Source organism: Strix aluco, chromosome 14, assembly GCF_031877795.1.
Source record: "Strix aluco isolate bStrAlu1 chromosome 14, bStrAlu1.hap1, whole genome shotgun sequence".
NCBI lineage: Eukaryota > Metazoa > Chordata > Aves > Strigiformes > Strigidae > Strix > Strix aluco.
The window spans coordinates 18,982,806-19,126,984 of NC_133944.1; positions in this window are offsets into that span (position 1 = coordinate 18,982,806).

Consider the following 144,179-nt stretch of genomic DNA (forward strand, 5'->3'; position numbering starts at 1 on the left):
CAAAACATTCACCAAATGTATTCATGTCCCTAAATAACGCTGATAATTAATGCTGAAACACAAAATGTCCAGAAGATGACTTGGTGGAACTCTCATGTTTGCTGCCATTAAACCTTCATAAAGAATTCCTCCATGAAGGCTAGCAAGCACAATACATAATATTTTTGCTAGTATGCATCTATATGAAATTGTCGCATTGCTCTGAAAATAGCTATTTAAGAGACATGCTTGCTTTTATGCTCATCTATTGCACTAAGGATTTCCTCACCTCATTAATGCTTCAGAACACACTATAAATATTCATTTCAGAAAAAATTATAAAGAATAAACCAATCAATAATACTGTACAGGACTACTATAATATACATTGTGATTCTCTAAATGCAATGATAAAACAGCAGATTATTTCCCCTCTCATTTTTTACAATAATCTTGTGTAGTTTAAATTATCTACATCTATCAAGCCCACACACTGGCCAAGGCTGAAACAGTGTTGACCAGATCCACAGAAGTCAATTAGTTATGCCAATTTGCTCCAGCTGAGAATCGATTCTCAGTTGTCTTTACATTTCCTATAGAATATTCTGTAGGAAGCATTGCTTTAATGAAGCTTGGTCAGCATGTATGGGAAATGTCAACATGAAATGACTTCTCACCATCTTTTGGAATTCTTAAAATAAACAGTTCAAAAAAATCCAAACCAACACCTAGAAAACCATAGGTTTTCATTAAAATGGCAGGCAAATTTAAAATAACTTTAAAGGAAGGAGCTTCAACATCAAAGAATTTAGTAAAACTATTCCCCTTCTTTTCCTTTGGCAAGTTTTTGTAAATTTGCAATTAAATCATTAAAAACACTCTCACCCAGATACTGTTGATAAGAAATAATCACAACACAGCAAACAAAAGAAAGATCACAAAATACATTAACTTTTATTAGCCGTGCTGCTGTGCATTAGCATTTTTAATAACAACCTCATTACCATTTAGTTCAACAAGCAAACAAAACCTGTTTATTTGATAATTTACTTATTCTAAAATAACGCAACCTTTTTTATGTGACCTTGTTATAAGCTCACTAATGTTAAAGGTACCGCTACAATCAGTTAAGTAATTATCATAGGATAAAAGCTTTTACCATGAAAAAGTTTTGTTTGAAAAAGCATGAACTGCGATTCTCATTGATAGCTTTCACCAAGTGCAGGATTCAGTACATTGTAGCACAAAGGCCTAGATTATCTCCCTCTGTTAAAGGCTTAAAATTCTACAACCAGACCATGCCAGTTACCAGTATCAGATTATGATAACAAGATCATGTTCAGTTATAAAAACAAGTGTCTAAACTTTTCTCATGTCACTTTCTATCTAAGTCCCATTGCCAGTTGTGAAAGGACCCATCTGAATGTGTGTAGCAGCTCATTTTAAAGCTAGCTCTTTGAACTGGATTCATGGGGTATTTGCATAAGAAGATTTGGGTAAAAAGAATGGGCTGGTGCTGCATCTGCCCATTAATATGCCTGCTAATTCAGCACATTGTAAGCCTATTGATGTATCACAAAAGGCTCAAATTCAAGGACAGTTATCCTATTGCCATTGTTAGGGTTTGAATTCAAGTAATATGTTCACTATAGGAATACAGTTGTTACAATTAGATATTTTTCTATAATGGTATAAAGAACTGACGACAATCAGAATTACAATAACGTTGATAAAACTTTAGAATTCATGAATTCTATTATTTTAAAAGATGCAGGTGCTGATTAATTTTACTTTGCATAATACTTGGATCTTGAGTGCTGGAATACTTAAAGAGCAGCAGCAAATTGTAGCAATATAACCTATCAAAGCTGGCAGTCTCCCTTTAGTGCCAATGCACACTTATCTTGCTTACAAGAGTTTTAATAAAAAATTAAAATACTAAACCAAGTATCAACAGAATGGAGGAAACCTCCATCATGAGCACAAGTAGTGCGTATTTTAATCCTGCTTATGAAAAATGCAAAAGCATTGGTTGTACTATCAGGGGATATCCTACATGGAACATTTTTATGGTGAATATGAATTGTTTGAAAACACTGTATACTCACAAACGGAAAAAAGAGCAGAATCAGTGATTCATGCAAGAAGCGCAGAGCAGCCGCTGCACCAGCTCCACAGTGGATTCAAAGCAGACACTGAGGCAAGCAGTGAAATAAAAAACTGTTAGCTGAAGCGCTGTAAAGAGTTTTTAAAGCACACAACACAAATGGAATACTAAAGGACAGACTAAAAGGAAACACATGCATAGAACAGCAAATTAAGTCTAGTTGAACTTAGTACTTCAAGTGTCCTCAGTTTGTTTGTGTTTGAGACCACAGTGCGTGTCTTGTAGGGGGGAAAAAATGGGCGAGTAAATGTGTGAGGTTACAAGGATTTTGCAAGACAGGCTGTGACAGTCTCTCATCGCTCTCCTCTAGGAACACCCCACCTCCACGGCGGAGGATCCGGGTGCACCGACTACCCCGTGGCGCCTTGTGCTCCCACACTGGTGCATTGTCCCGGGCCAGCCAGGCCGCTGGGCGTGGGGGCACGGCTGCATTTTTCTCACTCCGCATCCCTCAGAGAAGACATCAAAGACCAGAGAGATGTGCTCTTTGTTTTGTTTGGTCTCTGACTCTCAACATGTGGTTTCGCAGGCCCAAACATCGGCACCTTTTAACCTATTCTGTTCAGCTTAGGCCTTAGCTCCATTTGAGCATTAGGGAAACTATAGTAACCGATAATCTGCCTGTTCTTGAATAGAAACTATGTACCTTGTCACACAAGAGCTGCGAGGATCACCATTCGGGACAAGTTCCTTTACAGGCCCTTGGCTTTCTTTGCTGGGGCCCGGCCTGTCCTGCTGAAAAGGTGTCAAAACCCTTCGCCTTTTTGCGACGGGGGATCTGTGTTAATGTTAATTTATATTTAACAAATGGGATATTGTTCCTCAGAATGTATCAGTATTTGATGATCTATTACAAATGTTTTCATCAAGTCATAAACGAGGGCCCCTGACAAAAGGCAAAAGGTCTTTTAGGAGAGCAGGATGGCGACTAGGAAGGCACAAACCTGTTGTGTTGTGTTTGTTTGTTTGTTTTTCTGTGCGGGTCCACCCCAGTGCAGGTGGTGATGAGAGCTCACCAGTTCACCCCACAGATGTGGGTTGGTCATGGAGTCCAAGCAACATGCTGAAACTCAGCAGCAAGGCAAGCAGCAAATCTTCTTTCCAGGCCCATGTTTTCTGAATCAAAAGCTTTCTCCGTCAGCAAGCTGCAAGAGAGAACTTTGTTAGTTGTTGATTTTATGTATGTATGTATTTTGGTAGTGATCTGATCTCCTGCTTAATGAGCCTCCCCCCAGGCACAGGGAAAATGTTATCACCAGTCCCATTTTTCACTCACTCAATCTCTAATCCGGCACTGCACTGTCTTGTTATTAGCAGGAAAAACAACAACAACAACTATGTATATCGTGTAGATCAGAGCCAGAAAAAAAAGGAACAAATGTCAAGGGTTTGAAGAAGCAATTCAAACCCAGCTTCATTTCATCTCTGTCACTCTCTCCTGACTCTGTCACGCAACAGCCGCCTGCTAACATATTTCCCTCCAGTAAAAATGACATTTTTGCTTTCTTTGTAATAGTTTAATATTAATAGGGAGGGGAGCTAAATTGTTGACACTGCAACCAAAATACCATACTGCAAATTGAGGTATTTGGTATGAAACTCAAGACCTTCTGCATTAAGCTCTCTCACAGTGACCTGACATAAACTGGCAACTGGCAGCCGTCTGCTTTTGGCAGCTTGGCATATTTGGTCATTTACTGGGTGCATGTGAAGATCAAATGGGTTAAGATTCTTCTCCTTAAACAGCAGGGAAAAGAACATCAAAAAGGTGTAAATTTCATTTCCCCAGTTTTGATTAAGTCAAGCATGAAATGAAATGTAATACTCTCAAGTGGCAAGGGTTTATACTATTGATGTTGTTACTTCTGCTTCACAAAGCCCAATCAGCCGACAGCGAGTTGAACAAGCTAACAGAGTTTTAGGGTGGCCAGATGGAGGGTTTTTACTATGGTTGAAAAGACAGCTTAGTGCTTGCCTCTTCAAGCCAAGTCAATGCCAACTGTGTGAAATCCTGGCCATTCTACCCCTTCTTTTTTTTTTTCTTCCCTCTTCTCAATGCTGGAGGCTAGCACCATACAGGCCTGATAAAAAACAATCCCTTCAGGAAAACAATGTGTTGAATGAATATTTTTTGTCAGAAGTGTTGTTTATCTTCCCCCAAAGTGCAGAGATTTCTGAATTCATGATGCAGACCAATCTCATTACAGTATTTAAGCAAATAGGAAAATACATTGCATTTAAATGTTATCTGAAAGGAGGTCTTTGCAAGAACTTGGTAGTTTCTCTGAGATTAAAATTATAATGTTATTTGTTTTCAATAGTGTGGTGAAGCAAAGATCTACTTAAGTGCTTTGGAAATAAATGAAGATTTAAAAGTGTATCTTGTTCATCCATTACGGGAAACTAGAGTTAATTCAGAACACTGTGAGATGCACATTGAGAAACTCTTTAGATCTAGATACAAAAGTAACAGGTCTTAAATTGAGTGTGGTCTTACTTCGTTAGGAAATTTGTCCTTTTTTTATAGGTGCTTTTTCAGGCCCCTTGTTCCCACTACATTCTCAAATTTAATGCTCTTGCCACTATACAGCTGGACTAGAATAGAGTGGCTTTAGTAAAGACTTAATAGAATCTTTAATGCTTCTAACAATCCACTCCCATTGAACTGCATTAAGTAGATATTATGGAAGGACAAAGAGCTAAATAGCTCAACATCAACCTCATTAGGCATGCAGGCAGGCCTTGAACCATTTTATGGGCAAGCCTATTGTGAGTACACTCACCAGGTTAGCTTTAAATTGCAAATGATACCCTGAAAGGGGAAGAGAAGTTTTGGAGAATGGCCTCACAGAAAGAAAATCATTTTAGGCTATAAGAAAATGAAAGGCATTGTTAAAATTGCTCTGACCGTAGCAAATGAAATACATCATGGACTTGAGAAGCTGAATGCTACACTTGAGGGGTTTTTGTTGGCTTTTTTTTTTTTTTTTTTTTGTCCATTTAGGAATGTGTTGTACAGCAGAATATAAACAATATACAATCTGTAAGAGTTAATAAGGGTGGCTCAACATACTATCCTTTGTCTGAAGTTAAACAAATTATAAGAGCTCAATAATTAAGTGGAGGGGGAAAGATAAAAAACATCCCATTTGAATAAAAGGCAAAGTGTGGAGAACGTTATGTATAAAAACTTTCCAGTACTGCACTTCATCAATAAGGATTTATTTAGTCTTATCACTTCTGTGTTAAAAAATATTTATATTTAAAAAAAAAAAGTCTCTCAAGAATTGTTTGCAACAGCAAAGTGCTTTAACAACTGACATTATGATGCTGCAAGTCTGGGAACATATTCCCAAGCAGAGCCCTTCTCTGTCACCTTAGTGGATGAATAATTGTGCCTTTGCATATTCCTTGTCATAAATGGCAGGAATGAAGGGACCCTAAGGACCGCACTGGCAGGATTGGTGCTGTACAAGCAGAGTAAATTAAAACAAGGATTAGAGCAAGTATGATTGGGGATGACAAGCAGGGCAATTGTCGCCACACAATGTGCCTTTTTGCCCATATGGTCTGTACCAAGCTTACACAGCACAAACCCTCTAACATGGATGCTTATTAAAGCATTCCTTCTTGATCAGGACATAAAGTCCTTAAAGCTTCGTGTCACAGGAGAAAAACAGTGTTTCTTTCACAACTCAGGCAGCAGCTTCAAGCACTATTATTTATGAAGTTTTCCGTGCAACTGCCCAGTCTTTACTTTTCATTAAATTCATACACAAGAAAGCCCATAAATGCAAAAAAAATGAGGTTACAGTCTGCAATCATAGCTATGCATTGTATAGGTTATTAAATGTGAAAGTGAATTAACTGACAACTATATTTTAAATAAAAATCAGACATATATTTCAAAACTTCCTCTCAAAGCATGGATTTGCAGTATACACAGAATTTGAGTGATTTTTAACTACCTTTAAGTGGATAAGGCAGGTATGAAAGAAGCTCAAAACAACATGTGATTCATTCTAGGGAAACATTTGAGTGATCACGTATGTATTATTATGAACAAACCAGAAGAATAGGGCAGCTTTCTTATAGCTTACAGTAGCAGAAAAGAGCAATTTTGTTGCTAAACAATTGTGTTATCTCACAGGACACGTCATTTTCTGTGCCTCAGTTCCCCCATCTGTAAAACTGGAATAATTACACGTTACAATTACACCAAAAGCATATACGTATTAGTCTTTTTTTACTGATTACTTGCTTTTTACTCAAAGATCATAACACTGATCATGATTTACAGAAAGATATCTAGATTCCACAAATGCCCAGGAACAATTTAAAGTCCCAGGGAAGAGTTTTGCCTGTAGCAATATACTATTACAATGATGCTTCCTCAGTCCTGCAATAAGTTACTCAGAGAGTGACGAGAAAACAGAAGTCAAAGACCTTATATTTAAATTTTGTTCCTCTGCGGTCCATAATATAGCTTTATCTGACCACAGAGCAACATCAGATTTAGAGTATTCCTTCCAGCTTAATCTTTTTCTCAGCCAGAACAGCCAGTTCTGCAGTAGTAATGAACTTAGGAAAGCTCCCACATGGAGTAGCACGCAAAACAGCATTAAATGGGAACCAGCAAAAACACTTGCAGTTAGGTGCCTTCAGAAATCATCCAAGAGTTCCTGCTAAACTAGACAGAGGTTTCTTATAGAAAGCCTGAGGCTTTTTGCTAAGAGTCTCACAGTCTGAAGCAGAACCTACTAAACTGTCCTCAATGATTATAGCTCCTCCCAAGTTTGAGCCACTGGCACAGAAAACATTTACACAGGTTAGATTATTACTTGCTATCGCTCCTACTTTTGGACGCTGGGGTCTACCTTCAGAGTACTGAGATTGTTCCTCAAAGCCAAACCCTCCTTGTGCTTTGTAGATTCAATGAGTATGAAAACATTCACTGTATCATAATAGCCAACATTCCCCACTTATCAGTAAGCCTTGACTGTTGCAGAACAGCCCAAGCTCCATGGATGCACTACAGCTCTCTCCTTTATAAGACAGGCAACTCTGAACCTTCATCAACAAGTACAGTTCCACATAAACCTAGCTGCAAGAAGTTCTTTGGTCAACTTCCATAAATGTTGTTTAGTTACAGTGACATAAAAGATGTCCAGTTCTGACAGTGTAAGATGAGACCATTTAGCAATAACGTGTCAAAGATAGAAACGAAATTATCTAGAAAAAGTCCAAGACACCTTCTTCCCATGGAAACAGCTATCTGAATTTCAGTTATCTGAGATTTGGCCATTATGTTCCACATAACACGCCTGAGGCATCCAATAACTTCAAGCATTTGAACTCTTTCAGAATTGCTTTGTCAACCTCTTTTTGGCTTGGGTTTTTTTGCAGTCAGTAACCTGAGCATCGTATGCGACAACAGTCAAGCCTAGAAAGTAGTTCAATAACAGCTGCTTTATGTGGGTATCTAAGATTCCATTCTATGCATTTGCTTTTAGTAATTTAACATTTGAAATGAGCAAGTGCTTTCTTATTTATATCCTCTGTAAAAATATAACTTCTGAGGACCAGCTAAAATCTCTGAGTCTTTAATGAGAGCACACAGGTGAGAGCTACAATTATGATTCCTATCTCACTGGCAAACAGAGATTAGAAAGGGGCTGAACAAGTATATTTAGCTACTGGCATAAAAGCTGAGTAAACAGTAATCAGAAATGAGTCACATCAATAAGCCTAACCTGAGTCCAAAACTTGTCTGAAAGCTAAAAAGGGCTATTTATCCTCTGAAGAGTGAAGTTGAGGATCAGAATGGATAGTACATAAAGAAAAGGTATAGCATATTAGGTTTTTAGTGTACTAATAATCATGTTTTATTATATATACACATATTTTTAATGCAGAACTTTAAGCTGTCAAAGAACAAGTTGAAAGATACAACTAGCAGCACTTAAGTGATGTGGGCTGCTCACCTGCTTGGTGATTTTGTAGTCCTTCCTATCTTTAACTTACAAGCATCTCTGACTAGGTCTCTTCCCTGAAAGAATCCCCAGATGTTTGCTTCTCTGCACACAGTTTCTCTTGGGATGTAACTACTGGCACAAGTGCTGAAGAGGATCACAATAACCTACATGTTAATTTTACTCAGCACCTAAAAATCATATGCAGATGTGCTAGAAAACTTGTAAGATTAACAGATGCTACTACATTTACCTCATCTTCTGAGTCCAAAAATCTTTGAATCATTAGCATTCTTATTTTAAGAGCCATTTGGCTTAGACTACCCTGCACCAATCACACATTGCATTCAAAATTATTAGGGCTTCAAGGGAAAGCAGACAGTAAACACAGACTTGGCTAGCCAGTATGTGGATGGATGTATACATATTTATTAGGATGGCTGGAGGCCTCTTGGTTCATGTCTAACTTTTGCTAGACACTGAAACAAATTAGAAAATACAAGGTATGCCATGTTATGGGTACAAGGGACACTTGCCTCACTAACCATGAACATATTTCGTGTCTCCGTTTCATCTACTCTGCAGTAAGGTTCAGGCATTAATCTGCAGGAGCACAGAAGAGAGTGGCCCAGTAGTTAAAGCATCAAGCCTAACATTTGGGAAACCCAATTCAAATCCCTATTCTATGAGAACCTCTTGATCGTTTAAGTTGAGATATTCAAATCTATTTAGAAACCATACTCCTATTATGCTCTTAACTCTCAGTGAAAATAAGTAAGACATCTAAATTTTTGTAAGAAATGTATTAAGCAACTAAGTATAGGATCAGGAATTGAGACTCTGCCCCACTTCCCTGACTGTCAAATGAGGATGACTGCATTGCCCTACTGGGCAGGGATATTCTGAGAGTAAATGCCTTATAGACTTAGAAGTGCTCAAGGTTACAGATATGGCGACCAGATAAGGACTGTAAATATGCCAGTTTAAAGAAACATGGTTTAGTATAATTCTGTTTCGATATTAATATGGTCAAAAGGGAAACAGCTTCTGAAAAATGTTATATTGAAGGCATATTATTTTTCTTACTTAAGAGAGATCTGAATGCAAATCTTGTGCAAGTCTGGACTTTTATTTCTAAAACTCTGTAAACACCGATATGATAATTATTTTAAGCAATGATTTTAAGAATTCCTTCTAATACTCTTGGAAGTTCTTTTAGAAAGAACAGGAATAAACAGATTTTAATTGGAATATTCTAGACAGCTACTCAAGCTTTCAAAATGTGTAGTTTTATGTCTGTTTATATAGGGAATTATTGACAAGCCATGAAGAGAGATTCAATGAAGTAAATGTGAAGGACTTCTTATTTCAGTCTTCTCACTTAAATTCAAGATTGAGGCTACAAAATTAAATCAATAGATTACACACTCGAGGATATTTCATATGAGGTGACTTCTGCTCAGTCTGATCTAATCTACACTGAAATGTAAAACAATCAGTCTCTTAACAACTTTAAAGTACCACCAGCTTCATTGACTTCATATTACTTAGCACTTTAAATGTATCTGAGAATAAGCCAGGAGAAATTCTGTGAAAGGAAGACATCAGGCTTAATGGTAAGGTGATAGCACTGTACAAATCTTTAAAGTAATTATTACTGCTCTGATTTTAAAGGCAATTTTCCCCGGAACTCCCCACTCCCCCACCCCTGCCCTTCAAGATTAAGTAATATCTTTCAGCAGGCTCCATACCATGTGTGGTACATTTCAGACCTGTCCAGTTGATGTCCTGAAATTCTTATACCTCTGAAAACAGGTGAACTATGGGTGACTAGAAAAAACAGTGCTCCAATCCTGCAAAGGCATGCCTACATATGTGGTTAACTTGATGCACTGCAAATAGTCCCATAAATTTGAGTATGTCTGTAAATATTTGTGGGCTTGGAGCCTAAATGAACATCCACCTACAACTTCCACTGTATTAGGATTGAATTTAGGCTGGGTGAAGACTGCCAATTGGCTTCCCCCAGGGTCTACCTAGAGACAGAGCCCAGATCCCCGAATAACTACTTTTCATTTAATTAGTGAAGCTTTCATGTGATATTTTGACAGAAAATTGTTCCACTTGTCCTACCAGAGTTACAAAACATGCATTTCCATCACTTTGCTTTTCAGCACTTCCACTGACTTAAAACAATCCTTGAGCAATGATGAGCCTTAAGATAAGGGAAAAAAACAGAAGACGACTTGAACACTTTTTTTGTGTAGGAAGAGAGAAGAAGGGAGAATTAACTACAGTGTTCAATGATCTTTTTTCCACGTTAAAATGACATAGGATAATTAAAAACTTTTACTGAAATAGCTCTTTGTATTTTGTAAGTAAAAGTACATATGGCATAGTAGTATCTTATTTGTTTCAATGAGGACTGACTGAAACGGAAGTTTAATTTTTTAGTGGAAGTGAAGGTAGCTCCCTATCATTATTAAAAGATAAACATGGAGGTACTGAGAAAACTAATTAAATTTTGTTGAGTTATCAGGAAGTCCCTTATGAATATCCTCTGGGGTTGGCTCTAAAGTGAAGAGATCTCAATTTTGTGGTTAAATAATTTGAAGAGATTAATTAGTAAAGAATAAGCTTTAAAGAAAATCACGAGAAGATAAAGGTAACGTTTTTGTTTTACATTTACCAGTTTTATAGCTCTACCTGATGAAAAAGCTTTCATTGCATAAAGCAACTATTAACAAGATAGTCTGAATTAAAGTATTTATTAGCCATACAGTAGAAATAAAAACATTCTGGGATGAAAATTTAACTTTAAACCAGATTTGCATAAAGGATTAAGCTCTTTCCAGTTCAGAACTACTTTTCAATCTCAAATTGGGAGAACTGATCTTTATCCTGAATTTCTTTTTGTTCCTCTGGAAGTTCAGTTTAATCCAGCTTTCTTAATTTTCACCTTCTCCCTAAACCTTCTAGGCTTGTTACATGATAGCTAAGGATCATTATCCACCCAAGCTGAGGGGGTTTTCCCTTCATTAATTTCTGTAAGAAGATTACCAGTGCTTGTTTGTTGTTGTTTAAGCAAATGATTTCCCTAAGCTCTTTGTTTTTCCAACTGGTTTACACTTTAATGCCCTTGATTGAATTTCAAACAAGAGATCAACTTGACCAACCAACTCTGTTTAGGGGGAGTTAAAAAAAAAGAAAAAAAGGCAAGAACTTCATGTGAACTATTTAAGCAAGAAGAGTGCTTAAAAACCTATTCAACCATTTAGCCAAAGAGATGCATCATAATTAGCATATCATTCAGAACTTGTTTAGTTTTTAAAGTCGAGGTGACTTTCCTTGACAACAAATTACAACTGAAGGGAGTGTGTCACACCCAATATGGTTTTTTACCGATTTATTTCTACATCTTTTCCCTCCCTCTAAGCATGTGTTCATTGGAAACGTATCAGAATCTTTTTTGTTCATTTGAAAAGGGATGGGTGGAACAAACAATATGAAGATTGGATATTTACTGTTTGCAATCTGAATAGCATTTCTACTCAGTCCTTTTTCAAAGAACGTATTCAAGAGAATTGACTATAATTTAGTCTCACCTAAGCTTTTATGTAATAAATGCAGCATCTAAGCACTGTGGGCCTCTTGATGAATTTTGTATATATAAATTTGCACACACACACACACAAGCTAAATCAGTAAGATACAACATCCTTAGGTATCATATTCCTGAGTGATTATCTTGATTTAGGTGGTATTATATCATTTTTACATGGGCTAAGCAGCTACCTCAATAAAGAGACCATTAGACAAATTTAATTCCATCAAACTCCACTAACAGTTTGATGTTTGCCTACGAGGTCTAGTTGTGCAATCCATATACATGCACTGAAGTATTTTTTCTGTGGGACTGAAACCTACTTCCAAGCAAAGCTGGCAGCATTTGACTATTTCTACAGGGCTACTATAGGTCTGCTTTATATTTTCTTTGCACAATGTAAATTGCACACTATCAGAAAGTGCAGGTTCTGCAGATCACAGACATAAATAAATACAGATATATAAATGTTGCCCAGAGTTACCAAGTTGGATTTTGCCAAAAATTGGTCGCTTTTCCTACTGCTGAGCATGTGGTAGTATTCTGAAATAGCTACTCTATAGCAAAGAACTTATTAAAATGCAGCTCTTTAGTTGCATTCTAGGACTAAAATTATATAGAGCACAAAAAGTGTAAGAAATAACCATTTGAAAATCAGAATAGTTGCAACAGGATTAAAGTGACCATTGCCAAGTGAGCACCACTCCAGATCTGCCCCAGACCCTGACTGTGATGTGACTTGTCAGCCAGTCTATCCCACTTGTTCCCCCTCCCAGGACCCCCACCTGTTTTACTGCTACATCAGCTGAACAGAAACCAGAGGCTCTGGGAGCACATTCCCCTCATACTTACAGAGATAAAGCTTTTTTTTTTATATAAACTGCACAGGAAGAAATTATTTAAAACAAACAACAACAAAAAACCAAACCCAAGAAACCCTAAAAAACCCCAACACACCACACTGTGAACATCAAGAAATGAAAAGACGAAAAAGCCTAAAAATCAATATAACTTAGTTTGTAAGACTGAAATTACCTTTATGATGCTTAGAAGCTTGCAGCCCCCCAACAGCAGCATTGTCTCTAGCCAGACTGCACCACACCTAAGGAAGTACCAAGAAAGCACTGTACACAGAGAGGCAACTTCAGTTGTTGCCTGACAGTGCGAAGGGATCAATACCCACAAACACTTAGGGAAGACATGGACAACTCTGTAAGTCCTGGATCTTTAATGGAATGGGAATTTTGGACCAGCTAAAAAGGTGAGATGAAAGAAAAAAATAAAGTAAATGTGAGTGCTGGTCACTGTAAAATTATAAAAACAAGGAAGCATAGGTAATTAAATTATTATTAACAGCAAGTGTTCTAAATTGACAAGTCCAACCTACTGTTAATATACAATGCAGGAGTTCAGGGCTGATGAAGTGTGCACCCTAAGCAATGCTCGTGGTTGTGATTCTCCTTCTGTGAGTGACCCTACACACCGGCTACTTTACATTCCACTGTGGTCTATGCCAGCTAAGTACCTTGGAAACTTTGAAGATATAATCTTAAATTGTTACGAGGGTGTATTAAAATGGGAAGTCCGTCTATTTTAACTTTACTAGAAACAAACGACACCAGTGGATTCAACCATGTCATGCTATCAACAGGCTATGAAAACTATCATCTATGTAGATGTTATGCTGCATGAGATTTCCTTTCCTTTTATTTTTTTACAATAAAGAATATCACAATATTTATGTACTTGATGTCAAAGGTAGATCAATAAACAGGTAATCATTAGTTAAAACCCAGGATACTCAATTGTCAGCATTAAGTTATTGATTATCCTGCCACAAGTGTCTTCTTGTTAAGTGTTTCAATAATCTAATTTTAAAATTTTTTATTCTTCAAGATCCCTGGATTCTGACAGACCGTTACATATATCCAGCAACAATGCCACACTAACATAACCAGGAGATGAATGATAGCAGTTCTGATTTTGAGAGTTGGAGGTAGAATTATACTAGCCTATTTCTAAAGCAAATAGACTTTAGAAACAATTCATTTCTGCATATCAAAATTCAGTACTAAAATGAATAATTAAAAGAAACATGGGGTAATCCATTCTAATCAGTGCATTCTAATGAATCCACTTTTAAAACTGCATTCAAACCATACATATGTATATACTTGTAACTGGTATATAAGCAGTGCCTATACTACATAAAAAACCCCCAAACAAGTTAATTTAGGAACAGGATACACCAATAAAATTAATTGCATGATGATGTATAGCATTTTAACAAAGGAATGTTGTCACTTAAAGTAATATCCACATTTTAATATATCTTTTCCCAATCTCACCTCCTACTGTCAACACCATCAATTTCAGCAGTGCTCCTTCCCCTATCTCTTTCAACATCAAAATGCGGTCCTTCCAGTATCATTATTATCAACCTGAGCAAACTAAATGTGAAAAGGTGCCACTAATAGGACAGCTTTTGACATCACATCTTGAACCAGAATAAGCAAACAGGCAAGTCAAATCTTCAGGGTCAAGCTTTGAAGTCAATTTTCTGACCTGGGAAATCATGTTCTGTGACAGTGATGACAAACGGTGAACACATGCCTTGTATAAATATGTCTATGAATGTTGCCTTACAAACACATTCACAGTCACCATCTCGCTGTAGTCAACTATGAAAAGAAAAATGTGAAGTTTACACTTCGAACATCCACTGTTTGACACACTGATTTAACAAAGAAAATCCAAGTTTAAAACTGGTTTCTTTTCTTGAGTTAAAAAAAAAAAAGTAATAAAAGAGCACACATACACCTAATTTTCAATTAACCTTCGACATCTAAACAGATCCAGACAACAACTTAATGTATACAATGCAAACATTTTGCTCTTTGGACTCCTATGCCTAAAGCACTCGAGCAAAGCTTTCTAGGCACAGGACTGAAAAGTCATTGTTTATTGATTTCAAAATCTAACAGACTAATTATATATTTGTAGATGACTTGACAGATTTACAAAACTGCTATATGATTTTATAATGGAACATGCTCATGTTAATCTCCATCTATGGAGATAGCTAGAGGGGGCTGACCTTTATCTCATATTTAAAACACAAGCAATAACTGAAATTCATTTTCAATTTATTTTCCAATCATATAAAAGGAGGGGGAAAAGATTACTTTATTGAATCTTTTTAGCTGGTAAAAGGTTGAAGACACAGTCTTGATGCCTTCCAAGGAGCTACAGGGATGGTCTATAGGGAACAGACTTAATCGAATAAACTAATCTTTGCTGTGGAGATTAAGTAGATGGCTACAGCAGTAGAGTAACAGCAGAATGCAAAGTATCAGCGGCACCATCAGCTGCTTTAAAGGTGCTGTAGGCAGTAGGAGAGCTTCCCTGTTGGGTCCACCCTACTGATCCTGCAAATTTGGTAAACTTCATGGAAATTTAATAATGCTGCTGCATTGTGTTTGCCTGCTGAGCAAACAGCCTGGTGCTGCAAGGCACATATGTGATAATTTACAAGGGTTTTTTGGAAGATACAGTAACGGCTGCTACTCAAGCCTGGGGCCTTTACGCTGAAGAGAGCATATACAGTGTACATCCTCAAGGTAAACAGTATCTAGAGGTAAGGATGTGTTTCAAAGCAGTTTTTGACAGTTGGTAAAGTGCCTTACTTTGTAAGTACATCTTTTCAAACGGTCTTTGATTCCCTATGCCAATACACACATGAAGAACTGAATTAGGCTGGGCTAGAATCTGTCATGATATATGACTAACACATTTCTGCACTTTTATGTCAGCTTAAATAAAATCTAGTGATTTTGTTGGGTTTCTTGTTCGTCCTGTCTCTTCCATTTAGCACTCAGAGTTGGAAATCTTGACTAATTATGGACTACACATTTCTGAGGAAATGGCAGAGATGGCACCCTCTCCCTTCAGAAAGGATATTTTTATTATGGCTTCGAAGCAATCCAAAACACACACACTGTTCCTACACTTTAGGCCTGGCAAAGAAAAGAGCAAATGAGAGCGGGAACGATCCAGGTTTCAACATATACAATGAACTTATTTAATAATAATAAAAAGAAACATTTCAAAAACAATTACTGCTGCCTTTGGATCCTGTAACTTGAAAGAAAACCGCAGCCGCTCTGCTCATTCCAGCAGCTTACAGTTCACAGGGTAAGCAGCGCTCGTCAATATGAATCAGCTGTGAAACGCAGGGCTATGCTAGGACTTCAGTTTAAATTGGCCATCTCTGCAATATTGTTATTACAGTTAATAAAAACTGTTGCCTAACACTTTGACCACAGACCAGTGGAGCAGGGGTGGAGCGGGGCTGGGGAAAGGGTACGTGCCAGGGGGCAATGCTTAATGTAAAAAGTATTTGAAGGAAGCTGGTACTGTGGGTTACTTCTGGAGGTGACAGTCTTGCTCAAATATTGATTCCCTATGTGACAGAGAATGTGAAAGAGATTGTAAATTAATTTCCAGTGTGCTTCAACAGCAGTTTAGCAATAATAAGCAACTAGTGAGGATAGAAACTCTCTTTTTTTTTTTTTTTTTTTTTTTTTTCCCCTTTCCCCCTTTTTCATTCAGGCCAGAAACCAGAATTCTTCCTATGGCTCCCGTGCCACCAGTGTCACATGAGTTCCTCTTGCTAGATACTATCTATGTTTAACTCCGTCTTACTTAACTCTCTCCCATCCTAACTCTCTTTTATAACAAATCAGATTTTTTTGGACTACATATAGAGGATAATTATAATGATTATTATAATAATGTGCTACATTCGTAGGATCACAGTAGGGCCTTCAACACAGAAGACCAAAATGCACCAGCATCTACCCTGTGTCTCAGGTTCCCTGTGCAGTCTGAAGTGGGGGCACAGAGAGCAGAGTCAGCCACCACCATCAGCCTTCCCCTCTCTGTAGTGTGCAGCCACCTGGGCACAAACTGAGATCATGGACCAGACTGGCAGAATAAATACACAGTTTGTCCTGAAGCAACATCCCACTGTAGAGGCAAATACTGACTTCCCAAAGACTGAGCAAATCCAACAGCCTTCTGAAAACAAAGAATGGCTGCTGGAAGACAACCTCCTATGAAATTAAAACAGTGTTGAGCCAATACAGCTTGAACCACTTACAAGCTGTGTTCAAAACTGAAAACTTTTGGTGTGTCAAGGCACAGCCCATTCTGAATGGAAGTTTTGCTATCAAGCTATTCAGAGGTATAACTAATGTAGCCCCATGATCTCTGCTCCTGCCTCCACACGCTAAATGGTCTCAAAAATGTCGGCATTTCATGCTCAGAGGAAAACAAAGAAGCAACATATTAATGGAGGGGCTTGGACTATGCTTTCCAGAGGACAGATAGAAAGGGCAAAGCTGTGAGAAGGACCATAAGGACAGGTAAAGCACCCACCCAAGGAAGCAGCAAACCAGAGTTCAAACACAGAAAAGTCAACATTAGGATAAATCTGTGGAGAACCAGGCTGCACGCCAGAAACTGAGCTGCAGCAAAGCAGCTCAGCAAATCGAGAGTACGTTTACATGGCAGTCAAAGGGGTAACTGAAGCGTGTTTAGCTAAACCAGAGCCAGCTTTACACTTGCCCACTCGAGGGCAGCCCATGGTTAAGCTGCAGCTCGGTGCTCCAGCTCTTACTCAGGTGGGTGTATTTTGTAACCCGCACCTCACACCAAAACAGCTGGACTGCTACCAGTCCTTGAGGTACTGATCCAAATCTTACTCAGCCATGTCTAAAAAGACTGCAGTCACCCCTTTAACGCCATTGTGGACATAAGCAAGCAGGAAGATATGCAATAACAAATTAATAGTAAAAGCCAAGCTGCCTTCCATGCTGCAAAACAAGCAAAAGAATAAACGTTAGTAACAGATTACAAAGGGCTGGCAGGTGTATTTCCAGAGGGAAATTTTCTACACTTCTTCCAAGAAACTCTAGCCATGCTGATTAATTGGTGTTCATTAAATAGGTTCTTTTGACCAATTTTTGTTACCTCATCAATATTTTTCTTTATTAGAAAAATTAGGCTGGTTAAAATGCTATCAGCAGGATTAGCTATAACCTACTGAGATAATGGTTTTCTATGCTGATGACAATGTGATCACTGTGCAAGTTAAACGACCTCTGCCCCTCGCCCCCACAAGTAGTGTAATGAAAGAATGCATTTCAGAAACAATTATTAGGTTAATTTCCTTACTTGAATGCAGGACATTGATGCTGTGCTCCTGTTATTAGACCTACCTACAGGTAATAACAATGTGAGCGAAATAAGAAAGAAGCTAGCTGGTGGACATTGCACTGGAAAACTTGAGGTGCTTATTATTAAATGGGGAAAGCCTGGGTATAAATTAAAAAAAAAAAAAAACAAAAAAAACAACAACAAAAGAGAAATCATTAAACAACAGAAAGCTATCAAAGAAAAATCTCTGGAAGCAGAAGAATTCAAAAATAAGAAATCAAGAATGCAACACGTGTGGTAAGAAAACAGGACTCTGGAAAACATGTGCAGATTAAGTAGCTAATTGTCACTTCTACTGCAGCAGCCCGCAGGAGTTAACTGTCCCGGAAGGTATACAGTCAGGTCAGGGACCGTGAGCCTTTACACAGCGTGCAATCTAAGGAGGCAAAGAGCAAAACTGCACTCATTCAAACTCCCAGAAGTATCTGTGTCACAGCAAGAGCCGCACACCAGAAACCCAAGTCCCAGCCACAAACACGTGGCTATTCTCAGTAGAAGAGGCTGTTCCACGAGACCAATCTTTAAACCAAGCAAAGCAATGCACAAAAAGAGAACTGGAGAAAGTACAAGGTTTAGCATGGTGTGGAGCTGCCAGCTTCTGATTTAGAAGGCATAGTGACATATCATCTGAAAGCTTAAGTAAAGTTATTAGGTGTGGCAAGGCTCCCGTTCCAAACCCCAGAGGTGTCCGTGCTCCCAGCCGTACCCACACATGACACTGCTGGCTAACGGGGCAGCAGGTGGGCTGGTGGAGGAACTTGCTGCCTCTCGTGGCCTACAGCCACCATCAGCGCTGGACAAAGGCTTCACTCCTGCCACTGGCCCTCTGCACCACCTGACAGCAGAGGCCCCCAGTGCTTGTACCTCTTCACTGCCAGCTGTCTGAGCACGTAAGCACGTGATGCCCCCCTGAGCCATCAGAGCTATACCGCATTACATGTGTCTACCTAAACCAACACTTCCTTCAAAGCACAGGAACCAGAGGATGTCCCCAATTTACTGCTGGGGGAGATACTAATGGTATAATAGCATAGCATAAGCCAAGTACAGAAGCAGCAGATCAAGATTTTCCTGCTAGAACCTGCTTCATGCACCTATGTACTCCTGTGGTCCCTCCTTCCCATACACAGTCCCTCCACCATCTGTGTATAGGAATAATTTTCTATTTATGAACAAAAAGAAAAATGTGACTGACTAAAACACCATACCCACATACACTCCCAGATCTCTATAGCACTGGGACAAGGTTTCTAGCTGCTGTCACTATCTGTTTATTGTCAGTGAAAGAGCAACGGATTGCTCTTGCTTTCTGCTGATGGCCTTCTATCCCCCAGGGGAGAAAGCATAGACTAATCTGGAAGATTAGCAGGCTACGGACCAGGCAATCACAAGCTCCCACCCTGTCTGTAGCACTCTTGGACCAACAGCTTGCCTGGCAGGGAATTCTGGTCCCACACATCTTCTGTCAGGCCCTGAAAAGTCAAATCCCATGGAGGCAAAGATCTGCACTTTTGTCATGGTGACAAGCAGCATACATCTCATCCTGAGCAATCCTACGCTGCTAGCTAGGTTGAAATAAATGGATGCAATTTTTCTTGAAGGGCCCCAAAAAATCTCTAAGTCCATTTACTTTTATTCAATGCAAAAGTCATACTTGTTTCTGCAGAGCAGGGCACATCCTTCCAATAGGCATGTTTCCATCTTGCCCCAAGCATGCAAGCAATATAGTGCTACGCTCAAGCAGGGAGAGCCGTATAACCCTGCTGACACTGCTCTTGAATCAGCCAGCAATGATCAAAGCTCACTCTCCTCACCAGAACAGTGCTATTTTCAGAACCTTTAGCCATAAAGAAGACTTAGCGGACTCGCCTGGTAATGTAAAGCTCTAACTGTGAACCAACAGGACATTCTGATTACATGTAACTCTTCCATATACTGGGAAACCCAAGTTGCTTTATGAAGCAAGAATGTGCTTTACTGGTGCAACTGGTGGGCAGTGCAGTGCTCTGCACTGAGAATAGGGAATTTGAATATTCCCATTTTCACTCTGCCAGGCTGGTGCTCTGTGCTCTTGAACAGATCTCCTCACCCCTTTATCTGCCTTGGATGTAAAGATGTTCGGGGCATGAATCATCTCACTACATCTGGCAGGTAGAACAACGAAATCCCAAACTCAGAAATAATACATTGATGGCTACCCTCAGAAGCTTTTTTGTTTTTAACTTACATTATAATATTGCCAATTGCTTTGGTGGTTTTGGTGTCACCCTAGTATTTGCTCTGGTAAGAAACACGGAGTGCAGTCCAGATCCCACTGACGACTATGACAAAACTCTCGCTGAAAAAAGTCACAACACAATTTGAAATGTTCATTACCTATACCAAAGCCACAACAAAAAATAACCTGCATAAATTTGAACTCTGTACATAATAAACTCCACCAAAAACCATCCCCCTATTTTTAAAATGTAGAAATATTCTCTCCTTTTACTAAGGTATCAAAATAATTGCAAATATTATTTTAGAAATGCACCTTTTACCATTAATTTAGGATTTGGTTTGTTCTAAGCTATATTATTTAAAGAAATGAACATAAACATGTAAACTCATGTTACACCAGAATTATGACATTTTTAATGCATAAGAAAAAAAAGCCTTTTTAACTCTATATTCATATAATAACTATTTTTTTATCTGCAAATTCTGAAAAGGCAAAAGAGTAATACAATGAATACTTAAAGAAAATCTGAGTTTGTACAGAGGTTTTTTCCTTACTGTTTTAGCCTTTCAACAGGTATTAGTTTAAGTGGGTTTTACTGTCTATTTTATACGCATTCCACTAGAAAATTAAACATTTAAATATGCAAGCTTTAGCTAATCCTCCAACACACAGCCTATGGACTTGGCAGGATTATCCCTTATTATAACGCTGTTAAAACTGATACAAAATTGCAGTTTGAGATTAAACACAAGCATTTCTAAAAATGCACCGCTCTGCCTTTTCCATTTTATCCTGTAAAAATATCTAATATTTTGAAGCATTCCTTTAAGAGTCCCAGACAATAACTGGTGTAGAATTCTAACATTTATGTAATCATGCAGCATTACTTTATGCAGTAAGTGCTACACTTAACACTTAAAGTTAGCATTTTCCCCCTCAATCTAATGCAGCATTCAAGACATTGAGGAAAACAGTGGAATATTTGAATATATTTTCAGATTTGTTAGACCAACCATCCTATGTAGCAACAGTATTTTACTGTTTTCATTTAAACATTTTAGAATATTAAAAGCCTCATCTTCTTCCCTGTCATTTACTGCTAAATTTCTTTTCAAATATAATACTGCTAGTTAGGGAACCACTCCATTGAGGGACCCAAGTTCATTTGCATCCATTGACTATGCTAAATGCTCAACCTAACAGATGGGAATCTAATTGCAGACCTGTTGTCTGGACATTGTTAACAAATGCAGAAGTAGCAATATACAGGGCTTTTTGGAACTGAATTTGGGCTGGCAGCAGGGGAACTCTAGTTAATTACCAACATCTGAATTTCTTGTTTAATGCAGGCAAAGGCAAAAATAGAGGTACTCAGACTGTGGAAGACTGAAATCTGATCAGAAAAATTATAAACATTAGATCACCCAAAGCAGCTATTTTCGAAAATGGGGATGAGGGTTTCGTGTCCATACAACGCAAGAGTCCATTTTTGTGAAGTAGCTTCCATGTGAGAAAATGAGACAACAATTATAAATACAATCACGTAAAGAATATTTAGCTTGCAAAGCCACTGTCTCTAAAATGATACATAAACTGTAAACATCATAACTAGAAATATTAATATTAGACTTAACAGAGCTGTAATATGCAAGATTGAGTTTATCCTGTGACTTTGACTTGAGTCTCAGAAATACCAGGGAGATGAGATTGTCTGTAGAAAGCTTTGAAATTACTAAAATCTGTAAATTTTTCAACATTTTGTTTGTTAAACAAAGAGGCAGTTGCTCTTGTAGAAAATTATTGCTGCTGCTTTCACCCCACCTCCTCAAAATGCTGAAAGAGAAACAAAGACTATTGTTGCAATGTTTACAAACTACCCAACACACCCTTACACGTTTTGTACTGAAAATGGATAATGATTTTCTATGGCATTACTCTATTCAAATTGCTCTCTTGAGGTTGCCAATTACACATTTCCAAAACTGACTCATCCCTCTCATTGTTTAATAACTGCATTTTTTTTTTTTTTCCAAAGTCAGGGAGCTAGAAACACACCAAGGCCTATATCCATCTCTCTTTCAGTGTTCATGTGCTTTTATGCAAAAGGCCTATCAGAAACCTGGAAAACTATACAGCCTTGTAATATGCAAGAAGCACCTTTAATCAATTGAATTTTTTTACTCTTTGTCAGATTACATTCTTGATGGCTGACAGGTAATAGAGCCTCATAAAAGAACAATAGAGAGCTGGCATTTAACAAATCCAACAGTCTAGTAATCATTTCTTTTTCTCAATGACAACACTACAGAAGAAGAAAATCAGGTTGTTTCCATGGAGTTAGTAACTGGATCACAAAGATTTCATTGAATGACTGCTAGACAGCAGATGAAGGGCCTGATGCTGACACCCACAATGATAAATCCACCACTTGCTACCAGTTGATAGTAGCTGCACTTGAGCTCTGAAGGACTCTAAGGGCCAACAGTCTGTACATTAATTGACCCTGGATGGAATGCTTACAACTTCACTGCCTTTCTCCTCTTTTCTGGGTTATTTTATACTAGTAAAATAGATTATAATATTATATGCATATATTTCTGGTTTCAATTAAAGAGTAATTGCTGTTAAATCTTACCCCTCATTATTGCACCACTTTTCAGCCATGTGTGGTATAGAAAATAACAGACACTTGTTTAGATGATAGAAAAGTGATATCAAGAAGTCACGTGATGTTTCAGAAAATGCAGTTATTTTTCATGAATGAGTTTCAGGCTTAAATACCATTTTGAGCTTACTGGAGTGGTTCTGCCAAAGACTAGGTGGCCAAAACAATCTGATAATTCAGATAAAACACAACAGTACTTTGTCATGGTAAAAAATAAGCACACATTGGACTTGATCCAAAGCCTCCAGAGTCAGTGGAAACACCCTGTACACCATGATACATACATCAAAACCTTCTGTTGTAAGGATTTGTTTCACAGTTTAGGATTTGTAGCTCATCAACTCACTGGACCAACTTACAAGAACAGCATAGCCCAAAGAGGTAAGCATCATAATTAAAAATAAAATGCATTATTATATGCAAACCTAATTCTCCTTCTCTTTCCCGCTTTACTCACATTAACTTATATATGAATTTCACAAACATTTTAAAACATTCTTTGCTGAAAGGCATCAGTGGTAGCCATTTCAGTTTACAGACTGCAATCAGTTAAGATGACATTAAATAAATCCAAAGTATTAGAAAATTAAATTAATATCCACCATAAAATACATATATTGAAGGAGGAAGGGATAATCTAAACTAGATTCTTAAATAATCATTAAGAATTGTCACTAAAAATATATTTTGTTCCTCAACATATTTCATTTAATTTGACTAACCCTGCTTGGTCTTAATGAGCTTTCATAAGAGCACAAGGAAAATGAACTCTCTCACAATTAAGAGAAATTTTTATTTCTTTGCTTGTGTGGTTGAAGTCCCTATTCTCATCAGTGCTTTTGCTGTTTCATTTTTGTATTTCCTGAATACTTCCTCCTTTTAAAAGTAATCCATTTCTTTATCACCCCTTTTTGAGCTCAGGCATGCTGCAGACATTTGAGTGATGAAGATGACGTGGATTGGAGGTGTTTAGCTTTGTAATTTCATCCTTGAATTTTGTGATTACTAACAGGACAACTTTTTTAATTTGCTCTTTTGTCTCGATTCCCCTGGCTGACAATCTGCTCTGTGAGCTAGGCTTTTTAATCAATCACCTAGATAATCAAATGTCACTGGCTATCTGCTCCGTGTAATTACTTTTGCAATTAAAAATCAACCTCAAGTTGCCTCATCTAATTAGAGGGATGGGCAGATTTTCATCGAGATTGATTTTTTAATAAATATTGACTTAAAATGCCATAATCTCATCATATTCTTTCATTTTCTTTGTACCAAAAATCAAACAAATGGAAGAATTAACAAGCAGAAAGATTCATAGGACTTCAAAGGCTTTTGCTAGTTCAGACATACAAAATTGTGCTATACAGAAGCCTAGCTTATCTCAGTCTAATAACACTCAAAAGCTCCTACCTTTTATTAGAAAAAGAACAAAGCAGTTGTACCATTATATATTTCACTTTCTGAATTAGTCCAAATTAAATGAATAAACTCTATACTGTAATTATCTGGCCTGCATATGACAAAAATATTGCATAGGTTTTTCTGAATTACTCTGTATTTCAAAAATAATTCACTTTAAATAAACAATAATACTGGGAATTCCTTTTTATCCAACACCTACCCAGAGACTGTAGTTTTATTTTCTTTCCCTAAAGAGGAGTTAATTTGAGGATGCCTTTTATCACTTTGCATCGACAAGACAAACACTACAACGTAACACTATTTTACTGAATACTGATCAACATGAAGGTTTGTGGCAAATAGCTGTGTAGAAAAGTAGAAGCAATATCCTAGAAAGAGCTGGAAGATTCTATTTTTATACATAGCAAAGAGAGTACTTTTTTTAATCTATTCAAATATTAATTGTTAGAACAGCAAAGCAACTTGGAAGGTGTCGCCAGGAATAGATGCTACTTTCTTTTTCTTATTTCCGACATTTCATTCATTGTCTGACCTTGAACACTATGAACTCATTGAACCTAAAGAGGAAGTTTCAGTAACAGCAGTAGCAGCTACTGGTGGTGCCAAGACCAATGTTGCAGTAGGTGAATCGCAAGTCCGTGTGCTTCAGGAAGGTGTTAACGCTCCCTGGAGTTCCCTGAACTATTAAAGCAGCTGCAGACCCGTGTTAGGTGGGAGGGACAGTTGTCCACTTCTTTCCCATTCCCTGTGGGAACTGCTGGTACTTGGGGCAGACTCTTTTGTCAGAGGGATGCAGAAATTTTGCCTGCCTTGTCATCCCTGTCCTTGGCGTTGCTTTTTGACACTTCTCAGGAACTCACCCGTACGTTTAAGTATACATAGATAGAGATGGCAAGACAAAACTGTACAGTGACTCATCCACAAACACAGGAGAAAAAAATGTGCCTGTCAACAGTATATGAATATTACATCTTATTTGCTAGAATAAGCTAGTTTGCTTAATAGTCATTGATGACTCCAAGATAAGCTCTTTATGTGCCTTAGTCATCCAGATTTCTACAAAGTAGTTATTACTGGTTCAAATGAAGGAACAAACTCTAAATGTGCTACCCTATTCACATTATAATAATGGAACAGGATACCATAATTACAGTTGCTGGATGAGTATACCATACTTTATACTGCAACCTGGTACAGTGTACAGTATTTCCACTAGAAACATTAGCAACTAAAGAGCACTTCACAATACCTGTTGAGATACTCATTAACCTCCGATTTGCTACCAATAAGACTATATAATTAAGAGATGCTTTCAACAGACATACTCACAGAGTATTTTCCACTGTAACACAGAGGCCTGAACTACAATACTCTTCTCAAGTGAAACACTCAGCTCCTTGTTCCCTCCTGTTGAGGGTGAGCTACTCTAAACCGAGAGAACAATAACCACCAGATTCTGAAGGGGATAAAGTGGGAGGAAAGAATATGATCCAGTTCGGTTTAGATTAACTGCATGAAGTCCCCAACTATTAAAGCAGTGCTACCAGTCTGATAACAATATCACAAGTGCTTTATTGTGAATAACAATGCCGTGTTTGTGTCAAGCAAAACAGCAGTGGCAGCTACATTGCCCATATATTGCCAGTACATTTACTTCTGTTGGTTGCAAAACAAAAATACAAGTAATTACAGCTGGGAAAAAAAAATACCTCTACACAATATTCTGAACCATGTGATGCGAATTAGAGATACGCTGAGCATATGCTAGCCAAACCAGCTCTTTGTCAGTGGTCAGGAAGCTTCACACTGGATCTGCCATCTTAAAATCATTTCCCAGCTTTTCCATCCAGGGGGACTCAGTTCCTGTCCCTTCCTGCTGTGACCATGGAAAAGAAGTCATACATGGCACCTGTGGTCTCTTCACCAGTCACTGAATCTTACCCTGCAGAGGCCTAAGGAAGAGGATAGAGAAAGCTTTGGACAGGGGAAGAGGAGTTTCAGGAGATCTGCAAGCCATTTGGTTCTCTGTTTATTTGGGGAAAGGAATGCAGATACTAATCAGGCTCTTGGGTTCAGTAGCAGATGTGAAAGTTGCATGCAAATATCCCTTCTCTCTCCCCCTTGCTAGCAGTATACATCTTCCACACAAAGGCCATCCATATTTACAAAGACTGCAGTAGGCCTGGAATTTACATCCTCAGAAAGGATGGGCTGATAAGTGCTGTGTGCTCCTGATGGGAGATATTTCAAGATAGTAGCTAGCCCTGCTATTTCAGGCCTCAAGCCAACTAGTTTCTAATTTTTTTTCAATGGGGGGAGTCTTGCTAACATCTTCTATTTCAGTTTAAAAACAGAACCAAAACCCAACAAAACAACTGCAGCTTCACATACATCCCTGGACTCTGTGGTAGCTGTACAAATCTGATCAAAATCATGTAAATACCTGAACTTCTAACTGCATGCAAAAAGAGCAGGAAGGATCTGATCAGAAGAAACATTTTTTGAATCAGCCAGAACAACAGATCTTATGGAAACAAGACAAATGCAATTCCCTGGAAGACTTCTCAAAAGCCTTCTCTTGTGTATCAAATATTCTATCCTTTCACAAAAGTCTCCAGGTAGAAAAAGCAAGGTAACATTCAGAAGCATCTGAAACAGTTTAGAAAAGTCCCTTTTCCAAGGTGATGTAGACTTTTAGGTTCAAAAATTCCATTTATTTCTAGATCCCTAAGCGTAGAAACATGCTGAAAATAGATCTGCTGCAGATAAGGATACCCACCTCTGTTAGATGTGACCGAGTCAGCTTTTAAACTGAAGCTACAGCAGCACATGCTAAGCCTACATGTAAGTACCCCCATCTTTAGGTAAGTTGTCCAGACAGCACATAACTTTACTACAATTATACACGCCTCTATCCTGGCACAGCATTTCCATGCACTGTGCAGACATTCTTTGCTGTTACCCGGTATGCATTTAATATTTTCACTCTTAAAGTAAATTCTGTGGCACCTCTTAAATGTGTAGAATACAGAAGCAACTCGGATGACTTTTTCCAGAATTAATTCACTAGAAATTGCCTAATGATTTGAGAAGATTCATTAAAAACAAAGATATAGAAGTTGCAAGCTTCGATTTTTATCTCTTAACAGTGAAGTCTTTGGCAAGTTCTTAGTAACATCCCTTCTTGGTATACTTTAGAGCACTTGGTGTCTCAGAACAGCCATTATTATACTGTGTTACGTAAAGTACTTACTCTTGCATTTGGCAATAATGCTATAATTTTTCTCAACAAGGCAGCCTTCTAATATAATAAATATATGGCAAAACAGAAAAGGATGATTAAGAATTGTTTTACATTCTGTGGTATAAGATTCCTAGTTATATTAGCATTTTGAGGAGGATTTATTTAGAGATTGAGGATTAATTCCCATGAAATCATTATACAAATTTCAAAATGTCAACTACTTTGATAGAGCTTATGATTTTATCTTCTTATTTTGACAGGCAACTGTGTAAAACAACTTCTGTGTAGAAGCAGCACAGGAATAAAGCAAGGGTAGGATAAATAAAGACAGAATGATCTTCACAGGTTTTCCGATCAGCTGTCTTTTTATTCTGATTACTTGTAGGACAGAGCAGTAATAGACATTTTCCTTTGCACAAAATAATAAGAGCAGTACTTATCGCTTGTTGCCTACAGCTAGTGGCAAAAGGAAATTAGAAAAGTCCAATGAAGCTGAGTAGTAATTAATCATCATACAGTGGGGCCTGTCAAATCAGAGGGGTCTTTCCAGCTGATAATGCTGCCCAGCACAATTTAGACTGATAGAAATTAGAATTCTTTTTCCTCTGGCAAAAACCAAAAAGACTAGAGTTAGCACAAACGTGGCCAACTGTTCACTTCAATGACTGCCTGACCCATTTATAGCCAACGTCTGCATCAAGTTTAGCTCAAACAAAATTGAAGGACCACCACTCATTCCTCACGGCAAAACATAAATAAAAGAACACCATGCATAACTAACTCTGCCTATAGAGGTTAAACAGCATTGAACAGCTGTTTATTTTAAAATGCAAACGTTTAAATCTCGATTAAAAGGAAAAAAAAATATTTTTTTTCAAAGTGCATTTATTGTTTTTCTCCACTGCACAAGAAGGAAACTGCAACGTTCACAACAGACAACTCATACCCTTTTCAGGTGAAATAAAGCTTAAGAGTCCTCCTTTTACTGAAAGGCAATCTCAGCACAGCCGCTGAGCAACAGACTAATTAGGAGAATCGGGGCTTATTTTTTCTCAATGAAGCCAAAACAGTTTTGCCACGGACAACTATTAACTCTCGACGGGGAGATCCGAGCTGGCTCGGCCCCCTGACACCCCGTCTAGCCCGCAGCCCGCCGTGAGGGCTCCGCGCAGGGCTCGGCCTGCTGCGGGGGCCGGGCGGGGCGGGGGCCAGGCCACATCCGCCGCGTGCCCTGGGGGCGAGGGGTGAGGAGGCCAACCTCGCCAAACGGCTCAACTCTCGCCCAGCGGCTTCGGGGCCCGGTTTGGCTCCCCCGCCCCTGAACCCCCAGCAGCTCGAGGCGCGAAGCTTTCCCGCGCGCGGCCCGTCCCTCAGCCCGGCGGCGGAGCCAGGCCGTGGCGCGGCTGCGCGCCCCGCTCCTCCGGTGAAGCCCGCAGCAAGAGAAGCAAACTAAAGAAAGGCCTTCAGGAATGAAAGGCCAAAGAAAATTAACAAAACTCCTCATTCATTAAATCTTAAGACTGCTGTGGCTCTCCAAAACCCCATCCAGTTAACGTTACTAAATACAAAACATGGCAGAGTAGATGACAAGGGCTACCCACTTAAGGAAGAGTACTCTTCTGTTACATATGGGCATGCTGCCATGAAAATACAAGTGTAACAAAATGACAGAAGCTATAGGGCTTTGTTAGAGAGCTAAAACTATAGAAAGAGCAGGGGAAAAGTTACACACGCACAAAGAAGGGCCCGATTTATTAGGGTTCACATTTGAATAATATGGCTGTATTTCTTCCTATTCTTCATGGAAGGAAGGGATTCCATATTGTTACGAAGAGTGTGCATGCATGGGTACCTCTCTGACAAACCGTCTTTGTGAACATAAAGGCTCTATAAATCTGATTCTGTGTATCTCAACTTTGAGGGAGTAGAGGGGAACACAGTATGTGCAGATAACAAAATTAACATCTGAAAAACACATTGTTTTCCTTTCATCTGAGGTATAACACAGATTCATTAGGAGATCTGCATGCTTCTGTACCTTTCCCCTTAATATTAGAATGAATGAGTGCTATTTACATATGTCATTAGTGGGAAAATCCCCCACAGAGGAGCATACTGAATCCTAATTTGCACTGAATAAAATGCTTTATGATGTAAGACTGTCAGGCACCCCAGTCAGTGCAAATGGATGTTTAATCATCACAAAAGGGTTAGACATGACATAGCGCGAAATACGTCAGACAGAATCACAGCCAATATGAACTTCCAGTGCTCGATGACTCTTTGATCAGCATAATCAGAATGCATCTCAGCAACTGGAATGCTGCAAACGTAACAAAATGCTGTCTTGTGATCACAGAAATTAAACATTTCAAACACTAACGCTTAGGGAGTTCATGCATGACTTGGTGAGTAGATGCAACAAGTCTAGGTGCAAAAATGGTAGCATTTCATGTTTTCCCATCAGGATTAATACGGACCATGTTCCACCATGTGGGCGGGATTGATAGAGAGAGCTACAAACCCTTGAGAGACAGAACCCCCATCCAGACCTTTTCCTAGAGCTTTGCCACCATTGGAACTACAGACCTGCTGGTACAACCATGCGTTAAATGATCGAAACAACAGCGTGATCTCAACACACTGTTGACTAATACTCTTGATGATAATTTTTCCCTTCGGTATTTTGCTTCTGTCTACATAGAGCTATTATGGGGTCCTCCTGTGACCCTCATCAAATTCTGTGACCTGTGTAATACAGGAAATCAGGCTGTGAGGGCTTACAGTGGCTGTTGACACTAAAACAGCAGAATCCGCTTACATGTCAGATAGTAGCCACGCTATATTGTCAATGATATCCTTGACAGCAGATAAATCTAAGACAAAAACATTTATTCTCCTATGAAAAATTCAGTGTTAAGGAAAATAAGCAGAGAAAGCCACGGCAGACCTTTTATCTTCCTTACAGAGAAAGCTTAATGGTACCAAAGGATCGTTAAACTCCCCCCCGCCCCCAACCCCCCCACAGAGTTAATTCCAAATTATTTGGGTTTCCTAATTTATGCTTCTCAATTGTTTGTTATTTTGAGTAAGTCTGAAGTAGATTACCAAGCTCTTATTGATTCTTCTGGTACCAGATCAGGACTTTTATTCAAAATGTACCCCTGTGAACCAGTCCAGGCCCATCTATCACAAAGGTTGTAATCCTCAGATGTCAGACTTGCCAGCAAAGAGAACAAGGTTCTCTGCACAGGATGACCTTCATTCGCTCTGAACTCTGAGCTAGTGATTTTGTCTTCAAATAATACAAATTTTCAACATTGAAACAGGTAGCTCAGATTTCATTATTTACACAAATTTGGAAAATAACCACACATAGTCTTTCATACACAAGGCATTAGAACAAAAATATGTAGTCCTACACGAGGTGCACAAAAAGTCCTCAATCAATAAAAGATGAGGAAAGAAGACTTCAGCCATTATTCATTAAATGCACAGATGTTAAAAAAAAATCTGAAAGGCACAGTGTAATGGCTTTATGAAAGAAACAACACAGCGTTTCCAGAAAAACTCTTAAGTCTTGGGGGGAAAAACATTTAAACAGCCTAAGAATTTGAATCAGGATGTGAGAAGTTATTTAGGCTGCCAGAAGATAAACTGAATATAAATCAAGCATGTGCACTCTTCCCCTGCTCTTCCTAAATTAAGTATGCACTTAAATCCCACCAACTCTAGGGAATGCATTTCCAAGGCAGGGTTGTATAGAAATAGGTGCACTAGACTGATAATACACCATACTCATAAGTTACATAGTGGCTTAGGTCTGAAGCAAAGTAGACTTCAAGCTGCTCTTGACCATTCAGTTACTGTAAGTATTCATGTATTTAAAATCAAGCACACACAAACATTTTGCTGAACTGGAGCTTTACAGCAACTTAGGATCAAAGTTTGAGTATCGTGAAAGCACATGGCTTCTTTTCCAGAGTGCAGTAGCTTAAAATACTTGCAGTTTAATGCCAAGAAAACTTAATGGAATCCTGCTAGGGAAAATAGATCCCCCCAGCCCTCAGAAAATGTAAGGCTTGATTGCTGCCTTGTCCTTCACATGTCTTCAAACTCCCTCCATTCCTTTCCTTGTAAAGTCCCACAAAAGCTTTACTGTAGTGGTTAGGATGACACAGGCAGGACAGTGAGACACTTTGCTTATAACAAATCCATCCAGAAGAATTCCCTCTCCTCGTGGATAAAACGGGAGGAGCTGTTATCCTTCATTACCGTCTCCTAGTTTGCTGCTGCTGAACTGGGTATTCAGTAATCAGTGCTTAAAGCACCTACCAGTGTACTGTCTTATGCCAAAACACAGACTGAAGAACTTCATAGTTTCCTGCCCAGAGTCTGCCTGGGGAAGCTCGTTTGTGAAGGCAACACTTGCCAGCATCGCAGGAAAGGCAGCTTTTTCTCTGTTCAAACATATTCTTTGAGCTTTGAATTCCACACTGTTTCAAGCAATATGGCATACAGACAAGAGATCCTTATTAAACATCTATGGTAGTCAAAATCTCATAAATCATTAGTTGACCTGTTACTGCCTTACGCTCATCCTTTCCAGGTGTCACACGAAAATCAGCAACCTCCAACTCAAACTTTCTTCCTGTTTTCATGATACTACTCACTCCACCAGGCCTAGCTGGCTAAAATGAAAAAAGAGACAGGCTGAGAGACAGCAAGAAGGAAGTAAAACAAAACACAAATTTTTCTCATTAGGAAACCATATTATGCTAAAGTAGGCAGCATCTGAAAGCATACATTTATAATGATCCAGTCTGTGTGAATACCATCTTTCCTTCAGGATACTGTTAGCCAGTTCTCTTGTATTCAACTCTACATTTACATATAGATTGAACCTTTCTAGAAGGCAATTTTACGCATTTTGTCTTAATATTTTTCTCATTAACATTGCACATAGATGAGGTGTCTTGCAAAGGAAGAGACATACCTGGATATCATTGGCACAATTTCTGGAGATCATGTTTGCTTTTGAAGAAAAATATGTAATAAAAGACTAATAAACACAAGACTGGTCACAAGTGAATTTTCAAGAATCAGATAAAAAAAATTACAAAAATTGCTCTGGTGCTTTTAAAACAAACACTTCCTTAATTACCTCCTCTGGTGGGAAGTAACAATAGAAGAACAACAACAGCAAAATTGCCTGTAAAACAAACTTCTCTCACAGGGCTTAGTACTTCAGTGAGGATCATTAGTCCTAATCAATCAGAGCATTTAATCATATGCTTAAGTTTAGGCTTACAGATAAGCATATGTATAGTCAGATAAGGCTAGGTATTGTGCTGAAATGGGGCTGAAGTACTCAGCATCCAGCAGGATTACCCTGCACTGCTGAAATCTAAATTTTCTTCATGTCTTATTTGCAGACTGGGTGTAGGATTCAAATTAGAGGGAGGATTAAGGAAAAAAAACGTCCTCATGATAGCAGGGCCAGGCTAAGCAAACATTTCATATACACACCAGAAGAAAGATGAAAGGAAAGCAGCTGCCCTTCCACGGTCAGAAATTCTTATCTGCTGACCGAACCTTTGTTGGTTTGAGAAAGCACAAGTGGTCTGCATTGGCGGAAGGTTCAAAGCAATTTTTTAATAGATAATGCAATCAAAAGTCTGTCTATCTGTTGAAATATTTAGAAGAACAAGATATCACTTTGACCTCCCTACACCTGTGACCTTTGTCAAAGACTTTAAGAAGTACCTTACACTTGTTTATGTTTTTTAATAGGCTTCTGCATTTTTCAAAGATAAACATTTTGTGAACTCCTTCGAGCAAAAAATATATTCTGTAACTTTTAGCTAGTACTTCTCTATTGCCTTCATCAAAGGAGTTGTATATGCAGGTATACTACCAAAACCACAAGTCAACTGCAGTTGTTGTAGAGAAACATGCAGTTCTGGTCTGCCTATGGCTGGTGCACATCAAAACTAAAGATAAAGTAAAATGTTCAACACCATTAAATGCCAAGTTGAGAACAGAAAATAATGTGTTTCTATTCTATCTGGTATAAATTATCTCAGTATTTACATCTTCTCAGAAAGAACATTATAGAAGCAAACAAGAACTCCATGAAAGAATTTACCCATACAAATTTTAACATTTTGGCAACAGTAGATGGTTTCTGAGATCAAATCATGCAGAACAGAATCTCGCAAGTTCTCAGGACAAAAAGTGAAATAGGATGAATATCTACTATGTAGACTTTTATCTGGGAAATCTGTTTATAGGAGAATAGTCAACTGCCATCTCTTTAGTCTTATATTTACAATACTGGAAGGGATCCAGAAAAGGTAAATTCAGTTCCTGGGTTTGCCACTTCATCTCTCTACTTACAAACAGGGACAGTGCTGCATACCTTTCTTGGGAAGTGCCTCAAGTGGCAAAAAGCAATAGATGTTACTCTTCTATTCGAGATCTACCACCACCTTTCATTCATTAACTGCTCCTGTTACTGGCTGTCATCCTACTTTTCTTCTCTCATCCAAATATATTACAAATACATTGAATATACTGTATACTACTTTCTACCTCAAAGGCCATGCTTTGGTTTGCTGTTTTTAATTAATCACTAGACAGGTGTATTTGCTGTCACTGCAACGTATGTGCCCAAGTTTTCTAAGCTATTTGCAGCAAAGGTAACAAATCTTTTTCCATAGGTCATAATCTTTCTGAAGGAAGTGATGCCATACCAGTTATCCTTCTGCCTTTTGTAATGGCCTAGCTGGCTCAAAATATATAGCTCCTCAGTGCTTTATATCTCCACTCCTGAAGCCAAAATTTGCTCTGTTACAAGCAAGTATAGTTCCCCCTGAATCCGTTTATGCCAAGACTGAATTCAGCCCCTATGCCAGTAAAACTTCCATTTGTATTAAAAGTGTCTACTACATTGGAAAGACATGTGAGTTGGAATTATTTAGATTTTTGTGATTATTTCTTTGCTGATGGGGCTTCAGGCCAGATTCATCCAGACAGCAATACAGTCAGGATGAGGCAGTTTGTGTATTTACTAATCTGTAGCTGTGGACTTAGCTAAAGGACTTTGAAAGCTTCTTAGACGATGGAGAACCACTGAGGCTATTCTCAGCCTACTGGTGTGGTCACATCAGTGCAGAGAACAAGTCACAGGGCCCGCTGGCATCAACTGCGTTTCTCCCCGAGGACCATGGGGTGGTGTTACCTTGCTGGTGGCCCTTATATGATGGTTATGTTGCCCTCAAAAGTGAAACAGAGAAGGGCTGACTTTCCCCCTTACATCCGAGGAAGGAAAAATAAAGAAAAAATCCTGAGCAGAAATGTTTTATTATTTCATCAATGTTAATAGCCTGATCAGTGCCAGGCAAGGTTCATTTATTTATAACCTGGGAAACAGCTGACAACTTTCTAAAGGCCTTAGTCTTATTCACACATCTCTTACTCTTGTCCCAGTGTTAGTCAAGTCTGACCCAAGACAGAGTCAGTCTGGAGGTAAATCCTTTTAAATGAAATCTCCTTTCTTGAAGACAGATTAGGTAGCAACAGAATATAGAGATCTGTCTCAGTGCTCCAGCAAACCTACCATCCATCTATCTCGTTTCAAGGACTCATCTTTGTAGGATGAATGTGAGTTAGTACCAGACAGAATTTTTAGTCCAGTTCTATTCAAAACCAATAAGCTTTCTGCTGTCCCCTGCAGCCCACTGTGGGAGTACTTTTAATCACCGCATTTACTTTTTTGGAAGCCAGATCTGGATCCTGCAGCAGCAAATGGACCAGAGCAGTGATGCTGCCGGTGAGGATGCTGTGAAGCACAAGCAGCTGTATTTGTGGAAAAAAAGAGGTAGAGGAGGAACAGGAAGATGAAGTTTATAGTTCAGCAGCAATCACAGGAAAAAGTTAGTGTGACAGATTTATAGATTCAATGAAAAAGAGACTATGAAACAGTAACAAAAATTCAGCAAAATAGACAGGTATGTACGATTTTATTTTTTTTCTTTAACAGAACGCTTAGACTAACATGATTCTTTTGTTATACTAGATAATATTTTTGAGAAACAGCATTACAAAAGGTTAAACATAGAACAGATGTAAGTTATAAAATACAAGCTGATCAAAGCTCAGATTTTGAGACAGATATGTTAGCAAATGATGATAAATCAGTCCCACTAGAATTGTAAGAAGCAGACAAATGTAACTATGCAAGAGTGAAAGTCAAGAGTTGAAAATAGGGAAGGGAAGAAAAAGAGTGGAAACAAATGTTGAAGTTAATTCTAGACAACTTGTACAGAACATCAGCTGAATACATTCCACAAAAAGTGAATAATATCTACTGACACACACCCAATTTGATTTCAAAATAGGACTCAAATGCTTTAAACTCTAATATTGGCTTAATGTATACAACATTCTACTCATTTCCTATTTAGTAGCTGCTCTTCTCAAAAGTTTTTAAATGTCAATAAGATCTGTACTGTCATGATCAAAGCTATAAAAGAGGTAGAAAATTTTATAAAAGCAGGTATGCACTAGAAAGCTGAAACCATTTTTAGTTACCTAGCTGATATACTTTTTTTTTTTAAAAAAAAGAAAACAAAAAATAGAAATTCAGACATTTGAACGGAAACTGGAGGTTCAGTTTCTTTCCCTTTTGTAGGTAAATAACTAAAACACAGTGAGAAACACACTATTTACCAAGACATAAGTGAAACAGAAAACATTTGAAAGACCAAGGAAAAGGAGGTAATTGTTAGGACTGTCAGCAGGGGACCGCTGTGATAATTTGATCTGAACTCTGCTAACAAATCACTGCACCATTCTTTTTACTTTAGTATCTGTTTATGCTTCTACAAATTGAAACCCCACTGGCAATGCACTGAAGAACAGAGCTCAGCACAATAACACATCAGCCTGGCGATTAGTTCAAGGTGGGGAAGGATTAGCTGACCATCCCAAACCTACAGTCCTCCTCAATATTTTGTCTTTCCCTGCTGAGGTAAAAGGGTGCAGACATATGTAAGTAATAAACTAACAGGCTTCCATCTACTTGAGGTTGAGTGGAAGGAATGCAGAACAAAACTATAAAAAAAAATAATAGACAAAGGGGTAGTGAAGACTTGGGGGAACTCAATACCACATCTGCTAAACTATGCTGGGACGTAGCACCAGGATGCCCATAAGTTTTTAAAGATATAACTATGCCTTTTTGTGATCTTGCAGCACACTGTTACGGCCTAAGCATGCCAACACTTAGAACTGACACAAGATCAAAAGGCTGATAAATGAGAGGAAAGGGGATGTTTGACCCACTAAACCATATTCTGCAAGAATTCAAGGCTTTTTAAAGCAGTAAGAAAAGAAATACATTACTGCATCTTGAATATATTGTGACATTCTCTTCTAAGAAACAGAATTAATATACCCAGATTCACCATATACTTTTATGCATATGTATACACAGACATACATATGAGTACACATATGTTCATGCTTATTTATGTGAACATATTTTACATTATAACAAGCTTATGAAAATTTCATTTCTGATGAAAGTTGTATTAAAATAATTTGGAAATGAACTTAATTTGGTAGTTATTTATGGGTCCCATTTATTACTAGCGGAATAAATAACAACGACAGCAAGCAACAAAACGGCAGGAAAATTGAGCACAGAATTGAAAGTTGAATAAAGTAAAATAGGTTGGTTTTTCTGTTTTAGCTAGTCCATGACTTACACTAAACTTCTGCCACTGCTGAATTCAAGGTGAATTTTGTGATCTAAATGAAGCCAGTCTGAGTTTTGTTCATTTATTTCACCAGGGCCAGAATTCCACCGGTATCGCCAGTTTTGCCTCCAGAAAAGGGTTATGACTATTTTCCAGGCTACAGGCTATAAACAGCAATGGCCATTATTAAACATCTAAACCCAGTACTTTTGAAATTTATATTTAATGAAGAACGTACCAATAACAAATACTACACATTTGAAAACTTCCTATAGTCTGGGATATTTCTCTTCAGTGTCACATCAGGGTTTTGTATTTCCTATTTTTAAATGAAAAGATGCAACCTAACCCCTAAGTATTGTGCTCTGCTATGATCTACCATGAATGCTGGACGAGGAATCAGCAAGCTCCAAATGGTGTGCATGGAAGCATGCAGTACCGTCAGTGATTTCAGAGTCACCCTGCCTGAGTGGCAGCCCCTTTGCAGATTTCCCAATACGGAAGAAATCACAGCTGGTCTGCTGACAGTCCTTATATCTCTCTTCCTCATGCCACTGAGCAGTTTGAAAGGGGACTGTAGTGTGGTAGTGGCTTTCCTTATGCCCAGCCCCTCTCAATGACTTTGAGGTATTATGTACTCTCCAGAGGAGGACTTTAGTATCAGCAGTTCCTGTGCTAATCTCTCCTAAGAGCTTTAGGTGCTCAGCACTTTTGGAAATCAAGTTAATAACTATTAATGACATAGAAGGATGAGAACTGAATCTTCACGGTACTCCTTATTCAAGCATTTTTCACATCAAATTCAAGAGGAAATTTAGCTGCGTTAGTGAGAGGACTGCTGAAAAGGATCCAACATCTTCAAAAAAACCTGAGAAACACAATTAAATTAAATTTGGATGTAAAAGTGATGATATGTTCTGATTCTCCTGAGGATTCAGAAACATTCTCCTCACAAATAAGAGGGTTGTATAAATGCACTAGGGCAAGAGGAGCAGCTTATAAAAGGTAAAATGATACTTGAGAAAACTGAGAAGCTATTCACATCTTAGGTCCATATGTAAGGAAGAAGCATCCAATGTCCTTTCTTTGGTTATTTCAACACTCACAGATTGCATTGTCTAGTATGGGGATGTTGGCACTTTTTAAAATTAGCTAGCTCAGATAAGAGTTATCATATCACAGAACTCACCTCAAGTTGACCACCTCCATATTTCCCCAGCTTCCAGACCACTGCGGCTGCTCTGCTACTAAGGCCCGGGCTGTCTAGTTTAAAATGTAGAGTGAGTATGCCTATGTAATTACAAGGTTGAGCCCATCAGCATGTAAATCACTGTGTAAGAAGTGGATAATCAGTATGTGACACTCAGTGTCTGCTGTACAGACAGGGGACTTCCCCACTTTGGAATGCTGTTTTCCATCTCGAGCTGTTCTCCTTCCCTGTTCAGTCCCACGTGCCAGCCAGGACGGATGTTGTAACACAGGCGGGGAGCTGGTGACATCTGGGAGTGGGGAAGGCAAGCAGGCATGTCAAAAGATATGCTCAGAACCAGTTTTTAGAAGTGGGTAAAAATAACATTGTTTGACTTTCTACAAAAAAGACCAGGCAGAAGAGAAGCCTCTTTGTAGACAGATCTGGGTAAATTTGCATCTTGTCAGATGCACAAAACAATTAGTTGAAAAAGCGCAGAGAACACCTACAGATTGTAGGCAACGTTATTTCTACAGCCGCCAAACAAAGATCAAAGCACTCAATAAAAACTTCAGAAGACCCGAGAATCTACTTTGCAACAATTCAACTTCTTCTATCAAACCATCCCCCCAAACAGTCAATAAATATTAGGAGTCACCTGCTTATATCAGAGGAGCAGGACGAGTACTGAAGCCATTTTGCCACTATTACAAATATATCAGCTGTCAAAGTAAGTGAATCTGTACTACAAACATAGCAACACCTACCTATAAAGCTTTGTATTTTAATTTTAATGAACTTGAAAAGAAAATCACTGCCAGAAATGTTAATATTCAGAAACTTGAGATACTGTTTTGTTTTTTCATGAGTGAATTCTGAGCAAAAAGGTTATTTATTCTGTTAGTACCAGAAACCTTTCTATCAAATAAGTAAATGACATTATTAGAGACACTGTTTCCTCCTTGGGGACATTTCTTTTTATTTATTTTTACGGGGACAGAGCAGACAAATTATTTTTTAAAGCTCTGTTTTCTGTTCTGTTTTGCTGCCAGCTTTTAATTTCTTGGTTTTAACTAAGTTTTTGCATTAAGAGCACTGAGCTTTCCACATACAGCTAAAGTAAGTCTTACTGATTGCTAGCTTTTTCATGGTAAAAATGTGTATCTGAAAGCGATAAACAGCAGAAAGTAGAGGGACAGAACTGCCATGGTGGGTTTCCTGTCTGCAATAAGAAAACAAAGCAAACAAACTTTGATGACATCACTGGCTGGAGCACACCAACGTGAACGGACAGACTACTTACCCTGGTCACCTTGGGGACAGATGGCTTCATTCTGGACCCAGTAGAATGTCCATAAATTAACACTTACTACATGTTGCTTGGTAAACAAATGTAGTTTTGATGAAGAAAAACTGCAAGAAATCCTACAAAATAGTCTTTCAAAGCCTCTTTGCATTTTTTAGCTTCCAACCCACCTGTCTAAAGCAGCCAGGTAATTTAATAAATGTATTTTAATGCAATCGTGACTTGGTTACATTAAAATCTAGTTATTGCACAACAGAATTGTTGTATTCTAAGGGAATACAGTACAGATTTTAACTGATGTGAAAACACACAGATTTTGTTTAATAGCCTCTTAATCCCACCAATTTTGCTAATAAGATTACTGTCTAAAAGGCAGCTAAATAAACTATGCTGTTGATACTTTAAACAAAGCAAAAACCACCACTACCCTCCCTAAAATGCAATTTCTCCTGAAACATTCTCCTTTATTATGGCCCCAATCCAGCAATGGGACCACTTATGTGCTTAAAGTTAATCGAGTGCTTAAGTGCTTTGCTGGAGTGAAGCCTTCAATAACACAAATCTGAGTGGACAAATTATCTTACATAGAAGAAACTTGCAACAAAATGAAAATAATTAAACAACTGAAGCTGTTCGTAGTGATACTTAAGTGCTACATGATGATGTAAAGCATGTCTGTGTTTTGTACATCCCACTTTTGCCATTATATTTCTGAAGAACACGTACCTCTCACTGTTTTCGACGGCCCACATCTGAACTTCCAGCCACAAACTTGTAAAGTGAAGTGAACCTTTCTGTCAGCTCTGTATTCAGATACGTATCGAAATCTAAATGGATAGGGACTGAATAGTGCTGGGCTAAAGGATGGGTCTTTGGGAAAATGATTTGCAACAGTAGGTTTTCACTAGAGAGTGAGTATCATTGGAATGGTAGAAGGAAATTATCAAAGAAAGTCAAATGGGAAATTAAAATATCAAAGTAAGGGGGAAATGGGATTTAATGGAGCATTTTTTACATTTCATCTTTTGGGTATTATCTGAAAATATTTGGACTTCCTTTCCCCCCTATCAGCCAGGCCTCCTCTTGAGCCTTAATTTTCATTTAGTTTTTATCTCTGTCACACAGTCTGCCTTTATATAGTCTCCTTGCTCCTGCTCTAAGAACATTCAGACTAATTTCCTTTTCCCTTAGCCATTTATCTTTCCTACACCCATTCAAGTCCATGGATGCATGCATCTTGAAGGAGGGAAAAAAAGCTAAGACTGTATATGTCATAAATGTGACCAGGAATCAAAAATAGCTTGGGGATTAAAATCCATCCAAACTGCGCAGTCCAAAGCAAAGTACACTGGCTGTCTAGACAAGCAAATGAAATAAGCAGAGCTAAATTCTGCAAGAGTGTTTTTCCCAAACTCTTTGTCCTTCTATAAAATATCATCTCTTTCACAAAAGCTCCAGCTTCATCAGAACATTTCCCAATACCTTTAGGCAGTATATTAGCAGGGAGAGTTGCCAGCACTAAGGGACACTTCAGATTTGCCAGTGCTGGTCAAGGTTTGTCACAGTCCATGTGAGCACTTGACCTGCATGAACGTGGCAAATCCAACGTTACCCAACTTCACACGATATGGTGTCTGTGCACACACAATAGCCATCTCTCTGGTCTTCCAGTTGGGCTGCTAGATGTTTAGAAAAGTCAGCAGAATTTACTGCCAAAAAGTGGCACCTTTGAAAAGCAATGTGGAAGCAAAAATCCATATGGGTTATCCCAGCATGGAAGAATGCTAGCACCTGCCACATGAAGCTTTGTGAGACTATCAAGCTTTCAATGAATCCTCCCAATACAGGGATGACTTCTCTGCTGCCCCTTCCCATAGGGCACGTCTCCAGTTAAATAAGACATATGAGCTTTTCCCCTCGGAATCAAAAGCAGTGTACCACCTCAGGCTAGGGGTGCACATGAGCTAGTAGGGTCTGCGGAGAGCAACACAGGCTAAAAGTTGTGCGAGCTCCTCTGCGCTGCACTCCACGGTGGGTTAGAGGGAAGCCCTGCCGAGGGAAGTAACTGCGCTGCGCCTTGGAAGGGCACTATCTCAGCATCACTTAGGGAAGCACAGTCATGACTTACAGATAATTCTGTTCCTGTTGGTGAGAAGAATGTGTATGCAGCATTAGTTATCTCTTCAGAAGTTTAAGCTAACAGACACACATTTTAATTTCTGCTACTAGCATCACCCCCACAGTAAAACACAGACATGGGGAAGAACTGAGGCAATGGAAGACAGATCCACCCTTCAGCCTTTCTTCGTGCTGGCATGCTTTTGACGTCTTCCCTCATTCCCCAGTGAGGGGATAAGACAAATGGCATATGAGGCAGCTATACCAGCTTCACCAGCTTCTGACCATCAGAGAGTCTCCCTGACATGGGGAATGCTCCCATGCAGACCTCTGATGGGTTTGCAAAATAAGCGTGGTGGACTGGAAAATCTGGTCATGTGTATTGATTTCTGGATCATATTAGAAATGCACTAGCTATGCATTGTTCTGGGGCGCTGGCTTTTCTCCAACATAGAACTGTCAAGATTAGCTATGGAGTATTTTCATTCAACTTTCTAAACATGTAACATTGTGAAATCATCTTTTTTGTGTGTGCAAGAAATGGATTTTCAAGGAGATCTGTGAAAAATGATGGTACCCTCTATGTTTAATGCAACTGAAATTTTCAAGAACTTGAGAACCATGTGGTTAGAATAAACAAAAATGTCTTTTTTTTTTTTCACCCCCACAACTCTACACTGCCATCATAAATCAAGCCAAGTAGCTTTGCCTTTAAAAACAGAAGAGACTATAAACATAAGAATTAAATACCAAGGTAAATTTCTTATAATTACCTGTAGCCCAAATGAAACTCCCTTATGGTATACAGAGTCACATTTCTTCAAACTAGATAAACATACCTAGGTACATTTAAAGGAATATATAATGAGATGGATAAATAATAGAACTGTGAAGTAAACTGTGAGGTGTTTATTTTAATGAGTATTTCAAAAGGGATCTGGTTTCATACAACAAAGAATATGAGCTTCCATGAGCTATTACCCACCATTAACAGCTAAGAGACATCTCCAGAACATCAGTTTCTTGCCTTGTTCCATTGGAAAATAAAGAATTGAAGTGTCTATTGCTTCTTGATGAAACAAGCAAGATATTAGTTGTTTGGGTTTTTTATAAAATAAAACGTGGTTTTGTAGATTTTGTGGGTTCAAAGTCTTTTAGCAAGTAAGATGGTTTTTAACATCCATATCATTATCAAGGAATTGATGCCTGATAAGAATGGTAGTGAGAGAGACCAGATTTAAAAGAAGAAAGAGCATCCTTTATGAAAACAAATTATACTGTTTAAAAGGGGGGCACATTTTCAAGAAAAGAACCCTTTGTTAGGGCCAAGAAATACAAAAACCATGGACCTTAGGGTAGATTAAGGACTGCTTATCTAATATCTACATTGTTGCTGTCAACTCAAAAAATTTGAGGAGACAAAAGTAATTACAACCTGTGGAGCAGAAAAAGAGGGTAAAGGAGACAAGGTGTCAGCCTATCCATGCTGAACAGAACTGAGGACAGGCAGCACCTATGCAAGGGTGTGTTAATAGAAGTTGAGGTGGGGGAAGTTGCAATGGCTGGAAAAAACAATTTCTACTCAGTCCATGATTACTTCTCCCTGCAAACCCTTTTCCTTAGGGTATCATTTCATTCTACATCTTCTTTGGCAACAAAGCTGTTTTAGGTTCTTCTCTTCATCTGCCTGCTGTCTTTCACATACTCGCTGCACTGCAGCACTGTCTTATCAGTTGTACAGTTAGTCTAAGTGTGCTGTGCAAGACCACTGATATTATCTGGAGTTAAACAAAAAACCCCTTCACCCCTTCCAGAAGAGATACTCAGGGAGAAAGCAACAGGTGAGAAGAAACTAAAATGTCAAACTGCATCCTTTCAAAATTGTAAAATACCCCCAAAAGGTTTGATTTGTTAGCAAGTACTTCAGACTAGCAGACAGGATTCATTTATGTTTGGCAGTGTTAACTAATTAACTAACAGTCTGCAGACTGGAAGCACAGATGCACTGTGTGCTATACCAGCAGTACAAAGCATGTTAAGCAAGCAACAGCGTGATAGAAAGCACAGCTCCATGGAAAACATACACTGACAAACTTTCAGTGCTTTTAATTGTTCACTTTTTAATTGGTATTATTCCTAACAAGAAAAAAAAGTTATCCTCAGGAGACTGCAGAATTATATTTGCCTGAAAGCTTATTCTTTAAATAAAAATGTCCGTTCATAGAAAGTCTATTAGTTTCTTCCTTCATCCCACTGAAATATATTTTATCCCTTGGGAAATAAATTTTAATTTACTGTAATTTTTCTTGAGGTTTTTCACTTAGTATGTCAATGTACACTTCTCCCTCCTCCCTTCTTTTTTCTTTGTGTAAAGACCAAGCTTTTTAAAAATAGAATTAAATCTGAACAAATTAAAAACAAATGAGTCAAAAATCTTAAAAATAACTAAAATTTTTGCAGAGCATTCTTTCCAACACTCTTAATTCAGTGCTCATGTCTCCATTTTCTAAATAGCAACAAGGAAAAGATAAGCCTTCTAATAAGTAACATAAATTAAACAAGAGCTGTTAATATTGCCTCCTGACCCCAGACAGGCTAAAGTGAGAATAGAGTCCATGTTTCTTCTACTGCCAAGCTTACTCATTCATTCTTTTGGGCAAAAATTAGTCATTTCAAGTGGACCAAGGTTCTACAAAGACTGTATCCAGCATGGCTAGTGCTTGGTACCTTAAGTTACACTTCTAGATCTGTAAGAACAAATGATTGTATGAATGAATGAATGAAGGAAGATGGCCTTGGTGTTTAGAAGTGCTGAGCATGCACAAAGCAGTAATGCAGAGAGAGCAGGCAGCAAACCATGATACGCGAATGTAAATTTTCTTTCTTGTGATCAATATGGCAGCCAACCAACACTTGTGCTACAAGCTGCCAGAAGGCTATTAAAATGAGAGTGACGATAATTCGGACAAGAAGCGATAAAGTTATGGCTCAGGATAAGCCATACATAACCAGAGGTCACTAAATATATAGTACCTCTTTTTTGTATTTAACACCCATAAAAGAGAAAAATTGTGGTTCACTGCTCTAACTGAATGGGACTGGACACCATGTTAAAGAAAAGGGTAAATGTAGTCAATACTGAAAATCTGAGAGAAAATGCAAAGGTGAATTGGACGGAATTTACAAAATTCTGTGGAAAGAACCGCTTCCTTGGGACAGACCCCTCCCAACTTTGAGCAGATTGAAGCCTCCCAAGGTAGAGCAAATTTCTCTGGGAACAGGAAGCCCAAACCAGAAACACCCACCCCAGGCCAGCACAGGGCTAATGGGCCCTGCGTGCTGTTACTCTTCCCACTCCAGTCATCATATGGCTGGAGAGATCTGTTCCTGGAGTGGAGCAGTGTTCTCCATCTCCCTCATCAACCTATTCTTTGCCCACCTTACAGAGCCCATACCATTTCTCATTCTCACCAGCTTAACTCCATGCTTCTCAAGGGACAACAAACCATGCTTTACTGAATTATAGACAGATGAGATCTACTACATTTTCTTTGTGTACAAAAGTAAAAAGAAAAAACAGTTACCTTACAAAAAAAAAAAAAAATATTAGGTTCAGGTCTACCGTGAATAAACTCACACTAGCCTAATTTGCATTTAATTCAATACCTTCAATTAAGTTTTCTTTCCAAATTCTTTTTAGAAACTGGTTTACTTCTGAGATCTGACTCAAAAGCCTGTGATTTCTCAAATCCCTTCTACTCCTCTCCTGTATTTTTAAATACTGATACTGTATTTTTTATTCTGTATTTACACTAGTCCTCTCTCCATATGATATAACTAAGAAACCTGTGTTACCAGATCTGCAATATGATGTACCAGTTCATTTTATGTTTTGGCATGGGGCTTCTCTGGATGCTTAATTTGAGGATATTCAGCCTTCAAGTTTTCCTCTCACTTTAGATACTGTCATTTCTTTTTCTGTAACTGTATTCACGTTAGCCAATCTTCTTTTATCCCATTTTTAACATGCTTATTCCCAAAACCAAAACCAGTCATCTGGTCAGGTAACATCATTAGGAACTTAATGATGCTCCTAATACAGTCTGGAGAACAACATATACTCTCCCCATCTGTATCTTTAACATCATGGTGATGCATGTTTTTCTTTACAAATACATATGTATATACCAATATATATTTGGTAATGTCAACATTGACCTCCCCCCTAAAAGTAGCCACAAACTATGGAACAGCAATTTGCTAGCAAAAAAAATTAATCCCTGTTCCTAAGTTCTGCTTAGTTTCCTCCTATCCTGTGCCTGTACGAGGTAGAAAACAGTAGTTGAAAACATGTCTAGCAGCTAGCATCAGTTACATTAGTGCATGTCATGTAGTTCCTGCTGTGTTTTATTAGACAAATATAAAATTCACAACAGAGCTATAATGATTTCCTAAACTGGTTCCAACACAAATTTCCAATTTGAGGTCAGATGTATTGCCTAATAAAGTTTTACAACAGCAGTCAAATAGTGGTAGTTAGTTCCCGAGAAATACAACTCTTAATTCACCAGAATTAGTTTTAAGACTGTTGTTCATCACATAAAACAAAAATAAATATTATTATAGTTCTACTCAAAATTTTCATAAAATAATATCCAGAGAATATGGTGTTGGGTTACTTTAATTGCAAACAATGCAATTAAAGATACTTGATATATTTACATTTGTAGCAAATATACACTATAACATTTTGATTACTTGACCTGATGCTTGTAAACTGTCATTTTGAACCTCTTTGGCAAGTACACACTTGTATTCTATCGCTTACAGAGCATGAAACTTAAGATAACAGATTACTATGGTCTTGCACTGGTAAACCTTTTGTCTTCATGATGGGGGAAACTGAGGCAAAGAAATGCACTTTTAGCATATCAGTAAATTAAAGTTGAAGAGATATCATTCTAGTTTAACAAAACACAGATGACAGCAGAATGTGTTCCATAATAACAAAAAAGTTCATCTTCAACAACAGTTGTTTGACACATTTTGGAATTTGGTGTTAGTCTTTATTTTAAGTCTTTATCAGAAACCACTGACAAAGTCAGTCAGAAATTGTACTAAGAACAATAGAAATGTGACTAAAATTTCCATGGACCTGTATTTCATTTATAAAGAAAGATATTTTAACATCTAATCATGTCTGTAAAGCATTATTTTGAACATGTCTATTTAAAGTATATAATTTTAAGTAAGACTAGTGAGCTGTCCATACTAGATAATCAAAAACCTATCCCAAAGGATGAGCCTGGTTAACTAGAAGCTTTGTACAGCAAAATAAGGAAAATCCATCATTTTTTCTTTTTCAAAATCTATTTAACAAATTAAGTGAACTAAGATTTTTGTTAAATAGTACATATAAAGGGGGTGCTAAGGGAAGTAAGCGTTAGTGCCGTAACGTACAGGGTCAAAAATATACTATTCTTAGTCACACACAATGAATACCTTTCACGATATTAAAAGTGAGATTGTTTAAAAGTGTATGTATAGAAAAGTGTGTGGAAGGGGACAGCAGAAATATTCAAGCTAGCTTTAAAGCCTCAATGATGCCAATAACAGCGCAGTGCAGCACAGAAGAGGCTGCAGTGTCTGTCTGCAACTTGGATAATGAGTCTGCACTGAGCTCTGGGCTGCTGTGGCTGCTCGACTGCCAACACCTGAGCTAAGCAGCTAAAAGTTCATTGGGATGAATGTAGATGAGCTACATTCAGAGCTTTAACAATAGCAAATGAAAACAAAAGGCGCTGGCCTTGGAGTAAAATTTATATGCATGTATTCATAATTTGTATACACATATACATTTATATATATGTATAATTATGTGTATTTCTCTCTTTAAAAAAACTTCAAATCTAACAACCTTAGAGACTGTTTTTCAGAAAATCAGTTTAAACCATTCTATGATTCTGAATCATTCTATGAATTCTGAAACCATTCTATGAATACCAAGCGCTATACCTATACTGCTCAACTAACTCTATTTCGAACTCAAATTTCAAGTATAACTACCAACTTAAATATGCATGTTCACTGAGAAATGATGGCTGCACACCTTAAGATGCACCAGACAGAATAACTGAGCAGGACAGTTCCAAATGAATACTTGGACATGCAAGAAAAACTGCAGGAGCACACCCAGTAACATGTACTGTCATATGACATCACACAGAGAGACAGTGACTCCCTTCAGAGAGTATCAAATGTCAGTTGTCTTCTAATAGAAAACCAGTCCCTCTGCTTAAGCACGCTTCTTCTAGTCAAAGACACCAGTTATGGCTGCCCCAAAGAATCAATCCATCAGTTCTTGTAATTGTGGGTCAGGTAATTGTCCAAATGCAGTTCCTGTAACAGCAAAGACCTGCAAGAGAACCAAGAAAAGGACAAAAGCAAACAGCTAATCATCACCTACTTCACAGTGCAGCTGGTGGGGAAGAAAGATCACTGGTTCAAGCAGGAGACACTGTACCACACCTTCCCTTCAGCTGGCATCAGCCAGTGCTAGACCTGATGCAGAACAGACCGGCTGATCAAGACTTATATTTAACCTTACTGATACTTTATGTTTGTGAAGCCAGAAATCCCAGAGAGCTTACAGAAAGTTACCAGGAAGCTTCCTCCTGAGGTATGGAGCAGCCAGAAAATAATAGTAATCATTTTCTTGGGAAAGGGAACTTTCATAAAAACAACAATTGGATAAGAAGCATCCTGTGTTCCTGAAGGTCTGTGTGGAGCACACAGGAGCTAGATCTTTAGGTTTATACACACCACCAGTAAACTATCTGGTGCTGATTTTCCTTCATCTACCCCAAAAGACCATAGGATGCACTGACACACTGCAGTCAGTAGTTGCAATTCCTGCTGGGCTCTTTTTCAAAAGCCCTCTTCCGCAACATGACAGCAAATGTTGCTGAATCAGCACCACTGGTTTGCAGGGCAATCAAACAGGGTTAATATTTCTGACACAGGGCTAACTCTATTGCCATAAATGGTTATTACTCCCCTCCATAACCACAGCAATCATTTTAGTGAGGAAAAAAGTGTCCTGTCTGGTGGTTAACATCAGAATGCTCAATAACAATAGGATGCATAAAGGCGTCCAGTATGTGCTTGCTCATGGGATATATTGGGAAAACTCTTCTTTTATTTTCAATTGCAACAATAACTTGGGGATACCATCAAGTATTTCAAATTACCAGTACTGAACAAGAGCTACCAACACCCAGGGTGATGAAGGCACTGATGGGGTACAACTTGCAACCCCACTGACTAGCACTGCTCTAGGGTGTGGGGAATTTATGTTTACATACAAATTGCAACCACTGACTGAAGTAAAAAGATTCCATTACACTGAAAGGATACATTTAAAAAGCACATTTAAAATCATTTCTGCATCATCTCCTCTGTGTCCAAACTCACAACTGTGCAATGGAGTATCTCACAGCAAACATATATTAATGGATTTTATGCTCTCTAGACTTATAAGTGCGAATCTGAAATAGAGTACCAAATTTTCCAAGTCATATCAAATGACCATAATTACATATGTGTATATATATACATCATGGGGATAGACATATACTAGAGGTGCAAGCATTATGCAGGGCCTCAGTTTTGCATAACGTAGTCCCTCCAGATCTTCAGAATCTATAAGAATGTCATTACGAATAATTAACAAAGCAAGATCAAACATTGCAGTTGCTTTCAGAATGCTGAAGATGTCCAGCAGCAAAGAATCGCATGCTTAGTTTCAAGCAGCAACAGTATTCATATAATGGTTTCATATCTCTATGGCTTTATACTCTGTTTTTCTAGCTACCAAGTCCTATACAATCAGAAGATGGGATGAGGTTGTACTGTTATAGAGCAGCTTTCCCTTCACTCCCCCTTCCTCCTTGCTCCTTCTCTCCAGTTAGAGACTCTTTGGGGTTTCATTATTTAGCTTTCCCCTCAGGCATGGGGATAACACCATTGGAGCCATTTTGCAGGCAGCAGGATTCTATAAATGAGGCACTTATTTAAACAGCCTCACACAGAGCCGATGTCAAAGTTCTCTGCTATTTACAGGTGACATCACAAGAGATGCCTTCTGAAGCACAGCCAAAACAAGTACCATGCACAGATTAATTTTTCTTGTCCAACATACATCAGAAAACAGTCATTCCACCCTTGTTCCGCTTCACAAAACTGTTTCTTCAGGCAAATATATGATAGAGCTGCACAGCAACTTTTTTCTGCCTGTTGAACAGACTAGAGTTTGGTTCTCCCTGAGCAAGAACTGAGCAGACGTCTGTGGGGACAATTCTCTGTCCCATCAGATTTGCCCATCCCTAGTCAAAGCCTGCAGCAAATAAAAACCCCACAAACCCCTCCCCCCTCCCAAAAAAAAAAAAAAAAAAAAAAGGGAAAAAGTGAGGTCTGATAGCAGTTCTAGACCAACAGGGCTAAATAATCACTGTTTAATTAATCAGGATCTGACAGTGCCACCCATAATAATAAACCAGGATGTGAATAAATTAGTTATAGTTTTACATTCTTGGAATCCATCTGAAATGTACCAAAGATTCAGGAATAAGACCACAGGTCTTTTGGGGCGGAATTATATATAATATTTGATTTAGTATTATATACAATATTTAAGTGAGAAATACAAAATAAAATTGTATTTTGCAAGGTCAAGTAATTTAATAAGAGCTCAGCTGTCCAAACTCATGATAGCAAGGTACTTGCATAGGTAGCTCCTAAGTTTTGAAACATAATGTGCTGACTTACACAATATACACATGCTTTGAAACATCTCTCCATTCCTCTGTTAGAACTCTACGCAGAAAATTTTGCCATTTATTAGCATACATTTGGAGTTTATTTTCTCAATGTTTAATCACGCATAGTAGTCATTAGCATATATGAACACTCCTTTTCTAGAGCAGTGTGGAATTCTCATTTGAGTTAATTACTATGTAAGATAGCTAAATTCTAATTAAAATTCAATGGCACATGTAATGATAAAAATTTATCAATACTGTGTCTTTCTCAGCAGTTACTTTTATTAAATTACTTAGCTTCATTGTTTATTTCTTGAAATTGGGATTTTAAATTAGGCTGGTTTTAACCACTGTAACAATAGTTTCACCAGGCTTTACTGCAATGTTTTTACTTCATATTTTAAGGGAATAAATGCTTTTCAAGTTTTGTATTTACTCATTGTTGCTTTGCTACGGCTCTGAAGATCTTTATTAACCTCGTATCTCCCAGCACTGAAAACAACAAAAGGTGCACACATTTGGTACTCTTCAAGTTAATGGCAAAACATCCCTTACCTTCCCTGGAGCTAGGAGCCATACAGCCCACAAATATATTTTGCAAAATAGAATATGACTAAAATAGATCAAATCTTGCCATCAAATAAAAAAACTCTTAAATGAGAACACCACTATTTTCCTGCGTCCTAGTTAATACTGTAAATTGCTGCAAGTACCAAGTATAATTAACGCTAGTTGGTGCAAAACCTTCCTGGTGCAGAGTTCAAACCAGCAGCCTGTGCTCTTTCTCAGGCTAGCTCCAATGTTGCACTTTTAAAAGTCACCACTGTGGATGTTTATGCGTGTTTGCATAAAGATCTAGATAGAAGCTGAGGAAAATACTTCGCTCATGCAAACCCTTTTCCTTTTTTAGAAAATTTATATTAGGCAAGTCTTATGACTTAAAAATATGAAAAATCTCTTTGGATCGGTTTCATTTGGGCGAGGTGAAATAGGCATAAAAAATACGTGTGTCGGATTCTAATCTGAGCTCTAGTTTTGCTTGCTGCATGCAGGATGCACTGCTACAAACTAAATATGCTCTAAACAAAAGGAAGAATCCCCTGAGCAGCAAAAACTCCTTTCTGCTGCACCAAATGCAGAAGGCTGTTATTCTCAAACATAAAAATGACTAATCACCCTTTAATCAAGTTATGGTTAATAAAGTCATCCAATTTTTGCTTAATCATGTTAATATTCAGACATGTTAAACAGTAAATCCCTTCAGGCATGCAATCCTGTTTGCCAAGTTTCAGCCTACAACAAGGTGTAAATCTCTGAAAAACAGCCCTTTGGAAATGCTGACAAACCTTTGGCTATTGTAATAGAAGTTGGAGTCTCTGCAAAAACAAGAAGAAAGGCAGAGCTGTTTCTCTACAAAGTTCTGCCCTGAGTAAGATTTGCAGAAGGTAATTCCAGCACCCTAGATTTAGCCCTTGCAGAGAGCCCCTTTTGCTATACAAGCCACAGAATGTTACTGAAATAGGCAGGAAGAAGAAAATTAAACCGTAATTAATTATTATTGAAGGATTATATTTATGACAAAATATAGCTGATACTTCCACTAATAGTTTAATTATATCAGATTCTCAGAGACATTTGTAATCAGGTTTATTCAGTTGTTTGTTTTTAAAGGTGCTTTATGACTTCTGAAGCAGAATAAATGATAAATAATGCATTTCCTCAGTGTTGGTGGGAAAACTCAGGCTACAATTAGCATACAAAATTACATATTCTGATACTTGATTTTCACCGATGCCATTTTTGTCATGTCATACAGCATAAATAAAAAGCTGGCAATCCAAATACCACCAATAATGTTATTTTTATAAACAGCCACTGTTGCTTCAATCCAGCTTTTCTTCAAATAACTCCCTAAAGTAAGAGCCCCCATATCTTCCACCAGCTTCATTCTAACTGAAACCCCCACTTCGTGCTGTGACGTTATGTTAAAACACCAGATTTCAGTTGGTTCCTAAAGAGCGGCACAGGGAAAACTGCCACCGTGGCCAGGAAGGCCCCTTTAGAGGCAAAGCCTGGGGAGATGCGGAGCAGGGTCTCCAACAGAGGATCTTTGTACTGCCATGCAAATGAATCCCCGCACAACAGCCTGCAGACAATGCCCAGGGAGAAGTCAGGGAGAGCCAATCCATCTGCAGCTATTTGGTTAACTCAATGTTTTGTACATTCTTTCTCTTACACAAAACACTCGATGTTGACAGCTGTGAATTTTAAACAACTATTCTGTGTATGTTTTTCTAATTTTGTGTATTCAGATAGTTTCCCCAGCATCAAGGGCTGAAAGCAGAGCACTCGGATTCCGTAATTTAGAGATTTCATGCTTTTCAAAGAGTCACAGCAACTCTGATTGAAAAACAAAGTGGAAATTAAGTGTCTAATGGAGAGAGCTTCAAATGGCAAGAAAAGTGGTTACTTTAGAGGTACTACACAGAATAAAATTAATATTTATATGAATTACGATTACAGAGAGTCTCTGTAAACTATACTCTGCATGTGATAAATATGTTAATAAAAAGTATGGAAACTTTGTTTGGCCAAACCACATTCTGATTACTGAAAATCCACTTGCACTTTGTAGTATTCCTTTTAAAGGAAAACTGCAGTATTTTGAAGAAAAAGTTTGCCTTCAGTCAATTAATCAAATAAAATATTTGGATATCAGCAATTTGTCCATGTAATGAAAGAAGTTTTTTTTACTAAGTCAAAAACTAACTTAAAACAGATGCTGGTTTCGAGCAACATTTCTCTGTGCATTGGAAAAAAAAAAAAATCCCAACCACCAGTTAAAAGCATCCCTGTAAACCAGAAAAAAACTCCAAGTTTTCCTTTTCCAGTTTTTTAAAAAAAAAAAAGGAAAAGACTTGAAAGTAGCATCCCATGAGTAGCTCATGGTGATTCTGCCATGACCATAGATAGATTTGCAAAATGCAAATATTACAGATAGGCTGTCATTAAACAATTCTGGCCAACCATGAGTTTTGGATTTACTCCTGAGAATTCTGTCTACCCAGCACCGATGGAGCTGTCTTCAGCTGTGCCCTGGGAAAGGAGCAAGCAGGGAGAAACCAGGGAACTAGGATTCAGGATGATGGGCTGCCATTCCTGGCTCTGCCATTGAGAGACCTGCAGAGCCTTCTTCCGCACTTTCCTCTCCCTGAATCTTGAATTTTAAAGTGGAGGAGGGCCAAGAGCCATCCCTTTTATACAATAATTCAAAGAATGAAACCAACTTCAGATGCACTCCACTCTTTTTTGCAAAAGTGGGGTAATTCTCCTACAAGAGCTCCTGCAGCCCCAGCAGTAAAGCAACCCTGCAGACCTGAGGACCTACCCTCCCCAGGAGGGGACATGGGAAGTCCATGAAGCACAAAGCACCACAGCAGTGAGGGAGCTGGGAAGGACCCTGCCCTTCCCAGGAGCCAGGCCACTCTGACACGCCATCCTGGTGCCAGGCTCTGTGCCTTGCCACAGTCATATCCTGTGCCTTCCCCCACTGGGTGTTGAAATGGGCTTCTGGTACGGTCTGTCTTCTACTCTCAAGACCACCAACAAGACTTAAATCTGCTTGGTCCATTCACTGCTCTTCTCTGCTTGAGGCATTGACCCCTCATCTTTACAAGGTGTCTTCAGATCACTCACAAAAATCACTGTAAAAGACCAATGCATCGTTTCCCTCACTCCAGCATCAGTCTCCACACTTTGACGTGACCTGCTCCATGTTGACATTTTCTCTCCCTGCAGGAACCAAACAACAACGGCGATGTGGTTTTGCTTGAGGGAAGACGGGAGGTGGGTTTTGTCTAGTCTGGAAATGTATTTTCCCTTCTTCCCAGTCATTTATTGTTCTTCTTTTGGCACCAGAAGAACATATTTTGGACGTGAATTTCTCTGTGGGTGTTACATTGGAAATTAATCTCTCTCCAAGGCATATACAGTCTGGGACAGTTTTGAAATACGTGCTAGAAGATGGAGAGGGGAGGGAACGTGCGGAAATGAGGCCATTTGGTGGGGCAGGCAGAGTTAGCCAGCGTGTTCCCACAGCCCAGCATCACCTCGCCCAGCCCAGCCCTGCTGCAGCACACCCTGCCCTGCTCTCCCCACTGCCCAGGGGAAGCTTGGCGCCGACGGGAGAGGATGAAGGACGGGCTGCTTGCACGAGACTCAGGTGTACGAGCGCGGATCTACACGGCACACTGCAACACGCTCATTTCATCATTTCCCCCCCTTCCCGTCCCCTGTGGCTTCAGAACCCTCCAAGGGAGCACAGGGGCTCACAGCGAGGAGCCACCGCCCTGCTGGTGCTGGTGGGAGGAATGAGACCTCTCACCAATGCATGGTTCAAGGTCTGCCACTGTTTCAGGTGTGATTTCCCAGCAAAACATCCCGTATGAGCACTGCCTGCTCTGCTCCTCCCTCCTTGCAGGGTGATTTCATTTCCATTATTACTTTTGATGGTGTGGTGTATTCAGTTTACATGGCAATACAATCAATGAAATATTACAGCCAGGTTCAAGCCCCCCTGTGCTAGGCACTATAAAAAAAAAAAAGTAAAAATTAAAAGTTGTAGAACTTTGATCTAAAAGCCTGAAAGGTTCAAAAGAACCATGAAAAGCTTTAAAAATGTGCATGGGTTTTTTACTTAATCAGAAAAGAAGAAAAACCAGAAATGTATAATTTTTTTAAGAAACATAAATTCTAATGAGTCATTAAGGGGCATTAGAAACCATCATATACATACATATTTAGGCACTCCTCTGGCTCAGAATTATGCTTTACACAAACAAAAGGCCTCTCTCTACAGATTTACACAATAGGTTTACACTGAGCCATTACGATCTATCATGTAACTGAGCGCTTAATGACTCTTTAATTTAAGGATTATTGACACAAAAGATGTAACAGCTGCTTAAGAGTTACTACACAGCAGCAGCTTTCCGAAAAGCTATCACTTCATCATTTTTATATTTTCTAAACTATCCGAAGACGCTTACATTTGTGGCAGTGACTTGAAAGACAGAAAAATTCAAGGGGAAATAAATTAGAATATACTTAACCTTGGTGAACTGGGAAAAAAAAATAAATTTTAACATTCTCAGTTGAGAACAGATTTGTTCTTAGTTGTTTCTGACAATGCAAAAGCTTAAAAAAAAAAAAAGAAAGCTTATTTTATCCGAAAAGAAGCCTTCCAGACTAAGACCTTGTATTTTCTGTTGAAGTCCAAGGATTGTTTTTTTAGGAAAGTTATAAGCCCCTTGGAAAGAGCCTTACACAAAGGTAGCACTGACAGAAGTTTAAGCACAAGTGGTAACGGGTGTCATTGTAACAGCTAACGCTTGAAAATGGAAGAGTTTGTTAGGGTTGTGTGCATGTATACATATATATATTTATAACCCCCTTAACAATGAATATTCCTGCTGCCAAGCATTCAGAGACAGAGTTGATTTCCTTTCAAGTAATTGATGTAGGCTTTCTTCAGGACCCCGTCCAGACAAGTTCTCCACCGTGGAGCAGGAAATCACACCGTCAAAGGAAAGCTGAGCGCTCCTTCCACACAGCCTGGGTCAGCCCCTCCAAAACACTAGATTTATACGACTGCTGCCAAAAAAACTTGCATTTCCATGCCCTCCTGTTGCTAAGATAAAGGATGTTTCCTACTGCCTCAGAATGCCGTCCTCATTTAAAACTCCAGCTATGTTCTGACAAAACACGCTGCTGTCACCCCAAATTGAGCAAATGAGCCTACGTCCTACAGTATAAAGACCAAAAGAGTTATTGAATATCACCCGGGGAGCACAAAATGAAAAGGCTCCCATTTCTTCCTGACCTTTTTGGGGCATTTTTTTCCTGAAATCGGCCAAGCCCTTCAGCCTTCATTTCTCATGCTGTCTGCGGTAGCACAGGAAGGACAGCTTGGACTTTGCAGTTTCAAACAGATCAAGTTTTGTTAAATAACTTTTTTTTTTTTCTTCTCCTTCTTCAAACCCAAAGCGGAAGGGAACACTGTGAAGAAAATGGAAACTGGCAAAGAGCTTTAACTTCAAATAGCCTTATAAGTCAGCGTTGATGTGCAAAACTAATTCTGTTTTTTTGGCATTTAAATATAACCCGACAGTTGCAGAAGGGAGGGGTGAGGGTGGGAGAAGTGCAAGGCAGATTACCAGTCAAGTGCAAAATATGGAGACAAGTAGCACTGCGACTTCTGTTTATCAAATGAAATAAGGATGAGATTTATTGGCACCGAGCTTTATAGGGGAGACTACAAACTCGCACTGGAAAATTTCAGGAAAGGGACCCTGTGACAAAAAACAGTTCTGTACTGCTGGTGTCTTGGTAAAAGGCATTTTACTCATGTCAGAAGGGTATGTTTCCATGGAAGAGAATCCCAAGCTTCAGTAAAATAGATATGCAAATATCTCCATTCATTTAAAAAAAGAAGTACCACTGAATATAATGTATCTAAATATTTGTTCAGGGTTAAGTGGTGTTGTCTAAACAAGCAGAAAAGCCCTTTTTTTATGTAGATTTGCTCTCCCCATTAGGAGTGCCAGCCACATACTTACTACTTGTTTATTCCTATGCTTTTCATTTCCTAGAAATCTCCTAAGTCATTTTACAGATGCGTGAGGTAAGCAGTATTCTGACATCAGGTATTCATATGATCCATACCATCATCTGTTCAAGCTTTATCTGGCTGTTTCTACTGCTCACCATAAATAGACCGAGGGGAAAGTACACACTTCTCATCCTTTAAGAACAAGACATGAAACTGGATGCGGTGTTGTTTATCAGCCTGAAATCATGCCCCATGTGCAAGAGGTCACATTTGCCTGTAGTAAAACGCCCGCCCGTACAGCACAACCTGCTTCCCATGCCCTCAGTGTTTAAGCCTGTGGGCAATGCTGCTGCCTCCAGCAGCCAAAATTTTACCTCTCCTTGTCCCTGCTGCTTTTAGAGTTGCCATTGCTCAATGATGTTGGCCCAACACACCATCCAGAAGCACTTCATAAATAAGAGGAAGAAACAATCTTCTACCACGTGAAACAACCATCAGTGCGAGAGGTCAACAAGCACTACAGCAGCCAGCGGGTCTGGGGTGCTGAGGGGTGCAGAGAAGGCTGAAGTGTAGAATGGGATCCCAACTGCCGTGAACGCTGCATGCGGGAGATATATGGAATCACTCAAGCAGAAGGGGAGATCTCTGGCAGCTCACTCAAAGGAAGATGAGGGAATGCTACCACCTTGAATAGGCATCTGGAGGGGAGGCACCTCACACTTGTCCTTATCCTGCTAGAGAGAAAGGAGTTGTACGAAACATACAGGGGCTAAAGAATGCCAGAGAGTTTCGGGCCCTGGGGGTGGGGGGGATGGGGACACAGATAGACATTTAAGCTTAGCATGTACAATTTCATTGATCCTTTTAAATAATATTTAAAGGAGGTCACTCAAAAACCTACCAGCTTTACCTTAAGAAGTCATCTCAGCAGCTTAACAGGGAAAATGCATGCAAAAATTGATACGTAGTCCTGTGTTACTGCAAACAGAATGAGAAGCATTTACAGGCAGTCCTGCATCTACCAAAATCTCAGTTTATTATTGACCAGAGTAAATAATCTCAAGTCAAAAGTTAACAAACTTATATTTCTATTTAATGTCTGCCCCTGTGCAGTGCTGTTATTCAACTGCTCCATTTTAAGGAAAAACTACTCATGAGTCCATCCTGAAGACAGCATCTACTTCATGAATTTTTCCAAATCTATTGTTTGCATAAACTTTTTCTGGCTGGTTAGTCACATCAAATCAAGACAGCCAGTAATCACACAACTCTACCTGGCGAAGGATGGGCCCCTCTTGGTGGGGCCCCTCTCTCAACAGCTATTTGTTGTTGCTGAAATTAAATTTTCTACTGAAATAATCGTGGAGCCTCAAGGTAGCAAAACCCCCAAAGGGAAAAATTACTATTCAGCCTGTAGGAGACCTTGCTGCTAACATCAATAGCCACAACAAAGAAACAGACAAAACAAAATATTTGAAAATGAAAATACAACTTTGCAAGCAGAAGTGACCCCTTAAAACCCCAAAATAGAAGCCCCAGGTCATCAGAGAAACTTCTAGAGTTTCACATACAGAACTCATTTTCTTTTACCAGTCCTCTTCACCTTTACTTTCATAAATAGCTCTTCTCCTTTCTTCTGGGGAGGAAAGCAATCTACCATGCCCAGGTGGATTTAATAAGGGAGGTCTAATACTGGAGGTCAAAGAATATGAATGGATTAAAAGATTAGGGAGAAGAGCATGAAGGCTTTCACCTTTAAGGTTCCTGTTCTGAATTCGTCTGATGTCAGCAGTGAGTGAGCAGTGTAACCATCAAGGAGCTGTGCCTGCATGGAAATCTATCCTTCAGCTTCTAGGAGTTACACTAAGGAATCATTAAAATGAGTCTGAATATTTTAAATATATTTACTGAGAGTGCCTCTCGTTATCAAGCCCCATACCTACTTTTCTGTTTCTTCATATTCCACTGCTATAAACACTAAGATGGCTTTTCAGTTAAAAAAAAAATCCCCATACTTTTCACTATTAAATTCAAATTTACCAGCTACATACTGTTTTAGTGTGACTTCAAATCTCTTATAACACAGATAGACACCCCCATCTACCCCTTTTAGTAAAATTGAGTGTTACTCAGTCAGAAGGTGTTCTTATTAGAACCCCTACAAGCAATAATATGCAGCAAAAAAAGAACAATCTGACTTTACTAAGAGTTATTCCTGTAGTATCTGTGATCAGACCAGCCTGTAGTATCCCTGAACTTCAACTTAACCTCCCCCATGATTCTGGTGAAATCGTGTTAGAGACAATCATTATGGCATTACCAATGTCTTGAAGCGCAGGCTTGTGCACATAAACTTTCATCCATCATTTAAGACACAGCTCATTGCTTCAGCTCCAGAAATTATGGAGAAATTATCTTATTTTTCACTGGCGAGGTCTGTACTTTCACATATCCAGGGGGAAATGCAACTAGCAAAGTGCTCAAGAATTAAATCAGCCATATATACAGGGTCCTCTCTTGTAGTGAAAGGAGTGAGCTCAACAAGTAGGATGCTCTTTCTAGATATGAGAAATTTTTCAAAAGAGCTAAGTGTCATATTCAGTTCAGGATTTAAAACCAGCCATGATTACCACCAAAATGCCTTCAGTTAAAAAAAGCAAGTTGCACAACAGAACCATCAGCCGTGACTGAGGCTGGTTTAATAATAAACTCAAAACTACTTAAGATGAACCTCATGTTTCCATGGTGATGAATACATCTCTCCCTCCAGAGTGTCTTGTGATGTAGAAAACATTCACCAGTAATATTTTAGTAGTAATCTTGCTAATGGAAAATTCATCAGTATTGTTCAAGATGGTGATAACACCGACTTGGATTAATTTTAGACTGACCTTGGCAAATTGGCAGGTGAAGATGCAGTACGGCGCCCAACGGAAAAGTAAAATAAGTGAAGATACCCACTTGTGACATATATTTTTAAAAAAAGATGATGACCGGTGTCTGCTAAGATGAATGTGCAGACCTGTTCGTTTACCTCTCTGATACCCGCTAGTAAATCCATTTTTCCCTCAGTAAGCTTCCTCACCAGTGAGAAGATTTAAATCTTCTCAAACAGATATAAAACGTATCGTCTCCTTCAGTTAGCCTTGCTTAATGGCAGCAAGGCATGGTCAATTGCCAACACTCTTAACATATTTGACAGGTATAAGATCAGGCATATACAGTAGGAGAGGTCCCAAAGCTTGCCTTTATTCACAAGGCTGCTCTAGGGGTATGAACTGCTAAACTCTATCATCATCGCTTAACTTACAGGGCTCCTTAATACGATATGGTGTTCTATTCAGGGGAAAAAAAACCTTCTTAAAAGTACATATTTGACTTTGATCTGGTGACATGTTTCTGAAGGAAAGCATCTGACAGGACAAAGATGTACAGTACTTCATTTAGTCTGTGTGCCATATGTGGCAGTTTAAGAATCACTGTCACAGCCCCTTCAGCTGGCATCCAGGATTCCACGGTGCAGCAAAGCAGAGGGATTTCTGCTGGGCTTCAGGAGGAAAAGACTTGGGAAGAATTTCCCCAGGCCATTTCCAACAAGTATATTTACCTATTTCATTCAGAAACTAAAAAATGGGGCATTTTAACTTGCAGTCAAAAAAAAGAGAATTTTAACTAACTCTTCACACCATAGAAACAACATTAATATTTTGATTCAAAAAACTTGTAAACATGGGTGTCATTTTAAGCATGTAAACAGATGCTTATCAGCCTTAAAGCTACATATATCCATAAACACTTTGCTAGAAAAAACTTGCAGATATATACTACTAGTTTACAGATATGGCTCATAACTTCTCTCTGTCAACAGACTTGGAAAGTCTAGTTACTTTGGGGCCTGCAGTTTTTTAAGTGGAATCTTTTCCCAAACGTGAACCTCTGGGATGATTTAATCAGAAACATTACACAGTTTCTGAAAATACAACCAGAAGTAAAACGCAGTGCTTTTGGTATAAAATTGTCCTTGCAAACATCTACACAACTCAAAATGCTAACTAGCTATGAGTAGGTAGCCAATATTGGTTGTGGATATAATTCACATTCAGAAATTTTCTGGTGATTTTCTTGAAAACCTGATTTAGATTTGATTTCTCCCTGTGTCATCAGAAAGTACTCTGTGGATTTCATATTCCTCTTTTTTGTTTTAGGCACTAAATCTGAAAAACATTCAGCAGAATAGTACTGTTATGATATGTTTCTAATTTAACAAGCAGCAAAGCCATACAGGAGGGAAATAAAATATTACCTTCAGGAAAGACGTGAGAGGGGAAGCAGATTATACAAAGATGTGTCAAAGTGGACAAAGTTTATGAAAACGATCAGCGTTACATCTGAGTCAATCCCATCGTTATACATTCTAGTTTCTTACTCTTGTTACTTCGGAAAGCTGTTTGCTCTTTACAATATTAATGTCTCAGTTTAGCCAATGCTCCATAAGTGTGCCTTTTTCTATTTCAGATTAGGGAGAAACGTACAACAGCAAGAAGTAATTACAAGTGATCTGTTACGTAAATATGTAACAAAAGTGAGATTTCTTTTTCTCTTGTGATTTTTGATAGTCAACACAAGTTCTTTTTTCCTGTAATCATGAATCTAAAGGCACTGATTATGTCAAACAAACTCTCTGTATGTTTTTAGAAAGGAGTTTCCTTGAGTCTCACAGCTTGGTGGCAATATTCAGACATTTATTCAATTACTGTCAGTATTCCTGTGGTAAAATCAGTGTCTTGAAAAAAAACCTACTGAACTGAAAAAAAATTTAGGTAAAAGTTCTCAATTTACAAACTGACCCCAGGTCTCAGTAGAAATGAGTATGATCTATTCCTCATATTTCCCTTCATGCAGAAAGTCTCTTGCATCCTAAATGTATTGCAATTAAACCACAGTCTAATTAAAACATGAAAGACTTTTTGGTAGTGAATCTTTCCAGCAAAGAGCATCTTCAACACTTACTTCACAAACAATAGCATTTGTTGAGAGATGCTAAACAAATTTCAGAACGGGGGCTTTTCATGGCAATTTGGAATATTTGATATTTTGGTCTTTGGTGCTCAGCGTCAGCCAGTTGCTTATGTTCCCAAAATGTGCTAACGATCCCTAGGCAAATATACACCATTTAAAAAATTCACCAGCATGCCTGTGATTACATATGGTTTTCCGAGGGAAATGGCTTGGCCTATCGCTTTCTGACCTATTTTCCCCCTATTCCACTTCTGCATGTCCTCTCAGCTGAGCGCTGGAAACTGCATTCAGTTAAGTGGGATAAAAATAACAATAAAAACTCAGTGCCTATAGCAACCCTCAAGCTACAGAAGGTGAAAAGAATTACATTCTTAATTCGCAAGGCTCTTTTTACATATAATCATTCCTTTTAGGTAAAGGTCAAGTTACAAGACTTTTTTTGCATTATGCATAGTGATTTCCATTTTGGCTTATTATTCCATGGTATAAAATTTATGATGTCAGTTTTCATGACAGTTAAACCCGAGTTTGTTCTGTTTCAGAATGACATCTGGGTATAGAGAATAACAAAGCTTCTATATTAAAATGGCTCTATATTTTTAGGCTGTCTCCTATAAAAGACATCAGACCAAGAGATACTTGAACAGATGTTCAGAAAAATATTTCAGTTTTCAAGTGCTGACGAACTAGAATGGGAGTAGAGTTGCATAATGGCAAATGAATCATCACAGTCAATCACGAAAAATATTCAATGTTTGGAGTCAAACTGTTTGGAAAATAATCTTTTCTTTCTCTACTATTGCAAGTCATTTGATATTTGAAAGCAAGTAACCTAATAAACATATTCAACGCTGCAGCTTAATCCATTTATAAAAAAACCCCAGGTTCTTCAAGGTAATAAATGTATAAAAGTGCATTTTATTTGTTAATGTGTGTAACAGATAATGATTTTTAGCTGACAATATGATTATTTATTATGACAATGCAACATCTTTAGTGAAAATTGAGTAGTCTTAAGGTGTTCTGTGCTGCTCATTCATGCAAAGAATTCTTGTCAAATATTTTAATGAGAAGAAAAGTATGGCAGTCAAGATTAAAAGTCAAGGTGACCTTTAACTGTGGAAAACAGTATCTACATATCACCTTACATTTTTTTTTAAGGTCATCACTTCTCTTTTGAAGAGTCATTCCATAAATGGAAGTAGGCAGTGCATCAAGAGAGCTAACCATAAAAACCATCCTTAGTTCAAAATGAAGCTCCACATTAGAGCTATTTTAAATCACATATGCCCTTTGGTATAAAATTCAAATACTTGCTGTGGTCTGTTCAGCAAAATAAGGAAATCGCATGTTATAGAAACAAGGGATGTACAACTGTCACACAGCCTTCACTAAAACAACAGTGCAACATCTTAGGGATTGTCACTCTTCTTTATAAAGAACAAACTTGTCTGTGACCTGGCCTCGCCCAGGGTGTGCTGAGTCAGCTGGAAAATGCTCCGATAGGCGCCTGGCTGCCTGTTGTTCTGAAGAGTCTTTTGGGGAAACCGAGGATGATCCCACAGCACAGCAGTGACCTGTTTTCTACTGTCATGCTTCAAGCTGCCCAGGTTAGCTGAGCTGATACCCTGTTCATGCCCTATTATGCAGAGGTTCTGCTGCACGAGCAAAATCCTCCACAGCCGATGTGACCTTAAACAAGTACCAGGAGAGTCTGGAAGTATTGTTCCAGTTACTGGAGGTGAAATACAAACAAATCATCAAATACTGGGGGTTCACGGTATAGTTTCTAGTCTACTCAAAGTAGTTAGGGCCAAAGGGTGATTTCACAGCCCTCTGCTAGAAATCCCCCAAAACACGTCTGACCTGCCCAGCTCCCAGGCAGAACCCAAGACCTGAATTACACCTGCAAAGTCCTGCATTTGTTCTTCCAGCCATCTTACAGCTTCCTTTTTCCTCTCTACAACTGGAAGGAAAGGCAAATCTAGAAACAGAGAAAAGCCACCTGCAGTTCAGTTCCTAGAAGGCCTTAGCTGTGTTACACTCATTTTTTTTTCCACCTAACATAGGTAGAAAAAGAGGCATCATACCACAAGTGCAGCTTGAGAGGACCTCAAGGCTGGTTCTAAATATCGGTGTGAACCTACTCTCTGTTTTATGTACTTTGTCTCAAAATTTATTCACTTATCTCTAATCTTTACTCACTTTCCCGCACTGAAAGCAGTTCAGATATAACATGACATGAGAGCAGTGATAAGGCTTACAGATTAGCATTGGTTTGGGTCCAGCCAGCTGGGCATGAGCTACCCATGAGCACAGGCAGAAAAATTAATGTTTACTTGCATCTGTCCACAAAGATACATTCTTAGTTATATATACTAAGAGGATTACTCACAGAGTATCATTAATCATTTTTATCGCTACCAAACATAGTATCAAACACATACAAAAATGTGGCTCCTAATTGCTACTATGGAGACAAAGGAGCAGAGGAACAGGAGAGGAAAATAAAGTACTAGGTGTCATTTCTTCTGTAAAATTATGTGTGAAATAATTTAATTAATGGGTGATAAAATTTATACAAGCTTCTAAGTGAATCTTAAATAATTATAACACCCAAACACAGTAAATCAGATTTAAAAATTTCCTGAGAAGAATGTTGTGGATAAACTTGCTAAAACATGCAATAATTGAATGAATTTATTAAAATATGACAATGCTGGCACTGCTTCAAATCAGAGCCTGAACTTGCTGCAGCTATAGATTTAATAAAATTGGTGTTCTTCCCCACTAAGAGTATCCGTTTCTGCTGAAGTCCTGTTTATCACATGTAATGAAATTACTTAGACAATCCATGTATTTTTTGCAAAATATTAGAATCTGATTAAGTTATTAATGATGCATCATACTTTAATTATTTCATGTATGTGACACATATCGTTCAAAGCAATCTCTCACACTTTGGGCAAGTGAACTTGCTGTATCTTTCAGGAACCTCCACAGAGTTTTATGAAAGTTAAATGTGAAAACATTATAGTACTTTAATTTTAAAAATATTTTTGCACTCTTATTGGTTGGCTGCTAATGCCCGAAAAGTGGATTACATTCCTACAACTGCTGATGCAATGCACTTTCTCTGTTTAACACACAACTATATTTAACACGCTAGTCCACTATTTTGGCTTTATTGAAATGTGCACAAAATTCCTTTTTTAGCCACTGAGGAGACTTGGCACCAGTTATAAAAGATTTATTGATCCAGTACTAACTAGAGTACATTACAAATAGCCAAGTGCCAAACAGTTTCTTTGCACCAGATTGTGATTTACAAGTAAGAAAAGGAAGCTGGATTACTAATTACGTACAAAACTCTAAGCTTTAAAAAGTGGTGTATTTAGAAATTTATATTTATTGCAAAATAAGTAGTCTTTCTCTTTTTGACACAGGCTTTTATACCAAAATCTTTTCTCTAATATAGATATGCACATACCATTGCTGAGCTCAGCTTTAAAGAAAATTGTTGTATTGGAATGTGTTGCCACTCACAAAAAAAAAAAAAAGGCAAAAATGCAACTTTTAAATTGAAGTACTTAGAAAAAAATTAATTCATTAACATCCGATGCTGTATAGTTTTCATTTTAAAAATATGTAAAAACTTTACAAACTAGTCTGTTCTGATTTTCTTTTAGATTTTTTCATATTTCTTTGCATTTATCAATGACAAGTGCTTATAAGACATATAACAGTACTATGTCACTGCAGTATAATTCTAAGGGATGATCTTAACCCTATTATCTTTTGAATAGATTGCTTGGGATAGGTCACAGGTAACACAAAGCAAGACATTTGAACTATGAAAGTGAAGCAGAACCGGTCCAGGAATCTGTGGGACACATGATGCAACCCTTAAATCTAATAAAGGCCACTTGCATCAAATGAAATTAGCCTGGATAATCCAGCAGTACTAGAGCTCAGAGGATGACATCTATTAGCCAAGGCTAGCATGCTAACAGTCAGCAGGCTCAATCTGACCATGAACAATCGCAGTTCCACCACTGAAACAACCAAAATTCCCAGTTTATTCTGTTAATTTGTAAGGGATTTACCACAACATTGGGTGGTAAGAAGGACGTGAATGAGAGCAGCAAGCTTTTCCAGAAACACCCACTGACACTTCAGCCACTTTGGATCCAGTTTCAAAGTCACCATCCAGAGACCAATGTCCATCACCAGCTCACAAGATGTGCAAAGCTAAATCAGACACTGAGTCACAAGAAAAGGGTTACAAATAGCACAAAGGAAGAGGAAAATAATATTCAAAATAGCAGGGGAAAATCATAGCCTTTTGTTTATAAACTTAATTTTTAATATTTTTTTGTTTATGCAATAGTAAAAAGTTCTCCTAGTGGTAGATACATCCTGCATCTATTCAAAAGCTGATGTAAAATTTCTACAAGCAATAAGTCACTCCAAAAGGCTCACTAACAACGTAGGGGTGTGTCTTTTGGAGGTCCAGCTCCACAAGATATGTGTCAATAGCCAAGTAATGCATGGCTTTATTTCAGCCTCTGGGTAGACAAAGTGTGTAGAAAATATAAAACAAAAAGAAGATGTGTAATTTAATATGTATGGTTACTTGAAATACACCAATTATGTTAAATACATTTATAACTAGGTATACTTCTGCATTTGGGTTCTATTTAAAACCTTATTAAGAGCAAAGGACATAGAAGAAACAGTCTGTTTGATCTGTTTTGAAGCTATGGTAATAGGAAACAAGTTTTCCTGTGACGTCTCTCAGGACCATCAAACAGTCCTTTTTTTACAAGAATAAATACACAGCCGTATTTGAAACCCTTAACCTAATGCTCGCAAAGAAATCTCCCTTGTAGACACAGTTGTTTATTAAGACTAACCCTAGTTCATTTCCAGTCATATTTCAGAGATAAGCAAAAATTATAGAAATAAAAATGTCTAGCAGGTAGTTTCATTTGCCTCTTTTATTACAAATCCATATTCAGATATGTTAATATAAAGATGTACAATATTACATAAAGGGCACAAAACCTGACATCATGACACTGGTGGCTGAACGGTTCGCTTATTGTAGCGGCTCTTATTCAGCTATTTTCTAGTGCTCTCATCAGTCTTTTGTGTGAAAGTCTTTGGTGAGAGTCAAGTCTGAACTGATAAGGCCTTGGAGACATAATCACTGGCCCTCATTTTCCATTGACAGCCCCACACAGCCAATTCACAAACATTTTCATATTAATATTGAGCAATTTCCCTACATTCTAATCCATCAAAGTAGGCTATTAATCCTTCCCCTGCGCTCTTCTCTATTCAAATGCTAACAATTTTCTTCTCACAAGCTAAAACATTTGTCCTACAGCCCCTCACACAAAGACACTGTATTGTCAGCAGTGATTGATCAGAGTATTAATATGAGGGATGCAATGTACATTGTATCAATGATACTGCACGTATGTGGAGGAAAAGGCCCTTTCAAAAGGATAAGCCAAATACAAAATATAATAATTTCTCTAGGAACACTTGAAAGTGTTTTGCCTGGTGTATTTTATGGAAATTTATGAAGATTTTCAGAGGTGTAAAACGCTTTTGAGTTTGGAATACAAAATAAATGGTAGGGATGCCCTGCGTGCCGGACCCGGCAGGGAGCACCCTGCAGCTGGGACTGGCTTGGGGGCAATTAGGACAAACAGCAGAAGAGCTACCAAAGGCCACTTGCTCTCTAGTGCCACATTGTATGTAATGGGGAAAAAACCACCACAAAACAAAACAAAAAACCCAAAGAAAAAATCAGGTGAAAATAACACTTCAAAGAGGAACAATGCCTCATCTCCTGGGCTGGAAAAATTTAAACAAGGCCAGAAAGCAGTTCCACCCCTTGGCCAGTGGGTGCCTTGCTACAGGGCCACCTGGCAATTCCCAATATCCTTGTGGATGGCCAGCAGCAATCCCCAGAGCCTGGGGCAGGCAGGGCCACCCAACCCCTACCCAGCTCGGCCCTCAAACACCACAGCACCCCAAAGGTGGTGGTAAAGGGCAAAGGCATCTGATAGATCATTTCTTGCACCTTAGTTTCAAATGATTTAGGGTTATTTATTAAAAGAAGGGTGTGCAGCCTTAACATGCTTTATGTGCAGCCTTAACACGCTTTAGGCCTTCCTTGTAAAAACACAACTTAACCAGCAGCTTCTGCTGTAACTGCAGAAGATTAGAAGAGAAAGTCGCAGCAGAAGGGGGATGATCTGGAAAAGACGCAGTCGTACGAAGACAGAGATATCCTGTCTGCAATCAGAGCAGAGCCCAGGGTGCCAGGAGGTGTGAGGGAGGGAGGCTGTGGGTGCACAGAGCTTTTAGATAGCTGATACGCCCTGGCACAAATTAGAGTCATTTCAGGGACGCTGTAATTTACAGCAAGTTATGGTGGTTCTTGGCACAGAACTCAGCTCTTTGCAGTCAGAGCCCCCCCACACCTCAGCACATGTCCTCCTCCATACAGGGTGCGGGATAGAGGGAGAGACGGTGCCAGGTGCTGTCAGCAAGTCAAAGCCATCAAGTTCAGCCTCAAGTCCACCCTAGGATCACTTTGCTGGAGCTGCACAAAGCTATTTAAAAGAACATGCAGCTGGATGACTGAGAGAAATCCAGACGTCCTCAAATATCCAGCATCCATTCTTCCATAAAAAAAGGAGCAATTTGTTCACTTCATGCTATGGGGGGGGTGTCTGTGTGCATGCACGCATATGGTTAAATAACACCAAAATAAGGTAAACAACACACCTGGTTAATAAGCTGAAACATTCAACTCAACATTTCAGTGCAAGTATGAGAATGTTTGATGTTGGAGGTTTAAGAGACACAGTATATTTAAACACGTGCAGATGACATAAGCTTCTAGTGATATCACAAATTGTAAACTGTATTTTTTTACATTATTCTATTAAAATTAATTATCATTTCCTCTTCTTACATACTCTTTCCTTTTCTGAAGAAGCAAAGCCAAACTAAAATTAGCAGAGGCGTAAACTCAGCCCAGTGGTACAATCTGATACCCTAGAATGGCAGAGCCTATCGGCCATGTGAAATTTTATCACTGGGTTTAACCATCATCTCAAAGAAAACCATTCCAACTCTGAGCACCCTCTGCCATCACACTGGCACCCATGACTGAGCACCTGCGTGCCTCCCATGGATGAAGGAGATGGTGGAAGGGGTCCCTGCTAGTTGGTTTTTTTTTTAAAAAAAAAAAGATTGATTGATTGATCTAAAAACTGATTTGCTCAGGAACCTGTGTAGAAAAGAGAAAAATAACCAAAAAACACCAATTTGGAGAAGAACTTTTTTTTTTTTCTCAGTATCTAAACTGTGATGGATCCAGAGAGGCCTGAAAGTTACTGCTGCTTCCCAGGATGAGCTTGCTCTGGGCACAGAGGACCCCACAACAACATTCATTTTCAAACCCTCCATATTTTTAAAGAGCCTGAGTTTCTATGCCACAACATCCTGTTTCTACGCCACTTACACACGTTATATCTTTACAATAAGTAATTAAAAATATTTGTACTTTAAAGCCACTTAGGAGCTCTTCCAATTACTTACATTAGTATTCTGGCAAACAGTCAAGCCTTTTTAATGTTGAGTCAGACTTCTGAACTTGCATCAAAAAAATGTCCGAACAGCAATTTTGCTATTCTCTACTTCCAGACAACTGGAAGTGGTACCATGAGCTCTCCTGCTATAGGAGGGAACAGGAGACACTCTTACTGCTTCATAGGAATCTTTGCTGGGGAAGACTACATTCAGGGCTAATACTGCAAAGCACTGAGTCCCACCTCTCAGCACCTAAAAAAGGTCTTCAAACCCAGGAGATAAGGCAAGAGGCTGAGGAAGGAAGTTGTTCTCATTTATGCCCGAGGCCATCAATAGGATCAGATCAACAGGGTGAGATGTGCAGAGCTCTCTGTTTGGAGTGAGGGCCGACAAAGAACAACCAAACTGCGTCTATGAGCAGAGCTGATGACTCAGTGCATCGGTGCTGTGGCAGCCATGAGTCAGTGTCCCAAGGAGTGATGAGGGTGCGTGCCAGATAGGCAGTCTTTGGGATGAGTTTTAAAACAATGGCTCTGGCTGCTTCGTGTTGTTGAACGTCTCACAGCAATTTTATATAAATAAGGGTGTTAACTCTAGTTGAAATATGGCCAAGGCATCAAGGTTAAGCTTCCATTGATATAAATTAAATTGGATAAACTATTAGTCATTTCCTGTCCCAAGCTGTTATGCATTATGATGTACGTTATGAAATAGTAATTTTAAACCCAGAAATAGATTGACTTCAGTTTTAATTGAAATAATCTTCATTTTGTAATTAAGCTATTATGCGCTGGAAGAATGATTTGCTTGGTGTTCACGCATGAGTGTTATAGTGTTTATAAAATCCCAAGCTGGATACTGTTTGCTAAGGTTGCTCTTGTGCAAAAAATAAAACCCAGAACTACATGATTAGAGAAATCAAGTCTCTAATATATTAAACAGAAACATCAGAAAAAAAAAGATACCATCTACTGAAGGGTTTATTTTCAAAGCTAAGACACATGCACAAAAGTCCTCACAGATCTGTCAGCTCAGAGACCTTAAAATTTTAATAAATTTCACTTAGAAGACCACATAAAGACTGTGGAAACATAGAGATTCATATCTGAAAACTTTCACTCTGTGCCTTGCACCATCACCTCAAACAGCAGATTTTTTCCTAACTGCTCTCCCGTGTCCATCAGCAGATCCCCACACCACACCACCATCTCCACTGATGCTCTCCTCCCTGGCAAGCTATTGCCCCAAGTTTAGCAAGTTTCAGATTGCACCACAGAGATTTCCTTTAACTAAATTTCTGTCAAGCACAGTTTCTCTTGTTCTTTGATGAGGCAAGGTTTTTTTTTCCAAGACAACTGGTTCTATTTTAAACAGTTTAATGTTTTAAAAATTGTTTTCAGGTATGTTGCAAGCGTTCTAAGCCAAAGTAAGTGGAATTTACAATCATCTCTGGAGAAAGACTGCCATTAGGAATAAAGCATCAGTTTATCCATTTTTCATATGTAAGTCAGATTCACTTTGTCAGTCTTGAGATTTGACAAAGTATAATTCAGAATGATTCAAGCTCACCTTCCACTGGACTGAGTAATCAGATTAGACGAGGAAACGTGCCAGTGGCTCCTCAGAACTTACTCCAATACTCCTTAGGAACCTCGCAGTATATATGTCACTTCATTTTCTTAGTAATACATGGCCATCATATATAATTGTGTGTACAAGACTTGCAGTAATGTCTCACAAAATTCCAGGAGTAAAAACTTGCAGTTTAGAAACAGAGTATCTTGAGTTTTAATCTTGCTAATGTTTGTGAAGGCCATGCAGTCATTGCACGGGCTATGGAACAGTGTGCAGGGCTGTGAGAGTGTACCAGCATGTAGACAGCAGCTGGTGTCATGTTCCTTGACCCTTCTGTTGGCAGCATTGTTCCTAAAAGACACTGCCTCTAAGGTGATGTCTCAGCATTGCATTCTTAATTAGTTGATTTTTTTTGACAGTGGTGCTACTTCTTAGATATAATAGAGTAGATGAAAGACCTTTAAAGATACCAAGTATGACACAGTTTAATTTGGCTAAAAGATATGGGTTTTTTTAAAAAAATGACAACTGTATAAATTCATTCAGTAGTATGAGAGATAGAATGGCAATTAAAAACAAGTCAGAAAGCAAGCAAAGGTTTATTTTAAAGTTAAATTTCTTAGAAAAATAATAATGTATTCTTTTCTACAAGGGTTTCACCATAGATTTTAGCTGAAGAATTAGCATACAGTGAAGAAAGAACACAAATGCAATTTATTGGAAAGAAATACTCATAACGCTGATATTTTTTGTCTGGATTTTTTTGGTTTGGTTTGAATTTTTCCCTATACCTATGTTCCAATGTATTTTTGCATCACACATAAAAATATGATAACCTTTCTGATAAAAAAAAAGTATCCTGTTATGTGAGCTAATATAATTCTGAGAAGAATGACTTTGACCAATTGGTGTAGTGGCTCACTGCACTAGTGAACAAGGTTTTCTGCATCCAGTGGTCCAAAGTCTGAATGCTATGCAGGCTGAATAAGGAGATGAATTTAAAATGTGTAAATGACAAGTTTGAAACTTGACTGGATCAGACAAAAGATGCTATATTTAACACTTCATCCTCTAGTTTTAGAAGACCTTATTTTTAATCAGTTGAACAGAATATTCAGAAGTGACTCACAATTGTCTTTGAGCTGTTCATTTTTTCCTAGGTCTACAACTGAAAACATTAAAAAGTAAGGTAAAAAAAGTAAGGTAAAAATATAGCTAAATATACTGTAGGAAGATTCTTAATTACAAGATGGAAAGAGTAAAAATGAATGGAAAAAAGTTTTGAAGAACAGCATGTGAAAAGACTTGCAAATTACACAATCTAAGTATTTTATAGAAGGCTAATCAAATATTACTCAATTTATCTTTGATCCTTCTGAAATACTCCTTAGGGCCTGGCTCAGTATAGTATTTCAGCTTCTTGCTTGACTAAGGGGAAGTGTGGCCTTTTTATTTTATTTATATTTTAAAATATGGAAAATATCACACCACAATAAAGCAATCAACCAGTAGTCTGTGTGCTCCAGTAACTGGAAAGGATAGAAAGTCAGTGAGTAGATAATTATTCAAGGTCAAACCTTTCTAGCGTGGTGCCAAAAAAAAAAAAAAGCAACCAGTGAGGGTCAGTGAGTACTTCACAAACACTTGTTTAAGGATTTCCTAATTACTATAAGTGGTTCCTCTGGCCCTGGCACTTAAAAAGGCAGCTGTATATGCATGATGTCATCCCTTCTTCCCATTATCTCTGCAGTAAATTTAGAGGGTTAAGAAACAAGAAAGACTAAATAGTCAAAATAATGATGATTTTTCATGTTTCGTACCATTAAAAATTAATTACAGAAAAAAACCAAATTGAAACATGAATGCAATTAACTTAAAATATATTTGAACATTTTTGTCCAAAAATCAGAAAAATGCAAATATCCTTCACATACTTTTCTGTTTAAAGACCACATGTATGCAGCAAGGCCACATCACAGCACAGTTTCTGTTACCTTACAGCTTTAAAGATATGGATATAAATCACAAGCTGATCAGCAAAAAGAAAATCAAGAACCTTAAATCTCCTGGAGCAAATTGCACAGGTAATATTCACTACCCTGATAGGGCTGTGCCAGTGCATTTTGCTGTTCGTGGCTGGAATACAAAATTCACAGAGTGGGTAGTTAGGACACTGCAAGAGATGCAGCAACAAAAAAAGATACTGTAATATTTCCTTATTGGGACACTGCAATTAATACACCAGCTGACAATCAGGGATTAGCTTCATTCTATCCACCTTGATCAGCAGTATTTTACCAGAACAGATGATGAGTTTTGAGGGCCTCCAGAGTAATCTGGCACTTCTCTTTAGTAATCTTGGTTCCCGCTCTCCTTTACTTGAAACTCTGCCCTGCCCTTCCCCTTGAGATCATCAGACTAGACCTCTTATTTCTGGCAACAGATTATCATTTCCATGAAGAGTTTTCAGATCTTCCCCCTACCCACTAGAATTTCCTCCCATATTTCATAGGCTCTATGTTATCTAAGTGTATGAGAATGTCATCAGCTCTCAAGACTGGGCATAGGTCGTGCTCAAGGTGCTGCATGTGGCTCAGTCAGGTCACCCTTCAGCACACAAATTAATTTCTCCTTCATTTCTATCTATGTGCCGAGGAATCTAACATGGAAGCTACTCTGAGGAACGTGACCTGAGGTAGGTGTAGCACGGTTTATAGAACTGTGTCTCCAAGCACATCGCTGTTTGTAAACAACTTCATACTTAAAAAACAGCTCCTCAGATGCTTCCTTTCCTTGCTTTCTAGAAATACGCTTGTTAACCTCTGGATTTTTTTTACAATAAAAAAAAATTTAGTTTATCAAGGGCCACAGCCACTTTACAAGTCCTGCTCGCTGCCTGTGTGGGGAGCTCTGAAAACCCAACTTTGCTGGTACAGTCCCTACTTCACCCTTGAAACAGGAGCCAGAGAAACAGTGGTTCTGATGTGATATTGGCAACTTCAGTTGGTCTTACACACCCTCAGTCTTTAGCATGATTATTGTATGGTCACCCTTTCTTCTTTTTTAATTTTTACCTCCCCCTTAATTCACAACTATATTCCGGGTTTCCAATTCAGCCAGTTTGCCCAGTAGAATCTCTCTCCCGCTTGCCCATTTCTATCAGAAGTAGTGGAATGCTGAGAGGAATAGCCTGTTTTAATAACGCATAAGATATCAACATTATAAGTCAATTTATTATGCAGTGATACCCAACTCAAGCTCGATTTGTCCTGTTGTCTGTAGCTTCTGCTATAACTGCTAGTCACCAATTTAATTTCTGTACTACATGTTTCCTACCTAGTGAAAAAGCACACAATATTTTTCTCGGATCACATTTATTTCATATCCTGAAACTAAAAATATAATTTCCCAGCTGTTGCTGTCTCCAAACATGAGGAGAGATCTGAGTAGCTTCTACCATAGTCTCTTTTAAGTAACTGCTGGTAGTTGTGAAGGTGGTCCTTGTCTCCAGGTACATACAGCGTCCAGTGGTGGTCACCTTGGTAATCTCTTGCCTAGCAAACATCATTTGCTCCGGGTCCTGCATGAGAAACACTCATTTTTTAACCCAAGAAGTGCTGTCAGTTTGTATTTGAGTACCTTCTAACAATTAAAAATAATTTTGTGCTATTCCTATACAAAGGTGAAAATTTCCTGAAATCAAAAGCTTCTGTTTTAAGTGAAATCTAGTTTCTGCATCCATACTGATGCACTTCACTGGGAGCAGCATGGGACACTCGCTGCTACACCACTCACCATTCTTCACTTTTCCCAGATGACACCAGGTAGTGCCTGCACGCAGATACGCTACCACCTATCCATGGAGATACTGCGAGCACCCTTCACCACAGCTCGAAGAAGGGAGGAAGCAACAAAGAGTTGTTGCGACATGTTCACCAGATTCACTGAAGCCACTGGAAGCTTTTCTATTGCCTTCCAGGAGTTATGGGTCAAACTAGAAATTAATTTCTAGAGATGAATGACATGAGACTCATGACTCAGGAGTGGGCTTTCAGAAACAACCCAAAGTAGCCCATCTTTATTCCTTCTTACAGTAAAAGCCATCTTGCCTCCTCAGATAGCAGCACGTGCAACTTCTACAAAGCCCAGCCATCATCCCAGATGTACTGTTGTACATATAGTAACTTGGCAAAAAAGAAAACAAAGGAAAATGAATGCTGCCATGTTTTAGTATGAAAACTAAATGTCTTACACAGATGCACATGCCATAAGTGATTGGTAGACCTAGTATGACCTGCGCCACAGATACTATAAAATATCACCCAGTTTCCTTGTGCCCTGTTTTGATGAGATGCAAGCACTAATCCCAGTTGGAAAACACATATAAGCTTTAGGACATGTTATGCACAGAATGATTCCTGCTTTTTATGCTCTTTCAACATATAAAACTGTCTCTGTGAGAGAAAGTCATACTTTCCAAGCTGCCAGAAAACATAGTTCTAATAAATAAAATACTCTGCATATGGAAAAGCTGTAGGATGTATACATTTCATAGTTTCATAGCTCTAGTGCCTACCCAGTCTCCAACCTTTGATGTCCTTACTGCTATTTCTTGCTCTCTCCAGGCAGACATATCTGACCATCGCCAGCATCCTTCCTGCCCTGGGGCCATGATCCCACTATGATTTGGCATGCTGGTCAGCCAGCTCTGGAGGTAGCCACTGCTCTGGAGAAGGGTCACATGCAATCGCTGCAAACTAAAGGTGAATCAACAGACCCTTTCCCATTATGAGAGAGGGGTGACAAATAGGAAACCGAAGGTGTGACAAGGAGGCAGCAAACCCAACTGCACGCTGCAGTACAGGGTCCCTTATGTACACAATGGATGAATAGTAAATATTAACAGAGTAACCAGAAAATATGGGGAAAATGGAAGCAAGGGACAGGCAGGCATGCAAGAAGGAACAGAAGATGAGACAGAAAGCACTGTGGATAAGTGAGGAGATGAAGAGGGGTCAGAGAGATGAAACTTGACTGGAAAACTAAGCATAGGACATTGAAACTACATTAAAAAGCAAAAAAAAAAAAAAAAGGTGTGATATCAATTGACATCATCTGCCACTAAATAGACACATTTAGGGGATCCTGTTTCAGGTTAAGCAACATAAGAACATTCAAGCTCAGAAGAATATAGAGTAGGTTGTTTCTGAGCTAAGGAAAATACAAATTACTTGGTCTAGCACAGTTTTGTTCAGACATGTCAGAGGCAGAGGAAGGACCAACCCACGTACTACCCCTTCACACATCTCTTCTCTCAGTTCCTCCTTATACAACCATGATTGTCCTGCTGATGGAGTGAAACCTCACCAAAAGCATTTAGCAGGTGAAGAATAAGGGCAAAAGCAGGGAAATTAACACAGTGAGGTGGTATTAGGAAAAAGCAGATCTTTCCCTGTGATTTGGTGTAGGGTACGCCTCAGAAAAAATAAGTTTGCTGGTAAATTCACACCAGTAGTTTAGGGTGTATGGAACTGCTTTAGCCATCACCCAAAGGTCAAGAATGGTGTAATCAAGGGCATAAGCCAGCAAAGCAGGGATGACTTTTATGGTGCATAAACAGAACTAGGAAGATTCTATGCCTCCTCATGGGGAATAAGAAAGGGAAAGTTTTATGCTATGATCCACCTTTGCAACCTATCATCCAAAACATTTAGCTTTTCCCTTTGCCTTCTCTGGCTTTGAATCTTTGTGTGGTATCATCACTATCTGATATCGTAATGGATGCTATTTTGGCAGAAACTAATCTACTCTGAAAAAAATTCCGCACCACACACTTTGGAAATAGGATGGCCAGCATTAGCTTAGCTGAAAAATAACCCCTAAGAAAAGCCAAACCCACATCGTGTGAAATAAGCAGATTTTCAAATTATACAGTCCCTGCCATAACAGTAATAAAATAACAAAATTAAGGTTTTTTTTTTTATTTATAAGTAACTGCTTTCTTCTACCTTTTATAATGTCCACCTCTTAGCATAACAAAGCTTTTCATAGCTTACTAATGGCTCCCTGTCACTAGTGCTGAGAACTATTATCACTGCTCTGCCCCTTCACATGGGCCTTTCAAACATCACTGTTTCACTTAATTCTTTCACCTCCTTCAGTTCAAATGCAATAAAAACCTTTCACTGGCTGACAACGAGAAAGGCAGAACAGCCTCCAACTGCTGTATAATTCAGGAGGGCTCTTTCTCATTTTAATTGGCTGCCTAATTGGAATGTTTATGGGTTCTGCGATAGCTTGGGATGAAAAGGCAGGGTGAGCAATTATGTGCTCAGCATTCCTATCTGGCAGAGTTAATAGTTTTTTTTTAAAAAAGCTAAAGTTCACTGGAATGCCATGTTTTTGTTCTCGAAGAAATACCTTGATTTGAAACAATGTAATCCCCAAGTCAGAAATTATGTCAAGCTGTGCTTATCCAGTAGCAAGTTTGAGCTTTTGGAAGCCTCTTTGCTCCTTTTTGATGTTAGCATAACATGAAGAACAGGAGGCTATCTGGTGGCTGTCAAGTTTTTAACTGCTTGCTCTCTCACTGGCTGGAGATAAGATGTAAGCAGAGCACTTGATGGACTTGATTAATTCTCTGGAACGAAGGTTTGTCTTTCTTGGCTCGATGAATGACTTCATTCTAGTAGATGAGGTCACCCAAGTCAAGGCAATAAAGTTTCTGATATTCACATGAAAGCTAGTTTACAAAGCTGCCAGCCCCTAAAAAGAGAAGCACAAGTGTTTTCTCATTTACCTACCTTCTAGTGGCAACATCCAGCCCGCTGCCCTATCTATCCTCTCCAGCACAGGACTGCATTTCAGCTGAAGAGCAGTTCTAACACAAGACGAGATTTAAAGGAAAGAAAAAACAGACACGCTTTGTTTGAAGAAACAAAGATTTTTGTGAAGTGATTTGTCAAAATGCCAACAGGAAGAGAAAAATTACTTTCCAGCTTTTTAGCCTAACCAATACAGTTACATTTTCCTTGCCACCCCATGCTGCCTCTGTGCCATTTCAGATGTAAACCTCTGGGGGCAAAGAGCAGCTTTATGGTCCCTTGTACAGTGCACGGTGCAACTGCCGTTGTGTTTCAGAGCGAAAGAACCCAAGTGCTACAAACACAAGTAATAAACATGGAAGGATGCTGTGCTCTTTGCAGTACTTGTACTCTTGCATGCTTTGACTTTATAGACTACCCTTCATAAAGCAGATTAGTCTTCTCCATCTTTCCTCTCTGCCTTTTAATAAATACCATTTAGTTTAAAACCAGTGAAAATAGTAAAAAGAGCTGACTTGCTCTGTAAATTTCCAAATTCTCACAACAGTTCATAAGAAGATCTCTATGAATCTTGTACTTTTTGCTTTTCAAAACCATGCAAATGATAGTCTCCCTGGTACTCATTACAGCCTAGCAATTACAGTAAGCAACCCATGCAACAGAATCCAGACTAATCTGATGTACGGATTTGCTATTTTCAGATAACCTGAAACTCCTTGATCTAGTATTAGGGATTCTAACTCATGCTACGTTCCTCCTTTCCAGTTAAATTGCGTCCTTGCATCTAAGTAACAGAAAACTCATAGTCCTGTGGATTATCAGTGTTGTTATTCTAGCGTTTGAAGCTTCTTTCTGGATCAGCCTCCCAACCCATGCGTCTGTTCCTGTGCTGTAGTTCTCCAGCATGTGCAGTTACAGTTGGAGCATGGGGATGCTGAAAGGAGGATCCATCCTGGGCATGAAAGCAACCAAAACACCGACCACAGCAGATAGCTGGATCTCTGCCGGCTGGTGATACCACACAAGAAAAAGGGCCGCAAGGCACAGAGATTTTGGGGCACTGTGGTCTTTTTCTAAATGCTTTCATAGGTACCATAGAGAAATTAGAAGGCAGTTTGAATGTTCCTGTTAAACTATGGAGGTAGAATTTTACCTCAGGTTTTATTGCCATCTGGAGTCTGGAAACCTGTGGAAGCAGTGCCTTGTTTGAAAGGTCAGAAGCCTGTACCACATCAGAGAGCCCAGCTCTGCCTAGAACATACTTAGGAAATGTAGACCTGGCGCATGCCAGGAGGGATTTCTGGCTGCAACAGCTCCCAAGAAGTTCTCTCCAAAGGACTCATTTTCAGATTCACAGGCATCCAAATGATACAAAAATAAAATATGACAAGTCACATCCTTGCCAGTATAGACGTAGTTAACCTGTAAGAGACCAATCTAATAATTAAATAAAAACCTCTTTCAAATAAGCTGTCAGGTAAACAACACCCACTCTTAAAACGATCTTTTCATTTACCTAAAGATTATAACTTGCTGATATTAAGAATATCAGAGGAAAAATCTGATTGCTCAAGATGTCCATCTCATTTTATGAGCAGAGGCGATTCAGAGAAACCCATATGTTTGGTAAGTGTCCAAACATGTGGACGCTTATGCAAACCAACAATTCTTTGAAGTACGCTGCTTTCTAAAGTCCAGGCTGAAACCTAAAATTTAATAATCAACAAAACAGGCAGAGCTGAGGCAGAAACTCTCTGCTAAACTCTGCAGGACTGGGATATGAGAGGAGGCGTCTCTCTGAAGTGACATTATAGGCCCAGATGTGTTGTAAGAGAATAAGGGTCTGTCTTAAGATGGCCTGTAGACCCTGTGAACTTCCTTGTTTCGTGACTTTAAAGCAAGAAGAAAAATAAATAATGAAACATATTAAAGTCATTATTGTAGCTGTGTGCGCCTTCTGAGGGTTTGGTTTTTTAAAAGCTGCAACCTTTGAAAAAAGTGCCCAGTGAAATTAAAGGCAGCAAACCTATACTGAAATGTATTTTTTATATACTACCAAATTTACATGTGGAACTCATTGTCACAAGATATTATTAAAGCCAAGAGCTTAGCAGGATTCAAAAAGGCTTAGACATTTATGTGAATAATAAGAACATCCACAGTTATACCAGAAAGAAAAAAGACATTTATAAGTGATACTAAAAGTCAGACTTGAGGGCATAAGCCAGTTGCTAGATGCACTGGTTTAGGGAGAAAATCCCCCAATTGACACTTTTCCATAGCTGTCCAGTGTAGGTTTCTTTGCACCTTTCTGTAAGCATCTGGTACAGACCAATGTCAGAGAGACCATCCAAATCTGCTCCAGTCCAGCAGGTGTTATGTTCTTAACCTAAAACTCCTTTTAATGTAAAACTGTCATGAAATATTTTGAAAAGACTGCTTATTCCTCGCCTAATCCTATAGCATTTGGCAGCTCTTAAAACGGGTAATGGATATTCCACAGTACTTTGTATATCCACCAAGAAGAGGGTGGTTATTCACGATATTTTCTTATGTCTTGTGCCAGGACCTTTTCTCCTTTAAGTGGCATCAGACTATGCGGGTCCATACATACGTTCCACCCCAAACAAAACACTGTTCTACAAAGCCTCCGAGTTTTGCAACACCACTGAGAAGTCTCATGATGTGGAGTGTGAGATGCCACTCCCAAATCCCAACAGAGTTTAGAGAGTGGGAGTGCTGAAGGAATCTGCAATTGTAAGCAAAGAAAAGCCTTATGAGTGCTAAGGATCAGCGCTACAGAAAAGGTCAAATGAATGAGTGCTGTGAGGCCTCACTTTCCTCTCTTAAACACCTGAGAGGCATTTATATCGCTAATGATCTGGAAATACATATTGACAGCACACACAGCATTTGCTACTAATAAGTGCCTGTGTGTATATAAGAGGAAAATTGTGGTCTCCTCCTTTCTCCATAAACTTTTTCTGTCTTATTCTAGCCATCATAGCTTGATCTTTGCTGATGTTTGTTAAGTTTAAATATCATATAAAATGATTTTTCTGCTTGGAATAAAATATCAGGAATGTGATAACATATTCAGAAGAAAAGTCAAAATGACCCTTAAAAAAGGAATGCATAAACTCCTAGCATTGAATTTATGCTACTTAGCATCACATTAAAAATATTCAAAATATAAATCAAAATTCAAGGGTATAACTTATATTCAATTTCAAATTTATGGCATTTTAAAATAGGATGATTTCCTCAAATGTGCAATAAATTTGGTTTTGTGGAATTGCACATGCCACCTTATCATGACAGTTGCTTTATCTACACAGTCCACTGAAGCCTAGTCACTTTATATAATCTGAATTCACAAATCAACTGTCGTCTTCACTTCACTGATTCATTGCTGATGGGCCTTTCACAAGGTAAAAAATCCTTTCCAAGTTGACAAGAGTAATAAATGGAGAGGTGAGAGCTGCCTCTCCATCCTGCTGTTCTATTGTGCTGCCGATAGTGACACATGGCAGAATAAGCTCATAAACCAACCTCATCTTTTGACCTCTGCAGAGTAAATGGAAACAGAGAGGCGTTTATGATGATCACTGTATTTAAAGACCAGTAATGACTAGATAAACCTCTGAAACCTAACTAGTCCAACCAAAGCTTGGGAAAATGTGGTGGTTTTCTGTATTTAATATGATGCATAATGTTAAAAATGCAGCTGTGAAACTTTCAGAATAGGCCAGAGTAAAACGCTAAAGTGTGCACCAGTTTATAAGATGCTTAACACAATCATATGCACACAAGGGCAACCCTGAAAAAGGTAATGAAAATGTAATTGAACTTTTTAAAATGTTGTTCCAGATTAAGCAGAAACAACACACAAACCAACAGCTGAACCAGAACAGGATGGCATTCTAGGAATAACCAAAGCATTTTAAATTAGGAGACTTTCTTTGACCAGTCTGCTCGAGAGAGAAAGGACAGGTGAATTAGAAATAAATATGGGCTCGTAGTATCTGTAGCAAGTATTATAGTACTGAATTTTGATTTATTAGGGAAGTGTCTTTTTAGGAAAAAACATTAGCATTAAACTTCTACTACCTCATCATTTGCCTTCTCTGCCGGGGGTAGAAGCTTTGTGCAGCAAAACTTTGCAGCTATGAACTCAGCCTGGACTATTGCCTCATCTGCAGTATCAGCTGGGTCCCCAGTTTAGAGAGTATCAGTGCTCTAGAAAGCAGCATGATAATCAATCAGTGATGCCAATTTGAAGTCCTAGAATACAAGTAGTTCATCTTGTCTGTACACTTAGTAGTAGAAAGGTTTTTACTTGTATGTAAAAGTAAATTAATACTCATTCCAGCCATAACAATGAACGCTTCTTACTTTTCCTGTAGTAAGATTAAATATATAACTATGCCAAATATATTCCAATTTTCAGTGATATGCTGTCTTGTTTTATTCATGAACATATCATTCCTTCTGCATAGTACAGAATGGCTCATCAGAATCTGTAGTCACTTTAAAAAACATCCACTGGAAACGTTTTAACCTGCAAGCAGTAATAGTAATCACTTAATCACTTAAGTTTCATGAAATCAAATTATGGAAACAAATCCATTAAAAAATTGGTAGAAAAGCTAAAGATTTGGTGGAAACTGGAAGGAGACCACAGCCTTGCAACAATATCTACTACTCTTGTGCACACCCCACTGCCATCCATGAATCGGTATACCAAGCACGTGAAAAGATTTTTAGCCATCATTCTGCATTTCTAACATTCACTCAAATGGAAAAAAAGTTATTTTTTACCTCTTTCTTCCAAATGCAGGCTTTAACAAATCAAGGATAATACATTTTTCAAGTAACACCACCACTGCAAAATGTACACAGCTAAAATAGAGAATAATAATAGCACTGAAGTCTCCAGATGCTAAGACCAAAGACTGACACTCATACTAGACAATGCTTCTCCAATCTGTTTTTCATTCTAAAAGTGAACAAGTTCACCAGCAGACCTTCAGCAAACAGGAATTTACAGCAGCTTTTGGGAGGAGAACTTTGACACTCACATGAAACTGTCCCCCTATATCACCACAGGTTTTCTGAGATCGATACGCTGGCCACTTAGCTTTCCTCAAAAGGGTGAATATTTTGCTATAGAAAAGTAGCAATCTTCTCCTAGAGCTCTAAACTAATAAAACCAGGAAAACCAAATCAAGAAATTGATACGTGACAAAATGAGACTGTACCAAGAAATGAGGTGTCTCATTAAACCAAGGACAGGGAAAGGCGTGTTTCAATTTCTGCCTTGAACTCAAACATCCTTGACCATTCTGGAAACATCCCATTGCACAGGGGACACCTCCACTCTAACTGCAGGCATGTAGCTGTGGCGATTCAGCAGGGCAGCTCTTCTGGACATCAAGGGAAGCAAGAGGGATGGACCAAGAGGGTGATTCAGTCACCCCAAGGTTAGACCCTGTCCCCTTCCTGAAATCACGCCTGGTTCTCCATTGATTAGTGAAAGTACCAAGGAGGTTTAGCTTCTTAAATATGTACTTCAGTGAAGCACCTGAAGTTATGTAGAAAGGATCCAGGACAACTCTCTTCAGTTTGCTATTCCTAACATGGGTATGAGAGGAAAGCATACCATACCTGGGGATCCTGGTCCCCTCACGCATGTTCCCACATCACAGCCACCAGGCTGTTTTGTTCCCATTGGGATTGCACTGCATCCATGGGAAGAGTCATTCCCTTCCTTAGAGGACTTTCATGAAGATAATGGCAAATGCTACCTGACTAGCTTGGATACCATCACCTGCAGAGCTGTCCCTGTATTTAAGATAAATATAATTCCTATAAATGCGATGTGAGAGCCATTCAATGAAGCAACGTATAGGCAATAAATAGAGGAACTGTGGAACTGCATTTTTGTACAGTTCAACTAAGGCCACATGCAAATCTAAGATTTCTCTGGACAGTGGAGACCTTCCCTCTTACCAACATGCAGATTACTGGTAACAATCTTGTTTCTTGAAATGAAAAATATAATACATTGTACTGTTTTGCTCATGTATTACTTTTCATTCCAAGAAACATTACAATATTTAAACTAGGCATACACCCCACCACTAGTAATGCATTTCTGCATAAGATAAGAAAGCATCCTGGAAGGTGGAATGACACAGTTGGTCAAAGTCTACAGGATACATATGCAGGACATGAGAAAATAATAAGGACGCTCCCATAACTGTGATATTACAGGGTCAAGAATAAGCAGCCCCACAAAGAAAGGTGGTTCCTCTGCCCCCCCTCCCCTCCCTCCCCCCGCCCAGTACTGTCTCCTAACCTTCTCAGATTCTGGTCAAATGCTATTGTATGAACCTGTGCAGACTTAGGGTAATATTTATAGCAAAAATGAAATGCAGAATAGAACCTTCCTTCATTAAATCTTTCATTTTTATATCCATCAAGTTACAAGTTGTTAAATCGACCAGTGCTCTTGGTATTCATTGGACACAGCAGTATTGGAAATCCAAAGAAAGATTCCTTGCTCCCAGAAGCTGTAGTATCATCTGTTCCACCCTGATTGTGCCCCACGATTTGGGCATATATTTGGTTATATTAAAGCATTACAAACCCCAGTACTAGCTGAGCATGCCTGGGAATACAGACACACCTGGTTGAAAGTATTCTCTAGCCAAAAAAAAAAAGCCACAACAAAACAGAACAAAATCTAATACACCTTACTTGCTCAGCAACACTGACTTCTGTTAGCATATTATTATAGGGTGATGTGCTCCAGCTCCTCACTGAGTCTGTCTCAAAAGCCTCATAAACACCACCACTTCTATTCTTACTTTGATAAAGGTCTGTAGAAGCTGCGTTTGGAGCTGGATCAGGTTTCAGGTAGAGCTCAGGGTTTGGGTTACAAGCAATATACAGGCTAGAGTTCAGCCTCAAATTAGGTAGCACTGAAACCTCATGAACTCAGAATAGTGAATTAACAAAAATAACCTGAATTCAAGGAATCTTCACCATCAACTACAATTCTCCTATTGCAGTTTCTTGTGGCAACAGTTTAACTTCACTACCCAGCTCTGAGTTGTCTCAGGCTTGCTTCCCATGTGTCAGATGTCACAATTTACCATGCCAGTCCACTCCAGAAAGTTTGTAAGGTGAAGTTCTTTGTAAGAAGGAGGAAAAAAAAAAAAAGAAAAAAGAAAAAAGGGACGTTGCTTTGTTTGGATTACTTTTTTCTTCCCCAAAAGCACTTGTCTTTACAAAGTATGTAAAAGTCAGTTGTTCATGCTGCCTGATTATCTCATGCAGTATCATTTGGCTTAGTTTAAAAATCAGGTGTACTGTTTCATAATTAAATTATTCAACAAAACCTTGACTATAATGCATTCTGCTAAAACCTAATTAAGAGTATGATTTGATAAAAGCACATTCTGCAGTTTTACTTTACATTCCCATATGAGTGGGGACATCATTTTTTCATGCTTTACACATTTTGGACTTCACAGGAGTTTTTGGGTTTTTTTTTTTTCTGCCTTTCCTTTCCCAAAGCTGATTTTGAATTATCTGAAGAAGTACTCCAGGCTTAGATCATATCAATTCATTAACTGTTGGCTACATTCAGTTCTGATTTTTTTAAAAAAAAAAAGACAAGACACAAAACACACAACCTCCCCCCAAAAAACCCTCAACAAAATTTCCAACCTTCAACAAACCTAACAGAAAGGCAGCATAAAAAGAACACTATTTCAAAAGCTGGCCCTTGTTCAAGCTGCATATGGTCACATAATCTTTTAAAACGCGTGATTCAAGTCTCAATTTAATTATGTAATAGCACAAATGGAATTACACTGCAGATGAAGTGCAGTATTTCAGCTCAAACACATACTGGAGTTGTGTGACTGACCCAAGCTTATTTCATTTGGTCATTGTATTAAAGGGCTTAATTTGAATGCAAGCACACGTAGCAAACAACAATTTCAATACAATACCTCCTCCTCTTGATCTAAATTTTAATACTTGCTGGACTGCGTTATGAAGATAATTTGTCAGGCAGCTTGCAAAGATGATGACAATCCAGTATTAAGAAGTGTTTTTCTTGAATTGTTTTATTTACCATATATCCTCATGTATCTGCTTAAAAATACAAATACACCTTTTTCCCATATATGTATTTGTGTGTGTGTGACCCTTAATTGGCATATAGGTTATAGTAATGTCTTGGGGAGCTATGGGAAAAACAAGACTCTTCTCTTTCAACAAACTGGAAATGCGAAATCCTAATTAGCCCATTCCTCAAGACCTGTATACTTTCTGTGCTGCACCAATGCATATTTTTCCCATCTCACCATACTTTGTCCACATTTCACCTACATTTCTCCCCTCCTTTGACCTGCATACCAAAATGGTACCTTCTCATTTTAAGAAATAAGGGAGCACACATTTGGGACCATATTTTGTTCAATAACAAAAATAGAAGAATAGAAAACGAGCACGTAAACTTGAAGACAATTGCAAAATATTATAGATGAGAAATATATACACAAGTAAAACCATTAATTACTCATTAAGGAGCATCACTAGAAAAAAAAAAAGTTAAAATTGAGAATCCTTTAACTGAAGCATTGCATGAAGAGGCACAGAAAGTGCTTCCAGCACTTTGCCCATTATGGCTTTCAGATGAAATAGTGCAAGACCCCACCCAGAAGAAATGAAAAAACAAAGTCCCAGTATAACTGTAGATGACTGGCTACCTAACCACAGTCCAGGGCAACATAAACACATGAAACCGTATTCAAAATTACATCTCACTTCAGTAGAGAGACTGAGAGCCCAACCAGAGGTTTTCCTCATTGGAAATCAATTTTATACTCACTATATCTTCAGAATATAGCTTATGCCTCTTTAGCCATTGCCCAAAATTATTTTGCAAGCTATGAATTTTGGGAAAATTACAGTGATATTATAGAGAAAAAGATTGCACCAATAACACTTTATGTTTGTTTGATAACTCTAGAAAGCATTTATAGCCACCATATCTAACTATGATTATAAAAAAATTAAGAACAGAGTTTTATAAAGCTTTTATGATGTGTGTGCACATCACAGCTTGCATAAACATTCCTGCTAACCACATCAAGGTGAAAGATGAAGCAGCGCAAGAGTTCCTTAGATTAGAAACATGATTCTACGCTGTATAAAGAAAGGTACCTCTGATAGAGATATCAAAGTATAGATCTTGATATACAGGGCACGGCAAAATCTCATCAGCAACACTGAATGCTGATCTGGTCACTCATGGTCTTTAGAGATGGGCTCCAACTAGAACAGCTGAAGAAGATCAAGAACAGAGCCCAAAGTCAGAGGAGAAGAACAAGGTGTGCCTTTTTTCGCCTACCAAAGCAAAGCAGGGTGGATAATGTCTGTAAATACCAGTGGGGAGGGAAGGGTAAGCAGAAATAAGGCTCTGGGGATGAAAAAAAAATCACTTAATTGAATGCACCAAGTACAAATCAGCAATTAGAAATGCCAGGAAATTGGAAATTAGAAAAAAGTCGTTAACCAGTAAAGCTGTGAGATCCTGAAATAGCTGCCAGTGAAGGGGGGTGGGGCCCAAGAAACCAACATGAGGTTCAAGTGGAACTCTGTCACAAATAGAGGAGGGGATTACATCATGTTATGGCTTCCAAGCTTTCTTTCAGTCTTCTCATCCTGAAATTTGAGATATGGATCTTATTCTTGGCTCTGTCCTTGACTCTAGGAAGAGCTCTTCTCGCTTCTTTGGAAGCCTCTACTTCCTTTTAATATAATTATTCTACTTTTATAGATAAAGCTCTTTTATATCTATTGTATTTCAGAAGTGGATCCAAGATCAAAAAGTATTATTTTTAAAAATTTGCACATTTTTTCTTTTCATAATAGAATGCATATATAACCAATGATTACTTCTGTTCTCAGCAACCACGTCAACATATCTTCTCTTTATGTCCCTCCTGCCAGGAGTTTCATGTGTAGACTCACACAGCCTGTGCTCCACTTCTCTTCCTTTTCTCATTTCACACCAGCTCTGTCATTCTCCTCCCTCCTTCCTAGCACTATGAGGATATACTTTCTATATAGCCTCATTTCCCTACACCTCTGTCCCTCATTCTCCATCCCACATTTCCCTCTGACCCTGTTTTGCCCCCCGTGTCATGGCTTTATTGTGCCATTTGATCTGTGTTCTTTCCCAACCAGCATTTCCTATTTCTCTTTCTACAGTCCAGAGAGGACACTGGATGGTTTTACATTTTTGTTGTTGTTGGGCTTAGTTTTAGTGGCGGGTTGTTTTTTTTTTTAAAAAAATAAATCCATGTAAATATTTTCAGACCATTTTATCACAGGCTAATCTAGAGATGAGAGAATGCAGATGCATGAAACCCATTTAGACAACTGCAAAAAATGACACATATCAAAGCACAGCCCATGCATTCAGCAGGATTCTGAAATGCAGATTATCAAAATGAAAAACATCCTCTAACAGACTGAGCAGAACAGGCTGCCTGCCTCTCTCCTCAGATGTTTCCCATATCTACATCCCACGAAGAGAAAGCACTGCTTCCACTGCCATAGAGCTGATTTGCTCCCCTCTAGGGCCTTTTATCAGACATCAGGAAATCAGATACTACACCGATCATAGAAACATTTAGGTTGGAAAAGACCCTTAAGATCATTGAGTCCAACCATAAACCTAATGCTGCCAAGTCCACCATTAACCATATCCCTAAGTGCCAGGCCTACACATCTTTTAAATACCTTCACCACTTCCCTGGGCAGCCTGTTCCAGTGCTTGACAACCCTTGATGAAATCTGGATGGGTGACACAATATGAAGGATTATTATTACACAGGTGATGGAGTGGCCAAAATATTTCCATTGGAGTCTTCTCAACAAGTGGTTTATAAGGCAAGACTCCACAGTATCCAAACACAGGAAGATGGAGACTGCCTATTGTCATCTTCTAGTGTTTCTTGGTGCCTTAGATGATCTAATCAAATTTTTCTTATACCTCTCATGCACATTCTTTTAGTCAAATATTTTTCAAGTGGGTAAGATGAGGCACACTGAGGACAAAGTGATCTGACTAACAGCAAACAGATGGTCATTAAGAAACAAAGGAGGAAATCTCCCAGGATTGTGAACCTCTCTCCCCCTTATGTTAACCAACATGACATTTCCCTCATCTTTGGTTTCAAAGCCACCTTTACATGTGTCATCAGCAAATGTGTTCTCATCATACTGTCCAGATATTTCATTTCCAAATCTACAGACTTAACATGAAATATCTGAGAAATTCCATATAATTAACCATTTATGTAAATCAGTCACAGAGAAGTTAAACCTGGGCACAGTGTCCTAACTGATGCTATCTACAGCTTGATAAAATAACTGCTGCTGCAGTAAAGCAATCTAAAAATAATGTTCTAAAAAATTGCAAATGCAGACAACTTACTCTTCTTTAGAAACATCAATATAATCAAGTTCTCTTTGATTATATGGGATCCTGTAATCATAGCCCTCTGAGAATTTTTTTGGCTACTTTCAAAAATGTCTGAAATTTACTCTGTAAAATTAATGCACAGATCTGAAAATTCTACCTTAGCAAATACAAAAGGCCATTTGATTAGCTACAAATAAAAGCCCCTTGAGCTAAAATGAATAAGGTTTAAGCTACTTCAAATTATTTTCCCGCCTGATAAAGCCATTATCACATTTGGAGCGTTTACAATGCAGAACTACATTCCTTTGATCATCTTATAAAATTAATTGATCTTGCTTATCTATTGTACTATTTTAAATCATTTTAATTGAGGACATTAGGAGAAGTAATGGTAACAACCAATGCATTTATTAGCTACTGACGTTCAAGGCAGCAATGTCATTTTCATAATCTGAATTTCTCTATAACAAAATTCCATTCTTAATAGAATTTACATATAGATCACCCCCAGCCACAAATAATTTACTATTACTTTAAGTCCTTAAGGACAGGCAGAAAAACTGTGAAAAATCACTCCAGCCATACTTAATTTTAATTATTCTTTTAAATCAGATAGAGACCCCGAAGTTAAATTCTCATAATTAAATAGAAATTAAAAGTTTCTAAAAGCCTTATTTTCAACTCCAATTTTAAATGCAAATGAACACATAAGAAAATTGCCCCATGAAGAACTGAGTAATGTTAATCTACAATGTTTTGTTCCACAGCCACAAAACTCCTCCATCACCTCGAGTCCCACGGAAGTCCTCATTTAGTTAAAGGCTGGGTGCAACATTCCAATATTAACCGAAAGTCCTGACTATTTATCAGGGCTGCCCTTGCCAGTGTCTGCAGAACTGCCTGGCTTACCTTGAAAGGGTTCTACTGTTTCCATGATAGACTACGAGTTTGTATGGCCCACTGTGCCACAGATCAACCGTACCCATTTGAAAGAGGAAGGTGACTTTCCTTCCTAATAAAGGAATGTTCCATTGCCCATTCAGTTGAAATCTCTATTGATAACAAAGTGAATTGTGCCTGGGCTAAAGATCCCCTTGAAAACATGCTTCATCTCCAGGCTTAAGTCATCTGCCTGATGCACTGGGTTCTAAAATTAAAGAATACACACTCATTTAATCAAGTTAAATATAATGTTCAGCAACACAAAAGTTAAGTATAGATGTGCTGCACAAATACACACACAAATGTGTACCAGCATGACACTGCATGCTTGGAAAACAGGTTCAATTCTCTTTGCCATGAAACTGCTGCAGTACTCCAGGTGAGTCACTTAAGTCACGGCTATGCTGACAATTGCCATCAACCCCCTTCCAGAATCACCAGCTTTCTCTGCCATCACCTCTTTATGTGAACCACTGGAAGCTCTCTACTTCAACCCCAAAATGTCTGTTGATCTTCACGAAGATGATATACTGCCGCCTTTCTCCTTGCCTCCTGTCTTGTCAGGTCAGTAATTCCTTGTTCCCAGCCCCTTGTCCTTCTGCAGCTCCACCTCCTTTCTCCACTGACTGGAGGAAAGAATTCTAGAATGGAATTGGACAGCTGACACAAACTAACAGTGTAATGAGGGTGTCTTTGACATAGGCTACAAAATATTGTAATGCATGAAGACGACTAATCCTGCAACTGTGGTGATGGAGGAGACTTAAGATCAGTATAGATTCATCACTTTTCCCTCTGCACTTCCATTTCCAAATTATAAAATGAAGGCAATTACATTTGCTGGACTGTAAACACATTACATACTGAGCTTTAAGTGCTCCGTTCCATTCTGGTTTTGACCATCTTTACAAAAGTAAAGAAGTGTTTATATATCTAGGTGTTTTATTGTAATGGCCTGTCAAACTAAGTTCTGCAGTACTGATGCTCCTGTGTGATAGGAGCAACATATCAGTCTGCCACTGTGTAACAGTGCTGAGGTTGCTATAATGAGACAGAGTAACACGTTGAAGGTTTGCCTCTACGATTTCTACCAACAAGGAGACGAGGCTATATGAAACAACTACTTATGACGCTGATGGTATCAAAAAAAGAGAAGAAAAGAAGAAGAATGAAAAGGTGGGTCAGCTAGCACCAAGATGTCAATCTGCAACTAGGTTGGAACAAGCAGCCCTTATTCATGCTAAAAAGTAGTCTACACCAGAGGAAACAACTCAATAATGGTTCAAAAGTGGGCTCAGAAGAGATAACTTACGAGTTCAGTTACAAGCTGAAGAGATGGGCACACAAGCAACAGCACTATAATATTCACCCCTTTTGTCCTTGGCCTAGACTACAGACAGTAAATGCTGTGCTCTCCCCATTGGGATTCTTATCAAAGAGCAAGGGAAAGGAAGAAAAAGAAAAAAGAAAGCTGCAATAAACACTGTAAAGAGAAACTGCCTTTACTTGTTCTGATGACTACACTTTTTTGTTTCTCTTTACATGGTTTGTAGTGAGTACAAAGCATTGGCATTCCCCTTTATATAATGGGAAAATGACAGTTAAAAGTAAACACTTGCATTTAAATGTACACAAGGACACCACATTATTTTTGCTACAACAGCAAGTCTCTCCTAACATTATTATTAGACTATTGACTCTAAAAACTAAACTTCTTACTCTTTCACTAAAGTTTGCACATTTTTCAGATGAATGTTTTGTGTTTGTTTTGTTTTGTGTTTTTAAAAATCTTATTTTGTGTTTTCGCTTCATCCCCAGAGGAACTCCTGAATCAACGGATGCCCACATTTAAATTCAGACCCATCACGCAAGTACCGGCTTCACCTCTCCCAAGTGCGTCGCAGGAAAGGGCCTGTATGATTTCAGTCCTGTTTCAAGGCCATTTTTAATTCCCACAGTCTAAAGTTCTTGGCAGGAGAGGTAAACATGGAGTAAGCAAAGTTGGATGGCAAAAGGATAAATAAGAATAAAAAGTCTTTAGACAGATGTGTCTTGAGGAACTGAACTGAGTGATAAGAAGGTAGAGGCAGTTTTTAACACAAAAGAGACCAAAAACAAACCTAAAATTAAACTGCCCAGGCTTATTTGAGCTCTTAAGCTGTGTTTTTCCTTTTGATAGTAACCTCCAGTGCACCCTTCTGTCACCTTTACAAGCCAAGACCTGTATCCTCTTCTATGGCTGTGGTGCATCTGCCACACTACGCTCTGCTTCTATTACCAAAGAGCCCATCAATAACAACAGCATGAGCTTCCAGTCTGTCAGAACTGTTTTCTTTTCAGATTTTTCTTGTTGCAACAGAAAAGAGTCTAAAACAATGCAGCTATGTCTCCCTCTAGTTTATATTGTGTACAGTTTGAACACCATAGACATGGTTAGCATCTTATAACTACCACCCAAGGCAGGAGAGCTCTGTGTTCAAAATTTCCCAGACCGTATATTAGTAACAATATATTCCTGACACAGAGATTGATAAAAAAAAAAAAGCATACTTGTTCCATTGGGGAAACCTAAGGCATTGTAGGTCACTGTAAAAACATAGTCAAGATAAACTACCTGTATTTTATTCAGAGCTAAATTAGGTGAGGTCAACCACAGGTGTGAAGGTGAGCGCTGATCATGACAAGCTCTTTTGCAGTAAGTAGTACAAGTATAAAGCCCATTCAGGGTTTCACAGCACAATAACCATCATTCCTGTGTCACCTCACTGACAAAGTTTTTGGGATGGTCAGGATCTCCCTGCCCTGCTCCCAAGCACTCAGCAGGTGAATTCTCCTCTTTGTCTCTGGCTTCCTTGCAAGGTGAAAGCAAATGCCTTCCACTTCGATAGCCCTCTCAAATATAAAAAAAAGCGTTCAAAGGTTTGTTCTTAAAGACCTCTGAAATCTGAAGGCACCTGTTACTCAGTGCAAGTAACCTACTAGCTTAATTAGGTATATCAGCAACAGTTCTTAACCTCTTTGGTTGTTTTGATTCTTAGTCTGGATTTTCAATAAAGCCAATTTGCCAGCAAGTTTCTTAACATTAAGTATAAAAGATTTTTTTACCTGAGAAAAAATACCACAATGACAAGACAGTTAGGGCAACTCTGGTCCCAGACACAGTCCTCCAACACACCAAACTGGATTTATGGCATGATACTGACTCATAAGCACACACAGCAAAATCTGTATCACGGTCCTGGCAAACTCCTGCAGAGGAATCGACCCCAGGCTAGTAACAGTCACGACACCCCTCCAGTGGAATGTGTCTTAACACAACCTCGACGTTTCAGGCTTGCAAAGAAATAATCATAACACGAAAAGCAGTTAGACAGCTATTAACACACAGTTCTCTCTGACATGATTTGACCAAGGAGCGTGGTATCAACTGAAAGTAATGAATGTAAAAGAGGACAAAACTGAAGCATCCTCTTAGAAAACAATTTTGCAGTGAGAAGGTTTGCTAGGATGGATGCTAAGATGGAGCTCAGGAACAGTAATGGCAGCACTAACAGATGCTTTAGTCCTTATCTATAGACTTAAATCTGCAATATGCAACTTTGTTATGTATACCAAACAGTTACCATTTGCAAAGTATTTAATAGATAATTTCATCAAATCTATGGTCCATATCTCCATTTTAATTTTTATTTCTTTGCTTATAAAAATATCTACAGGGACATCAGTTCGAGGCCAATCACTTGGATTTGATCTGTTTATCTATCAAACTTAGATCAGACTAGGCATGCATATTTGAGCATCTAACTTGTCTTGCTCTGCCATCCTCTGTAAGGGTCTAAATCACTAATGCTAAATGTCAGCCAGCATGGATGACAATGTAGGATACTCACTGGCATGACCACATAGTATGTGTACCACCACAGTCATGTGGCAAATCAAAAAAATCAGGTTTCTCCTTGTTACAGCTGCATGGACCTTTCTAACCCATGAAGAAAAGGATTTGAGATGCTGAAGTGCTATCAAGGACACCAGGAAAAACTACTCACACCTGCAGACCCCTCCATGGACCATAGAAACTTCCAACACCTTGCAACATAGTAATGCTCCCCAGGTGTCTGGACAATTCAGAGACCTTCAATGCTTCATTTGTGTCTCAGGAACAGTATGCAGCCTAGAGTCACAGCCCTCAGAAGAAACTACATTTGCCACAGCTTCCTCCGTGATCAAGGTCTCACATCCCTGACATGTCAGCAGAGGCCAGCCACAGGGCTCATCCTAGGAGCCGATAGCTTGAGGTGACATCAGGGAGCAGATCTTGTGTCCAGGTGATGGTGACACTCCCTGAAGCAAACCAGGTGCCAGCCACATCAGTCAGTAACATATATCTTCCAGGCATACTCAGGGCACCCCACTGAACTTGTTGCTCTACTCATACATGCTAGTGAGAAAGAGGAATACAAATAGCCTATAGCAGAAAATGCAAGTGAAGAGGACAGTGACCCAAACAGCAACCTGTCTACAGGAATAAAAAAGGTGGAGAGAAAGATAAAAATAAGTCTGCCAAACAAATACAAACTGTCTCAATGCCTCTAACTGCCTGCGTCAGCCTCTACAAATATTTCCATCCCTTTCTCAGCTACAATAAAGGTTAAAAATATTTCAGTACTAAGGGGAGAACCATCAAAATCTGAAAGCAGGGATAACTGGAGCTGAGCAGCAAAACCTGAAGACCCCCAAACCTGGCACAAGGACAGACAGTGCAGCAGGCAGCCGCTCCGCATGCCTCCCCTCCGTGCTGCCACCCACCTGCTCCTGGCCCTAGGACATGGAACTGTGCATGCTCACCTCTACCATGCAAACCTCCTCCAAAAAATACCTGTATTAGAGTACAGCTCCTATCTTTTCCCTTCCATGATCATTTGGGATGGTGGGGCGGGGGCAGAGTGCAGTATGGACAACACATAGAATCACAGAATGGTTTGGATTGGAAGGGATGTTAAAGATCATCTGGTTCCAACCTCCCCTGCCATGGGCAGGGACACCTTCCACTAGCCCAGGTTGCCCAAAGCCCCGTCCAACCTGGCCTTGAACACTGCCAGGAAGGGGGCAGCCACAGCTTCTCTGGGCAACCTGTGCCAGTGTCTCACCCCTGACTGATTCTAAGAGGAACGTCCCAGCAAGGGGCCCCCTCCCTCCCATCCCCCAATCCCCCTTTTTTAAATGGGGGGGAAAGCATACTGTGAAGTTATGGAAATAAAATGATTCCAAAGAGAGGGCTCCCATGAGCTCATAGAGGAAGAACACTGGTGGGGCAAAGACGTTTGTCTTCAACTAGGATGAGGAGGGGGAAGAAACTGCATGGCAGCATAGTTCAAATGGAGACATATACATATATCCCTCTCCCACCAACACAACTGCAGTGTTTCTACAATGACAACTGCAATTTTTGTAATAACATGAGACTAAGAATCATAAATTATATGTAAATTGCTTGTGTATAATTTACGAATACCTAGGGCTAGATATTATTATTCTCTGCATTAATAGTTTTCTGCCAAATGTTCAAATTGTTGCATTGTAGCTTAGCATCCTCTCTTTACCTCCGTGACCCCACAAGTGAAGACACGTATTGTAAAAGAACAATATTTACTTATGACCAAAGGGGAAAAAAAATCCTTGTTTTATTGAAAAGCTTATATTTACCATAGGAAATAAAGAAAGAATCTAAATCATTTTCCTCATAAAAATATTAAAGCAATACGATCTCTGCCTGCCTATGATTTAGGATGCTTTGTAAACAGATTGTTGTTCATTTTGTGAGTCAGACACCATAATATTGCAGGATCAGGGTCTGTTAGTCTGAAAATATTTAGCAATCCTACAAGTTAAACGTGATATATATAAATAGAACTTTCTAATTAACATTTCTCTTTTGTCTGTCACTTATTTTGCCTTTTGTTTTTAATGGATAGCAAGCACAATGACAGCATGGTATTACTCTTGAAATAAACCTGCCAAGGCAAAAGCAAGTGTCTTGGATTTATTTTGAACAAAAAGAACAGAAATAGTGTCTTTTGCTGGGGTTTGCTTTTGTTCTGTCTGTAGGTTGTTCTGATAGTAAGTTGATTGTTTCAGTAAAAAGCAATAAGTAGAAAATATTTTTTCTGAAGAGATATTCAGTACTTTAACCTGCTCTCTAGACCTGAGATACCTGGAAGATACTTAAGGGTCATCTGTGTTACTTGACAAGTGTTACATCTAGTATGACAGGCAAAGATACAACCTTAACATTCATTCAATGGTGCCATTTTGAACCTAACTGGTGGCAAAATGTTACTTTTTTTTAATACAAAACGTGATAGCTTAGTGTTGAAACATGGATTTCCAGACACAATATAATATCAAAGTGACCGTTTATGATGCCTGAAATCATAACCTCCACATAAGGCTCAAAGACTCATTCGATGCAAGAGATACATACATAAAACACTGTAGTCATTTATGGATGCCCTTTAGCTCAGATGTCTAAAACTATTCCAGTGAAATACAGCAACCTAAAACCAGGTTTTTGGCACTTTACTCAATGATTATATATGAAACTTAAATTAGATAGCTATGTGGATGCTCCAGCCACAAGTGTGGATTTCCTCAGCTGCTGCAGAGGGACTTCAGCTCCATACCACCTTTGAGAGGAAAGAAATGTGGCCTCTTCAGCTTTCCTTGCCTAAGTAGATGATACCCATTTTTCTTCTGATCCCTCTCCAAGGTACTTTCTGGACACAGAATATAACCCAATAACTCCTCACAAAAGCACGTGTCCCAGAACCCCTCCACCCTGTGCCCCCCAGCCCACACACATAAGAAAAATTCCTTTTGATGACTGGTCTAAAAAAATATATCTCAGCCTGAGGAACTGAGCTATCTCCCCCATCCCCACACCTCTTACTTATTTTAGGCAATAATTAGTTTAAAAAGAAGTCTCATGTCTTCTTTCTAATATGTCTGAGCTGCAGAAGTTTTTGCACATGTTGCATAGCTGCGTTGGAGTAAGCATGGGGACAACCAGGAGAGAGAAAAAGGTGCACTGCAGCCTGTGCCTGTCTACACAGCTGCATTAAGGTAAGCCACAATCTTGCCTTTAAGCTAATTAATTAACTGCTTTCAACCATAGCTGTTTCTTCACAGCTTGCTTAGTCTGGCAGTGATAAATACACAGCAATGATAATAATAGTTCAGAATTACACAGCTGGTGTAACATACAGAATGGCATTCATATTTACGAACTTGGCAAGGTCCTGAGTTGCCCTGTGCTAGTGTATCACCACTGAATTCATGGCAACTGTACAGATTTACACCAAAGAGATCCGATCACCTACTCAGCAGATCAGCTCATATTCAGGCATTAAGCCCAAAAGCAGTATTTATATATTCATAAAAGTATATACTCACCGAACAGGCTAGAGGTACAACACTGGAAATCACCTCTCTTCAATTATCACATGTAATTTTTAATGCTGTTCAAGTTTAATTACAGTGAAGTACTTAACTGGGCTTCAACTGATTGATAATGCTCTTGACTACTTGTCTCCTTCTCACAACTGCCAGATGGAGACATCTAGATTAGTTTATACCACATAATGAGAGCTTACTGCTGAAAATATGAATTAATATTGCACAGTTCAGTCTGATCCACTTTGACAAAGTTTATGTATTAAAAAAACAACCCACCAACCCTCTTGCTAATAGGTATTTTTATTTGCCTTTCACATCTTGCCAAGAATTGCTATGCACTTAGGTGTTTTATTTAAAATGGAAATGAAATCATAATATATTAATTTAGAGACAATAACCAAATACATAAACTACGTCAGTGGCTTTTTTTTTTGCATTAATGTGACCGTATTTGCACACTCGTTAAGTCAATTGTTCATATACTGCTTTTTGATGCATTTAGAAGACTGCTCTTTTTTAATTCCTCGGGATTCATGTTACTAAAGAAAGATGTAAATATAATGTTGCTCATTTGATCCATCTGATACAGAGTTCAAGGGAGAAGGAGAGGGGAGACCATTAAAGAGAATATGTTTCTGTCAAGTCCTAGTATTCATGCTATTTTTAACATATTTTTTCCCCAGTACCCCCTCCCTTCAAAAAGCAAACACATCCCTTCATTTACTCTCTTCTAAAAACTTAATCAGCAGTGCCCAAGACATGATGAAAAAGTCTTTTCAGCCTGAGCCACAACTGGTTGTTAGTCTTCAGAATAAACACCAACATGAGACCTTCTCCTCTAGCTCAGGAGGAACAGGACGGAGAGGGAATATAACAGGGACACTTGTGATGTATTTCTGCTATGATTCCAGGAGCAACTGAGAGTTTTACAGGGCATAAAGTGTTAACAGCTCCTACAGCTCGAGACAAGTATGTGTTAGTTTCAACACGTTTTAAATAAATTAAAAGTTAGCTTCTCATCTGCAGCAGCCTAAGTGCATTACAAACCCCTATGTACACGACTGGAAAGCCTTTAGCTTTCAGAACAGCTTCATAGATTCTGGATGAAGGAGCAAGGAAGAGGCAAGTTTGGAGTTTGCTGGGAATGAGCCACAATGAACAGTATTGAATTTAGTCTGTGGTGGCAGAGGCATGGCCACAATCCACAGCACAGGGTCGCCACGGAAGAGCGGAGAAGTTAGGATGGGGTACATGTAAAGGACCAAGCAAGTGCCATTCTGCATAGCAAACCAAAGCCAAGAGTGCTAAGCATCATGCTGCTGGTTTGCCTTGTGATGTGCTGTCACACAAACACACAGTTGAACAAGACTCCCAGGCTGATCTTCCAAAATAGATCATCCCATCATTACGAGAAATATTTGGAGGTGGTGCTTTGAGTCTTACTGAACACTGCTGAAGTAATTTCATTCTCTTTACTAACATGTGTACAGATTAATTACCAATGTAAACTGTGGAATGCCTGAAGAAATGCAATGCATTTCATTTTCACACCTGGTGAAAACTAGCTAGAACTGCAATAACTTGCACTACTGTGCAACCTGATGCACTGATCCCTCCCAGATTGTTGTGTTTTACTGTATGTAACAGAAGAGACTGTAAGCAAAATTATCATTGCAAAACCTTTCAACTGCTTGGAGAAAAGAACAGGAAAGCATTCAGCATCAGTTTTCCCACACAATTCTGATGCATCAAAGCATTTCTTGGAAATAACTTTTATAAAACAAAATTTTCAGGAGTATAAAATATTATTTCAAAAAAATTCTGCATGCATGGTTGTTTTTTCTGCAAATGTTATTAAAAATGAACACCTGGCAAAAAAGTTTCTACATTTTGTCATTTAAAAAAATCGGTTACTGGACTCCAAAATACTATAAGGAAAGCATATTCAGCATCTGCCTGTAATCCATTAAGTAGATGAGTAATCAAAGCGGTTGCATAAAAAGTTTCTAAGTTGTATAAACTAATAGACTAAAGATAATACTAGAATGGGAGGATAAAACCTTTTAATTTTATAAGGTAAGCAAGTAATTGTTTGTATGAATGAATGTGCTAGCCTATCTATTAGCATAACAACGTCCTGCAGAACATATGAAATAAGCTAATAGCAATAATTATCTGGAATCAATGATAAACATTTCTTTGCACTCACTAAATAAAGAGCAACCGGAGCTTAGTATTCACCAATGGTACAACCAGAGCATGGCATTTACTGTGATGAAAGGGAGTAACCATGAGTAACCATACCAAGGAAAGCTATGGAGAAGCAGAGTCTCCCCATTAATAGCAAATAGACAATTTGGAGCTTTAATTTGCACTGCTGCTGAAGCCTGCATGAAAAAGCTGGACCACAGCCAAAATACAATAATCACAATGTCTGCAAATCAAAGAAATAAGCCATCAAGAAGCTAGAGTCTTTCTATACAATGTAATTGTCAAATAGTATCAACACCTCTTGCTACCTGAACTTTGAAAGAAAGATCTTGTCACAAGCTGCAGCAAGCAGAGCAGGATCCTAAAGGTGATGAACCCTCTCTTGCTCCCCACCATTTCCAGACACAGACTTGAGACTCTGTTTTAGTATGTTTATTTTTGCCACCACTGTACTCAGTAAGGTGTCTTTTACATGGAAAAATATTAAATGCAATGGCATTTGTGCCTCTCCTGTATTTGCTTGAATTCTTTCTCTATATGGAAGTAGAGAACGTCCTGATTTGGTTTTTTCTTTGCTACAGCTGCTTGCAGTTTGCAGTTTGCATACTGCTTGCCTATCTGATGGGAGATGAGCAGGTGTGCGCTTCACTCTTTTCCAATTTACATTTTGTATTTTAAAACAGACCATAACTTGCCATAGGCGTTTGGTTCTAGGACAGAATGCCAAATACAGAACAGGAAGGTTTGCTTCTTAATTGCCTAAGTAAATAAAACTTCCTTGTGAAATATGTTACTATATAAAACATTGATGAAATACCACAGGGTATTTCTACATTTTCCAATCCCCACCCTCACAAAAATGATAACTACTGAATTTCCCACACTATCTTAATTGCCACAATAATTCTTCCTTTTGGTCAGTTAAAAGCATCGTGGTGACCAGGAACAGTTCCTCTGGGAAGTCCATATAGCTTCTATTATTTTGTTTGCTGGGAGTAGGGGCAGACAGAAACATATTTTGTTATGTTGTGACATGGGCTGCAACAAGAAAATTAAATGATTCAGTGTCTTGGGTATTTAAAAGGTTTGTTACTGCAACAAGGAAGCATACATCCACAATGTACATCACAAATGCACAATGGGCGATACCTTTCAGTTATGCATCATGAACCTGTGATGTTGCTCCTATGGTCCTGTACTGATTAGAAATAAAGGTCTGTTTTGGATCCTATCTCCAACCCATACGCTTGGAGATGTTAATGAAGACTACTGAGACTCTCAAGGCAATAACATTAACTAGCCCTGAAAAGAAAAGTTTAACCACTTAATACACTCTTGATTCCTGCAACTAGTATATTTTAGGAGTCTAGGCACTATTTGACTTCATATACTAACACTTCCTTGACTCTATCCACCTTGACCTTTCCTATTAAGAAAAGGTCCATGAAATCTAAATTATCCTGATCAATATTTATAGCACAGATTTCTTCAGACTCACCTGTTGACCTACATACAATCTTCCACAGGGCTTGGAAGGCAGCAGCAAACATTCCTCATCCTGCTCTGTGCCCAACACAGGTGTCTCAGAGCACAATATCCAGCTTCCAGCAGAAATCTGCAGATGTTCTGCGGGTAAAATTAGCACAGCCCAATGAACAGTGCCATTTTATATTATCCTAAGACATTGCCTTTGGATGATACAAGGAGATCCTGTGGCAATTTTCCTATAAATTTCCAAAGCATTAATCTCTCTCAATTGCAAATTTGGCAAATTTAAATTTGGACACAAACCTGAGCCACACAACAGTTTATCTCTGTGTTCAATCTTTTTTTTTCCCTTTCAAAAACTATTTTTATCTATATAATTACAAAGTTTTCATACCTGTGCTCTTATTTCTGCCATTTACTGCCTGTTTTTTCTACTCTATTAACAGTCTCTCTGCATTTTAATTTTCCACAGAGCGTTATAATAAACAAATAACAATTGATTAATTAATCTAACTGTTACTATTGCATCATGAATCACAAATAGGATTAACCTCACCTACGTTAGTCATCTAAAAGTTAAGAAGAGGTGCATAATATTAGGCAAGATAAATACTACTATTCACATCTAATTCCTATTTTATTAATGCTTTTCTTTGTAATTATACTAAAAAGTGGTTCTTTTCCTGCACCTAGAATAAATGTTATTACTTAGTTTCTTGAACTTCCTTGACCAAAGTCAAGTTGGAAAATGTTGAAGTTTCTGTTGGAAGAAGTGCCCCATATTCTTGTACATCCCTTTATTAACAAATATTGAAGTACCCATTATACAATGTCAAAACATTGCATTACCAGGAAGCAGGAATAAATTATGAAATACATCAGTAGTCAATTCAACTGTAATAGATATTACTTCTAATGTTGAAATTGGGATGAGTTTGTCTAAAGCAATTTTTTGTTGACAGAGATCTGTAAAAGGACTTTCCCACTAGAAATAAACCAGTTATATAAATAAACTTTTGATCTTTTTTAGGCTTTCATGTTTTTTTCATAGTCTACCCAAATAATATAGAACAGCTTTTGCAAAACATTCTACCTTTTGCAGTTTGAAACAGCACTATTTTAAGGAAGAAGAGGTTCTCACTAAAAAGAACTAAAAATTCAAAATGTTTCCAAGTAAGACATTTGTATTTTAAAGAGGCCATTAGGAATCTCTAATACCACTGCTGCTGTGTACAGCTGTTATTTCTATGATAAATATGTCACAGGTTTTATTAACCAAGAGAAATGTGTGATAGTTTTACCAGCTGTATAGGATACTGAGAAACAGTTTCAATGAACTAATTAAATCCTAATTATCATTTCTTCTTTTCCCATTCTAAACTGCTTTTCATTAAAATGAGTTTTGCACATTTAAAAAAAAAAAATGACAAAAGCAGAGGCATATACACCATTCAACACACTGCAGGTAGCTTTGACTAGAGTTTCTATTTTCAAGATGCACTAAACACATTATAATGCTAGCTGTGTTAACAAGAAGGATCGTTCTGTACGCAACAAGAATGTTCACTTTGTCTCCATACAGTAATTTGTTGAATGGAAGATCATGAATCATTACTATTCAAAGAGGGTCCATTTAAATTATTTTCATACTCCAAACCCTAACTTTGTTTCACTTTTTTCCTCCTGAATCTGAATTCCCCAAGTGGTAATCAACCAGGTCAAAAAAATTAAGCAATCAGTTCGCAACTGCACGGGAGTCTATGTTCTCTTGGTCTTTTCATTAAAAATATCTGAGTCTCTTTTAAGTCAACCAAACTTAAGCACGAGCTTAAGCACTTTGCATCATTTTGGTCTAAGTCAATCTAATATTAGTCAGGATTTAACTTCAACACTCTTAAGAAAGGTGAGTAGTTTTAAGACAACAGATGTTCTTGTCTCAGTGCAAGAAATAATAAAAAGAGTCTATAATACATTTTTTTTAAAGTATAAAAAATAATATATCATCTTTCTATAATAATGCCTGTGTAAGCCACGTGACTTTCAGATTATCAGAAAGACCTGTCTACAGACATAGGACTCACAGAATGACAAGCGTGTAGTGAGAAGCTCAAACAGTGAAGATACTGAAGGTAAAACATATTCTTGCTGGAAACAGAAGTGCAAAGATATTCTGAAGACAACATTTTAAACAATCATTTTACAAATATCTGTAACTTCAGTGCTTTTACGCTCTTAATTGAAGCTCTGAAACAGAATGATGGAATCCTGCAATTATTTCCTCTCTGTGATACCAGACCAAGATTTAGAATCTGCAAAGGTTTATTGCAGATACAATTTTACTTATTCAGCCTCAGAGGTGAAGCTCCTCATTCAGATCAGCTGGACTGATCGTGTGAGCCAAGTCACACCTACATTCCTGCAGGATCACCTCACTTTGCCCTAGTGGTGGGAGCTCCTTAGGCTAGCCAGAAAAAAGATGACCACAGATTTTATTAGTAAGCTTATCAAATTGAACTCAAAATACAAAGCCTAGTCTCACGGAGAAAGATGAGACTCTTTCTGCTTAGTCGACATTCTGTCCACAGCTTCATTTTAAGCCTGATTTCTATCACATGGAGTCATTAACCCTCAAAAAAACATTTGTCCCTGATTATGCTCTGTTAAACCTAGAACTATGTTTATAGGAAAACATGAAGACATCCCCTATCTCACTTTAATTTTAAAAGGGAAAAAGAGCAATGTCCCAATTCCTTTTCTGTATTTCTTTGATATTTGAGGGCTTGTTATTTTAACACACACTGTTGGTATTATTCCAATATTGTAAAATTTTCCATTTTAGTTTAATATATAAAATTTATTAGACAAAGCCTCCATTTGCCATGAAGTATTACTGAACGTTGATAAATTACTGTGGGACTATAGTAATTTTTCCCAACAGTCTCCATGTAAGTGTAAATTTAGTCATACAAATCAAAATATAAGTTATGTTCAACTGAAAATAATGATACCTATTGAGTGGTCAAAAAATGTTAGTAGCTATTAATAAATAATCCTCACCACTCACAGTGATGTCAATCAAGACTATTATTTTACGCATATAAGAGGAATTTAGTAAGGTAGAGCTGCACACTGCACAGTGATACACAAAGTTAATCATCGTCACACAGCACATTATTGTCAGAACTCAAGAATGTCTTTGATCCCTACCTCAGTTTCAGACCATTCAGATCACCCTTCTGCACAGCATTTAAATGTGGTGCATGTATACTCCAACATATATACAGGATGAATGGTTGAGCTGCAGTAGGTCATAGTGTAATCATGACATTATCAATTACATAAACAAAAAAATCTTTAAGAAAACTAGCTACTTCACATGTACACATAGCCTTTTCTAATATTTTTCATCAAAGCTTTGAGCACATAATCGTATAGCAAGCATACACGTCAGTCAAATGGATTGGAAGCACTTAGGAGATGTTACGGTCTGTTGCATCCATGATGTAAAACAAAGAAGTTTAGATAGGCCTTTGACATAATGGACTTGACGAGAAGAAAACCTGAGCAGCAAGGGCACCTGGACAGCCCACAAAACCCCGACAGCCCTGTGACATTTCCATACCCATACCTGGTGAGACCTAGGCTCTGCCTATCACCACTGCAAAGGTCTCCAGGATCTCCACCAGCAGAATATCTCTGTCTTTTGTATGCCACTTGTTGAAACAATGCCAGCATGTGAAAAGATGTGTTGCCAACCAACAGCTAGCATTTGAAAATATGGGTGAGAACCCATAGGCTTATGGGAAACAATTCTCTGGGAAGTATGGGAAATCTCACACAAAATGGCTGTAAAATTTTGGTTAAAAAAGCATTACCCTACTGATAAATATATGTTCGTCAGTCGCACAAGCGATGTGTCCAAGGATGAGACTGGAAATTGATGTCTTTCAGAAACACGTGTCTCATAATTTCTACGACAACATACAGATTGCATGCACATCAGCACTTTCCTGTTGCTGAACGAATAACAAAATCTGCTAAAAATGTGTTAATCCTGTATTAATACACATTAATAAAGTATATTTTTTGCACTAAAAATGTGGATATTTCTAGATGAAAACAGAGAATTATTTCATTTCAGAAATACAAAAGTTATGACACCATCTGGTTGTACTAGGAATTTTATATCTAGTAGTTACAAAAAAAAGAAAAAAGGAAAAAAGGGAAGAAAAGGAAAGGAAAAGGAAGGTCACTTAGAAAAAAGGGAAAAAATCTAAAATATTCCCTTTATTATAACCAGATTGGCCACAACTCTAAGCAGCTACTTATGTTGCTTTTTAAACATGAAGCCTACATTTGAATAGAACTACACTTGGTAAATTCTGTGATATTAAATGGTTCTAATCCTATTCTACTTTATGACTAGTTCAAGAAATGACCTCTAGCTAGATCTAGCCTTGTTCTATCATGCAACTAGATTTTTCTTACAGAAAATAAATTAAAAAGGTGTGACCTTGCTGAGGGCTTGCAGAGAAAATGAGGTACATCTTGTCACAAGCAGAAGAGCCTATTTGAAACACGGTTTGTTCAATTTGAAAGGCTGCTGCTTTCCTCAGATCAGAAGTTAAGATAAAGGCAGTTGGATGAAAGAGGAGAAACATTTCCAAGAGATGAAATTAAAGAGCTACACTGGAAACCCATTCAGCAACACAGTGCCTTTTTTGTGTGAGGGTTTATCTTGGACTCATCAGCCACACCTTGTCCCTGCGCAGGAGCAGGCTCTTCACTCCGGGCACAAAGCCTGTCGTGTCAGGAGAGGATGAGGACTGCTCACCGATGGGAATCAGAGGACACTCGCTGCACCCCTTCCTCACACAGCAGGACACAGCAGAAATGAAATAACCCACCCAAATTTTACACATTGCGCTCAGAAGAAAAATCAAAGCTCTTGCTTCTCTTGATCTCAGCAGCTATCTTGTGAGCTTTGTGCTTTCCATCACCAATAAACGTGGCACCAGCGGGCAGTGCTCCCAACTGCCTAATGCTAGTCTGCACAGAAATTTTGCATTTAAGCAGGTTGCAGAATACCCCCACCTAAAAGCAGGGATTTGAAACCTGTCACACCTTTACCACCGGGACTCACACTCAATTAATTTTTAATTTGACCTACTAAAAGTATTCAGCAATTTGTACGACGCTACCTCACTAGAACAGCTTATATTTGTGTCCAAATCAAAATAGGTTTATTTCCTAATTTCCCTTCTAGTATCTTAAATAATTTCCTTTCTCATAATCACAAAAAGTAACAGGTAGCAAGGCTGTGATCAAGCCTCATCCTTGAACCCTTATCTAAGCCTAGTAGGAATTCAGTCAGGTAAGTCCTCAGCTTAAAGCTCAACACCATGGTCCAGCAGCATGGGCAATCAGTACACAGGTTTGTTCCCTTCTCCAGCTGCAAACCTGCAGCATCTTGACCCCCATGACTGGTCCCTCCCTGCCTCTGACCTAAAGTAGTCCTAAAGCCTTTCAGGGCTCTGAAGCAGACTGTTTCACAACATCCAGGTTTGCTGCCCAGCACAGCGAGCCCCTCGCACCAGCCACCACCCTTACCGCTACCGTAACACAGTGGATGGCCAAGCAGCCCAGAGCAACAGTTGCAGAAGGATGTCCCCAGCCCTGGAGCCAAGACTGGAGGGCATGTCACCTGCCCTGTCCCCCTCCAGGCTCCAGGGGCTTCTCGCAGGTGAGATGGATCTCACCAATAGCCACAGCAGCATTAACGCAGGCTGTCTCTTGCGGTTTCTTGTAGCGTTTTTAATCCCAACGTGAGTGTTTTCTAATTGCAAGCTTTAGGTACCCTGCTTTGAGTATCATAAAAGCAGAACCATAGTCTGTAAAAGATTGACTTACAATTATCTCACAGCAGCTATTTAAATAACACTCAAGCATATGTTGTGCTAATTCTTATGACCAAATACAGTTTAATTTCACTTGTTCAGAACAAAACCTGACTGCGAACAAAGCTTTTGGTGAAGTGACAAGTGGAATTCCAAACAAGTAAGACAAATATTTCCTCCAGAGGCTAAACCTACTGCAAAATATTAATCTCTTCTTCTACACATCTTCACATGTCTTTGGTGAAACACCTGTCTGGAATTGTTAGTAACAAATATTTTTCAGGGTATACACTTCAAAGACAGTACTGCAATGTCAAGCAGTGTAAAACTTTTGAAGCAATTTTAGCTAAATACTTCTGTGACAACTGTCTGAATCAATTTGTCTTAGGCTGACTATATTCTGGTATTATAAAAACCTAAGACCTGGTTATCAGCCAAAAAGGTAAAAATCTGAGTGAAGTCATAACTAATAAGTTGTATGAATCAAACACCAAAAAAAGTTAAAATGTTAATGTTGTAGTTGATTTAGGAAATTATCAATGCCTTCTGCTTTCTTAACTTCAGATGAACAATGCTCTTTTTCCTGAAAGGATCAAATGAAAAAATATTTCATGCACACTAAAGGGCAACTCAATAAACCAATGAAACCACAATAGCCCAGTCATCAAGGAATTGCAAAATGAGAATATTATGTTCTACTTGTTTAGCATAGTGAAACATTAGTCCTTAACAAGGCAAAAGATACACACTCAAAATAGGATGATGCTAAGATAGTATGGATATTTTTAATTGCTGAACAATCTCATATCCCAGGCAAGTAATAAGGACAAACAAAAAAGGAAAAAAAAACCAAAGAAAAAACTGTGTGCATGTGTTTGGGGTGAGACAAAGCAAGCAAACTGGGGCTGGAGACTCAGAAAAAGTTCTGAGAGTTACTCACAATTGTGGTAGCAAAAAAAAATACCACCCAACAAAGAAGGTCAAGCTGACCTCAAGATTCTAAGTCAGGCTCTTGAAATCCTAAATCATACAGAGAGCCATGACTTCAAGGCATACAAACATAAGAGGATTAAGGTAAGTGTCCCACCTAAAAGCCTGAGAAAACAAAGATTACTTTTAAGCACTGAAAAGAAACACAAATCATATGGATGCTCCACGAGCAGGAAGGAATAATTGTTAGGATATATTAAGAGCACACTAAAATAAGCACTACGTAACATAAGGAAAAAATCCAGGTTTGCTTGCCACCTTCTAAGTGCAAATTTACTCATGTCAAAATGTAACAAATATTAACGACTTAAAGAACCAACCCAAAACCTATTGAAGTCAACGGTAAGACTCTCATTGACTTCAGTTAGCTAAGACCCTCTGTTTAGAAAGATTAAGTAAAGACAAATACAACTACTCTTTCTAAGGGAAAGCAGTAAAACAGCTGCTCTCAACCCTCAGTGCCTACCTGAGTGACTTCAGTAAAACACTTATCAACCCAGCTACACAGCAACAAAGGCTTTCCCTATAGGTAAACACTAAGAAACAGTTTACGCTACTTATGCTATCAGACACTTGGTCCTATTTACATTTATGCTACAGTTATGTTGGCAGAAAAAAGTGCAGTGCCTTTTAAAGCATGACATGAGTTCTGGATGTCATTCTACAAGCTTGAACTATGATGGTCGTGTCTTGACTTTAAGAGACAGCAAGTGAAATTTAAGCATGCACTCCAAATTCAGTATTTGTTTTCACGTGAAAGAATTTTTTAAAAGAGTAATGATGCAATTGTTTATGCTCCTAACTAGATGGAAAGAGAAGTAATATGTATGGTTTATGGACTGATCAGTTTTCCACCAATGCACACTACTTCAACAAGTTCTTATTTAATTGAAGAAATTCAGGTTTAGAAAAATCCCATTTATCATCTAGTTATATATCTGCTGGAAGTAATCACTGTCTTGTGACATCACTGATCACTTGAAGAGTTACTCTGTCCCTCTATTCCAATGCAATTCAGTAAGACAGAAACTTGGACTAACCTACCAAATATGATTTTTTCAGATTGTTCTAATGGTTAAAATGAATGCTTGCATCTTTGTATTGGAATAGTCAAAAAGCCTCTACTGAATCCTCTCAAATCTCTACTTATTTAAATGTTAATATAAAGTTAGGGAACTGGGAAAATGCTATGCTTCTCCAAGTAGTCAACTAAAATACGCCGTGACATTAAACAAGTCACTTGCCAAGTGGTCTCTTTTGAACCCAGCTGAGAAGTGGATAAGGGGTTTACAGCTGAACCAGAGGCAAAGGGCTCGTCAGGTTCCACCACATCTGAACTGTGGCCCCACCGCTGCCTCCTCCATGGAAACTAATAAACCACACTGTTTCAGAGGGAAAAAAAAAAATATGACAAGCAATTAAGTGCTGTCAAGTCAATAACCTTTTGTCATAAAGCCAGTTAATGGGGGAAAAATTCCCTTTTAGTTTATACTTCATTCTTCCCACAGATTGTTTTATGAAAAGTCACTTATCACATTATCAGGGTTGTTTATAAGCAGAATTGGTTTTTTTAAAGAATTAGGTACAGTCTTAGGTCAGTTTTCCATGAGTAAATCAAGACAAATATGGTTCTACTGGCCAAGATGATCTTTTGTTGGAAATTAGACTAATTTGTATTTAATAAAAATTCTTTTCACCTATAGGCCCAGTACACACCACACATTTAACTTCTCTCAGGAGGATTTTCATATTAGTTCTCTGAGAAAAGAGTGAATATTATTCTCCTTCAGAATGAGAAACAAGTAGCAAGCACATAACTTAAAGAGGTACTTTAAGAAAACAACCTCTCCCGTTTACTTTTAGCATCCTAAACACAGTCTGAAACTTGAAAAGACATTCAAAACAGATCATTTGTAATTATTTTCATAGCAACATTCTCCAGAACACTTTTAAGAAAAAGCTTTTAAGAAGTTAAACATTTCTGTTCACCAAAAACTAGTCTTCTGTTTAGAAAATACGAATAATTATTTTAGAATAATTTTGATGGTTTCATTCAGATAGATGCAAAATTCCCACAAAAGACTAAATGAATGTTTTCTGCACTGAGTAAACAAAAATAACTTCTTCATTAAATCAACTTTTCTTCTGAGCCATTCCTACTTATGCCACCAGGGAGACACTGTTTGCTGCACTGTTTGAACCACTTTCGGCCATCCGTTTCACCAAAAAATATGAAATACATAAGGTAGCAGTACACAAGGTAGCAGTACGCAGCAAGCACATATTTGGTGGGGTTTTTTACTGCCGTTTCCTAAGAGCCTTCAGCATAGTCAGAATTTAATTCTCATTACTAGTCATTCACTGCGCTCTCTTCCTCTATCGAAGGACTTTTCATCACAAAACCGACAGCAATTCAACAGCTATATTGAGGACTTGTGTTGAGAGGAGCAGTGTAAAAACACAAGGTTGGACAAATAAATGCTTTGTTTCTTATCAAAATTGTTTCAATGTCCAAGGGAAGCACAGGTGAAGCATGAGTAGGACTCCCTCCCTTTTCCCCAGGTGAGAGAAATGCAGTGGCCAAGGACTTGCACATCAAATTCCTGAGATGCTGCCAAAGGCAAAACAGCAGCATCCCACAGTCCTGTCTCCCACCAAGCATCACGGTGAACCTCAGCCATGACCAAGCCCAGCCTGAGAGCCGATTGCAGGGTCATTATGGGGGACACAGTTCTGCTCTCCTCCCATTACTGGGGACGCACAACTCCTGTGGTGACTTCTCATACGATCTGTAGCCTCTGCAGGGAAATCCCTGAAGGAAAAGCAGCAGCAGAGCTATTGCCTATGGCGATGCTATGGAAAGAAGCAGTAGTGACAAGATGACATTGAGAGTCTGACACTGTAGATTACCTCAGAACCATATCAAAATGACTCACAGTTATCAGATCTAGATGACAATGAGACTCCAGCATCACTGTCATCTATACTGAAAAAATAAATAAATGCTACATGCCACTAGCCACAGGAATGGATGGTGATTATAGATATACTGTAGCAATGCTGTCTAAGGTATGGCTCAGGAGCTTTGATGATTAACCTAAAAGACTTATATATTTTTGTCTTTTGATTAAAGAGAAAAAAAATATGTGAATGCTATATTTAATCTAGCGATAATTCAGTTTACAATCAGAACAAAGTGCTGATAATTGAGCAATATCAATTAGATATCAATAAATATTGAATTAGTACTCATAATTCTGAATGTGCAGAATGGCAAGGGTGTATGCATCTGTCTTTAGACTAGTAAATTGGGTGCCAGATTGAAAACCTTCTGCATTCAAAATACCCTCCTGTGAGTAGCATCTAGCAATCCTATCTGTAGGCACTAGGCACAAACGACGTTAACAGTCAGCAAGCTCAGGCTACCTGAGACACCAGACAAGAGCCTCTGCTACAGACAGCGTAGTACCCCTAAACTGGTTCTCCGACAGAAATTGAGCAGTAAGGCAAGTGACGCTACTGATCACAAGTGTACAGCAAGGTAAGAGGGGCAGCTGCAATTATTTGGAACAGTGAACAGCAATATCCTACAGGCAAAGAAAGAATACGCCCATGTATGAACAAGAAAAAATAAACAACACTTTCTCCCTCCCTTTTTTTCAAAAAAGGTATCGAAGAGTAAGGTTCTTTTTTGATTCAAACTAATTTTACCAGAACACTGTTGTAACAGCTGTCCAAAAATCCCATTTTTTTGCCATGAAATTTCAGAAGAAAAAGGATTTAAATTTTATTTCAGAATAAAATGAGCTGCTTCACTGACCACCAAGTCATTTGTCTTTTACTGCCATACTTATTTTTCTCTTCCTTTTCCCTTTCATTAAAATCATACATAGAAACTACAAGCTAATAAAACAATGATGAACATCTACTTCAATAACACTGAGAAGTCTCAAATGTGCTTTGTTTGTTTGGGTTTTTTCTGCAAAATTAACACATTAGAGACTATTTACCACTGTACAAAATTCCTTTCTTTATTTATGAAAGCTACATCTTTACTATCATGATGTGAAATGAAAAGCCTCCTGTACTTGTTGCATACAATTAAGCTGCAACAAAAGCCAGCCCAAGCCATTTCACATTTCATAGGGCTGCAATTATTCTTTAACTGTTAGAATATGCTGTCCCCCAGGAGCTAATTACAGAAAAGCTCTCATCACACACAAGAAACACACAAACAAATCCTTCAAGCACAAAGCAAATGTTCAACATTAAAGAGATGCATTCAGGAAGTCACACCAATCAGTTTGGTTCAGCTAATTACTAATCTGATTTCTGGAGTAGTTGCATTAGATAATTATGATGCCCATTCACAAGTTGAAAGCCAGGACTTTGACTGATTATAATAAAGATCTAGGACTCAAAATAAAAGTAAGGGCAAAGTATGAAATATACATCAGAATGGGACTGATGGGATGTATTTGTTTATTGCCAGCACTTCCTTCGGCACTTCACTTCGGGGGACCCCATCCAGAGTTTGCTGAACCCAGCAGGATGATTCCATTGATTTCACTGACATTTGGATCAGGCCCAGAATAACAAGTCACGGCTTTGCTTTACAGATTATATTCATGAAATGCCCAGGAACGAGCTTTCATTGTTTGTTTTCAGCTAGAACGTGAGCCCCACTCTTAGCTGGTTGGCGAAGCAAGCTGCTGAGCACACCCCGTAGGGCAGAGCTCTCCACCGCGCTGACCTTGGCCGGGCTCTCGCAGCCCATCCTCCCGGGCCCGCCGAGAGGCAGCCAAGTCTGATAAGAACTAAACTCTTCAAAGACTCTATTGTAACTGTGCTTTAACTTATGTTTTGTTTGGTTTTAGCTTCTGCAGGATTTTTAGTTCCTCCGGTGATTGCTTTGCTGGAGTTCGAGCTTTTATAAAGGTACACAACATTACCTGAGAATATTCCTTTTGTTTCTGACATGGCCAAAGCTCTAAATGAACTCAAACATTGTAGTTTGGACTTGAGACTTGCAAAAATTTGCTTGCTGAAACACTAATAATTACTCTTTATAGGAAAATGCTATTGTAATTAAATGTCGGATGAAATAAATATACTGATTACAGTTATCAGTCCATCCCCTAGTATCTACTTTCTCTTAAAGGCTTTATAACAAGCACATAAAAAAATGTCATTGGAAGCCCATCACCCACACATTGACAGGGAGCAACGCGTTGCATGTGACAACACAAGTACAGCAGCAAAGAATTAGGAATTAAAACTTTTGACTTGCACACTTCACACCATCCAGGGTAGTTTCTACAAAACCATTTTACTCATTACAATAAAGTCAAAAACTGTAGATTTTGACCTATCTTTTCCAGTGTTATCATGTGAATGCGTGGTGGCATTAAATAAGCATGAAATTTAAACAAATGCTGAACTTTAAGCAAGTAAACTGGCTTCAGTGGTATGTACTTGGTGGTCCTTTGCCAAGTTGGGGCAACAGTAGTGATTAAACCCACATATTTTAAACTAATTAAACAATAAAACAATGAAGAACTTTCAGCTGCAACTTGAGGTTCACATAAACCCCAAGATTAAAGAAAATGAATGAGATAAGGGCTAGAAAAATAAATACCAGAAGCAAACTTTCCCATGAATCCTCGAGACCCAACTGTGATGGTTTCACATCACTGGGTCAAAACCCCTCTGCACAACTTTGAGAGGGTACTCCTGCATAGCTCACCACACCGCTTTTTACACCCACACCTACAAAACTGCATTGGTTGCTAAAGAGTTTTTGTTGTATTTTATTTGAGTTTTAAACAATACATATTCAGAGTGGCGTTCCTCCACTTCAGTATTGAAAATAAGGCAGAGCTGCACTACAAAATTGTTTGCACACAGTCATGCTGGACACTTTTTTAAAGCATTAAGGTGAAAGGGATTCTTTGCTATTGTTAAACTAAGTGAATGAGAGTTGCAAATCTGTATTTCAAAGTCAATAGACTACAATATTTACAGGGCTGCCACATGTGATAGCTTAAAATTCAAAACTGAATGAAAATTGTGTGGGGTGGAAACTAATGTTATGGAATCTGAACCAAGGCTACATTTATATTTCACTTTAATGCTCTAGCTGTTTAATCAAAATATGAATAAAAGGTCTAAAAGACCAACACACAAAAATATCATAGTTCTGGAATTTAGCTTTAGCTTCCTATTGTCAACCAATTACTGTGTAATTTTTTCCCTGTGACTGAATAACTAACTGTTAGCAAATAATGAAAAGGCAATTACAGCAGAGCTTTGTTCATATTACCCTCTTCATTTTATTCAGGCTATAATTATTGTCAATGCTGGAGGCTTACTGTACCATGTAAGTGGCACCAGGGAAGAAAATGGAATGGGCTGGTGCATGGAAAATTGCAAATGTCACAGCTACCTTCATCATCACCGTTGGACTTCAGAGATTAAAAAAATAAGCAGCAAAAAGCTCTCCATGTGTGTTTTGCAAATTCTTTATCTCAAGCTGTTACAATGGCTGATGAACTGGTAGAAGGGGAAAAATTCAAGTACCATGTTTGGGGGTTTTTTTTGTTCTTAACCTCCCCTGCCCACCCCCCCCCAACATTTTTATTACTATTTAATTCCCAGGGGACACCACCTTTTTGCCATAGTGTGCCTGGAAACAAACTCACGGAAATATTCTTTTAGCAGTGCTTCTCATTAATGATGTCCATGCTGTTCTATAACGGAGAGTGGCATATAAATTATGTATTTTATGGGGTTTGATCTTTACTTCTTTGCCACATACAGACACATCCCTAGAAAAAAAAAATTAATATTATGACCTGTACCTGCAGATTTAGTGTGCCATATTTAGGGCCTGACATTGACCATTTATAATATATTGTTTCCCTGGGCTTTTAGTATTTATCAGAAATGTGTTATTCTATTTGTACCTTTTTTAGAAATAGATAGTATTCCTGTGTACCATTCACACTGTTTTTCCTTTGCATTGTTGTTTACGAGAGATAAACACAGTAAAACTGTATTTTATGGCTCCATGTGGAGTGTTGCAATTGGTTTTAAACTATGTAAATCACTATATAGCCAGTTAATTTTTTTAAGTATAAAGTAAGGCTGATATACATTAAAAGACATCATATATTGATTTAACTTGTGTTAAAACTTTCTTCCAAACTGACTGGTAAATTTTGGTTAAAATTGCTTAATATAATGCATGAAAATTCTTCTGATCTAGGTTAGTAAAAGAAGAAATGCATCTTTATATTTTCATAAAATTAAGCTGCTTTGTACTTTCATGGATCTTCCTGTCATATATATGTATATTCATCATCTTTCTTCTGTCTTTCAGTACTGGCTGCTTATCTTCTACCACTGTTGCTAAAGTATATACTTGCCATAAACACTATATTCATAACCTAACATTTATAATTGTTCCTTCTAGCCCTTGATTCAGTGTTTGGCCACTCAGTATTGCGCAGCACCTGAAGACATTCTCACAATTAAGAGTACTGAGGTTTTGGAGTCTGTTTCACCCAAAGAAAACAAAGCCAATTCCAGCAGGAGACTGTAATCCTTCCATACATGGCAATAGATGGATTGGAAAACAGTAGCATATGGGAAACAGCATCAAGTGAAACTACAAAAATAGGAAAATAGAAGGTGTCTCTCCTGGGCTCCTTTGCAGCCCTAATCCACTTTCCTGATGCCCTGCTCATCCCAGGACGTCCTACTCACTTCATTCAATGCTTTTCTCCAGGCTGTGGGAAGGAAACCTGTTGCGTGGATGTCTCCTCCCCTCGTCAGCATCTGTTGCCGCAGGCAGGGCTATAAGGACAATTATCATGCTGTATTTCTGATGAGCACCATCCTCCTCCTTCAGCTGGTCTGATGCTTCATGATCAGGCATCAGGCTGGCTCCAGGGCTGCTGCTGGGGAAAGGCAGTGGGACTTTTGCCACTTCATGCATTTATGGACGAGGTTAGCCATTAAGCCCAGAATATAAATTGTCCCCTTTCTGCTCCTGATGGCTCAGAAACTGTACTAAGATAATATGCTTGCCACTTTTATAATTAATATCTGCGTTTTTTTAATGATTTATTTGTTAAGTCTTTCTTAACTTCAATATCAAACATTGTCATGTACTTGTCAATATGGTCAAAAGGCACCATATTAGGAAAAATTAACCACTTAGTTTTTGGAGGAGACAGGAAGGAGTCACAGAAAAATTAACCAGAATTAACTACTTAAAAAAATAATTCTAATTAATGTAATGTGGCTGTACTAGCATGAAAATCAAAAAAGCAGTTATTTTTTCCAAGGACTCCTCTTCCTCCTATGTGTTCAGTCCGTACCATCAATCATTTGCCACCATACCAAACAGACAAGCAGGGCTCTCTGCTGGGTGCATGGGCTAATCAGCACTAGTCATTAAAATATACTTCAAATATAAAAAATAATCAGGGAAGACAGCAGCAAAGGCTAAGGCTGGGAAGGGGCATAACTTAATTATAACAACATAGTTGGGAGTTATTACAGAGGACTGTACATTTAGCCTCAGCCTCTCTAGGACCATCTCCATAACCTTTCCAGGAACTATGAGTCCAGGCTTTCCCTCTTACTGAAAACATCCCAGTGTGTGAAGAGAGAGACTCTGCAGCTCCCTATGCAGGAATAGGTGCCTAAAAACTAGTGGAAGATAATGCTAATTGTGGTGGACAACAGCAAGAAACATGGAGATGAAATAAGAAGGTTAAATGGGTAAAGTAAGCCAGCAAAACTTTTGCTGATGTCCTGGATATTAAATGCACACACAGGATGATACACTGTAAAACATGTCCTCCCACAACTTTATATTATTTTTGCCCTTTTTCTTGTGCAGAAAGATGATGGTCCTCTGGTGGTACATCACTTTGGGATGTAAAAGACATACAACACTACTTTTTTTCCCGAGGTTTAGCCAGCAAAGTCTACAGAAACTACCTTAAACCCAAACTCCCTCTTCCATGTAGGACAATTACTATAAGAGATCCGTGACCAAGAGGAGTTCACAGTGTAGATGAAGGGACCAGGAATCCCACTTCATTCCTTAAAATTTCTGAATTTCTATCACTGTTATTATCACTTTGTAAGTAAACAGAGGTGGTCATCCTAGGCAAAGAACACACTGGTACATGATACCCATCCTAGGGTTCATCACCAAGAGAAAGAAAATCAATGCATGCAATTTTGCTATCTCTTAAGACTCTTCATAAAACTTACAGTATTTTGTGTTTGCTTTAAACACCTGCTGCCAAAATCTAAGGATTACACCCTTCTACTGAGTTTGAACCTTTCAGTTTCATAGAAAGCTAGAAAATGTGAATGCCTTTACACACTCAGATTTCTTTTTGTCATACGAGTTTGAGGTTAATCTTACTATTATAAGGTGACTTGATTCAGGAAAAGTTGAGGTTAATATTATGATATATCATGCCTTCTAACTTTATTACTTTAATGTAATTTCCTACAGTATTAGCTAAACTTCTGAGTATGTCTATCCTGTTGACTGCAAACAGACATCACCTCACACCAGCCACACATCCAACCACGGGGTCCACAAGTCCGCTCTGAAACCAGAGCCTTGTAACCCCGACAGTGTGCTGCTGAGCCCGAGGGAATAACCCCAGCCCTTCCACAGCAAAAGATTGATATGCCAAAAACCTTTCCTATAAAGTATTTTTTAGAGCATGGATCAACATTATTCATGGAATATGCTCATACTTGTCATAACTGGCCTTTTATTTAGAAACACTGAGAGCTTTCATGATCTGATTGTGGTGAGCAGCACTTACCAAGAAATATATCCCACATGCAAAACATTGCTCTTATAGTGAATTTATTCAAACTGAAATACCACTGGTGTGGAGGCCCAAATTTTCAGCAAGCCCCCTCTGATGCATTCTCAACAGCAAAGCTGCATATATTCGCATAGGCAAACTGAATCCAAGTGGGAATCAACTCTGGTGATTCTGAAATCTCAAAAGTTTATGCGGTACACATGAGAAAAGCTCTGCATTTGCAGTTATGTATCTGGGTAGTCAATTAATGCTCATGAAATGCCAGACGCCTTAATGGAATAATAATAATTTAGGTATCCTATGGATAAATGCAATTCTTAATTTAATTCATCATCCATAGACAAATCAACAGCTTAAATAGCTTGGTTTTGTTTTTTAAGTAAGAGTATAGCTGGGAAATGGGAACAAAATCAATTGCGCACAGACAGCACAGAAAGGGCAGCTCCCTTTTTATACATTTTCCCTGGCAATGCTTCGGGACCTTTGTGGTCTGTGGTCATTTTTCAGTTCTCTGTGTCAACAAAAACAGACTTTTCAGCTCCAAAAGGAATGCATCACACATTAAATCCTTACCAAATTTAAGTCTACTTTGTCATTTTTTAGATCCTGAATAATATCATAAACTTTTGGGATTACAGAAATAATAATGACCAGAGCCCAGGCAATTTAAGCCTGCTGTGCTAATCACAGAGTAAAAAGTCTTTTATAATAACATCTATATGCTAGAAAAATAAAGATCTTTCAAACCACCAAAAACCCTGCTCTTTCCATTCACTGCAACAATGCAGAGGCCGTTGCTGAGATAATGACGCACATCCTCCAAGCCATTCAGTTCACGTCCCAACACGTATGAAAAATAATTTGATCACTTTTTCTTTTCATTAAAAAAAAAAAAATCACTATTTCTTAAACAAAAAAAAATCCCCTGATTTATTGAAAAACGTAGTATGATGTCAGTGTGAATTAATGTTTCCCATAGGCATACTAATAAGCTCCATGACATAATAACTTGTTATACTACACCAGTGGGACCTTAAAATTATTCCAAAGATAACATAACACAACACTTGAAGCAGCAGGAAACTTCCAGCATGCTTTTAGATGTTTTACAGTGTTACTAATCTTTGAATTGCTTGGAAAAACTGAAAGGAAACAGAATATTTAAAATTGGAAGCACAGCAGTTAGAAAATGACTCCATTCCAAATTCCAAATGTGCACAGGAGATTAATGTCAATGTAAAAAAAAAAATAGCAGCAGAAGGGGGGAAGTTATTAAACGCACTTTCTAGGTTGGACATGTGCCTTTTGGTAGTCCGGTGAAAATCTGTTTTTATTTGGCTGAGTTATGAGGGTTTAAAAGAACAGACTTGCACACATACCTATTTCTTATTAATGAGAACTTGGCTTTATTTATTTATCTGCAAATGAAATTTAAGCTAATGATTGCTGAGCAACAACATCAGTACATGCTTGAGAAAAGAAGCAGAGATTGCTTTTTCTGTAGCACATAAGGATACCATCTAATGTCAAAAAGACCCTATGAAGTCAAACTAGAAATTAGTACACTGTAAGCTAATAATTCTGTATGGTGTAGCAATATGCTCTCCAGGGCTAAACACTCAAAGCAGACAAGAAAATAACAATTAACAGTGTGGTTCAGTTCACTAAACTGCCACAATTTGTATTTTAATCTCAACGTTCAAACCATTTATGCAACTAAGCTACTTGAGATGTAAGAAAACCTGCCAAGCGAGCGCTTGGGCAAAGATTTGTGTGCCCACCAAATGAGGCCAAAAAAGCCTTCCTGTTACAAGATAGAGAGCCCCCAAAGGGTACGCGGGAACAACGCTAACGAGAGGCTTCAAGTTTGCCTTTTCCACAGATGCTGCCACACAACAAGGGGGTGGTGAGCACTGCTCCAGCTATGAGGTGAAGCTGGCCTGCCCTGTCCACCCAGGACTTGCTCATCTCAAGTGAGCTCAAGCAATGGGGATTTATGGAGGGGCAGATCCCAGCCCAGAAGAAACACCAGCACGGCCTCATTAAGTCTGTGTGAGCTATGCTCTGTTGGACTGGGTTGTGCAAAGTTCTGGCATTATGGCTTGTGTGTCTTGGATAGAGACACTGTTTCTTTCTTTCAATTATCAAAATTACATTTCTGTACGCCTCACATCACCTTTGCTGCATTATCTTTTTGAACCAGCTTCCTTTCTGTTTGATTTAGTTTCACCACCATTTCTTCTTGGCCTTGTTAAGTCATATGCTGTAATTCTCTGCTTGGCATTACTTTCTTTCATTTCTTGAAGGATAACGTATTCCTGACCATTGCTTCCAGCTAAACCATACAGTGTTCAACCAACGCTAGAAATGAATATTCCATGCAAAAAATGTTAACCTTTGATCCAGACACATCTCTGGAGTAAGTGATCCTGTTGTGCTGCAACCCTTTGATCACTCGAACAAAAATTGGAACCATTTGCAAAAGTAAAGCTTGTGATTTGCACATAAACCAGACCTGATGGGATAGTTTACAGAAGGCTGTACTATCTGAAGGTTAGACTGGGAATGCTTGCACAGTCCTAATACGGCAGTGCTACACCAAAACCATTCCCATCGTGGGTCAGAAACACAGACTAAACCCAAGTTTCTACTCAAAAGCCCTGAAGAAGGAAGCATGATGTTGTGTCTAAAACAATAAATCGCCCCAAACTGAATGTGGTAAGTAATCTCACATTACTAGGTATCACAAGACAGAGAAGCAATAGGAGCTATGAAAGCTACGTCAGCCATGAAAGATTCAGTTTCCTATTCATTCACTCAGCTGTTTCAAGATCATGGGAATCTACAACAACCGTGTGAAACCATTTTCCACAGTGAACCTAGAACACCTGGTGAGCTCTTTGTAGTCTTTGCCAAGCAGCTATCTTTAAAAGGAAGGATAAACTGTAATCTGAAAATGTCAGATACAGACCACTACTGTTACAATAGCAAGGCACAGTCAAGCAGAGAGAAGGGGTGCAGTGGGATGGATGCTTTGGGCTAGATAAAGAGTAAGAGGAAAATAAATGTAGAAAATTATATGGAAAAGGAAGTATTTTAAGAGTATGCAAAGGCCACCAAAGGATTGAACAAACACAGCAGCATAGATGAACAGAAAGTGATACAAGAGTAATTTTGAAATTACTAGTATTCCCATGACCCACAGCAGAGAATGGAAAAATAAAAGGGAGAACTGAAGTACAAGATGGAAAGGTGGTTTCTTTTTCCTCACATATAAAAGAATATAAAACTCATATAGCATTGAAAAAAATGTGAGTCCTGTACCTGACACAAATGGAAGACATTACCCTAACCTGAACCATTCATAATCCAAGAAAAACTAAAAATCTATACTGAAATCTGTTTCCATTTCCTTTATCACTTGGGGGGGGGGGAAGAGAAAACTTATTTGAGGAATTCAGTATGCTTATTTCTGAAAAACAACACAAATTCTATTTCCTTCACTGAAAGCAAAATGTAGTCTGTTTAAGAGTTTCAGACAGAATAGACAACTCCCCTTAAGATTCTGATGAACTTCTAATATCTACCATGCCAAACAAATTTAAATATACAGGAGACACTCACTTTAATACCAACTTTCTGTCTATGTGAAACATCCCTATATAAGAGTCACATCTTGGTAGAGAACCTGCATAGAAAAGCTCTATAACAATTTTTAAAAGATTTTTTGGTTTAGTAAAATGACAAAATCCAAGTTTCTGAGATGCTTTTTGCTAAACATTTCATATCAATCATCCTCAGAGATACTCAGATATGTTGCCTGTGCTGCTCAGAGAAGTTTTTACCAAAATTAATATTAAAAATAATTTTCATGTGAAAGCACAGTGTTCAAAACCAGCCCGTATGTCAGTTAACCTCCCAGAATGCAATTCTACATCTATTTGCATGCATCCATCACTCACTAAATAAAATCTGATCACAAACAAACCTATCAACAGGCACAATTCAAAAATCCAGTAAGGAAAATGGGTGAAATTAAAATGGTGGAGATTTGGTTCATTTCAGTACAGCTTACAAACATTTATATATTTTTTTAAAAAAGTGATTTTTGAGTTAAAAACATAATCAAACTCACAATCGCGTTGACTTGAAGTCCAATGGAAAGGGTGTGGCTTGTTGGTCAGTCACTGGGTAGACCTGTTACTAAAAACTAATATGAGCTTGATCTAATTGCACTTTTGACATTGACTTCAGCAGACCGTACAGTGAGACCACCAGCAATGTTGTTATGCATTCCCATCATTGCAGTCTTTTATTCTCATCAAAGCTTACTTTTTGCACGGCAAAATGACGTGAGCTGGATATTAGGAGGACCAAATGAAATGCAAGTGAATTAAAATTTAAGTGTAAATTAATAACATGTCTGGTTATTGTCAACTGCATTAAAATGGTGCTGATGAATGAGAAATCATGCCATCTAATCATGAGAAAATATGAAGTTATCATCTGTGTTAAATATCAAGCCTTTGTAATGCAGGTGGCTTATCTCAAAATACTGTTTCTGTGGGCCTGTTCCTCTCATGTCAGACAAGCATCAACATAGTTTGATACAGATGATGATAGGTAATCTCACAGGCTGCTTTAATTTCTCATCATTGATTTTCTGTAAGGTACTCGAGAAGTATCTTCAGGATTTAGATGATTCCCATTTGCAAATATTTTTAGATAAAAGAGTCATAAGCAATTATGGATCTACCCTCTCAGAAACAAACCCATCTTGCAGTCCAGTGAAAAAACATTCATTTTCATGATATAAAGTCATGGATAAAAGAATAAAGCATACTAGACAGTCCCTTGGTACATCTTGTCACATTTTTAGAGACTGATGCTGTAAGAGTCTCATTCAAAGCTCATTGATGCTGGTGCAGTTTTTCCTGTGCACATCAGCAGATTTCAGAATGAAGTAAGACCTTACGATGCAAAACTTCTGAGGGGATCCTCACATATGTGGCATTGGTAGCCTTTAAAAGGAAGTTCTTACCTGAGGTGAACTTCTGTAGTCTACAGATTGGGACTGGGACCAGAGGAACCCACTTCTTTGGGACTACTTGCACTTGTAAAACACCTTTTTTTCCTGAATGGTCCTATCGTTATTAGTACAAATATACACTTTATGCTCTCTCAATCTTCCATCTCAAATTCCCTTTGCATTCCTCTTTCCTTCTTGTTGCAGGCAAGATGCCATGCAGTCCTTTTTTGCATGCCACAAGCAAAGTAACAATTGCCCTTGAAGCATCTTCCCTGTCTATCATAACCACATGAAAGAGAAGGCAGAAAAGGAGGAAAGAGGGAAAAAGAGGAAAGAGGGAAGAGCAGAATACATCCAAAGGGCATACATCAAGGGCACAAGCATCTCCCTTGTATTCTAGCAGTAGCTAGAATAAGAAATGTGGCCACAAGATCTTTAAGGATTTCTTACATTTCAGTAGTAGCAGCATCAAAATTCATATCCTTGTATACCAAGCTGTTGAAAGATGGGCAGGAATGTTACACACTGCTGTAAGGTAAGACAGATCCCAGATCCATGACAATGGATTAGCTTAAAGCCATTGCTGAGGCTGGACTCTCAGGTGTTTCAATTTATTCATGCTCAGAACAACCCTAAAACAGCAGAAAGGTTAGACAATGAGGAGGTAAGGCAAATGTAGTAACCCAAAGTCCTTCGAACCTCATCAGCAACCTCCTTGTCTCTAACTGCTTGAGTTGGTTTTGTCAGTGAGCATAAGCAGTTAATGGGGCTGATAAATTTTTAAGACAGAAACTGTCACAGATTATGTTTCTGCACATTTTATTAGAACAAATCCAGCCCTAATCTGAATCTATTCCACCTCAAGACCCAAGCAAGTCCTTGGGAAACTATGTCAACCAGAAAGAGAAACAATTTAAGAAGTATTGACAGCTGCAAGGAAATTTTAATACTTAGAGATTCATCTAACAAAAAATCCCTGAAAATAACTGCAGAAAATTTAAGAATTAACAGCTACAGGTAATAGACTTCTCCATTACGTTAACACATTTCCACAACAGAAAAAGGAAGTGACTAGAGAAGATCAAGCGGAGGGAACATACTATGGATCTCTAAGCCAAACATCCATGTCACGGTTGCCTGCGATCTTGAGACTGAACTTGAAAAATAAAGATAAAGGTGTCTTCTTCTAATTTCATTGAACACCCCTAATTCTGAAGGGCAAAAAATGGGAATATATTTAAGTGTCTGCAAATGACTCACATGAAGGCTACTTAAATGCAATATGCATTTGTGTCGCAGTCCTTTTTTAGTTTTGATGTGCCATGGTACAGTACTCTGAGGTGGACAGTCACTTTATAGGGTTTCATTTAGTGACATGTCACAAAACATGCTTTAAAAATTGGCACAAGTGTAAAGAAGTCATTTGGGGTGGCTGGTGATGGAGATTATTTACCAAACTCGGACCGATTCAAGATCATTTAATCCACTCCATTACTTAAGCATTATTTCAATGAATATAACATGTTAAAAAATGTGATGCTTCTGGTCATTAATGAGAATAAAGAGGAAGAGTGTGAAATCTGGAAAGAAACCCACAAATCCACAGTCTCACAATCTTCAGGTTTTCATGAAAAAATAATAAATTAAAAAATTAAATAAAAGTAATAATGAACACATATTTAACTAAGATGTCAGCAATTTGAAAACTAAAGTCTTGATTACATCACAGAGGTGAGATGAGAGATTTACAAAGGCTCAAATCTGCATTTTGACTGCAAGTGCCCATGTTGCAAATGCTTGACATCTAAACATTGTATTAATCCCTATATCAATACTCCATCTTGGAATAATTTAAGGTGTGAACTTTAAAGACCAGGTTCTCCTGTGCTGAACTGTAAGAAATATCTCCTTCATTGATAAATATGAAATCTGGCCCAGCTTTCTTCATCACCCTCAGAGGGAATTTCACCCCACATCCCTTGCTAACACAAAATCACCACACTGACAAACCAGAAAACCACTCAGCAGAGCTGGTTAGGAAAAACTTTTCAATTATTCAACCCTCACCACACACAGAGCTTGTTTTAGGACAGGCTCACCCAAATTCTGTACTCATTAATGGGATATGACTTTTCTAGCAAAACAGCAAGCAGCAGAAGTCTAACAGATAAACTTGATCACGTCCACATTCTCATTCTGGATTAAAAAAAAAAAAAACAAAAACAACCACAAAACAACAGAAATACCTGTAGACTAAATTAAAGAACTCTGTAAGCAGAAGAGCTACCATGCCTTAGTCACCGCGTATAAGAAAAAGTTTCTGAAAGTCATTTTGGGCAAGTGTCTGATCTCATGCTAATAAAAAACAGAGTTTGAACGACAGCTCCTGTCTATCCATCTCCCAACCACAGAGGCTGTAAGGAGATATGAAACCCAGTTTCACACCTCAAGCTCAGTGCAAGCGTAGTCGGGGCAGCAGTGAGAACTGCCTGGATGGTCACTGCTGCACGCAGCAATAAGCATTGGTCGTTGTGCAGAGACAGCTCACTTTACACAAGCATTTGAGTTAAAAGTCACTCTCATACATATGAAAATATATATAAACCCTGGTTATTAGTGCCAAATTATTCAACAATAGCTTGGATGTGTGTGCCAAGTCTCCAGCTCAAGTAAATCCTCATAGCTTTGCTATGCGTAATGGACAGACATTAGCAAAAATTAACTGAAGACCTGTCATAATATATCTGATTTATTATATTTAACAACCTTAGCTCCATGACTATTTTGATGTTTGTCCTCTGAAGGTATTAACCCCAAAAATCACCTGTTCTGACCATATGCTGGAAAATACTTGATAATGAAGGCTGAGGTGATGTAGAAGGTGAGCAGTGGAAGGGATGTCACTGAAAGAAGAGTGCAGTACTTAAGTGAATAGCAGGAAATTGTTCTTAAAGCAGTCCCCTCAGCAGGCTCCACCAATATCCTACCAATTACAATCGGACTCGCCAGGAGATGATGTCACAGGCTTTTTCACACACAAAAAGAAATGCCACATTTCTTTTTTCAAAAATGCAATCAACAACACACAATGGTTTTTGTACTCTCAGGAACTTGTATGTATGTTCTGTATGGACACGGACACATTAGTGCTTTAGCTCAAATCATTAGTGTGCTTTAGAAGCTACCCCACAATCTGTGTGCTGGATCATGTCACTGAGCTGTATTGGAGTGCAGGAGATAGGCCCCTTTTGGATGAAACTAAACTAGAAGACGCCTCACAGAACCACACCTCCAGGCCCTCCAGCCCAACAGACATTCAGTTCATGGGACAAGAGCCCCCTAAAACATGTACTGTGTGGACTCAGCGGCCACAGTGCCAACTGTTTTGCTCTGTAGGTCCACAACCTGATTCACATTACTTGCAAACATATACATAACCCCAGAAAAAGATACTTCTAAGTAGATGCTAAGTTATAGTGCAACACATTCCAAGGCACCTTTTGCAAAACATCACATGAAAAGAACAAAGTGTCTAAATTGGCTTTTGTACATATAAGAATCATGCCTTTCCTACAATTAAATTGATGTTAGTATTTGAAGCCTATGGTGTATAATTAAAAATGTCTAATTCACCCAAGACATGATCATGTCAGTGAAAGCTTGTCACCTTCTATATGGGAAATACATGCATTATGTATTTTTTGCACCGATTTACCTTTGCTATGCAATGAGGAATGTTTTGGCAATATATGGGAAACACATTCAGTTTCTGTGATTTAGAGTTGCTACACTTAGCAGAAGTTAATTTTTGACAGCTATTTCCCAAAACGCAACAAGGAGAATTTGAAAATAAGCTTCCTTGATACAACAGAAACAAAGGGGGTCTCATATGCTCATCTGTCAAGAGTAAAATCTACCACCATTCCTTGCTAAATTGTGTAGGTGAGGAATTTGCATTTCTAGAATTCAACTTTGAAGGAGCAAGTAGCTTGTTAAAAATTACAGGAATAAAACATGAATTTATAAACAGATTCTAGTTCAAAATTGGTAGTGAAGACGACAGCTCATTGGATACATAAGCACTTTCATGTTATTATTCGCAACAACGAACAAAATGCGAAAAAGGGATCTGTATGGAAATGGACACAATATATACATGAAACGGCACTAGTTTGAGAAACTGGTTTCACAGCGCGTCTTTAACTGTCTTTCATTTAATAGAGCAGGCTTTAATCCAGTGCACTAAGTTGCAGAATATTATTCTAGTTAGATGGCTACGAAGGCCCAAAAGTAACGTGAGATAAGATAATCGTGTCTCTTTCCTTAAGGCACATAAAGGTCACAAAATAACATTTAATTACCCACTCTTCTAACATTTACAAGGGAGTAAATCAGAACTACTCCAGAGTGAATATCTAGGAATCAACAACACATCAAAACATAAATGGCAATTATTTCATGTATCTGAGCAAAAAACAAAATATCTTTCTACCAGAGGAAATCAATTCCCCTTCCGCATACTCCAACTGGCCTTGGTATTTTGCAAAAATACTACTGCAACCAGTTTGCTGCATTTTTTTAAACACGGTTTAAAAAAAAAACCAAAAAACAAAAAAACCAAGACAACTTTCACTAACTAAACAACTTTCTTCCACTTTTTACTGTTTCTCATGCAAGACAAATTAAATTGGGGCTGAACATTTATTTCAATTGTGTGTTTTGTGAAGTGAGAAAAAAAAAAACCAAGATTAAACCAAGCCAACGGTGTCCACTTCTCTTTCTACCCAAAGAACAGTGCTTATTAATATCATACGATGTACCTTTCTACACTGGCAACTATTCTATATAGTTGTGGCATGCAAGAAAAACCATGTATCCCTGTCACAGATCCCTTTTGAGGTTGGGGTGAACCAAGTAACATATGGTCTGTTATACCACTGTTGTAAGTGAGGAGCAAAGTAGATCCCAACAGGCAACACCAATAATAGGAATGGATCCATAGACCTCAGCAGGTCATAAATCAGCAACTTATCTGGTCTCTCTCCTTATTCTGTAAGAAAGATTGAGCTGTGTTACCTAATCATCACAACCTCGACCCCACCTCTATATACCTTGAGATGTAAAAGAGAATCTTATGAAATTACTTAGTTATTTTTCTCTCTATTAGGGCTCCTCTTCTCTTCCTTCAACCTCCATCTGCATGTCCTCTGCCTCCCTGTGGACTAACCATATTATCCTAAAAGGTATGAGTAACATTTGGTACCAGTATGTTTCATTTCTACACCAAATAATGCTTCAAAGGCCTGCCAAGACATGCAAAGTCCGAAAATTTAGAGTCAATACTTACTTGCAGAGTGTTTTGCAGTTCTATTGCTAGAAGAAATAATATTAAGTGAGAAGGTATCTGCAAGATGAACTTCAGGCAGAAGGAAATGATTGTGATGAAACACAGTTTCAAGTGTGGCCATCAGTTCTTGTACAGTTGATATCAAAGCACTGAGGTTGCCCAAATAACACTGAAACAAAAAGCGTTACCTGATTCCAGAAAGCTGTAAATTGGCAGCAATTATCTTCATTCTTCTTAAACTGTGAAGAATTTTATATGTTTGTTTAGTGGTGAGCATTCAGAACAGACACCAAAGATGTCTTTTCCCCACGTTATACAGCTAAGAAAGCATTTGAGGATGAAGGGAGTTATTGAATCAATATAGCCTAAGCAACAAAACATTTTGGAAAAAATAACAACACAGGCCCTTCTTTTGACATATCAAGAGAGTTTTAAAATTCTCTGTTCTCAAACCCCTGTTACCATTTCTTTACTAATTCTGACCACAGTTTCAAGCATGCAGCCCTCATCAAAATCAAGAAAAGCTGAGCATTCTTATCTATAGGCAGACCAGACTGCCTGGAAAACAGCCATAAGAGAACAGTGATCACTGAGCAATGACAGCTTAATTCACAGCTAAGGTGCTATTAAAACAGCTTCCAGTGTTTCCAAAGATGTTCCAAAAATCAACTCTCATAACTCCCAGCACAATACCTGGTCATGACAGTAAGAGAATGACCATATAATCCCTGTACTCTTCCTTTAAACATAGAGGATTAGCAGATCACGTATTTCTGTAAATCTTCATTGTATCGGACAGTCAGAAGTCATGATAAAAGAGAACTGTGCTTGTAGTCATGACTAATAAAGCAGAGCGTGTCACTTCTCTTGGGGTCACCAGAGCTGGATTAAGCCTTTCTAGCTTTCTTTACAAAGATATATAGGATACATTTTAAAATGTAAATGACCACTGCAGACTGTGTAAAATTAACTGAAGAGGTATCTGGGATGCATTTATTACCACCATAATAAGTATTACCACCATAATAAGTATATAAGTATTCAAGTATTGTTGCAATTAAAGCAAAACCCATCTCTTATAACAACATAGGGACAAGCTTGGATTACAGGGCCAAGCAGTAAAAACAGCTGACTAAATGGACTACAGATCTCCTGAAAGAAGGTACACTTAACTTTTGCATAATTTGTTATTTCACCATATAGTTCTGCCCGAGGGGTAAAAAGTTCAACCAGAGATGAATAACAAAGAAATCTCTAAACTAATCTCTGGGCATCCCTGATGTCCAGAACAATGAACACCCACGTCTGTAAAAGTTCTGGGGTACCAAGCAGAAGTATGCCTCTGGACAGAAGTACCACACAGCTACATTTAGTTCTCTTCAGTTTATAGGCTCCTCTAACAAGTGGTTTGAGAACAGCTAGAAGCTACATCAAGGGAACTTGTACCTGTAAAACAGGAACATTTTCTATAAATTAAGAAAATATATTCAGATGTCACTACAAGCCTCTGGGAGACAGGACCCCAAGCAAATTAACCCTGACTCCCCAGGGACTTTAGCTGAATCTTGCCAAGGCAGAGTGAAGCAGAGACCATGTCATCAAAAACATCTGCACAAACCCCAGTGAGTGGCATCTGCTGCTGGAAACGGATAGCGTTCAGAAGAGTACCGTTACTTTCTTCCTCCCCTCTCGTGCAAGCCCAGTCAACAAAAGGATTGTTTTGCAGACCCTGGGGTTAAACTGAGGAACTCTCCTCAGAACTGTTGAATGAGGAGCTGGACACCACTGTTAACTCCCTGGAGCACTGAGAGCTGCTGTTTAATCTTCTAACACGCTCCAGGCAAGGTCATTTTTAATCCTGAGAACAAGATATCACACAACTGATTGGCAAAACCTTTCTAGAACTGCATCAATTCAAAAAGAATTTTCCAACACTTAGCCATAGTTAAAAGAATAGTAGCTATAACTGATTCGGAGAGATTAAAAGGATAAATCACTGAGGATGTTGGGGAAGATAAAGCCAGTAAAGTGAATGAATGTTCTGGGTGTGGAAGGAGACAGCCTGGTTTATCAGCCAACAGCATGGAGTCTCAAACCTAAGGCTATTAGGATTAACGTTGCTCTGTCCTTTAAAAACCCTCTAATGTATTCAGTAAAATGAAAGAGGAAGAATGTGCCTGAAGTGAGGGAATGTGACAGCCCCAGTCTGAGAGCCCTGGAAATTTTGGGAATCAAATCCTTCAGTTTGGCAGCACAGAAGTCAAGAGATAACATGACTGTAGATGGTCTGGAGAAACACTCTTCACACTGTCGTGCTTTTTAAGATGACTCTAGCTTGAATAGTCAGCTGTTCAGGTACAGAATTCTTTATTTTGTCTCCAGAGATTAGTTTTAGCATGATCACCAAAATCAGTAGAAAATTTTGTGGACAAGACTGCTGAAAGGGCTATGTAAGAAAATATAGCTGTCTGATATTTTTTTTATTATTTTTTTTAGGACATGCAAGTATAAAATGTTAGAATTCTGAATTTATGTTGTTTCAAATCTATTGATAAAAAAATCACTTGCTTTCTCTCTCAAATACAGGGAAGAAATTCCAGCACATACCCCTTTGTGGAAAATAGCTACATTTGTAGGAGATGGAGAGTCAAGACTGGCACATCCCTTTGGTCCTGGAAAAAAATCCTTTAAAATATGATCATTTTGAGCTTCCATATATATCTGGAAATTCACTAATCACTTCTGTGAGTAGCTCAGCATGAAAAAAAAATACTATTACTCCCTTCCATAGCTTTAGCAAGACAGGTATCAGCATGGCATATTCATATATCCCTCTGTGGATTTATATGTAAATATGCAAACATCTTCTTGGAGGTCTCTTATTTTCTAAAGAGCCCTTTTGGCAATTTGTTATTAAAGCTGTATCCGTACATATAATATTAGGCTGCCCTTTGGTCTTCATAGAGAAAAGAGGCTGTCATAAAGCTATCTTCCTTTTTCCAGAGGCTCACACAAAGCAGCAATGGTTGCAGGGGTAACAATATTCTTTTTAAAGCAACTTTTACAGATAGTAGATACTTTTTCCATGGGTAGCTTATACAGCACTTAAAATGGGCTCTTTATGTAGAAAGATGGAGTGTAATAAAAATACCATTCCTAATCTGAAAATTTAAGAGACACTGGATGAGCCAGTTACACATTTTAGGGTTTCACTGCCAGGGAAAAGCACTCCCTCTCATCTCTTGGACCACTAAGAATGATCTGGGAGACTAGTCATTATTTTCTTTTGTTTTTTTTTTTCTCCTGTTAGATCTAGTAGAGCTCCATCTTGGCATGCACAATTCCCTCCTGGGTAAGCAGAGAAAGAAGCAATTAAGTACAAAATGCTAACAAGATGTCTGAGTGAGTCAACTGTGTTTCTAAAGTATCTGTGGGGTTTTGTACACCTATGAAAATCATTTCTAGGTCAGAGAAAAATAAAAGTTAGGGTAAACCTAGAAAAAAGTGTCATATTAGGATATTTATATAAACTGTCATTCTTGTGTTTTCCCCAAACCTCATGTGCTCTAAGCAATCAATCAACAGCCTCCACAATCAGACTTTGAGTCCTGATGGAGTAGGAAGATGTCATCCAGGGAGGAAAACATGTGGAAAATCTGTTAGCCATGTGTGTCATTACTGATGTCAACATTTAAGTAAATATGCAAGAACTACCTAAGATTCCTACAGACCTACTGCAACAGAAATAACAGAGAAAGCTTTACCAGATTAAATGGTGCTACATTTATCTCAATCTTTTCTCCAGTTACTGGGTTTTACAGGTTTTACTGTAGCAAATAGTTCAGGAGCAATTCATTAAATTAATGAAACTTTTCAGCTTTAATTATTGTCACAAAAATTGAAAATAAATATGTATTCTTAATATTTTCTGAGTGTGAGCCATTATATAATTAATTCCAAGTGGTAAAATCAGCATTCAGATTCTAGAGATTCCCAACAGTTTCACAAAGTGAGAGTTACAAAGTGCAGATAACATCAGCAGTGATGTTGCATTCAGATCACAGAGATGATAGCAATTTTACAAGGAGGGGGAGGAATCAGTCACTTTTCATCAAAATATTACAGAAATATTGATGAAATCATACTCTAGTTAGAATTAGGATTAAATTTACAAAAACTCCACTCATTTATAGCCATGTACAAGATAGCAGTGAATGTTATAAGATACATGTTAAAAACAAAAGATTAGAAAACCACAAAATTTGGATTAAACAAGAACGATGTCCAAAGCTTGGAAACAAGTCACCCTACACAAAAGCTTATTACAGGCTGCATACATCTCTGTTATAGTGAAACCCAAATGCACTGTCACTAAGTTTTTAGAAATCAAACACAGAGTCCTGAGCAACCTCAAATTTTAAGCCACTAAATCTCAGTAATAGTTTTTAAGGAGAGTTCAAAAGCAAAACAGAAAAGTCAAAGTCCAAAGGTATCACAATGGCAGATCAAAGTGTGAAAAGGGATTAATGGCATCTTCAGCAAATGAAGTTTAAAATTCTAGTGTATTAGAGAAGGTCTTTTTTGAAATGGTAATAGGCTATACCTGAGCTGAAAAGACAATTGAGATAGTGTTAATTTTTTTTATGGTATCTGGCAGTAATATTTTTATCCTGTTAATTATACAGTAGACAGCAAATGTATATAATATGATAGCTCCATGCTGAGATGACATGCCTGCTGCCTAGTTAAGTGGCTACATTTATCCTATAATTAGCTTGCAGGAATGTGATTTGCATTGCATACCTACAAGTATATATAATGTCAACTATGCCACAAAAGCCTAAAATGGAAACTGACACTCTCTTAGCTTTGACCTCTGGATATAACAAGGTGATGCCTCTCGTGACCTCCTGCTCTTTGTATTCAACCACACACAAGAAACGCATTGAAGTAATGCTAAATGTATGACAAATTCAAAATGTACGGAAATTTAAAGTCAGGGCAGAAAATCAGGGCTGATGCTTCAGCCTGAACTCACCCCTTTCCAGGGAATAAGGATAATGATGGCTAAAAGGCAGCATCTGTGATTTATTGACATCAGCTTTGAATATGTTTGCTCTTGTAGGTAGGAGACAGCTTTTCAGATTTTAGCAGCATTTCCTGTAAATATATTTAACTGGCATAGAAAATATGTAGCTTTTCTACATAACTACATACATAAAAGCTTGTTATTAAAACTCTATGTTAACGTCTCCTGTATTTTCTGAAAATTCTGTATGGAGGTAGGGTGTAGAGGACTTCACTGCTACAGATACTGCACATCTGGGTAAGCAAACACCTGGAATGAAATCTTGACCCTCTAGTTGAAGACAACTTTGTCAGCAATTACAGTTCTGCTAATGTCAGCAAAGGACACATTCTGTTACTCTCATCTCAAGCAAGCTATCACCCTGTCCTCAGTTATCTCACTGATTTTAAACTATTTGTCCATATGTCACAACTTTTTGCTTCTGGTCCAAGAATATACAGCACCACATTGTTTTGAGAAGGGAAACCAAGCAGCCACAACTCTGAAGCTTCACTGGGTGGCTTATAAAGCCTTATCCAGGCTTGGTACACCATGAATTCTAGTTTGTTTTGTAGTTCTGTAGTATCATTAGAGGCTTCAAAGTCCTGGAAGCTTATTCCTAGCTGTTCTTAGCCCTTCCCATTGCTGGGAGAATCTAGGGAAGCAATAAAATAGGCTGGTAACCTCACTAGCGGACTCCAGCCTAACACTAGCCATGTAGGAAGAGTACCTGGGAGATCCTGCCCTTGCAACATGGCCAGAAATGGGAATTTGAAAAAGAAAGCTGGATGAAAACAAAAAGAGAGGGAAGGGTGAGAAAGGCAGTGACAAGGGAAATGCAGAAAGGACCTGAGAGAACTCTGTCCCAAGCACCCTCCTGGGCAAAAGCCTCCTCCATGAAGTGTTCCCCGCTTGGGGGCCCAAGTTTCTGAGACAATGCTGTAAGGGCTGCTACTAATAACCATAGCTACATAACATATTAACACATGCAAGAAGATTTTTACTTATATCTGTACAAATAGTTATTTTTTATTCCAGCAAATCCATTCACTGAGGTTTTTTTTTACTTTTCCACCAAAACAGTGGGAGGACCTACACCTTTACACAAGGATTTAGGTGCTTTTTGATGCATTCCCATTTGATTGATGCTAAGTCACTTACAATTCCTCACATCAAAATTTCCTGTCTTTTCACCACTTCCAAGCTGTGCTTGCTGCATTTTAACCAGGTTGCCTCACAGGTTTTGATGCCATATGAAAACTTACAAGGCATTCTCCATTAAACATTTAACCTTTTGTTATCATTTGCTTTCTTGCCTGCACAAATACCCCAATGTTATGTGCCTTTAACAGCTTGGCAACTTCTCAAAAACCTTTTATTTAACTATGTTGGGAATCTTTGTTTCATGAAACCGTTTACCTTGGTGCGGTAGGTCTTCTCCAATCAGATGTAGCTTACTATAGCTCACAGGACTTGGTCCAATACAAAACTCAGGATACTCTTCCTTGAAATTTTGCCTTTTGAAGTAAGTCTATTATTCTGTCTCTTTCTTTTTGCCCATGATGAAATGATACTCTAAACTTCTCTTTTTAAAGTATGTAACATGCTCTCAAGTATGTGTTACTACATCTGTTTGCCTTATTGAACAGCTGAAAAGCATTTAAGCTATTATTCACTTTTTTATTACTATTCAGTACATTTCTGTGTATGTTCTGGCCAATTATTTTTTTTTAATAATAGCAATAATGTTGATTGTTACAACACCACCTGGTGTTGCTGGCAGCTGTGTTCTTAGGACAAATCTGGAGATATCTGAGGTTTCATTTAAAGCCCCAATTCCTGCAGGCATGTGATTAGATAAGATTTTTTTTGTTTTGTTTTTTTTGGGGGGGGGGGGGGAAAGAAGCTGTTTGTTTGTATAAAAAAAATAAAAATAGGAAAAAAACTTAGTCTTGTGAGGAAAAGCTTCTAAATGTGACCCCAGTGTATCCCCAAAGGATCAGAAACATCAGGCAACTAAAAAGACCTCAGTTTTTTACTATTTTTCATTTCAGACTTGACTGATGATATAAGCGCATCCTTAGTCATGGAACATTTCCACAAAATACACAGGCATGCTTAGACATGAAGTCGCATAGACTTCACACACTTTTTGATGGGCTATAAAAACCCAGTAATTTAGTAATTGTCATCAAAAGAATGTTTGTAACATAAATCTTCCTCTCACCTTCTCTGGCACCCCAGCAGCTCCTTTGAACCAACAATGTTTTCTAAGAGTAAAGAAAAACTAAGATGCTACTGTCAACATTCCTACTGACACTTTACCAACTTCAGCAACTGATCCTGGAAAATGCGTGGAACCATTGCCTACATGTTATCTTTTTGCTGACAGGCAACTGCATAAGAAGTGACACCCTTGAAGAGTGCCTCAACATCCAGAAAAATCAATGATGGACACAATGCAACAATTCCCAACGTATCCAACAGGATCAGGTATTGCACTGCAGTCCCCGTTCAGCATGAGGCATGTAATAGTCAGTGAAGTTTGCAGTGACTTCATTACATTTGATGCAAGTCACATGCAGAAGAATCAGTGGTCTTTCATATACACTTAGGACTTTGTTGTGTTAAAATACAACTATATTTTTCCACATCCATAGCTTTTTAAGATTCTAATTTGCTCCTTTAAACACGTCTCTTCACTTAACCTGATAGGCAGAGCTTTTCCAAAATCCATAACACTGTTATCTAAGAATCAGACAGCAGGGTGCTGGAGGAATTGTTTATACAATAGCTATTTCTTGTCTTGATGGAGCACCTCATTTTACAACATGTCGAAACACAACCAGCTTGACTAATCTTAGCGGGCACCAAAGAACGTAGCACAATTTCTACCCTATGGGAAGCCATTTGTGCCAGGTGGTAGAAACATTCACCGTGAAGACAAATGGATAGTTTTCAATAACATTGTCATTTTTCTCTGGACCTACAAGAAAAGTACATGAGCCTTCAGTTCTGAATTTGATTTTCAGGTTGCTAAAAGTCAGACTATTGGGGGAACAAACCCCCCACAAACCAAACCACCAGTTTTACCTCACATGCCCTGTATTAGGCACATCCATCCGACTACACAAGCCTTGTTTGTGGCTTGTTACACAATGTTGTGTGTCCTCGTGCCTACATGCAGCCCCTAAGCATACAGCCCCTCTCCTTGGTGGGGTTCTGCTGGCAACATTCGGACCTTCAAACAAAAGGAACAGTCCCCAAGTTTCATGAATTTCTGTTTCCCACCAACCAGCTCATTGCCCTGCCACCATCCTAGGGCAGCTACAAGTTTCCCCTTGGCTTTACTTGATAAGCTCCTCAGTCCTCCACTCTGCCTGAAAGTCACTATTTGGGCATTAAAATGGTTTATACAAAGAGTAAGTTTTCTGCAAAACCAGTCTTGATATGTATAAAGGAGGGCATATGTCAGTGCCAAGGCGAGGTGCCTGCAAGTACAATTAAAATGGGGATGCCATGGATAAATCACCAAAAAGACACTTCCCCCACCCACCTCTGCTAGCTCTCTGTTTTCCTGTTCATGATGGGGAGAACAAAATTCACTGAAAAGGTGTACATCAAAGCACCATTCTGAGTACCTAGTTCATACTTTAATCAATATTTAACTGGAAATCAGTCTCACTTGATAGTGGGTGAAATATATTTTGTGCAGTATGATACTGCCCCCAGGAAGTCTGAAAAATAAATGCCACATAACTAACATGTTTCAGATACACCGTGTGCACACACTGTGTGGGTTAAGAGTGAGGAAGAGGTTACGGGAAGCTAGTCTCAGTTTGTAGAGCACCTGAAAAAATGTTGGTTTTTGAAGACAACCCCAAGGGGCAAGCTTGTGGGAAATCTTCTAAATGGTGTGAAAGAAACACAGCTTTAAGATCTGCTAGTTTAAACAAACATTTTTGTTTTGTCTTTAACTGGAGCTAATGAAGTGCCCCACTTAGTCTGAATCGCTAAAGGGTTATAACAACTAATACCAACATAGCCCTAGGTCAAGAAGCGTCAGCTCAGCAACTACCTTTTAGTATTCAAGAGCTGCTGCAAAGCAAGCACGGAAATCCGTTGAAGCTGAAGAAATAGATCCACCTTCAGCTCCGCTTTGAATTCGGCTGTGTTTGCTGAAGAAACAGGAGACAGTGGGAGCTACGATTTATCATAGCAAACACTCCAGTCATTTATGCAGCTGATGCTGAGATATGTAAACAATGCTTGAGATTATAACTATGTGTGTGTATATATATTACACATCTAATATATATATTTTACCAGTATTAAGCAATCTAGCAATTTCCTAAGTAATTGGTCTTTTTCCATGAGATGACCTAGATACTATGCTGGAGAAGGAAAACAATTGAACAGACACCTACAGAAGAAAATTCTGAATATAAAAATAGCAAGCAGTTCACATTTTAAAGATGTTGATATGTTATTCCAATATGAAGCTAAGCAATAGCACTGAACTTGCTTTTGTATTAAAGGTCAGCTGCAGTTTGCCTTCCTTACATGAGAAATAGCATTGAGAAAGAACAGTTCTATTTTTTTCTCCCAGAGAAAGTTTACAGCAGTGGTCTCTAGATGATGAAGGATATCGCAAGACTAGCTTTGGTTTTTGGTAACCTAACATGAGGGCTGCCCCATTATAGACAAAATTAACATATTATTAATTATCCATTTAACATTTTTTACATGCATACACATTCACATCAAAGCCTAATATAAAAAGCTGCTTTTAGCACTTGCTGTGCCGGAAATCATTTGTGATCACTTGTTCGATCTGAAGGTACTGTGTAACCAGGGATCCTAAGGCAGTGTTTCCACTGATCAAAGTTGTACATTGCTTGTTAGCAGAATTAGTGTTACCAGAACAATTCCAGCAAGTTGGCTAGAGGTTTCCTCAACCCTCCAGTGTTTTGAAATGTTCTCCCTTGTTGCACTTTGTAATTTGGAGTGAGAGGTGAGGACTTCCAGGCTTTGCTTGGAATTGATTTAACTACACTTTAATGAACACCATTTCATTAGCTCAACTGAAACAAGAGTTATATTTGCTTTACAGAGTCATGCCATCACCCAAAGCAGACAAAAATCAGGTAGGACAGTTCATTTCTAATACTAGGACTGTAAAAATCAGTGTAACACTAGAACTGTAACATGGTGACGGAGAACTAGCAAACTAACTGCATTGTCTTCCCTAGATACATGTATGGTTAAGAAGGCTTCGTATAGATTGGTGGCTACTGCAAATAGTGTCTAAGCTTTTACTTTTCCATTAAGAGGAACACTTCAGCCAGATAACTGGCATCAATATGTACAACCACATCAACCAGAAATTCTTGCTGCCTCCTGAGCACGTTAGCCATAATGTCATGGGAAAAGCAGGCAGTTATATTTTTTCAAAATTTGTCTCAAAACTGCCAGCCTATTTTATATTTCTTTTTCACATTAAAAATATTACATTAGAATTACTCATTGTGCAAGTGCACAAGCTCAGCAAGGCTCATGCACAGTTGATAAGGCAGAGCTAGGGCACCTCAGGCGAATATTTCGATTATGCCATGTGGCACACAGAAGGGTGTGCAGGTAGTGGGTATTACTGCATGGAGAAGGTGCCGACAGAATGAAGCACTGCAAAAGCCTAGTTCTGGGCTGGCTGTGTTTGTGTCTTGGAAGTGGAGAAATGCCTAAATACAGTGTTTTTAGACTTCACCAATAGGCAGCACATAAAATGCTAGAAATGCCTTTGATCTTGGCAAAATTAGGAGATAGGACTGTATTTGGGTCAACCGCCCCTTCCTTTTGCACCCTTGTAGAAGAAAAAAAAAAAATCTGAAGGAAGAGCAGCACAACAAAGACAGCACTGTTCCTTTGAATAGAGACAATAGAGGCAAGCATCTCTAAAATAAAGATATTGTGATTAGGTTATACATTCCTTTTTTTAAAACCTGCATTAATTTTGATTTATATTTAAATAAAAATGATTAAATTTTATCTTCTAAGATGGAAATGTTGTGATAAATACTGGCCCATGGCCAAACTAATCTCTAAAGCCTACAGCTTACAGCCCCTGTTGTCTTGTATGGATATTTGAATGGCAATGGGTTTTATCAGTATTTCTAAAGGCACTCATTTAATTATGTGGTTGTAAGAATTTTCAAAACCCCAAAGAATTAACACTACCAATACATATTCATATTTCTCAAATTAATTCAACCTGAACATTTGAAAATATTAATTTAAAAAACACACTCATTTATTTTTATTTCTGTAAACACTCAGAGCTCTTTTCTGGTCTCATTTATGCACTCATTTTATTTTTGTATAATTACAGAAAAATGATGTAGTGAGTTCTCTTTCTTTATGTTACATAATACTGGCAATTGATCTATTTACAATGGGGTGCATTATTCAAAAATATTATCCTGAGTGTGAAGGAAGCCAGTAGCTCACGACAAAGGGCAAGTCCTGCTTGCTTAACTCATGTGTGCGTATGAAGGAGCCCAGTTCTGGTCCCACTGGTGTAATTCTAGTGACTTTCGTGCTGCAGCTCCTGATTTAGAATGCTGTGAGACCAAACCCAGGTCAAGCAACATCACTGAGCCATTTACACATCAGGGATGCAAGGTGGTCTTTTTTTAAATGGTTTAGTGACATAGGAACATGGACTCCTTCAGTGTGCTCACTCCTGAGGAGCTTTTCCAAATGATGGTCATTTCTGTGCTAAGTGCAAGAATGAAGATGAGAAGGCAGGGTAGAATATGAGCATTACTGGTCTGTTTCTGGTTGACTCTACTCCGTCTGCAGACTTCAGATTAAAAATAAGTCCATCAAGGGCAGTGCTCCTTTCCATACAAAAGCCAAACACAATCCTATTCAGTACAACGACCAAGTGCAGGACCACCAACTCCCAAGCTATAGCCCAGACAGCACTGTATTTTGCCAGAGAAATGTTACCAATACCCTGATGTCCACCATGCCTTACTTGCGTGGAACAAGAGCTGATGGCCTGTTGGGCTTTAACCCCAGCCAGCAACTAACCACCATACAGCCGCTCGCTCGCTCCTCCCCACTCCCAGTGGGATGGGGAGGAGAATAGGAAAAAAGTAAAACTCGCGGGTTGAGATAAGAAGAGTATAATAATGAAAATAACAATAATAATAAAATATAATAATAATAGTAATGAAAAGGAATATAACAAAAAGAGAGAGAAATAAAACCCAAGAAAAGACAAGTGATGCACAGTGCAATTGCTCACCACCTGCTGACCGATGCCCGAGCAGCGATCCGCCCCTCCCAGCCAACTCCCCCCAGTTTATATACTGGGCATGATGCCCTATGGTATGGAATAGCCCTCTGGCTAGTTCGGGTCAGCTGTCCTGACCATGCTCCCTGCTGGCTTCTTGTGCTAGCAGAGCATGGGAAACTGAAAAATCCTTAACTTAGGATAAACCTACTTAGCAACAACTAGAACATCAGTATGCTATCAACATTATTCTCACACTAAATCCAAACCACAACACTGTACCAGCTACTAGGAAAAAAATTAACTCTACCCCATCTGAAACCAGGACATGGCCTCACAAGACTGGGGACCGCTGCCTTAGACCGTGTGGGATACACAGTTGATGTACAGGCTTGCTCTGTTGCATCGACTCAAATTCAACCCCCTGCTTAGCATTGCAAAGCAACTTGCTTGTTTGTTTCACGGAATGCTATTAAAAAAAAATATCAGGGATGGTCAGCCTAAACAGATTTTTAGGAGTTATGTGTGTATTTCATTTCTGAACAAAGAAAAAAAGAATAAATTTAAATGTAATACAAAGTTTTGTTATGATTTGGAAAACTGAACATTGTGGAGGGCCTGGAGGTTATTTTATACATAAATGAAAAAGCTTTGTATATGAAAAATATTCTCACCAAACAAAAAAAAAAAAAGAAGTGTTTTACTTAAAAAATGTTAAAATAAATTAAGTTTAACTGAAATTTTGGGGGTTAATTTTTTGCCAAATTATTTACTCTGTATAATTAATTTTGATTTCCCATGTTCTACACACAGCCTATAGCAATACAGAGATTATCAAAACAGAAGCCACAGCACCACTCTTTGCAGGCCCCTCTACACAACAGCACAGTTTTATATAGCTGATATTTTAGAATATACAAACTTTTCTGCCTGAGCAATTATCACTCTGACATCACACTCCAGGTATGCAACGTTGTGTCTTTTGACAACTGTTTGCCCAGTTTGACAGGGCACACAGGTACCTTAATTAGGACTCTTTCTTCTCTACAAGCTCATGTACAATTATTATGGCATCATTCTAACATATCTACTACACTCAGGAGAGAAAATGACATTATCACTTTTTAGCTGTCACTTAAACTAAACAATTCACAGGTATATATGGTTATTTCTAGAAAAAAAAGATTACCATTTCTATTAGCAAGCAGAAACAGCAAGAAGATTAAACACTTTCAGAAACACAAAATCTGCCCTATTCCTTAGGCATCCACCCTATTTCAAGTTCAAGAGTATGTCAGATAACTGATTTTTTTTTTTTAGGCTTCTTATAACCCACATACTTCTATCAGTTTAACATAAGTAATAACAAAACTAAATTCCCCATACTACCACTAAGTCTGCTTAAAGGACTTGCTTTGCTGCAGAAGGCATGACATAGGGGACTGAAATCTCTAATGAAATGCCTCGTACATTGATTTATGCAGCTTTAGTGGTACCATTAACTGAAAATTGTTCTTTTCATGGGCTTATGGAGAATCTGGTGGCTGTCATTGTTCATGATTCAGTGAGAAGGCTGGGTCTAAAATTACTAATGCATTTGGGTGGATATGGGAAGGATGGAAATCTGTCCTCATTTTGTGTTAATATTTCACATAACAACAAATATAAACCTTCTATATCTAATAATATACTTGATTCCATCACTAACACAGCTATCATTAAGTAATTTCTTTAAATGTCTTCCTGTTTAGAAAAAAAAAATTTTTTTTCAAGTACTAGTAAGGTATATTTTTTTGGAAAAAATACATACATATACATGTATATAAAAAAATATTTATATAGACATGTATGCATGTATATATATGTAAGAATAACCAGGCAGTAAGCATTTAAAATTGTATTTCAGACACTAATGCAAGCAGCTAATCCTATTTACATTCATATTAGCCCTGGGTATCTTTTTCCCTAAGATTTACACATTTGTATGCTTGCATGAGTTGAACTGCTTTTTGCATGATATCAGTACTTTTGTAATTTAAATCTATAAAAGGCAATTTCTTTTAAATATACTTCCTAACAGTGGGTGAAAGAAGCACTAAACTTATTTGAGAGCTGTACACATCAGTAAGCATGTGCACTGAACTCCAGGCAATGTGCTGTGAGAGAATTAATCTTATACTGTATTAGCTAAACAGAAAGATTCTGGGACTCAAAGTAACAAGCACAGAAAATGTCCAAATGTTTTCTTCCTATTACCTAGAAAATGTATATTTTTTAGGATTATGATTTTAAAAATCAAAGTTTTTTTTCAGTGAGTGGTTAATTTGATATTTCCTTACCTCACTCATTTTAAAATTTGTAACAAAGGTAGTCCATAAATAGTACTAATTAATTTTACTGATCTCTAACTTTGACAACCTTCCTCTAATCTATTACCTTAATTCTGAGCAACATCACAGGGACCATACTTTTAAATAAAAGTCTGTCATCTGCTTGTACTCCCTACAAATACATAAAGGCCAGAGTTAAGTATGATCTCAGTGAAACTATCAAGAATTCTAGGGAAGTCTTTTTGTAAGAGACATGAAAATCAAAATATTCATACGAGAAGGTCTTCAGATATGCTTCAGTAGGACACTACTTGAATTGTAAGACTTGAAATGGATTGTGTGCAGTAACTGAT